General features: G+C 38.0%; 18 protein-coding genes across 36 annotated transcripts; 6 read left to right on the top strand and 12 right to left on the bottom strand.

Annotated features, from left to right (window-relative positions):
• Positions 1-3,676: 3,676 nt before the first annotated feature.
• LOC116204413 (S-protein homolog 2-like) lies at positions 3,677-4,081 on the bottom strand. The gene has a single exon (XM_031536485.1). The coding sequence runs from the start codon at positions 4,079-4,081 to the stop codon at positions 3,677-3,679; it is 405 nt and encodes a 134-aa protein (XP_031392345.1).
• Positions 4,082-35,737: 31,656 nt separating this feature from the next.
• Positions 35,738-40,122, top strand: LOC116203676 (leucine-rich repeat receptor protein kinase EMS1). The gene has a single exon (XM_031535534.1). The coding sequence runs from the start codon at positions 35,947-35,949 to the stop codon at positions 39,838-39,840; it is 3,894 nt and encodes a 1,297-aa protein (XP_031391394.1). The 5' UTR covers positions 35,738-35,946; the 3' UTR covers positions 39,841-40,122.
• A 271-nt stretch (positions 40,123-40,393) lies between these two features.
• Positions 40,394-42,106, bottom strand: LOC116203677 (heat stress transcription factor B-2a-like). The gene is made up of 2 exons (XM_031535535.1): positions 41,589-42,106; positions 40,394-41,452 (listed from the first exon to the last, which is right to left on the bottom strand). Exons 1-2 carry the CDS (start codon positions 41,850-41,852, stop codon positions 40,736-40,738), a joined length of 981 nt encoding a protein of 326 aa, XP_031391395.1. The 5' UTR covers positions 41,853-42,106; the 3' UTR covers positions 40,394-40,735.
• Positions 42,107-45,451: 3,345 nt separating this feature from the next.
• LOC116202573 lies at positions 45,452-49,302 on the bottom strand. 2 transcript variants are annotated; one of them, XM_031534168.1, is made up of 3 exons: positions 48,842-49,302; positions 48,059-48,153; positions 45,452-45,890 (listed from the first exon to the last, which is right to left on the bottom strand). In XM_031534168.1, the coding sequence occupies exons 1-3, from the start codon at positions 49,239-49,241 to the stop codon at positions 45,825-45,827; spliced, it is 561 nt and encodes a 186-aa protein (XP_031390028.1). In that variant the 5' UTR covers positions 49,242-49,302; the 3' UTR covers positions 45,452-45,824. The 2 variants fall into 2 exon arrangements, with proteins under 2 accessions (XP_031390028.1, XP_031390029.1); XM_031534169.1 differs by having other exon boundaries at positions 45,452-45,887; positions 48,842-49,298.
• A 1,215-nt stretch (positions 49,303-50,517) lies between these two features.
• LOC116206198 (3-hexulose-6-phosphate isomerase) lies at positions 50,518-51,377 on the bottom strand. The gene has a single exon (XM_031539003.1). The coding sequence runs from the start codon at positions 51,345-51,347 to the stop codon at positions 50,730-50,732; it is 618 nt and encodes a 205-aa protein (XP_031394863.1). The 5' UTR covers positions 51,348-51,377; the 3' UTR covers positions 50,518-50,729.
• Positions 51,378-51,434: 57 nt separating this feature from the next.
• LOC116206199 (protein phosphatase inhibitor 2-like) lies at positions 51,435-53,738 on the bottom strand. Of its 5 annotated transcripts, none has more exons than XM_031539004.1 (5): positions 53,615-53,738; positions 52,739-52,811; positions 52,429-52,553; positions 52,114-52,290; positions 51,435-51,917 (listed from the first exon to the last, which is right to left on the bottom strand). In XM_031539004.1, exons 2-5 carry the CDS (start codon positions 52,741-52,743, stop codon positions 51,664-51,666), a joined length of 561 nt encoding a protein of 186 aa, XP_031394864.1. In that variant the 5' UTR covers positions 52,744-52,811; positions 53,615-53,738; the 3' UTR covers positions 51,435-51,663. The 5 variants fall into 5 exon arrangements, with proteins under 5 accessions (XP_031394864.1, XP_031394866.1, XP_031394865.1 ...); XM_031539006.1 differs by having other exon boundaries at positions 52,739-52,808; positions 53,615-53,729; XM_031539005.1 differs by having other exon boundaries at positions 52,739-52,846; positions 53,615-53,713.
• A 611-nt stretch (positions 53,739-54,349) lies between these two features.
• Positions 54,350-56,160, bottom strand: LOC116206197 (membrane steroid-binding protein 1-like). The gene is made up of 2 exons (XM_031539002.1): positions 55,711-56,160; positions 54,350-54,927 (listed from the first exon to the last, which is right to left on the bottom strand). Exons 1-2 carry the CDS (start codon positions 56,013-56,015, stop codon positions 54,573-54,575), a joined length of 660 nt encoding a protein of 219 aa, XP_031394862.1. The 5' UTR covers positions 56,016-56,160; the 3' UTR covers positions 54,350-54,572.
• Positions 56,161-56,580: 420 nt separating this feature from the next.
• On the bottom strand, positions 56,581-59,542 carry LOC116206196 (F-box/LRR-repeat protein At3g48880). 4 transcript variants are annotated; one of them, XM_031539001.1, is made up of 4 exons: positions 59,136-59,542; positions 58,055-58,109; positions 57,725-57,964; positions 56,581-57,515 (listed from the first exon to the last, which is right to left on the bottom strand). In XM_031539001.1, exons 2-4 carry the CDS (start codon positions 58,084-58,086, stop codon positions 56,957-56,959), a joined length of 831 nt encoding a protein of 276 aa, XP_031394861.1. In that variant the 5' UTR covers positions 58,087-58,109; positions 59,136-59,542; the 3' UTR covers positions 56,581-56,956. The 4 variants fall into 4 exon arrangements, with proteins under 4 accessions (XP_031394861.1, XP_031394860.1, XP_031394859.1 ...); XM_031539000.1 differs by having other exon boundaries at positions 59,216-59,541; XM_031538999.1 differs by having other exon boundaries at positions 57,725-58,109.
• A 1,698-nt stretch (positions 59,543-61,240) lies between these two features.
• Positions 61,241-64,248, top strand: LOC116206195 (pre-mRNA cleavage factor Im 25 kDa subunit 2-like). The gene is made up of 7 exons (XM_031538997.1): positions 61,241-61,466; positions 62,026-62,071; positions 62,899-62,992; positions 63,122-63,195; positions 63,323-63,409; positions 63,535-63,645; positions 63,933-64,248. The coding sequence occupies exons 1-7, from the start codon at positions 61,342-61,344 to the stop codon at positions 64,002-64,004; spliced, it is 609 nt and encodes a 202-aa protein (XP_031394857.1). The 5' UTR covers positions 61,241-61,341; the 3' UTR covers positions 64,005-64,248.
• Positions 64,249-74,316: 10,068 nt separating this feature from the next.
• On the top strand, positions 74,317-75,929 carry LOC116203181 (transcription factor LAF1-like). The gene is made up of 3 exons (XM_031534845.1): positions 74,317-74,585; positions 74,800-74,929; positions 75,161-75,929. The coding sequence occupies exons 1-3, from the start codon at positions 74,432-74,434 to the stop codon at positions 75,687-75,689; spliced, it is 813 nt and encodes a 270-aa protein (XP_031390705.1). The 5' UTR covers positions 74,317-74,431; the 3' UTR covers positions 75,690-75,929.
• A 1,231-nt stretch (positions 75,930-77,160) lies between these two features.
• LOC116206169 (remorin-like) lies at positions 77,161-78,958 on the bottom strand. The gene is made up of 5 exons (XM_031538963.1): positions 78,537-78,958; positions 78,072-78,122; positions 77,880-77,967; positions 77,713-77,794; positions 77,161-77,586 (listed from the first exon to the last, which is right to left on the bottom strand). Exons 1-5 carry the CDS (start codon positions 78,742-78,744, stop codon positions 77,392-77,394), a joined length of 624 nt encoding a protein of 207 aa, XP_031394823.1. The 5' UTR covers positions 78,745-78,958; the 3' UTR covers positions 77,161-77,391.
• Positions 78,959-88,028: 9,070 nt separating this feature from the next.
• On the bottom strand, positions 88,029-90,414 carry LOC116206168 (remorin-like). Its single transcript, XM_031538961.1, is given in 7 exon segments — positions 88,029-88,299; positions 88,302-88,352; positions 88,477-88,558; positions 88,654-88,741; positions 88,878-88,932; positions 89,281-89,466; positions 89,869-90,414. Coding segments are annotated over 5 exon segments (396 nt in total). The 5' UTR covers positions 88,927-88,932; positions 89,281-89,466; positions 89,869-90,414; the 3' UTR covers positions 88,029-88,173.
• Positions 90,415-94,807: 4,393 nt separating this feature from the next.
• Positions 94,808-98,519, bottom strand: LOC116205256 (transmembrane ascorbate ferrireductase 1). Its single transcript, XM_031537793.1, has 4 exons — positions 98,166-98,519; positions 95,834-95,882; positions 95,510-95,709; positions 94,808-95,367 (listed from the first exon to the last, which is right to left on the bottom strand). Exons 1-4 carry the CDS (start codon positions 98,307-98,309, stop codon positions 95,059-95,061), a joined length of 702 nt encoding a protein of 233 aa, XP_031393653.1. The 5' UTR covers positions 98,310-98,519; the 3' UTR covers positions 94,808-95,058.
• Positions 98,520-103,595: 5,076 nt separating this feature from the next.
• LOC116206214 (myosin heavy chain, non-muscle) lies at positions 103,596-108,547 on the top strand. Its single transcript, XM_031539025.1, has 10 exons — positions 103,596-103,683; positions 104,014-104,173; positions 104,348-104,548; positions 104,631-104,753; positions 104,858-104,892; positions 105,005-105,110; positions 105,214-107,331; positions 107,572-107,715; positions 107,934-107,980; positions 108,111-108,547. Exons 2-10 carry the CDS (start codon positions 104,102-104,104, stop codon positions 108,355-108,357), a joined length of 3,093 nt encoding a protein of 1,030 aa, XP_031394885.1. The 5' UTR covers positions 103,596-103,683; positions 104,014-104,101; the 3' UTR covers positions 108,358-108,547.
• A 4,275-nt stretch (positions 108,548-112,822) lies between these two features.
• LOC116204688 (low-temperature-induced 65 kDa protein-like) lies at positions 112,823-115,538 on the top strand. Of its 2 annotated transcripts, none has more exons than XM_031536891.1 (5): positions 112,823-112,996; positions 113,118-113,333; positions 113,433-113,840; positions 113,966-115,141; positions 115,261-115,538. In XM_031536891.1, exons 1-5 carry the CDS (start codon positions 112,924-112,926, stop codon positions 115,320-115,322), a joined length of 1,935 nt encoding a protein of 644 aa, XP_031392751.1. In that variant the 5' UTR covers positions 112,823-112,923; the 3' UTR covers positions 115,323-115,538. The 2 variants fall into 2 exon arrangements, with proteins under 2 accessions (XP_031392751.1, XP_031392750.1); XM_031536890.1 differs by having other exon boundaries at positions 112,824-112,996; positions 115,240-115,538.
• A 2,420-nt stretch (positions 115,539-117,958) lies between these two features.
• On the bottom strand, positions 117,959-119,359 carry LOC116205946 (heavy metal-associated isoprenylated plant protein 39-like). Of its 4 annotated transcripts, none has more exons than XM_031538648.1 (4): positions 119,205-119,345; positions 119,022-119,103; positions 118,676-118,952; positions 117,959-118,408 (listed from the first exon to the last, which is right to left on the bottom strand). In XM_031538648.1, exons 1-3 carry the CDS (start codon positions 119,322-119,324, stop codon positions 118,723-118,725), a joined length of 432 nt encoding a protein of 143 aa, XP_031394508.1. In that variant the 5' UTR covers positions 119,325-119,345; the 3' UTR covers positions 117,959-118,408; positions 118,676-118,722. The 4 variants fall into 4 exon arrangements, with proteins under 4 accessions (XP_031394508.1, XP_031394509.1, XP_031394507.1 ...); XM_031538650.1 differs by having other exon boundaries at positions 117,983-118,408; positions 119,022-119,100; positions 119,205-119,359; XM_031538649.1 differs by having other exon boundaries at positions 117,959-118,952; positions 119,022-119,100; positions 119,205-119,359.
• Positions 119,360-122,041: 2,682 nt separating this feature from the next.
• LOC116203165 (heavy metal-associated isoprenylated plant protein 31) lies at positions 122,042-124,214 on the bottom strand. Of its 3 annotated transcripts, XM_031534829.1 has the most exons (4): positions 124,173-124,214; positions 123,686-123,883; positions 123,443-123,524; positions 122,042-122,513 (listed from the first exon to the last, which is right to left on the bottom strand). In XM_031534829.1, exons 2-4 carry the CDS (start codon positions 123,689-123,691, stop codon positions 122,185-122,187), a joined length of 417 nt encoding a protein of 138 aa, XP_031390689.1. In that variant the 5' UTR covers positions 123,692-123,883; positions 124,173-124,214; the 3' UTR covers positions 122,042-122,184. The 3 variants fall into 3 exon arrangements, with proteins under 3 accessions (XP_031390689.1, XP_031390690.1, XP_031390688.1); XM_031534830.1 differs by lacking the exon at positions 124,173-124,214 and having other exon boundaries at positions 123,443-123,573; positions 123,686-124,098; XM_031534828.1 differs by lacking the exon at positions 124,173-124,214 and having other exon boundaries at positions 123,686-124,075.
• Positions 124,215-127,176: 2,962 nt separating this feature from the next.
• LOC116204834 (O-glucosyltransferase rumi homolog) lies at positions 127,177-131,888 on the top strand. Of its 5 annotated transcripts, none has more exons than XM_031537152.1 (7): positions 127,177-127,795; positions 129,600-129,916; positions 130,092-130,367; positions 130,452-130,644; positions 130,821-130,885; positions 130,992-131,202; positions 131,298-131,888. In XM_031537152.1, the coding sequence occupies exons 1-7, from the start codon at positions 127,613-127,615 to the stop codon at positions 131,658-131,660; spliced, it is 1,608 nt and encodes a 535-aa protein (XP_031393012.1). In that variant the 5' UTR covers positions 127,177-127,612; the 3' UTR covers positions 131,661-131,888. The 5 variants fall into 5 exon arrangements, with proteins under 5 accessions (XP_031393012.1, XP_031393013.1, XP_031393017.1 ...); XM_031537153.1 differs by having other exon boundaries at positions 127,177-127,799; positions 129,610-129,916; XM_031537157.1 differs by having other exon boundaries at positions 127,447-127,795; positions 129,610-129,916; positions 131,298-131,882.
• The last annotated feature ends 253 nt before the right edge of the window (positions 131,889-132,141 follow it).

Genomic DNA, 132,141 nt, shown 5'->3' with positions numbered 1-132,141 from the left:
ATAAAATTTTAAATAGAATAATTATTTTTTATACACATTCTTAGCATATTCACGTACACAAAATATAAAGTTTCATACTCTACGAACTATGGAAATCTAATATTTTTGAAAACACAAAAATATTCAGTTAAATATTTTGTAGCACTTTATCAACCTATTTGAGAACCAAAATTAAGAATTTTAACTGAAATATGATTAATAAAAAATAAATCATGGCTAAATATATCAAATTAAAAAAAGAAACATTCCTTTTATCCAGCACAAAAAAATTATAATAACTTTTTTATAGATACTTATTGAAAAATAAAGTTCCTTACAGATGAACTCAGTTGATGCAATCACGGACAAACTTTTGTCAGTCATGGATATTTTACATCATCTATAAACTTATAACGTAAGTTATCAATTTTTTTTTCCATAGTAGCGCATATATATGCGCGGGGGCCATACATCTGGTTTTGCTTAACTTGTAACGTGGGTAGTTTTCTTGTTTAACCTTTTCAATGGGACGTAGAAGCATTTGGGCAGTTTTCTTTGACTTAGGTAATTCTTCCTTCTTCATTTTTTTTGGTCGAAACTTAGATAGTTCTTATCAGAGTGAATGGGGGCGGTTTTTTAGCCATTTTTTCTATTTTAAATTATTTTATTATTAAAAAACGTTGATTAATTTTTTACATATTTAATTTCTTGACAACATTTTAAAAGTATTCTTGTAAATTAATATCGAAGGGAGCCTTTTTCTTTATTATAGCAATAGATAATAGATAGACAATAGATAATGCATAATTGTTGGCGATTTTGTAGTTTACACGTTCTTGCATAAGTGGGATTATGGGCCATGGGCTTGGGCCTTGATTAAAATAACATCAATTATCATACGAGCTGAGTTCATATATTGGATATCAGCTCATTAGGCCATATTGGGATGAAACAATTACCCTTCAAACACCGGATAACCTTTTTTATTAAAAAAAAACAGGAGGGGGGCTATTTTTGTTTCACCAACTATTCCCCGAAGCTAGATGGTGACATCAAATTAGCAACGTTAGGATATCTCAGACAAAAATATTTTTCTTTTCCCGGGAGCAAGTCGCCGGGGCCGTTCAATATTTTTTCTTCCCCCCCCCCCCCCCCCCCCCCCCCCCCCGGTCGCTTTTGTGAACATCTATTTTAAAAGGACAAATTAGTCTTTTCCCCTTCACATATCAATTCCAAGCCTTATCATACACCAAATACTTTATTGGGATGTTTTATTCCTTAAGATTTCAATCCCATCTCATCCTCTTCATTTCTTTACACTTTGTCGCGCCAAGTATTCATTCGGCAAGAAAGATTAATAACTCAAGGGGTTCAGCCTAGTGGTTAATGTGCACCCAAGTTTGAATCGAGACTCGAGTTCGAATCCCCTTGGAACCACCGGAGCGCCTTTGGCGTAATTACCTGCTCCGTGCTCCGTCGGGGGTTCACGGAGCCCCGAGAATTAGTCGGACGAAACCCGGACACCCCGGGTTAGCAAAAAAAAAAAAAGATTAATGGTTCATCAACAGATAAGAAAGAAAGAAAGAAAGAAAGAAGCAAGATCAATTAAAAAGACCTAGTGCAAATCTCCGGCAGAGGACATATATTATATAGTATGTGTGAAATAATTCTCCTTAATGGCATTGATTTGTTTGGCTTCATAATTGGTTACATGCTACTTCTTCATTAATGTTCAAACAGTAAAGCATTAATGTTTTAACTTGTACTACTAACTTCAGCCTCTCCACCATTTACTTTTAACTTTGCATTTCCTTGGCTGATCCATTATTAAAGCTTGTCCATGTCCTCCATTATTAGTATCAGAGTACGTCCCTGGTAATGTCTCCAGGTCTCGACTCTCGACTACGCTCTCTGTTGCGTGCCCCTCAACTGTCCATTAGATATATACTTCATAATTACTGCCACACATGATCTCCGTAACATCGCAGATACTTATACATAACATTTTTTAGTTATAAAGGAGATTTCATATAAAGATAACTTAATATATATATATATATATATATATATATAGAGGAAAAATTAAGGCACGACAAATATTACTTATAAAAAAGTAATAGTTATACTAAATATTATTACATATACATAACATTTTGGTGATTAGTAAAGTTATTGCTAAGAAAAATCGAATTTAGAACAGCGTCGTCGATGTTTTCTGGCATTCACAAGTCTAAACAAATCATGATTTTCATGAATAGCAAGTGTGGGGTCCTCATGAATAGTGTGTGTGAGATCCTAGTATATATGTGTATGCTTCTTCCTACGATGATACAATTCACTTTTTGTTTTTGTTTTTAATGGTGAGCAGCAGTAGTGGCAATATTATCGTATCCCACCATGTAATATTCAAACTCTCATGTTCAATTACCAACAAATCGGACAAACTGAACAATCAACGCAAGAACTGATCTCATTACCGTGACACCACCAAAGACTTAGTATTGTTTACAAAAGTCGGTATCCTCTAAACCCAAGTCAAATGGCATGCAACTAGCAATTGTTTTTGACAATGTATTAGAGTGGATTTGAACTTGAGACCTTGGGATTACTAAATCACATAGGAATAAGTCTTTTAATTAATGAGTTTATTGTATCATATAGTCTAACGTTAACATATATTTTTAGATCTATCCCAACGTCATTTTTTTACTTTAGGTATCCCAACGTTGCTATTTTTGTTTCACTAACTATTCCCTTGGAGTTAGATAGTAACATCAAATTAGCAACGTTGGAATATCTCAGGTAAAAAATTGACGTTGGGATAAATCTAAAAATATCTATCAACGTTAGGCTATATAGTGTAATGTACCCTTAATTAATCACAAAATATAAAGTTTCATACTCTACAAACTATGAAAAATCTAATATTTTTTAAAGCACAAAAATATTCAGTTAAATATTTTGTAGCACGTCATCTATTTGAGAACCAAAATTAAAAATTTTAACTGAAATATGATTGATAAAAAATAAATCATTACTAAATATATCAAATTAAAAAAAAGAAACATCCCTTTTATACAGTAAAAAAAAATTAAAAATTATAATAACTTTCTTATAAATACTTATCGAAAAATAAAGTATAAATGAACTCAGTTGATGCAATTACAGACAAACCTTTGTTAGTCATAATATTTTATATCATCTATAAACTTATAATGGAAGTTATCAACTCTTTTTGTTGTCATACTAGTCCACGTATGTGCGCGGGACCATACATCTAGTTTTGCTTAACTTATAACGTGGGTAGTTTTTTTTGTTTGGCCTTTTCAATAGAACGTGGAAGCATTTGGGCAGTTTTCTTTGACAAAGGTAATACTTCCTTTTTCATTTTTCTTTTTTTTTTTTATCGAAACTTAGGTAGTTCTTTTCAGAGTGAATGGTGACGGTCTTCTAGCCATTATTTTTTTATATTTTTATTCTTTTATTATTAAAAAACATCGATTAATTTTTGACATATTTAATTTCATCAATTATCCCTTTGGTGATAATGAGCTCAATGAAATTTTCACGATTATCCTTAGTGGGCTGATTTGATTCAAACTGAATTAGTTGGGATCCATTAGACTTCCAGATAAATTTTGCATCCGATAACAACAAACCCATTTATGTCTTATTACTACACTTTATGCCCTTAACATTAATGGTTCCAAGGAAAATGAAGGTCAGGGTCTGGATCATCTTCCATGAATCCCTCGATACCATCCTTTGTCGCCTCCCACTCGCAGCGCTCGTTGCACCTGACATTGTTGTCCCGGTCAGCATCGTAAATGTCGAACACGAGCTGCCCACCCTGCCACGATGCCCCACAAAAGAATAGCGTGCTGCCAAAGATGTTAACCCTGAACTTAAACGAGAAACTCTGGCCCACCGCGAGCACGTGAGTCCCGAGATCATCGTCCTTTGATTTGCAATGAATGGTTAAGGGCATACCATTAGGCAGCTTATTGAAGATTTCGACCGTCAACTTTGCAGATGTTTCCTGTAGCACCGCCAAAGATAGGACAAGTACTAAGAGGGAGGACTTCACATTAAGCAAGTTCATGCTTGCTCAGTGTCTCTCTCTCTCTCGATCTCTTTGTCTCAATTTCCTTGATAAATTCTGGGAGGCTTCAAGAGTACATGGCTCGCCTGTATAGACACTCTTCTGGCAGCAAATGAGCTTGCATTGAAATTTACAGAGAAACAAAATATCAGTATCAATTATTATTTATATTATGTGCATCAATTGTAAAGAAACACTTATATGGACATTCTTTTGGCAGCAAATGAGCTGGCACTGAAATTTATAGAGAAACAAAATATTTGTATCAATTATTCACTAGATAATAAGGAAAAATTCTACGGAAAAAAAATAAAAGAAATAAAATAAAGCTATACTTTTAGAAAATTGAGAGTAAAATTAATTGAGTAACTGATGATTGGAATTTGCCTGAGATTATTGTTGCGTTTGGTTTCAAAATAGGATTTTAAAATCAGATTTTAATTTTAAAAAAGAGTGGTATAAATGGGGCTCAGCCTTTAACTTTGTATGAGTTATTTTGTTTTGTTATATAAAAAAGTGATATAAATGTAGCACACTTTTTGACTTTATATGAGTTATTTTGTTTTATTGTGGGTAAAATTAGGTTAAAGTTGTGATTTTAAAATTTAACTTTCAAACCAAACAAGCCATATATCTTTCCTTGTATACTCAATGTAATTAGATTAATGTTGTGATTTTAAAATTTAACTTTCAAACCAAACAAGCCACATATATCTTTCCTTGTATACTCAATGTAATATAGTCATGTACAATAATTGTGCGATTCTGACCTTCGATGCGTCATGTACATATCTCTGACTATATTAATGTCCTACGTGACTATATTACATTGAGTATACAAGAAAAGATTATTATTTTTAATAGAGTAACTGATGATTGGATAATGCTACATTTGATTTCAAAGTAGAATTTTAAAATCAAATTTTAATTTTGAAAAAGAGCGGTATAAATGGGGCCCACCCTTTGACTTTGTATGAGTTATTTTGTTTTGTTGTTGGTAGAATTGAGTTAAAGTAGGATTTTAAAATCCTATTTTGAAACCAAACAAGCCATTAAATGTTTGTATCTCAATGGATTTTTTTTAAATAAAGCCGTAATTTTTAAAAAGTCTACTTCATCTTATCCTATTTGTGTTTAAATCAAGGTTTTCAGAATCGCGATTCTACCTAAAATCGGTCGGAGGTTGTAGAATCGTGAATCGTAAAATCGTATTGTGAATCGTAAGATTCTATCTGTAATTAAAAAAATAATATATATATATATATATATTAGGAAATGGTGGTTGTAGTAAAATCCTGGAGACTTGTCTCAGAAATTTTTAAGACGATATCTTCAGGAAGTTTTGAAAGGAACAGGATTTCTCCTGCTCGGGGAAGACACCACTGAGAGTTACTTCAATGGGTTTTTCCCAAAACAGTTTTTCAGTCTGGCTTCTGATGGGGAGAATCACAGACTGATTTATCGATGGAGTTGATATGGACTCCAAATCCTGCTTTAATTTTTTATTTTCATTATCAAGAGCGTCTTTTTCTCTGAGGCAGGACTCAGAAAACTCTAAGACTTCTATTCTTTCCGCACATAGGCTTTCTATTTCTTTTTTGAAGCCTTCATTTTCTTTTTCAAGAATACCTCTCCTTTTTTCGCTCTTTTTCAATTTTTTCATTAGAGCATGATTTTCTCTCTGCATCTCTGCAAAGTGCTCTGTGAAATTATCGAACTCTACTAACCTGTCTTGGAGGAAAGCTTGAGTTTGGGATTTTTGGAGGGATAGCTCTTGTTGCAGCAAATCGATTTTCAGGCAAAGTTCCTGCTGCAAGGATGCTTTGCTGTTGCTTTGTTCCTCCATGTGGAGAACCAATGCATTTATGGATTCCTCACCCTTTTGAGGATGATTTACGGAGGACCATAAATCATCCAAGATGAGTTGTTGCCTGTGGTCAGGCCGCCAAGCCGTGAGGCCGGACTTTACGCAGAATCTCTTTTTGGGGGGCAGATCCTGGTGTTTATGGGTATTGTTCCTGGAGGAGGAACTTTTATCGACCTGGTCGAACCAGGGGAGATCCATGTTCCTATATACAGACATGAAACAATGGTTATGGCAGATTAATATTTAAATGGACTCTTACAGGAGCCTGTAAAGCCAGGTGACCTATGAATAGCTCATAGTCCTCCCGGGTTTTTAAAGTGGAGTTGATGTGCTGAAAACAAGGTTTTGTATTGCAGCGAGGGATTTGCTTGCAATGCTTGTTAAAATAGGCACACAACACATGGGATACAGGATGATCGATGAGGGCACAGATTTTGTGGATGTATGAAGTGAATATACGATCCATAGAGTCTGTTTCCCCGTCCTGTATATCCTTTTGGATTTTCTCAAGACTTTCGTCTTGCCACAGTTCTAACAGCCAATGGTGTAACCACTCTTGAGCAGACTCCACAGCCATTTCCTGCGCAAAATACATCAGTCTATTTTGTAAATGCATTTGTCAGAGACAAAACAGAATCTTATTTTGTTTCCAAGCCTGTGCGTCTCAATGCCAGATGTTGTGACAAGAAACGGTTTTAAAAGCTGGATGAATGGGGTTCCTAGTATGACCTCATGATTAAGCTCACTCCTGAGATTATCGATTTCTTTTTGGGCATCAAACGAGATTATGTGAGCTCGTTTTTTGCCATGTCTCTTCAGGATTTCCGACAAGTTATAATTAGGGGTTTTGGTCTCGGCTTCGAGAGTGCCCTGATTTAACTTCTCAAGGTATTGTGTTCTTAACAAAGGGTTTTGGATTTCTCCTGCTATCTCGAGCAGGAATTCTTGGTCCTTAGTTAAGACGTTTATCGATTTTGACTCTGACGACTGTTCATCAGTCGACCAGTCAAGTTCATCCATCTGCAGACTCTCCTCGCTGGCAATCGAGAAGTCCGTTTCAGAGTCGGATAACTCTGTCAACAGATTGCAGATTTGATCTTTTATGTCATCATCAATCGCCAATTGATGAATCTTTTTGTTGAGGTAACAATACCTCTGGGTATGGCCAGTTTTCCCGCACCTGAAACACTTAAAGGGGGAGATGAACTTTCCCTTTTCCTTATCAGTGACATGTGGTTTTGAGGGAATCCTAGATTTTTTATGGAAATGTTTGGGCTTATGTTTTCTGCTGCAGTCCCCACTGCAGGTTATGGGTTTGTCGGCCTTTTTGTCAACCTGGAAAGAGGGATCGAATTGTTGGCAGAAGCTACCAAGCTCTTTCTTGGTCTGGGCCTTTTCTTTTTTCAATTGTTTTTGGAGTCTGTGCTGAGTACACATTCCGATACCTTCCTTATGGATGAAGCTGATGAGCTCTCCATAACTCAGTTCTTTGTAAGGTATCTGGCCATGATTTATGGTTTTGATTTCGTTTCGGACTTCTTCTCCTAACAAGGTTGGCAGACCTGCTAAGAATTTTTCTTTCCAAAACGGCTGGTTACAATCCTCCCTAGACATGACCCTAGTGAGGAAGGTATCTTTGTACTGTCTGAAATCAGACAGTCTTTTGCATTTTAGGTTTGACAGCAGCTCTAGGTTTTTGTCTTTGAGGTGAGAGGGGTCTCCTACAAAGTGTTGGGAGATGGCAAAGACTAGAGTTGCTACGGCGTCAGGGATGTCTTCGTTGTTAGCATCCCAGATGATCTCACCAGATTCATCTGTCTTGACGCTGGTCAGGATTTCATTTTGTTGGAAGGGAGAAAGGTAGTTGTCCCACCATCCCTTCAATTGGCCGGTGAACCCTGCTATGAGCATGTGAGCTATGGCTGGGTCTGACAGTCGCGTCTGGGTTTTGTAAGCATTTGACACCATCGTCATCTGCTGCAAGACGCTGAGTATGTTGTACTCAGACTGCCCGTCTATGTTCCATTCATATATGGCATTGGCACTATACCTATTCTGGACAATGTTGGGTTTTTCTTCCAAAACTAGGTCTGGTGCACTTATGGTAGTGTAGTAGGGTTTTTGGGGTTCCTTCCACACTAAAGCTTCTAAATCTCCAGAATTATGTATGGCGTTGACGACATTCGAGCCCTGAGACTCTTGTGTCTTGATTTTTGTTGCTCTTAATGGGGTTCCTGGCTCTTTTTCTGAAAGAGGGGTTTCCGGGATGACCATTTTTTGCGAGCTTATGGATGGGGAATTTTCATGGAGATTTATGGATTTTAATCTTCTCTCTATTTCCTGCCTAAACTCCTGATTCCTAGAGATAGGAATTTCATGTGGCTTAAAGGGAGGTTTTTTGAGAGACTCTATGGCTACAGGTTTCAATTGGTTCGACTGACTAGAGGTCCCTACCTGGTTGACTACAGGTCTGGTGACTTCTTGTTCTATCCTATCCAATTGGGAATCTATGGTGTGGAGACACTGGTTTGTGAAATTATTTTGTTCAAAGATGTTTTTTATGTCTTTGGGTTCCAGTGAATTGTCCACTTTTACTTTGAAGGGAGAGGCCTTGACCTCTGCTTTTTGATGGATTATTTGGATGGTACCTAAAGGTGGATGTGTGGACTCAACCGGGTCTGCATTCGCAAGATCCCACTTTATGGTTTTCTGAGTTACACATATCATTCTTTTAGGTGCGAAATGATTTTCAAACCAATCCCAAAATAGGATATTGTTGGAGTTTTTTAGCACGAATGCTGTCCATTCTACCCTGATATGAGATTTGGTATATTCTTCGGAGAATGTCTCGTGGAGCCATCTCCTCTTATGGTCATTATGGGGTGCTAGGAAATCACTCCTAAGCTTATCGTAATTTATCTCAAATTTCTCGACTACTGTGTCTACCCTAGGGACACCTGACACAGACAGTGCTATCTGAGATCTAGCTTCAGCTAATTTTTGGTTTATTCTATCCTGAAAAGAAGACCTTTTGTTGATAGAATAATTATCGTTTATGTGATGAGAACCTAAGCATGCATGTGGAGGAAAGTTTTTAAAAAGACCCATGTTTTGAAAACAATAAACCTTCCAGTCTATCAAACATTTATCAAGACTTTCTATACTTTTGCATATCAGTTCCCGATCCTTAAGGTATTCCATACCTATCCTAGACGAAAGCTCTACAGATCTAATAGAACCATCAGCCTAGAAGGTAGTTCAAAGATGCTATACCGTATCAGATACTCCTACCCAGCTTCTCTCAAGATCAAGATCTAAGACTTACCTGGATGAACGGCAGATTCCTCACACAGTGTTTCCCGTCGGATCCTAGCACATCCCTAACCAACTGCTGTACCTGGTTTTAACAATAATAGTAGGAAGACAAATTCATAAAACTCACTTACTCTTTGAGAGATCTATATAGACCCATACCCAACTGCTGTACCTCTACGAACGGTAATGCCCTAGGATAACTCTACTCCAGTCGATAACCTCCATCTACTTAGACGGTGTTCATAACACTACCGGGTTTCTTTCCAATTTTTCCCCTGAAGACTGCCCTAACCGTCAGGACTTACAAAACGGGGACACCTTAGGACTTCCTCCCGGGTTCCTACGAACGGTGAATGTGTAGGGTCCATTAGAGCGACTGGATGGACATTAGAGCCTGTTGCACTACTTCTTTTGTGAGCATCAGTTCATTGTGGATGGATCTAGAAACCTAAAGAGACTGTGATCTATGCCTTCTTCCTATCCTGTCAAGAAGGCATAGATCACTATTCTCTCTAGGAGTCTAGATCCATTATCACAATGAACTGATGCTGGCATAAGAAATAGTGCAATAGGCTCTAATGTCCATCCAGTCGCTCTAATGGACCCTACACATTCACCGTTTGTAGTAACCCGGGGGGAAGTCCTAAGGTGTCCTCGTTTTGTAAGTCCCGACGGTTAGGGCAGTCTTCAGAGGAAAAATTGGAAAGAATCCCGGTAGTGTTATGAGCACCGTCTAAGTAGATGGAGGTTATCGACTGGAGTAGAGTTATCCTTTGCATTATCGTTCGTCTAGGTACAGCAGTTGGGATAAGGGTTTAGATCCTTAGAAAGAGGTGAGTTTTATGAATTTGTATTCCTACTATTATTGTTAAAACCAGGTACAGCAGTTGGTTAGGGATGTGCTAGGATCCGACGGGAAACACTGTGTGAGGAATCTGCCGTTCATCCAGGTAAGTCTTAGATCTTGATCTTGAGAGAAGCTGGGTAGGAGTATCTGATACGGTATAGCATCTTTGAACTACCTTCTAGGCTGATGGTTCTATTAGATCTGTAGAGCTTTCGTCTAGGATAGGTATGGAATACCTTAAGGATAGGGAACTGATATGCAAAAGTATAGAAAGTCTTGATAAATGTTTGATAGACTGGAAGGTTTATTGTTTTCAAAACATGGGTCTTTTTAAAAACTTTCCTCCACATGCATGCTTAGGTTCTCATCACATAAACGATAATTATTCTATCAACAAAAGGTCTTCTTTTCAGGATAGAATAAACCAAAAATTAGCTGAAGCTAGATCTCAGATAGCACTGTCTGTGTCAGGTGTCCCTAGGGTAGACACAGTAGTCGAGAAATTTGAGATAAATTACGATAAGCTTAGGAGTGATTTCCTAGCACCCCATAATGACCATAAGAGGAGATGGCTCCACGAGACATTCTCCGAAGAATATACCAAATCTCATATCAGGGTAGAATGGACAGCATTCGTGCTAAAAAACTCCAACAATATCCTATTTTGGGATTGGTTTGAAAATCATTTCGCACCTAAAAGAATGATATGTGTAACTCAGAAAACCATAAAGTGGGATCTTGCGAATGCAGATCCGGTTGAGTCCACACATCCACCTTTAGGTACCATCCAAATAATCCATCAAAAAGCAGAGGTCAAGGCCTCTCCCTTCAAAGTAAAAGTGGACAATTCACTGGAACCCAAAGACATAAAAAACATCTTTGAACAAAATAATTTCACAAACCAGTGTCTCCACACCATAGGTTCCCAATTGGATAGGATAGAACAAGAAGTCACCAGACCTGTAGTCAACCAGGTAGGGACCTCTAGTCAGTCGAACCAATTGAAACCTGTAGCCATAGAGTCTCTCAAAAAACCTCCCTTTAAGCCACATGAAATTCCTATCTCTAGGAATCAGGAGTTTAGGCAGGAAATAGAGAGAAGATTAAAATCCATAAATCTCCATGAAAATTCCCCATCCATAAGCTCGCAAAAAATGGTCATCCCGGAAACCCCTCTTTCAGAAAAAGAGCCAGGAACCCCATTAAGAGCAACAAAAATCAAGACACAAGAGTCTCAGGGCTCGAATGTCGTCAACGCCATACATAATTCTGGAGATTTAGAAGCTTTAGTGTGGAAGGAACCCCAAAAACCCTACTACACTACCATAAGTGCACCAGACCTAGTTTTGGAAGAAAAACCCAACATTGTCCAGAATAGGTATAGTGCCAATGCCATATATGAATGGAACATAGACGGGCAGTCTGAGTACAACATACTCAGCGTCTTGCAGCAGATGACGATGGTGTCAAATGCTTACAAAACCCAGACGCGACTGTCAGACCCAGCCATAGCTCACATGCTCATAGCAGGGTTCACCGGCCAATTGAAGGGATGGTGGGACAACTACCTTTCTCCCTTCCAACAAAATGAAATCCTGACCAGCGTCAAGACAGATGAATCTGGTGAGATCATCTGGGATGCTAACAACGAAGACATCCCTGACGCCGTAGCAACTCTAGTCTTTGCCATCTCCCAACACTTTGTAGGAGACCCCTCTCACCTCAAAGACAAAAACCTAGAGCTGCTGTCAAACCTAAAATGCAAAAGACTGTCTGATTTCAGACAGTACAAAGATACCTTCCTCACTAGGGTCATGTCTAGGGAGGATTGTAACCAGCCGTTTTGGAAAGAAAAATTCTTAGCAGGTCTGCCAACCTTGTTAGTTGAAGAAGTCCGAAACGAAATCAAAACCATAAATCATGGCCAGATACCTTACAAAGAACTGAGTTATGGAGAGCTCATCAGCTTCATCCATAAGGAAGGTATCGGAATGTGTACTCAGCACAGACTCCAAAAACAATTGAAAAAAGAAAAGGCCCAGACCAAGAAAGAGCTTGGTAGCTTCTGCCAACAATTCGATCCCTCTTTCCAGGTTGACAAAAAGGCCGACAAACCCATAACCTGCAGTGGGGACTGCAGCAGAAAACATAAGCCCAAACATTTCCATAAAAAATCTAGGATTCCCTCAAAACCACATGTCACTGATAAGGAAAAGGGAAAGTTCATCTCCCCCTTTAAGTGTTTCAGGTGCGGGAAAACTGGCCATACCCAGAGGTATTGTTACCTCAACAAAAAGATTCATCAACTGGCGATTGATGATGACATAAAAGATCAAATCTGCAATCTGTTGACAGAGTTATCCGACTCTGAAACGGACTTCTCGACTGCCAGCGAGGAGAGTCTGCAGATGGATGAACTTGACTGGTCGACTGATGAACAGTCGTCAGAGTCAAAATCGATAAACGTCTTAACTAAGGACCAAGAATTCCTGCTCGAGATAGCAGGAGAAATCCAAAACCCTTTGTTAAGAACACAATACCTTGAGAAGTTAAATCAGGGCACTCTCGAAGCCGAGACCAAAACCCCTAATTATAACTTGTCGGAAATCCTGAAGAGACATGGCAAAAAACGAGCTCACATAATCTCGTTTGATGCCCAAAAAGAAATCGATAATCTCAGGAGTGAGCTTAATCATGAGGTCATACTAGGAACCCCATTCATCCAGCTTTTAAAACCGTTTCTTGTCACAACATCTGGCATTGAGACGCACAGGCTTGGAAACAAAATAAGATTCTGTTTTGTCTCTGACAAATGCATTTACAAAATAGACTGATGTATTTTGCGCAGGAAATGGCTGTGGAGTCTGCTCAAGAGTGGTTACACCATTGGCTGTTAGAACTGTGGCAAGACGAAAGTCTTGAGAAAATCCAAAAGGATATACAGGACGGGGAAACAGACTCTATGGATCGTATATTCACTTCATACATCCACAAAATCTGTGCCCTCATCGATCATCCTGTATCCCATGTGTTGTGTGCCTATTTTAACAAGCATTGCAAGCAAATCCCTCGCTGCAATACAAAACCTTGTTTTCAGCACATCAACTCCACTTTAAAAACCCGGGAGGACTATGAGCTATTCATAGGTCACCTGGCTTTACAGGCTCCTGTAAGAGTCCATTTAAATATTAATCTGCCATAACCATTGTTTCATGTCTGTATATAGGAACATGGATCTCCCCTGGTTCGACCAGGTCGATAAAAGTTCCTCCTCCAGGAACAATACCCATAAACACCAGGATCTGCCCCCCAAAAAGAGATTCTGCGTAAAGTCCGGCCTCACGGCTTGGCGGCCTGACCACAGGCAACAACTCATCTTGGATGATTTATGGTCCTCCGTAAATCATCCTCAAAAGGGTGAGGAATCCATAAATGCATTGGTTCTCCACATGGAGGAACAAAGCAACAGCAAAGCATCCTTGCAGCAGGAACTTTGCCTGAAAATCGATTTGCTGCAACAAGAGCTATCCCTCCAAAAATCCCAGACTCAAGCTTTCCTCCAAGACAGGTTAGTAGAGTTCGATAATTTCACAGAGCACTTTGCAGAGATGCAGAGAGAAAATCATGCTCTAATGAAAAAATTGAAAAAGAGCGAAAAAAGGAGAGGTATTCTTGAAAAAGAAAATGAAGGCTTCAAAAAAGAAATAGAAAGCCTCTGTGCGGAAAGAATAGAAGTCTTAGAGTTTTCTGAGTCCTGCCTCAGAGAAAAAGACGCTCTTGATAATGAAAATAAAAAATTAAAGCAGGATTTGGAGTCCATATCAACTCCATCGATAAATCAGTCTGTGATTCTCCCCATCAGAAGCCAGACTGAAAAACTGTTTTGGGAAAAACCCATTGAAGTAACTCTCAGTGGTGTCTTCCCCCGAGCAGGAGAAATCCTGTTCCTTTCAAAACTTCCTGAAGATATCGTCTTAAAAATTTCTGAGACAAGTCTCCAGGATTTTACTACAACCACCATTTCCTTTTTCAAAAAACTCCTTCATTTCTGTGCATGCTCACAAAGAGGAATTGACGGATGGTTTTGGAACTGGGAAATAAAAAATCATTTTCAAAATGATTTTCCAAAACCCTGTGACCAACACGAGGAAGATGATGATTTTGAAAGAACTGACATCCTACTCATGAATGGTTGCAGGCATATCCTGGAATTCTCGATCCCCAGGATAAGTTTTTATGTTTTCCCCCTAAAGGATAAATTTTATAATCACCATTTTGATTTTTGTGATCTCCTGAAATATGGAGTTCTCAAATCCATAATTCTGAGACCAGAGGATGAGCATCGACCGGAGTATCAGTCTCTTTTCGGAGAAAATGCTTGGGGATTTATCAAAAGGTCCCTGCGTCGATCGTCCAGCCTCTTCATCAGCATAGAATCCTCTCCACCGGAATGGATCTCCCCCATAAAAGTCCAACCTGCTATCCATTACATTTTTATCTCTCCGGTAAGTTCGAGGAGCATTCTCACTCCGGAGGTAAAGTTCTGGCCAGCAGAAGGAACGATAACAAACCAGATCAGCGATTGGCGAGCCTGGGTTCAGGTAAACGAATGGCACTGGCGTAAATACCCAGAGCATGTTCTCCAGTTCTCAGGTAACTGTCAAAGAGTTTTCCTGCACATCTCTCTCGTCGACTTACCAGCTCAACCAGGGTTCAGCACAAGACATGCTTTCCTGATTGACAAGTTCGAAGAGGAGTTCCTGCTAGAAGCTCAGCGTGATCACCGCCAATACGGCATTTAGCCCCCAGCAACCGAGAGCGTCCGCCCACTGTCTCAGACACGTGGATCATTACCGGACAAAAAACCTTTCGGCTCAAAAGGCTATGCCCCGACATAATCAGCGCAATCTCCGGAAGCGTCCCACCACTACTCACAGTGGTCCCATAACGGACAAAAAACCTTTCGGCGAGCGTGCCCGACATAAAGCAGCCTCCTGTCACCTTTTGCGACAAAAAAGGCACTGTAGCTACATTTCTTCCACTGAGCTCGACAGTACCCCGCATGTGAGTGCACAGTGTAAAGCTGCACAGCGACAAGGCATCCACCACCGCCTATAAGTGTGCCCTTCCTCCAGCATCGAGAGGACACACACATCCGCAACACATAATTCACTCTTCCTCTCTTCCTCTCTTATCTCTTCCCATATGTAAACATCCGGCTCCCATAACCCGGATCCTCCAACCCCCTTTCTGTGTGTAAGTTCCAGTGTAAGCATGGATTGAGTCCTTACAGACTCTTTCCTTTTACTTTAATGTTTTCTTCTTTTGTTTGTTTCAAACTCATGTACTCCCTTCAGCCCATCATGGGCTAAGCGTTTGAATAAATCTTCCATGTCGATCTCATATTTATCTTGACAGTCTATGCATATCAGATCCATGTTCTTCTTGTATTCCATGGTTGTCCCCTACGGATAGATCTCTGGGTAAAATGGTATCAAAGCTTTGATACCATTTTCACCCAAGACCTCAAACGTAGGGGACAACCATGGAATACAAGAAGAACATGGATCTGATATGCATAGACTGTCAAGATAAATATGAGATCGACATGGAAGATTTATTCAAACGCTTAGCCCATGATGGGCTGAAGGGAGTACATGAGTTTGAAACAAACAAAAGAAGAAAGCATTAAAATAAAAGGAAAGAGTCTGTAAGGACTCAATCCATGCTTACACTGGAACTTACACACAGAAAGGGGGTTGGAGGATCCGGGTTATGGGAGCCGGATGTTTACATGTGGGAAGAGATAAGAGAGGAAGAGAGGAAGAGTGAATTATGTGTTGCGGATGTGTGTCCTCTCGATGCTGGAGGAAGGGCACACTTATAGGCGGTGGTGGATGCCTTGTCGCTGTGCAGCTTTACACTGTGCACTCACATGCGGGGTACTGTCGAGCTTAGTGGAAGAACTGTAGCTATAGTGCCTTTTTTGTCGCAAAAGGTGACAGGAGGCTGCTTTATGTCTGGCACGCTCGCCGAAAGGTTTTTTGTCCGTTATGGGACCACTGTGAGTAGTGGTGGGACGCTTCCGGAGATTGCGCTGATTATGTCGGGGCATAGCCTTTTGAGCCGAAAGGTTTTTTTTTCGGTAATGATCCACGTGTCTGAGGCAGTGGGCGGACGCTCTCGGTTGCTGGGGCTAGCAATCATTCTGATGAGAAATCACTGTCGCCTTGATCCCTGTGGGACTCTGAAGCAGATGAAGCAGTGTTCAATTCTTTGAGCTCCAAGAGAACCTGGTTGAGTCGCCCCATGTAATCCTCATCAGTTTTTGCTGCTGAGAGGAAGGACGAAGCACGGGCTTTGACCTGGAGAAAGCTTTGGGGGTCCACTTGTGCTTTGTCTGAGACAAGAGCATTTTTACGGAACCAACTGAGAACAAATTGGGAGTCAAGATGATCTACCTTCAGCTTAACCCACCATTTGCATTTGAAGATCCTGGCCAGTGTCTGCAGGCCTGTCTGTTGATCAGGCTTGTATCCGAAAGACCAATTATGAACCCATGATAATCCAAAAATCTGGTAGAACTGGAGAAGCACGGGGAAAATGGTTTGATTCCCTTGAGGTTTGAATCGGGAAGCGAACATGATGTAGGCTTCATGGATTATGGGAGGCAGTATGTCTGGAATAGGACCCCAGATAGACCACCAGTGGGCGAACCAAAAGGGGAACATGGCTATATCTTTAGAATGGAAAAAGATCAGCCAAGTGTGTCTAAACTCATGGTTTTGGTACAAAAATGCATTGTACCGTGCTTGCTGGTAATCCCAGTAGGAATACATAGCATTATGGGGGAGATCAGACGAGAACCGGGCTTGGAATTTATGGATTTGATATGGTTTTCCCTCATTCCATTCTCTCGGGTGGATCACTCTGAGTATTTTGGCTGTAGAGTGGGATATGGTGTTTGAGGAGCCAGGGACGAGGTGGTGTTTGAACTCAACTGAACCTGTATCACTCAAAATTTTCTCATAATATTCCCGGGTTTTTGAAATGTCAAACGGCCGGAAATACCAATTTTCGGGAAACAATTTTGATGCAGCGAAGAAGGGGTTTTCATGGTAAAAACCTTCTTCCATAATCAAAACAGTTTGAAATAATGATTTTGGAAACCATGGTGCTGTTTTTGAAGAGCTGGTTTCCTTATCGGAAAATGTTGTGAGACTTTTTTCTGCTCCTTTGGCGATTTGCCTAGAGCTCTCTCCCTTGCTAGTCTCCAGCAGAGGAGGAGATATTCCAGCTAGCACTTGTGCTAATTCTGGTTTATCTTTTAACACTGTAATCCATTGCTGGACTACGGTATCATTATCGAGAGGAGAGGAACTCTGTTTTGCAAGAGTTTGTTTCTCCTTTTTGAGTTTAGGAATATTACCTGGCAGAGTCTGCATGCAGCTCTGCTTATCGATTTCCTGTTGGAGAGTCTGTCGATAGGTTTTTATCTGGCTATCAACAGTGATCTGTCCAATGGATGGTTGGCCAAAGGCCTTATGGTGTGAGGATTGCTCCTCATTTTTCATCGACTGGCTGGGAGCCAGCTGTTTTGAGGCCGCAGCCTCTTTTTTCGAGGAACGAGTCCTCATGCTCATGTTGGTACCTGCAGAAACTCTCTTGTCAGGAAGTCAGGGAGACTGTTAGTCTCACCTTTTATGAATTCAATGTCAAAATCAAATACACTCAAGATAGCTTGCCAACGGGCAAAAATCTATTTTGATGCAATGTTTTGAACATCTTTTTGAAGAACCTCTTTTGCAGATTTGCAATCAATCCGAAGTAAAAACCTTTGGTTTAGAAGATCAGATTGAAATTTAGAAATGCAAAGGACCACAGAAAGAATTTCCTTTTTTATGGTTGAGTAATTCTTCTGGGTAGGGTTCCAATGTTTTGACGTGAACTGAACAACCTGTTCATGTCCATTTTTGGATTGTTTCAAGATTCCTCCGTATCCTTCTTCAGAGGCGTCCGTTTCAACAATCTTTTTAGCAGATGGGTCTGCCAAGTGCAAGCAAGGCAGAGTTTTGATTTGAAGCTTGATTTGCTTCACAATTTTGGTTTGTTCATCCGTCCATGGTGGAGGAGAATTCTTTAACCTGTTATGGAGGGGTTTGCAGAGCTTACTTAGGCCAGGGAAGAAATCTACAACGTAGTTTAGACTTCCTAAGAACCTTTGTAGCTGTTTTTTATCATGGATTTGATCAGGGAACCTATCAGCAAACTGGATGGACCTGTTAATGGGGATTATGGTGCCCCTGCTGATGTTGTGCCCTAGGAATCGGATTTTGGTTTGGAAGAGGCAGACTTTAGTCGGAGACACAGTCAAACCATTTATCGAGGTGACTCTCATAAAATGCTTCAGATGTCTGAAATGAGAATCAGGGGTTTTGGAAAATATGAGAACATCATCGATGTATACAATTATGAAATCGGAGTATTCACCAAAGATGTCATTCATGATTTTCTGAAATTCAGATGGGGCATTTTTGAGCCCAAAAGGCATTACATTCCATTCGTACTGGCCAAACGGAACTGTGAATGCAGTTTTGTATTTGTCCTTTTCGTAAGGTAAGTCGATGACATGCTGCTTCCTATCCCAGAAAGCATTTGGGGTTTCTCCACAAACTGACTCCTGAATCAGCCTGTCGAGATTATCGATTTTTTGTTTCCAATCTGGTTTTTGGAGCAGATTTTCAACATTATGGTGAGAGATCTCATCTTTTACCCAACCTATTTGCCTCTCAGCTGCCTGTATCATGTCCAGATTTCTAGTTACAGGTTTTGTTATGAAAGGGAAAAGGGTTTTGCTTCCTAAGTACACCGTTTTTATGCCTGAATTGGTGAGTAGGAAGGGTTTAATGAGCTGAATGAATGGTGTTCCTAGTATGACTTCGTTTTTTAAGTCTTGGACAACTAGGAAACCAGTTTTGTATGTTGAATCTTCATTTTTAACTTCTGCTTCTGCAATTTTATGGGTGATTTTCAGTTTGTTGTTGCTGGCAGAACGTAAAGATTCATGGGTCAATTCACAGTATTTTTTAGGGATTATTCCCTCCCTCACACAATTGGCGTCTGCACCTGTATCCAACAGGGCAGTTACTTCCACTTGGAAGTCGTTCACCTTAATTGTAGGTTTTAGGAGGTATTTCTGATGGGTGAATTCCTGGTTTTTACTCTCAGGTTTGGGTTCAGTACTGTCCATGACCTGAACCAGATTTTTATCAGTTTTCAGAGTTTTTACTTCTTTATGGAGCTCATTGAGTTTTTGGCGAAGTTTTAACTCTGCTTGAAGTCTTTCTTTTTCCCGGTTTTCATGCTCTTGGGCGCGGGTATTCCTGATCATCATGTTGAGTAACCTAAGGTTTTTGGTTTGCTCAGGTTCTTTTGGCTCAACATATTTTGGAGGTGGTTTTGAGGAGACTACGGTTTTGTTAAAAGGTAGTTTCCAAGTTATGGTATTTTCAGTGAATTTGAGAGCCTTTTCTTCCATGAAGAATTGGTAAAACCAATCCCAGAAAAGGATGTTCTTTCTATTTTCTTCCATCCAGAAGATCCAACTGTTTTGCATTATGGTCTCTACGTATTTTTTTGTAAAGACATCATACAACCAGTTTTTTCTTTTTTCATTTTCTTTGGAGCAGAAGTCATTCCTAAGAATGGCTGAGGCTATTGAAAATGATTTCTCAATAACATAAATCTCAGGATTAGGATTGATTCTGGTTGCATCGGTTATGGATGAGAATGTGGGTGAAGGTGGCGAAGACTCAGTTTCATCTGTGATGGGGGCAGAGTACACTGGTCTAGGGATATCGGTGGCGACACTACTTATTCCTCTAAGGTTGGCAGTCCTAGGAGGGTTTTTCAGTAGCTGTTTGAAAAGTGTTTGCCGATGGGGCAACACTGAATGATCTCCTTCTAAGCTCAGGGCTTCTAAAGGAAGAATTTATCGATGGGGTTGAGGTTGACTGTATGTCGACTGATCTCCTATGGTGAAAGCTTATGGAAACTCTCCCATCTTGGAACTGGCTCACTCGACTAAGTTCCTCATTTTGAATTTTTTCAGGGGCAACTGCGTCTTCTAAGACCCATTCTTCAGGAAGAGTTACCTCATTTCACCTAATTGGTCTAGGGACTACAGTGTTTGACCTGGCAATATCAGTTTGGAAAAGGAGGGTTTCTCCTTTGGGGCTATGGTTGAAGGCTTTGGTTGCAAACGCTGAGACCATCGTTTTGTAATGGACTCTGTATACAAGGGCTAAAGGGATGGAGCCTAAAGCAATCTTGTAATTGTGAGTTTTGATTTGCAGGGTCAAGCCATGAGTTATGTTTTGGTCTTTGAGGGACATGGTGAAATTTGGGAAACAGTTGAAATGGACTGGCCCGTCGCACAGACTAGTCTCTACTGTCCCAAGGATGGATTCATGGTAATTCAGAAGCCTAGCATCCCTAAGCACTAGGAGTACTGAGGTATCTAAACCTTCTCTGGTCAGGGGTTTTATGCCCACTTGGACAAGCCCTATATGGATGAAATTGTATTTATCGTTGTGTTTTTTCAGGGACTCTTGATTCAAGAGTTTTATGGTTTGTGAAGAGTTTTTTAGGGGAATGTCCCGCTCTTCAGTTGTTATGGTGTAATCGGTTTTTGAGAAAATTTGTTGGAATTTTGAGTTTTTATAAATCTGTTTTGAAGCGATTCTTGGGATCTCCCAATCATCGTTAGATTTATCAAAACATTCCAAATTGACCTCTTCTCTGTTGAGAACAGAATCATTATCGAAATTATTTTCAGAAGGACATGTACTCGAAGAACTTGCTTTAAACCAATCCATTTTAAAAACAATAAACCTTCCAGTCTATCAAACATTTATCAAGACTTTCTATACTTTTGCATATCAGTTCCCTATCCTTAAGGTATTCCATACCTATCCTAGACGAAAGCTCTACAGATCTAATAGAACCATCAGCCTAGAAGGTAGTTCAAAGATGCTATACCGTATCAGATACTCCTACCCAACTTCTCTCAAGATCAAGATCTAAGACTTACCTGGATGAACGGCAGATTCCTCACACAGTGTTTCCCGTCGGATCCTAGCACATCCCTAACCAACTGCTGTACCTGGTTTTAACAATAATAGTAGGAAGACAAATTCAAAAAACTCACTTACTCTTTGAGAGATCTATATAGACCCATACCCAACTGCTGTACCTCTACGAACGGTAATGCCCTAGGATAACTCTACTCCAGTCGATAACCTCCATCTACTTAGACGGTGTTCATAACACTACCGGGATTCTTTCCAATTTTTCCTCTGAAGACTGCCCTAACCGTCGGGACTTACAAAACGAGGACACCTTAGGACTTCCCCCCGGGTTACTACAAACGGTGAATGTGTAGGGTCCATTAGAGCGACTAGATGGACATTAGAGCCTGTTGCACTACTTCTTTTGTGAGCATCAGTTCATTGTGGATGGATCTAGAAACCTAAAGAGGCCGTGATCTATGCCTTCTTCCTATCATGTTTACCAGCTTCAGTTCATTGTATAGGATATGCAAGAATACACTATTGGGAGAACGCTACATGAGTTTCTACCAGCCATGAAGGCGGTCCTAGATGAAGATGACCTACGAGATCTACATGGATCTAAGTAACTTAAACGGAATAAACATCCTATCCCCACCTATTCTTGGCTCTGATACCATTTTCACCCAAGAGATCTATAACGTAGGGGACAACCATGGAATACAAGAAGAACATGAATCTGATATGCATAGACTGTCAAGATAAATATGAGATCGACATGGAAGATTTATTCAAACACTTAGCTCATGATGGGCTGAAGGGAGTACATGAGTTTGAAACAAACAAAAGAAGAAAACATTAAAGTAAAAGGAAAGAGTCTGTAAGGACTCAATCCATGCTTACACTGGAACTTACACACATCCGCAACACATAATTCACTCTTCCTCTCTTCCTCTCTTATCTCTCCAGGATTTCATAATATATATATATATCATAATTTCCTTTGCTTGGATTCAAAGGGATTGGGCCAGCATTGAAAAAGGCTTATTGAACCAACCAATATATGAGGAGAAGATGAGGTCAGAAAAGTGAGAAAATTTTATGAACTTAAACATCATGTGATCCAAGAAAGAGTAACTATAAAAATGTGGAAAGAGTACAAATTAATTGAAAGAAAAGTGAAAGGACAAATGATTGACTGATGGAGAAAGAGCATCTTAATTTTTGCTTTGCCACCTCATCAATTCTTCTGTGAATTTTTGGAACAATTTCCTGGGTAAAACGACATGCAAGAAGTAGTAATGACAGAAGCCAATGTCTAATTCCAAAGATTACATGTAAAGAAGTCTAGAATGAAAATTAGGACTATAAATAAAGACCACAAGAATTAAAGAAATAGATACTAATCAGCACAAATCCTTTAGGTAAATGTCCAGGGAACACATCCGAATAAATTTATCAATGTGTTACTTAGAGAGAGCCCTTTGTACTTAATTCTAAGATATTTAATCACATTTACATAACTAATTAAACTGCGATTGATAACACAGAAGAGCATCACAAAAATGCAACAGAGTTGAAGCTCAGAGAATGGTGCAGACCCTAAACTGGGCTGCGATTGCCTTATCATCTCTATCTGGTCTGGTTGAAGCTCGGACGGTCGAAGCTCGGAACTACAGAAGAAATCGGAATTGAGGAAGTCAAAATTGCGGAGCTTCAAGCTTGTCGGAGACTCGGAACAACCGAACAAGAAGAAATTGGCACTGGCAGAACAAGAAGAAATGTTGAAGCTTCAGGCTCGGACCGTCGAAAACTCGAAGTAACCAGAGGGTTACCCTACTGGATTAGGGCACAAAATTCTCGGGGAGAAAGAGGAAGTGGTGGAGAAGAAAGGGAAAAGGAAGAAAAAAAAATTTGTCGAGCTCAGGGCCAATGTGCTTGGCCTCGGCTCGACTCTAGCCTGGCCTTCACCTGAGGCTCGAAATCAGGCCTGGGCTTCACCCGAGTCTGGATTGAATCCGGAATCGCAGAATCGGCCCGATTCTGAGATTCACGGCCTGATTCGCCTGCGATTCTGCATTTTCCGACTCAGTCATTTGAATCGGAATCGTACAACCCCTCTTGAATCGTAGAATCTTATGATTCTACGATTCGAATCATGATTCTGAAAACCATGGTTTAAATGCTACGAAATGGTTGGCATCCATTATATGTACAGCTCACAGGATGGAGGTTCACGATTTACAAGATCTCTTTTTTTTTATGAATAAATCATAATATTAATAATTAAAAATAATAGCGTTTACAAGAGTTCTAAGGTCTAGATACCCTTCAAAAGTACAAAGAGATAGAAAATTAGAACTTGAGCCAAAGTGGCCTAGGTCGTGTGCAAGGGTATTATCAGACTTAGGAATCTAATAACATAACCAATCCAAGAAAACTTTTAGAGCGTAGATAATATCAGAGACTATGCTTCTAATTTTCCACGGAGAAGTGTGTGAGTTCAAAATGACTTTCACTAGTATTAAAGCGTAGCAACGTAGCCAGAGCTTCGTTAATTTCCCACGAGATTTCGTTGATTGAAGTGCATCTAGATATCCGAACTGGACAAAAAATACATATATATATATATATATATATATATATGAATATATAAAGTTTAATGACCAAATCAGCCGCATGTATATATATGTACATATACATACACATACTATTTTCGTATTAAATGAATTAAAAAATTCCTACTAAATTCTTACTTGGTGTGAATAGGAAATAATCGCGTTAGGGTTGTAGCTATGAGTGCTACATATGGTCTAATTAGAGGAATTGTGCCCCGACTAATTCAATCGAGACGGGAGGCCTATGAAAGGGTAAAACTCTTCCACTGTTAATTTTTTACATTCAGAATGACTCAAACTCGAAATATTACTCAAGTAAAATAAGAGCCGAACCACTTGAATTAACCCACATTGGTTACTAAATTCTTATTAAGTAGTAAAAAATAACAAGTAAAATGCTTACTATATGGGGAGATTAAGAAGAGTTTTGCAAAGATTATACAAATGGAAGCTCATTTAGTCTACCACCAGATGATGAACCCATGAAATGTACAATATCTATGCTCGCGTTTGGTCGTCTGGATATAGAGTAGAATAGCAATTTTAAAATCTTTCACCCAGGTCTTGTGACCATAGGATTAAGAATTGGGTTTAGGAGTCATCAGAATATATCATTAAGGAGCTAATCCCAGTTAGGAGGTGGATTATATGGTTGCCGGTAGCAAATCGCTGGGCGGTTCTTTTTTTTCTTTTTCTTTTTTTAGCATTTGTGAACATTTATTTTTAAAGGACAAATTAGTCTTTTCTCCTTCATATATCAATCCAAAGAAGCATACACTATACTTTATTGGGATGTTTTATTCCTTAAGATTTCAATCCCATCTCATCCCCTTCATTTCTTTACACTTGTCGTGCAAAGTACTCGTTCGGCAAGAAAGATTTATGGCTTATAAACTGATAAGAAAGAAAGAAAGAAGCAAGATCGATTAAAAAGATCGAGTGCAAATCTCGTGCAGAGGACATATATTATATAGTATGTGTGAAATAATTCTCGTTAATGGCATTGATTTGTTTGGCTTCATAATTGGTTACGAGCTACTTCTTCATTAATGTTCAAACAGTAGAGCATTTAATGTTTTAACTTGTGCTACTAACTTCAGCCTCTCCACCATTTACTTTTAACTTTGCATTTCCTTTGTTGATCCATTATTAAAGCCTGTCCATGTCCTTCATTATTAGTATCAGAGTACGTCCCTGGTAATGTCTCCAGGTCTCGAGTCTCGACTATGCTCTCTGTTGCGTGCCCCTCAACTGTCCATTGGATATATACTTCATAATTACTTGCTATATGTATCATGCCACACATGATCTCCATAACATCGCAATACTTATACACTAAATATTATTACATATACATAACATTTTTGAGTTATAAGGGATATTTCATATAAAGATAACTTAAAAAAAACATATAAAGGGGAAAAATTAAAGCACGCGAAATATTACTTTAAAAAAGTAATACTTATACTAAATATTATTACATATACGTAACATTTTGGTGATTTTGGTGATTAGTAAAGTTATTGCTAAAAAAAAAAGGGAGAACGACACTAATACTTCTATAAGTTTGTCAATTTTTGACATCGAGTCCTAAATGTTTCACTTTCGAAAAACAAGTCCTAAAAGGTTTGAAAAAGTGTCAGCGTTGATTCTAAATCTAATTGACCGTTACCGTCACGCCTACGTAGAGATAACGCCATTAAGGCCGTTCACGTGGCCGTGAAATGCTGAAGTGGCACTTCGTGAGTGGTCACGAGTTGGTTCGGTTCTGGATGTCGGGTCTCACTCAGAATCGGGTCGGTTCGGGTCCGGATGTCTTCTTCTTCACCCGACCAGCTCTATTCCCTCCTCCTCTCTGTGCTGTGCTGTGGAGTTCGGCAGCACGGGCTCGGGGAGAGGCCTGACGAGGGCGTTCCCGTGGAGCCGAAGCGTCGAGCCGGGTCTTGCAGAGGAGCATAGGAGCGGCTTGTGAGTCCCTCACCTCCCTCCTCATCAAATGCCAACCAACGGGAAACCCAAAATGGACATACCCAAATTAGAAGAAGTTCGCCGAGAATATGAAGAACAAGTTGGGGGAGAACGTGTTCCTGAAAGGTCCCAGCGGTTCGATATGGAAGGTGGGTCTGGTGTTGATGTTCGATCAGCGGAGCTTGTGCGAGAAGGAGGCGTCCTACTTCTGCAGATCGATCGAGCGGAGCTTGATGTTCTTGGTTTTCAGAAAACCCTAAGATTGCAGATCGATTGTTTGTTCATGGTTTCCTGGAAAACCCTAAGATTGCAGATTGATTTTTTGTTCATGGTTACAGCAAAAAGAAAAAAGAGATCGATGAATCGATCTGCAAAAAGAAAAAGAAGAAGAAGAAAGAAGAAGAAGGAGAAGAAGAAAGAAAGAAAGAAAGAAAGAAAGAAAGAAGACGGCAAGTTCTACTCGTAGCATACATTCGAGATTAATTATGCCTGTAAATTTGCTTGACAGAATGGATCGACTTTAGATATTTACTAAATGTTTATCGGGTTGGCACCAATTGAATGTCCAGACAGCAAGTTCTACTCGGTAGCATACATTCGAGATGGACTCGAGCTGTGCCTTTATCGAGTTTCGTCAGAGCATAGCAAAAGTCTAGGCGCTTAATTTTGCTTCAGATTGCTCGAACTTGTAAGCGTCAAACACTGGGCAGAAAAACAAACAGTAAGATGATGGAGACACTTATGCCCCCAAAAAACTCTATTTGACTCTTAAATTTTCAATGTACAACACACTCAATGTCATTCCCTCAAGTCCCGACCCCACGAGAAACTTTGCTTTTTGGCTTCTGTGAAATTCTCCGTTTCTAGTCACAACAAATCCATTGTTTGAGTCTGAAAGATTACAAACAACGAAGTTTCTCCAAAGATGTAATCGCTTTCGTAGCTTCCGGCAACCGACCCAGGAAATTACTACGCGGAGACTCCTTGTCCTGATCTTCCCTGTTCCAATTGTCCTCGAAGTTCTAATCTTCCTATGAATATCATCAGCGACATCCTCTGATGGGCTGCTCCTGGCTCTGCTCTTGCTCGATTCATCAACTTCCTTAAAAACTTTTTGAGGGCCGCAAACATTCCTTTTCTTCGCTATCTTCTTGTGGAGCTCCTCTTGAGCTTCCTTCTTTGCAGCTTCAGCAGTCACCAGCTGGAAGGAAGCGGAATAATCGCATTGAATAATGTGAGAGAGTGGGAGGAATATAGAGAGAGAGAGAGAGGAAGGAAGGAAGCAGAGGAAGACGAGACAGAGAGATGAAAGGAGGGGGATCAAGCCGAGTTGAAATTCAAAATTCGGGCTGTCGAGTCGGATGCAGTTGGATATTCGTGCCACGTCAGCACTTAATGCCCAGTTGGACGCGCCGTTCGCCTAGCTGGCACTTCCGATAACGACGGTGACGAATAAGACCAATACTGACACTTTTTCAAACTTTTTAAGACTTATTTTTTCGAAGTGAAATTTTTAGAACTTGATATCAAAAAATGACAAAATTTTAGAATCAACAATATCATTTTCCCAAAAAAAAATCGAATTTAGAACATGGCGGTCGATATTTTCTGACATTCACAAGTCTAAACAAATCATGATTTTCATAAATAGCAAGTGTGGGGTCCTCATGAATAGTATGTGTGAGATCCTAGTATATATGTGTATGCTTCTTCCTACGATGATACAACTCACCTTTTCTTTTTCTTTTTTTTTTTATGGAGGGAGTAGTAGTAGTAATATTGTTGTGTCCCATTACGTAATGTTCGGACTTTCGTGTTCAACTACGAACATATCAGACAAACTAAACAGTTAGCGCAAGCACTGATCCAGTTACCGTGACACCACCAAAGACTTAGTATAGTTTACAGAAATTGGTATCCTTTAAATCCAAGTCAAATGGCATACAACTGACAATTGTTTTTGACAATATATTAAAAGGAATTTGAACTTGAGAACTTGAAATTATCAAAAACATATGAGAGTAAATTTTTTAATTAATCACTAAACCACTGCTTTTGGTGGTGAGGATACAAGTACAACTCACTTATATGTTCTTTTTGGGTCCTTAATTTTTTAATCCCACACAGTTACTCTTCCACAATCGGATTGAAGGCTTCATTGACTCGCTTATTATTGCACATGTTGTATCACACTTTATTACATGAAAGGAGACCATATCGTATTTAGTCATGTTATAATGTGCCCTATTATCACAGAATCTGGATGGACGAATAACTAAAATTGCAAATAGAGATTTCGATGTCGTAGTGGCAAAAAACGGTTCCTTGATTAATTGGCATACCCAAATGTTGTTCTTTAAATACTGGCCATATTAATTGCTATGGTCAAATATGTCTCACTCACTTACAATGTCATGGGCCTACTTATTATGCCCCAAAAAACCCTATTATGTGTTCTTGTGCGTCTATTAATGCAAGGACTAAACAATGGAAGGAGAGAAATGGGGTGCTCACGGTTCGGATTGATTTAGTTTTTGAATAAATTTTTGGGGCATTAATAATTTCACCAGTTCAAGAGGTTCAGACCCGTCCTCGATAATCAAAGCCAAAACTAAAAATAATAGTAATTAAGAACGAATCGATCCTTGTAGGTATGATTTTTATCGCGTCGGTTCTTGGATTGCTCGGGTAAACAACACATTAAAACCTGAAATAAAAACAGGTTCCAAAATACATAATTTATACCAAAATTAATCACAAAAGATTTCAAAAATAATATCAACATTACAAATTCATAATGCGTTTGTTTTCGGAGTTAAAGTCACGAATTTGTGATTGTGATTGTGATTGTAGAAGAAGACAAAAATATATGAGTCCCACCAGTTTGACTTTTGAAATATGAAATGAATGGAAGGTATAGATAAATAATTATAATGGGATTGTATTTTAATAATATATGGGGCCCACCAATTTGACTTTTGAAATGTGTGTTTTGTTGTGTAGTGTTTTGAGTTAAAGTTAAAGTTAAAATCTTAAATCACGACTTTGAAAATAAACAGAGCGTCAATGTCTCTATAACGGCCTAAGGTTTGACTAGAGGGAGAGGGAAGGAGGAGACGCGCGTAAGAATTTGATTGGTGATCAGAAAAGAAAAAATATTGGTGGGCCGAATTTACCCCCTAAAAAGAAATATTGGTGGGCTGGGTTTGTGCCAAAAACCGAAAAATAGACGGGGCATCAAACCAGGAGCCGAACCATGTTTGGACCCGAATACTTGAGACGGGGTCGGCTCGGTACGGCTTGGATTTTCAGGTCAGTCGGTTTTTCGTTTTTTTTTTTAAATTTAAAATCCTTTTTTTTTCCCCTTCTCATCCCAGGGGGAGAGACATGAGATGGGTAGGAAGGTTTCCTAATTCTGTTTGAGCATGCTCACTATAACGAGACAGCTCACATACGTTCTCCTCGGGCATTCGTTATCGTTAATCCCAAAAATTTAATAGGAGTTCCATGCTCGTAGTAACGGAAACTGTTTGTTAGTAAGCTTTCCCCGATGATTGTTCTTTGAATATTTGACCACATATATTAATTGCTATGCTCAAACCCGTTCCACTCACTTAAACTCGTGATATTCCAATAATATCTGACATCGACTCGAAACATAATTCAAAATTAAGTCCTAGCTTGTAATTATAAATCCACCTTCGTTTATTCTATTTAGTAGTGACTACATTGGTAAATCTTCTGGTTACCTTTTCTCACACATATCCATAACATTTTCTCGTTTGTGCAGTCGCGAGTTAAAATTGGGCCTGGAATCAACATATTTGAGAATTACTTGTGCTTTTATTTTCCTCGTTTCAAATGCTAGCCCGGGCTATGCCAATTGCCAACGACCCGATTGCTTTGGCAACTTTGTCGAATCAAGAGAAGTAAGTCTAGGATGGATGAGCTAATGAGTGTACATATATATACAATTTGTTCTACTCGCATATCCCAAGCTTATTAATCTTTAATGACGGTTTCGGCATGTGCAAGTTTAAACCCGATGACTAAACCCTACTTTTTCTTTGAAGTCCGAAAAGGTCCTTCCCTCCCTACATTGGAGATATTTGTAAGGAATTGATATGTATTAGTTTAAAAGAGAATCATTGAGAGGCTCTGCAACTTTGTGTACCCGTTTGGATGATGTTTGCTCATTGCTCTGTTTTTTGATGAACCTTTCTCTGCCATATCTTCTTCCGCATCGGCAAAACAAACTCAAGCAAATCCTTTCTATTCACTTCGTCTTTTATCGTTGTCGGCTACCATCGATCCTGAAAAATTATTAGACCTTGTTATGTGAAGGCACGGCTTATTAATAGAGCAATCCATATATATCCCTGCATATACCCAATTTTAAATCTCGACCCGGAGACACAATTGCTTAATCGCCCGTGGGACTCCAACCTTATTAAACTGAACGTGAATGAAAGGGACGCACGACACAGAGCTCCACACACACAGACACACTCTTCCCGAAGCAAAAATTGCAAACTCATCATCTCAAACAGTTCAGCACACATTTCTTCTTCACTTCACTAGATAGAGACAGAGACAGAGACAGACAGAGAAAGATGGAAGGAAATGAGGAATCTCTTCCCGTGTCACTCACTGATCCCTTCCCCCTCCCAGTTCCTGTATTCATTCAATTTCATGCTCCCCTCCCCTCCCCTCCCTCACTGGAACAACTCCATTTATCAATTATATTATTTACAAAAAATTAATAAAAAAACCTTCTTTTTTTTTTTGGCTTTTCATTGAATGGAATAGAGACTATTATTATTGCTTTGCTCTGCAGAGTCACTTCACCATCTCTCTCAAGCTTCCACTTTAGGCATCTCCTCTTCTTTCTCTTTCTCAGAGCCAAAAGCATTAAATTTTGCTTACTGCAGTTGTGCAGCATACTATGATTTTTATTTTTTATTTTGCTTGGCGTAGCATCTTTTTTTTTTTTTTTTGCTTGGGGCAGCATACTATGATTTCAAAACTACTCACACAATAACAATAAATAATGACAATAAAGATATGCATCTTTTCATAGGAAATAATTCATGTTAAATCTTATTGTGAAGCGTGCACGTATCTGTGTTGTGATCGGCTGAGCATTTACTCACAGATTTCTTCTGCACATATATATACAAGGGAAATGGAAGTGAGGAGACTCAAAAGGAGGATTAATAAATGCTTCTGTTTTTAACCCGAAGATGTACCAATATTTGTACTCTTATGTAAGAGTCACTGAATAATCTCGTGAGTTGTAACTAGAGTTAAGTCCGTCACTGGAATGAAGATTACTCACAACGAATAAGGCCTCATTGAATTATTGCCTAGTAAATAAATGTTTGTATTCCACTGTGGGGTGGGTTTATTTTGCTTGCTCATTGAGTTACGTACATTAGAGTCTACTCGGACAGAACAGTGCCCTGAAAAATTGCATTGAAATTATGTATAACACTCTCAATTTTGCCACGTGGAAAACATCACGTGGTGATTATTACATGGTAAGTAAACCCAAAAGATAAAAAAGGAAAGCTTTATCTACTCTTTGATCTCTCTCTCTCTCTCTCTCTCTCTCGGAAAGTCCGGGGATTCCTGAAAAAAAGTAAGCCTAACTTCTTCATAATTTGGCCTATAATAAGCGAATCCAAAAAGAAAAAAAGGCTCCTTCGAAAAAAGAATTTCAATTTCCTTCTCTTAATATATTACATTAAAAAAATTCCAGAGTTTTTTTTTCACGTGAGAAATAATTCCGGATTAAAGAGTGCACTTTTTTTTGGCTGAATATAAGAGTGCATTTGGGAATACCACAGGAGATGTTATAAGACAGACTCCGATTTAAAAGTATATCCTTCGATATATGGAAGTATGCCCTGATTTAATGAAAGAGGAGAATTTTATCCGATGCTCCATCATTTTTATTAGGAAAAAATATATGTTATAGTACAATCTTTTGCTGTTGTGTCAATTTATTATAACCAATCAAAATTACAATGTATAACACAATGTTTAGGGTATACTTATGGCATAATATCAAAATTTTCATGAAAAGTGAACGAAATGTTGAGGTGGTGCACAAATGGATGAATAATGGGTCGGGTGATGCAAATCGTAACACAATTTCAAGGAATCTTGTTCAAATTTCAATTGGACCAGTTACGCGAGCACAAACAAAAAAGTTTAAAGATGTACTCAACGGCTTGATTCAAGAGGTTTAGGCTCAAGCAAATTCGTTGAGGCTCATTAAATACGAACCACGTGATCAACAAAGATATATCAATATGATTCAAGTTTTAGAAGATTCCAACCAAGTCTATGATGCAGAGGATTAATCCCATGATAATGTCATTTTCTAGAAGTTTCTAGAATATTTGTTGAAAATCAAGAGAATATATCATCGGATTTGTTTAAAGTTTAAATCTCATGGAGATATTTTATGAATATTTAAATTTCATATCTTTATAGATTAAGTCATATTTCTATAGATACTTTAGATTTTATTTTCTTTACTTTACGAGGAGATATTGCCAGATTATGATTAGTTTTGGTCTATATATATTAATCTTAGTCAATTTTTAAAAGAAGGAAAATTCAGAAAATCGTGAGAGTATTTTCTTTGGTTCTTGAAGACCTAATTCGAACTTATCGAAAATTTTCGTTGTGTTCATCATTGACTTATCAAATGGATTTCCATCATCGTTTGTGGCGTCTTCCTATATCGAGGTTTTTATTTAGCAATAAACAACAGGTTGAGGTTATTTATACCAAAGTTCTTGTTTATGTCGTAAACAATAGGTCGAAGATTTGTCAATAAATTATGATCATAGAACGATATTTGAATCCTTTTGTTGTCGGTACTCTTTTACACACCCGCTCCCCTACCATTAATACACGAGTCTTGTTCTCGCCTTTTCACACTTTTCTCACCTCACTGCAGTTCCAAATTTCTCTTTAGTTCAGCACTTTGCACTTTCTCCCTCATCTTCACCTACGACCTTACCAGTCTCTCTCTTCGTACTTCTCCCTCTTTTGTTAAGAAAACAAATTAAGGTTTGCATTTTATTTGACAGGCATCAACTTCCTTTCTCTTTCTAGCAAATTTTCATTCCATGTTCACTATATGAACTACAAATATGAACTACATGTGATTTTTTTATTCATTTTATTGATGGTATAATTGTTTTCAGAAAGAGCAACTATGTTTGTGAAGAGGCGATAATGAAATTCGGGTATTGATGGTAGCCGAGTGGGCAAATGGGCACTAGACAGGTCGGAATATGGGTTATTTCGAATGTGATAAGAGTTTAGGCCCACTATTCATCTACGGATGTGCTACATCAGTCGTCCATTTAATTTTCACGAAAAATTTGACGTCGTACAATAATTAACACTATGCCTTAAATGATGTGCCATATACCCAAGATTAGTACTTGATGAATCTGTGCCCTCACACAAACAACTAGCTTTCGGTGTGCGAGATGGTATCGGAGTCCAAGAAAGTCTTGGAGGTCCCGAGTTCGAAACTCAAAAAAACAATGTGGGAATCGTCTGTCGGAGTTCATCTAGCGCGGAGCGTGGTGTATAAAAGTTATATCATGACGTATATTTTTTTTCCTTTTTATTGCTCATACACAAGTAGCAATTTTCCCTCTTAATTATCATAATAACAACGAAAGGATAAAAAGTTAGGGGGAAAAAAAAGAAATAGAGGACGAGGAGGAAAATTAAAAAGAATTATTGGAAATGAAATTCCGGAGAGATGTACGAAAATAAGGACAAAAAAGAGAGGGAGGGGGAGAGAGAGAAGAGAGATTGATGTATTAGGGGCCTATTATTCGATCCTATCCCATCCTATAGAAAGGGCAAACCCCGGCCGATAGCAGCCTTTCTTTCCCTTTATACACGACCCCAACCAAACCCAACCCAGGACGGATTGATCGAATATTGAAAAGGTACGACAGCATTCGCCATCATATCTGCCCTTTGTTGCAATCTGGTCCTCCTACTTTCTCATAATTTTCAACTCCCGTACCTTTTGTAATAACGAGAAAAAGTTTTGGCACCAACTATATATAGTATCCCGACTTACACGCGCCGTGCCGAGTGCTCATTCGGCAAGAGAGACACTCCTTTGCTCATCAATTTATTATAAAGAAGCAATATATATATATATCGATAAAAAAAAAGGAACCAGTGCAGATCTGGTGCGGAGGACATGTATGTATTTTGTATTGGTGAAATAATATTCGCACTCGACGGCATTGATTTGTTTGGCTTCATAATTGCTTGCTTGCTTGCTACTATTGATTCTTAATGTTCAAAAACAGTGAGCATTTAATGGTTTAACCCACGCAAACTTAACAACTTCAGCAACTCATACAGCACACCATTTATTTGTTGACTTTTGCCTTTCCTCTCTCCGTGTCGATCCATTATTAAGGTTGCCGATGTCCTTCATAAGTGTTATCGGAGCCTGCGATAATGTCTCGAGCTCTCGACAATAATGCTCATGCATACCCCTCAACCGTCCATCATATATAGACTATACAAATATTTGCTAATGAAGCCATGATCACATATGCCACGCATGATCTCCATACTATCACAAATTCGGATTTATAATTTTTTTTAACTGCAATATTGTGGAAGATTCTCACAAATAGTAAGTGTGGGGTCCTCATGGGAGAAAGGAATGAGGTAGAGGAATATGAGATGCAAGAGGAAAGAGATCTATATATAATAAAATTTATCTTATCTGAACCAGAACTGTTCGAGAAGGAATCTAAATGAACACAATCGATTATAAGTGCAACACAGTTAACTAGAGTCAAGATGCAATCTAAGTTTACACTTGTAGTCCGACTATATTTATTTGAATTTTTCTGAAGGTCCGTGCAGGACCAAATAAGCTTCCTATATATTATGGGATTGGATGGGTATGCTTCCCATGAAGAGACAGCTCACTTATGTTCTCTTTGGGTCAGTTCCTCATCACACGCAGTTACTCTTCCACAACCCTGACCCATTCTTTCCCGACACATATATAGCTTGAGGAAGAGGTAGTCTTAGTAAAGAGGAAGACTCACTTATTATTGCATAATATGTTGTATCACACTTATAATAATTATATGAAAAGAGACTGAATCGTATTAATTAACGCTATACTATATTCTATTATTAAAGAATCTGGATTAATGATCAATTGGATACGAAAATAGTCATTTTCCATGTTGTAGATGCGAAAACCATTCCTTATTTAGCCTACCCTAAAAGTTGCTCTTTGAATATTGACCATATTAATCACTATGGTCAAATATGTTTCACTCACTTTAATCTCGTGTGATATTCCAACAATTGTCATTGACTCGACACATGAAGCACGGTCAGATCCAAACTAGTAATTATAAATCCACCTCTATATGCTCTATTTACTAGTCACTAGGTTACCAAATTTTATGTTTGCTTATTTCTAGAGATATTCTGTAGAGGTTTCTCGTCTGTCCAATCACATGTTAGATCAGTTAACTCGACCGGATCGAATGCAGCTCATCTTGCCTGAAAAACTTTCATGCTTCAAAAGAGGTTGGGAGTCACGGGATTCCACGGCCTTCATAAGATGAATATGAGCAGTAATGGTGTTAAGATAAGATAAATTCCCCCCCTTAAATGATAGTTTGCGTGAGAAAACTTGTCCCTCTCTCCCTGCCTCTCCTTCGCGAGCTTTTCCGGAAATACGGAACAATTGAAGGGCTTGACTGCAAACAAAAACAATCACCGTTATAGATCACGTGAGGTACGTGCTGCTGTACCTTCCACGGTTTCCCTCATTTGCATTCCAACCCCCCAAAAATCATTAATTAAAAAAAATAAAAATAAAAAGGCAAAATGGGCAGCTCTTCCCTCCCCCCCCCCCCCCCCCCCCCCCCCCCCCCCGGCCTCTGTGAATATGGAGTCGACACGCCATTGATCACTCTACTCTCTCTCACTAGCCCTGACCTCACTCTCTCTCTGTCTCTCTCTAGTCACGCCGATGGAACCCTTCTCGTCCTCCGTACTCAGCTTCCTGCTTCATCCTCTCCCACCATTGTTGCAGTGAGAGCTCCTCTCATACCGTGTCTTCTTCTCTGTGACGACGACGGCCGGCCATGGCAGCTGCTTTCAAGCTCTTGTTGCTCTTTTCATTCACGGCGCTCTCTGTGATCGCTTCCCCCGCCATTTCTTCGGACCCAGAGAAAGAGTTCCTTCTCGCCTTCAAGCACGCCCTCGAGAACCCGCAGGCCCTCTCTCCTTGGAACACGACGAGGCCCCACTGCGAGTGGAAGGGCGTCGTCTGCAGGGCCGGCCTGGTCGTGTCGCTCCGCCTACCGGCTCAGTCTCTCAGGGGCCGCCTCTCCTCCTGGCTGTTCTCGCTCTTGGGCCTCACGGTGCTTGACCTCTCCGACAACGCTCTGCATGGGGAAGTGCCTGAGAAGGTGGCCAACCTCAGGAGATTAAAGGAGCTGTCTTTGACAGGGAACCAGCTTTCCGGCGAGATACCGGGTCGACTCGGTGAGTTGACCGAGCTCGAGACGCTGAAGCTGGGGTCGAACAGGCTGACGGGGAAGATCCCACCGGAGCTCGGGAAGCTGGCGCGTCTCCAGCAGCTGGCCTTATCAAACAATGGGCTCTCCGGCGCCATCCCGAGTAAGCTTGGTGGGCTGACTCAACTCCAGTCCTTGGACCTTTCCAGCAACGGCCTCTCAGGTTCCGTTCCTCCGAGCTTCTTCACGGCACTCTTGTCTTTATCCTCCCTCGACATTTCGAACAACACCTTCTCCGGCGAAATCCCGCCGGAAATCGGCAACTTGAAGAATCTGACGTACCTTTACATCGGCATGAACAAATTCTCCGGTCCACTGCCTCCCCAGATAGGTGATCTGTCCAGACTCGAGATCTTCTACTCGACTTATTGTTCGATAACGGGGCCATTACCTGAGGAGATGTTCAAACTCAAATCACTCAGAAAGCTTGACCTTTCGAATAATCCCTTGAGGTGCCCAATCCCGAAATCCATAGGGAACCTGCAGAACCTGACCATACTTAATCTTGTCAATGCCGAGCTTAATGGCACGGTCCCGAGCGAGCTTGGGAGCTGCAGAACTTTGAACGCTTTGGATCTTTCCTTCAATTTTCTGACCGGGTCTCCGCCGGAGGAGCTGTCTCAGCTCCCCATCATGTTGTTGGCGGCTGAACGGAACCAGCTTACGGGTCCACTACCCTCTTGGTTAGGGAAGTTGGAGTTGGCGGACTCCATTCTGCTGTCAAGCAACCAGTTTTCTGGGGCGATCCCGCGTGAAATAGGTAACTGTTCTAAGCTTACGCACCTAAGTCTGAGCAGTAACAAGTTGACAGGGCCAATTCCAAGTGAAATTTGCAACTCGGGATCCCTGCTAGAGATCGAACTTGAAAGCAACTCCTTATCAGGGACTATCGATGATGTATTTGTAAATTGCGGGAATCTGACCCAGCTGCTTCTAGTGAATAATCTAATCAGCGGTTCCATCCCTGAGTATATATCGCAGCTTCCACTCATGCTGCTCGACATCGACTCCAACAGTTTCTCGGGATCCATACCGGTGAGTCTGTGGAGTACTGAATATCTCATGGAGTTCTCTGCGGCAAACAATCTCTTGGAAGGAACTCTCCCTCCCGAGATTGGTAAAGGTGCTGCCTTGCAAAGACTCGTCCTTAGTAACAACCTGCTGAATGGAAGCATACCCGAGGAGATTGGGAATTTGGGTTCTCTATCGGTTCTTAATCTGAACTCGAATCAGCTCAAAGGCGCTATTCCTCTCCAACTCGGTGAGTGTAGTTCCCTCACCACACTGGACCTTGGGAATAACCGCCTCAGTGGGTTGATTCCAAATACTCTTGTAGATTTGTCTCAGCTGCAGTGCCTGGTTCTTTCTCATAATAATTTATCTGGACCGATACCGTCAAAGCCTTCCTTGTACTTTCGGCAGGTCAGCATTCCTGACTTGAGCTTTGTTCAGCACCGTGGACTGTATGATCTATCGCATAATAAATTATCCGGTCCGATCCCTGAAGAATTGGGGAGCTGTGGGGTCCTTGTGGATCTCCTACTCAGCAACAACAACCTTAGTGGCAAAATTCCTGGTTCTTTGTCCCGGTTAACAAATCTGACAACCTTGGACTTGTCAGGAAATTTGCTGTCCGGTGAAATTCCTCCTGAACTTGGAGACTCCAGCAAGCTTCAAGGCCTGTACCTTGGATACAATCAGCTCAGGGGCCCCATCCCCGGAGCCTTGGGCCGTCTGAGTAGTTTGGTGAAGCTGAATCTCACGGGTAACAGGTTTTCAGGCTCAGTTCCCTCTGCTTTCGGGAATTTGAAGGGGCTGACTCACTTGGACCTGAGCTTTAATAATCTCGAGGGGGAATTGCCTCCATCTCTATCCCAAATGCAGAACCTCGTGGGACTCTACGTTCAGGACAACAAGCTCTGTGGTGGGCTCAATGATGTCTTCTTGAACTTCATGTCTTGGAGGATTGAGTCTGTGAACTTGAGCAACAACATCTTCAATGGTAAGTTGCCTGCTTCTTTGGGCAACCTCTCGTACTTGACAAACTTGGATCTTCATCAAAACACGTTTACTGGTGAGATCCCTCTGGAGCTGGGCAATCTGATGCAGCTCGAGTACCTCGATCTTTCCAGGAATGAGCTTTCTGGACTTTTCCCGGACAACTTATGCAGCCTCAGCAGTCTGAGATATATGAATATGGCGGAAAATGCCCTTGAAGGGCGAGTGCCTCGGGTTGGCATTTGCCACAACTTGTCAAAGAACGAACTTGCTGGCAACAAAGATCTGTGTGGGAGTATTGTTGATTCCCATTGTCAGGTCAGAAGTTTCGGAGGCAGATCGTTCTTAAATGCTTGGGGCATTTCAGGAATTGGGATTGGTATTACGATCATTGTACTTTGCATTGCATTTGCTCTATGGAGATGTGTTACCGGAAGCAGCAAGGAATTTGATCCCGAGGGAATGGAGGTGGGCAAATTAAGTAGCTTCATTGACCCAAACCTCTATTTCCTGGGAAGCAGCAGGTCCCGGGAACCTCTGAGCATCAACGTGGCTATGTTTGAGCGGCCGCTTCTGAAGCTGACCTTAGTGGACATCCTTGAAGCCACGAATAATTTCTGTAAGACAAACATTATTGGTGATGGTGGTTTCGGGACAGTATATAAAGCCACTCTCCCAGATGGAAGAACCGTTGCTGTGAAGAAGCTTAGCCAAGCGAAGACGCAGGGTCACCGGGAATTCACAGCTGAGATGGAGACTCTGGGCAAAGTGAAGCACCGGAACCTTGTCCCACTTCTCGGGTACTGCTCCTATGGGGAGGAGAAGCTTCTCGTGTACGAGTACATGGTGAACGGGAGCTTAGACCTGTGGCTCAGGAACCGAACCGGGACACTCGAGATCCTGAACTGGGCCAAGCGGTTGAAGATTGCTGCTGGGGCTGCAAGGGGACTGGCATTTCTCCACCACGGTTTCATTCCACACATCATCCACCGAGATATTAAAGCGAGCAACATTCTTCTCAATGAGGATTTTGAGCCGAAAGTTGCAGATTTTGGCTTGGCAAGGCTGATCAGTGCCTGTGAGACCCACGTCACGACTGAGATCGCGGGAACTTTCGGGTACATTCCACCCGAGTATGGTCAGAGTGGGAGGTCCACCATCAAGGGAGATGTCTATAGCTTTGGTGTGATTCTACTTGAACTGGTGACAGGGAAGGAGCCCACAGGGCCCGACTTCAAGGAGATCGAAGGCGGAAATCTGGTAGGGTGGGTGTTTGAGAAGATTAAGAAGAGGCAGGCCGTGGACGTTCTTGACCCGATCATTCTCAGTGGGGACTCGAAGCAGGCGATGCTTCAAGTTCTGCAGATCTCTGCCGTGTGCCTTTCAGATAACCCAGCTAACAGGCCTACGATGCTTCAAGTGCTTAAGTTCCTCAAAGGGATTGAAGAAAAGTTGGTTTAGATGCAGATTGTGCACTAGCAGCCCTGTTAGAGGGATTAAAGAAAAGACTCTTAAATCAGTGGAATCTGGGATCAAGAATCAAGGATCAATCGTAGTAGTAGTTTGACTTGGTAGAATCGGGATGGAATCAAGAATCTAGCTGTAATAGTAGTTTCGACTCTGATAATGAAGCTGTTTCGACTCTGATAATCAAGCTGTAATACTAGTTTCGTCTCTGATAATCTTTGTACTTGTTTGATCCAACTCCTTGTTACAAAGTGGTGCATTCTCTGTCTTGGCCAAGAACGCCTCTTCACTTAATTGATTAACCATGGTCAGTTACAACCATCGACTGTATAGAATCCTCGTGGAAATAGAATCCTCGTTTCCACGATGACCCGATCCTAATGGCAGTTTCTAGCCAGCTGCAGACCATCCCCTCAAAGCCATTGCTTCCATCAGAAGTGCTGTCCCGCCCATCAGTTCCCCACTTGCATCTGTGGCAATTACAGGTTCTGCATTCTTGAATACGAAAACAATTTCTGCACAATGCAATTCGGGAAATTGCACCATCTGTGGCTGGGTCTCGCTTTAGCAAATTAAACTTGTTAATGGTACATATCGAATCATAGTCTTCTTGATTGGACAGACTCCAAGCTACAAATCATATTTGGGTATCCCTTTGTCACCCATAAAACAAAACTACCACTGAAACTAATATAAGGACTATATATATAAGTAAGTAGTACAAAAGAGAAGCCCATAAAACCATTCATACACAAGTGAAGTAATTGGTGGCCCATTGGGCTTGTAAGCTTTTCGGTTGACACGTGCGCGCTTTCTCCTTTTGGGCCAGGCACGTGCGTTCTCTCTTCTCGATTGCCGCACCTCCCTCAAGATCAGCCATCAGTTCAGTTCACCCATTGGAGACCGTCTGATCATCGCCGTGCCGGTGGTGATGATTATGATTCAACCAAGAACCTTCGAGACTGTTCCTCTGATCCAGCGGCTCAGGCTTCACCTCGCCATAGCCGCCGGGCTGCTGTAGCTGCAGCATGGCGTCGTACTCGGCCATCGTGGCTTCACCCTCTCTCCTCCGCTTCAGGTCGAGATGCACCCCGAACAGCCTCGTATCTTCTTCACCCTCCTCAGCCTCGGCCTCCTCTTCATCCTCCCCGGCATCGCCCGAGCACCGGTCCACCGACATCAGATCAAGCGCCTTCGCGGAGTGGCCGCCGGAACTTCGTATCCGGAAGCCGCTCTCCGACTGTCCGTCGGCGTAGTTCGACATCAGAGAGAAGATGTTGTTGCAGAGGCCCTTCATCTGCGTGAGCTCCTTGCTGAGCAACCTGTTCTCCTTCCTCAGCCTCTCGTTCTCGTCCATAACCTCCGCCGCGCAGTTCTGGCCGCAAACGGACGGCGAAGAGTGCGACGAGATCACCTGCTCCTCCCCCGAGTTCGACGGCGATATCACCGTCTTCGCCGTCGGGATAGCCGCTGCAGCCACCGTCGCGGCCGCCGGCACAGGGGTCGACAACTTCCGGCGCTGAATCTCGCACAGGAGACGTTTCTCGCCTCTCCGGAAGCAATCGTTGGAGAATTCCCACCGATCAGGCACGACCTTCCTAAATCCCTGCACGATCACGACCATCCCGATCTCCAAAATCAACAACTTTTTTTTTTTTTGGTTTTTGATCAACACAATCCCTACCTACAACGACTAATCAATCGCAGAGAGGGAAGATGTTGAAGATGATCGATTAACATACGTAGGTGTTCAATTGCCGAACGAAGCTGGAGAAGTTATTGTGCTTGAAATACTTGGGGAGCAAATCTCGCGCGAACACGGTCGGATTCCACACCACGAAGCCGGATCCGTCCTCGTTCCAGGAGATGACGTCGTCTATGCCGGCCTCCTCGACGAGCTGATAGGTCTTGGTCAAGAACGGCGTCGGGGTCGACCTCTGCGACTCGCCGGCGCCGTCGCCGTTCTGCTCCACCGGGGACGGAGCCATGATAGGATAGGATGTCATTAATAGTAATCTGAGCTTCAGAAGAGAGGGACTGGAGCAGCGAGTTCAGAGGCAGAGATCAACGGCGATGCGGTTGTAGAAGCTTCGTTGTACTGTTTCCCCTCGATGCGAAGGAATACATAATATACATATACATACATCGATTGAATTGGGGGGAGAGAGAGAGAGAGAGAGAGAGAGAGAGAGAGACGGTGTGTGTGTCTGTGTGTGGGAATGAATAATGTTAAAGACGACATTGAGACATGGGAGATTCAGAGGGGAGACACTGCATCGCTTTGTCGTCTCCAGAAATTTCCAATGTACACTTGTCAGCGGACGAGATTATAATTTTTTTTTTAAATAATTATCATCAACATATTGGAAAATGATTTTTTTTTTCTTTTCTTTTATTAGACTCGAAATCGAAAGTGGTGTTCGCCTTTTCTTTTTGCTTTTTTATGGAAAGCACGAGGTGTTAATCTAGCCAAATCCTCATTAAGAAGGTTCTAGTGCGTTTTGGATCCTTTCACTAAATCCTAAAGGAGACCACAACATCAAATTTTAAAATATCTTAAAACCGTCATAACTCGTGATCATGTTGCTGCTACCTCTGATATGTCGGATAAATTATACCTCTTATTTTCAAATATGGAACAAATGTACATTAATGCACTCATTATCTTTCTCTGCCTGCTCGGGTTATGTATCTCTGCCTTGTGGGACGGGCATGAAGAATGCCAAATCTAGAACCGGATCTGTATGATTAATAAGTAAGTAGTTATTAAATTTGCGTCTAGATAGGCTATTCGCCTGATTGATTGAACTTCTACTCCTTAATGGGAGCTTAATTATTAGTTGGGGCTCCGTTTGAACGGAGAGAATTGGAGGAAACTAAAACATTCCAAATTCGGATGGAATTATTCTCCAAACATCATATTAGTTTGTAGTTTATTTCTCAAATTTTTTTTTTTGTAAAACAACATATCTCAACACCCGCCATCACGTGGCAGCGTATGATATAGTACGCGCCACGTGCCTTTGAACATTCTCCTTCAACAACCGATCACGAGCCGAGCATCCTCGTCCGTGCCCCGGCGAGAGGGGACAAATACCAAACTAGCCTCGATCTCCATGCTCGGGCTTAATTAAAGGTGCACATTTAGCAACCTCGAAACTGGATCGGATCACTCTTGGGTCTGACTAACATGAGGCACACTCTTGGCTGTCTTGAAATTGAATCTAGCGTGGTGTGAGCCCACACGTGCACGCGAAAGCGTAACTCGCTCTGATACCATATTAAATTTCCACTGAACTTACATATACTTGAATTCATCTGCAATCCAAAATCTTAAACTGATAGATTGTTGGATTCAAGTTTCATATGACCTTGTAGTTTCTTTCTCAATTTTGTGGAACAACATATCTTTACAAAATACACAATCGATTTATTATGCTTTTTTCGGTGAACATAAATTTATTATTCTTCGTTTAAATGTCATGTATCTGAGCTCATGTATCTAAACTCTCCGCTCGTGCATTATCGCCGCAGTACTTGGTTTTCTTCCTTTTAAATTCAAACATAAAAAGGACGGAAGTAGAAAAATTAAAATACAAATGGAAGACATAATTACTGGAGGAGAGAAAAAAGATTGAGAGAAAATAGGGATGTGGGCGAGGTAGTGGGTGATTATGTTTCTAAAACTACTCTTTTAATCCTAATTCAAAGGCCATTGTTAATTGAATAATAGGCAGCATGAGCTTTTTTGTCAAGCGAAAGTGAGACGAAACATCCTGGCCTTCGACTTTAATATAGATAGCAATGAAAGAGTTGAGGAAAGTATGCTTTTTCCATACACCAAAAAAAAAAGCTTTTTTTTTTATAACCCTATATGTCATGATAAGTTTTTAATATTTTGCGAAAATAGATTGGCTAATTTTGATATTTCATAACTTTGACAACTAAAATTGTAATGAGATAAAAAATTTAATGTCTGTTAGAAATCTATTTGCTAGTAAGAAATCAATTTTCGCGTGTATGATTGATGATCTATCATTCTCTGATATCGGCAATATATATTTACATAAGTAGGTCCTATAGATGTTCTCATATGTGTGCATTGACCTGATTAAGAAACTAGTAAAAATCCAGCCCAGCTTTATTACAAAATGAAATCAATTAATTAATTATAATATAATATGTAAATCGGGACGTGGAGTGTGATTATGTCACATAACTCAAATCGTAAACCTCACATATTCACGTCAATGAACCTTTCATTTTTAATTATATGAATTTTTACTATAACTTATTTGTAATATTTAAAGTCGCGAGTACTGTATATCCTATAAATAGATGTCATGAACATTCAAATTGTGCGTATTCTGAATGTTTTATGGGCCGTTTGGATTTAGAGTTAAAATTACTTTGATTTTGATTTTGATTTTGATTGTGGAAAATGACAAATGAGATGTGATTATAAATTTGACTTGGGAAACGTGTGTTTTTGTTGTGTAGTATGTTGAGTTAAAGTTAAAGTTAAAATTTTTAAATTGGGAAATGTGTATTTTTGTTGTGTAGTGTGTTGAGTTAAAGTTAAAGTTAAAATCAAGTAACTTTCAATCCAAATGGGGCATTAATTTTCCTACTCTTATTAGTCATAGAAAATATCTCCCTTAAAAGTTGAATTTTTCTCTCTCAATATATATATATATATATATATTATTCGCAATTTTTATAAAATTACCTCAGTACTTATTTGTTATCATAAAATTCACCTTTTTTAATCTCACTCCAATTTATAATGATAGATTTATATATATATTTGGTACTTAAATATTCATTACTGACATATATGTTGATTAAACATATTTGATTATACAAAATATTGATAATATATTATTGCACTTTGGGCGGGTATTAATTAGTTACTTCTTAAATTTTTGCGATTCAAGGAGAGAATATAACACCTTTAAAAAAATATTCCCGGCTCGAAAAAGAGAGAGAGAGAGAGAGAACTGCGTCGAACAATAAGTCCCTGGTTTTCTCCGGCATAATTCATTCGCATTGATTGGTTTTGCTACATTGGCTATTTCGTTCAAACTAAATTAAAAGGGATCAAATAGTAATGGGGAATAGGATCGATGCCTCACCATCACATCGCGACGCAATTATTGACTATTTATAAATTACATATGTACGTGCTTAGCAAAATAAACAAATAAGGAAATTAATATACAAAAACATTGTGCTACGGCATGTTTATATATATAAATAATAATATAAGATATTAGTACACGAACCTCCTTACTTGAAAATGATATTTTGATTTGCATAGTCTTTATCTAGTCCATTCAATATGCATTAATTCCTAATTCCACAAATATCTATTCTTGTATCATCAATAGAGATAATTAATTGCAGATCTAATAAACTAAAAACATAATAAAAAGTGCTCCAATATCAAAAAGGTAATAAAAAGCGCAGTAATTATATGTATATATATATATATATATTCAACTTCACACAGTTATATATCAGTTGCATGGAATATCTACGTAATTTTACATAGGAGACCAATATATCTATTCTGTCAACCGATGCCGTGTCTCTGTGTAAATTGTGTGTAAATTGGACACGAAATTTCATACGTGTATCTCTATAGTAATATTTCAGCCTTGACAACATAAATTTCTATGATCCAACAACCAGGAAGTACAACAATCCTCAACTAGAAGCAATCAAAACTATCCGTTGATCATACATTAATTATATTTCCTGCAAAACCTCTGACGTATAATGCAAGAATTGGCAAAGAGAGAATTAAATTATTATTTTTTAAAAAAGGAAACTAGAGCTACCATTTATTTAATTGCATAAATAGAAAGATCGAAAGCCTAATTAACATACAGCAGGAAGATAATACTTCCAAAAAAAAAGAAAAGAGACGAGGTACGGTCCCCATTGTTGTGATGTTGGGTCCCATCCGCAGGCAGCTACATGGGATTGATATGTTTGTCATCCTTATCGGCTGTTATGATGTTCATCTCTGGGACAACCTGCTGGGACGTCAGAGACATACATGAACATCATCAGACACAGCCAGATTTCACACTGAGAGAAATTATATATATTTAATGTTTTCATTTATCAAATGGCTGAGAGATTTTCTCGATTATAATATAATATGGAATGGATGAGAATGAGATAATGTGGAAGAAAAACAAAAAGAATGACCCAGTAATTAGGAATATCGTCTCTGTTTTGCTGCTGATCAGGGAAGGGTAAAATATCATTCTATATGCCAATCACTTTCATTCACTCATCTGTGTTTTGCCGATTTTCTATTTATATTTTTTGATGGATCTGAAAGCTTAGGGATGGCTATTGTAGATACCTTAAATGTCTTCTATAGGTGGTTTGGCTTGAAGCTTAATCAAGATAAACTCGAGTTATATTACGGAGGCAAGGAAGACCAAAAACTTAAAAATTTACTGCACTGCCCTGAATTTAAAAATGACAACTTACCTGTCAGGTATTTAGGCATTCCTCTTACTTTTGAAAAGTTACTTTTAAGGAGCCGTGAGAATTTAGTGAAAAGGATCACACACATGATAAAAAGTTGAACCCTGGGACACATTTCTTATACAAGGAGAATTCAACTTGTGAATTCGGATCTATTTAGTATGATTTCTTATTGGTGTGCTCACTTTAACTTGCCAAAAAAAGTGAACACAAAGGTGATTCGTTTAGCTCATCGAAAGTGTAGATCCTTTATCTGAAAGGGTATAGACGAACACCAAGGTAGGGGCAAGGTCAGGGACGAATCTAAAATTTCAATGGGTTTCAAGTTTGTCACTTGATGTTACTACACAAAGACTCCTTTGGACCATATACATCTAAGTGATATGGAACAAAATGAACTCAAGAATATTTGAAAAGAAATCAGCAAGTATAGCAGATCAAGTGCTTCATGCAATCGAGCTTTTGAAAATGAAATTGTTATTAATTCCAAATGTACACTTTAAGTTGTCTAGATTTTCTAGAGCTCAAAGTTTAGGGTTATAGTGTTCTCTGAGCTTGTATCTTGGATGAGTGGATTCTTGTACATATTTTTTGCTCAACAAAAATTACACCTTTTATCCAAAAAAAAAAGGAATAATTTGACAATTTTATGGTATAATTTTTGTATGATACTGTCATTTTTTAGATGGTCAGATGGTCAATTATATACATATATCATACATATGAGCATACCATATGCAAATTTACAGTACAAATTTGCAAAAACGTCTTATTCTTTTTTTTTATACATTAATATTGTCATATTAGTCTTCAATTTTAATTTCTAATAATATATATTGTTTAGTTAGACTAATGATATGCAAAGGTAGTTATAATATTAGGATTTCATTTCAAAAATTCTCGCGTGTATACATATTTTCGTGAGTATCATATTTATGACTGACCCTGTGATAGTTTAATTAATTTTTATATACTCCACCTAGCAAGTTTGGCCCGTGTTTATACGGGTCAATATTCTTGCGGTATTATTTCACTAAATTATTAATAATTTTTTTTTTATTTTCATATTCAATAAATTAAAAATATTTGTTACTATTATATAAATGTGTTTGGTTGATTGAATATGACAGAGGAAAATTAATATTGAAAAAATAAAGCACAATGTCGATTGATAATAGATACAAACTAATGATGGAAATTAATATTAGAAATATAAAAAAAAACGTTTATTATAAGATCGAGAAATGGTACACATCTTTTTCTGCATTTTTGTATTTTGGTGGAGGTATTGAGATAGTTTCTGTTTTTTTTTTTTTTTTACGAATTAAATAATCTATTTGTTTTTAATTTTAAATCGAACAAACAAAATAAAATACATACCGAGTGAAATTTCCTTATTTTTTACTAAATAAAATAAATATAATATAATATGTATTAAATTATTAAGATAACATTAGAAAAAATTGCAAGAGTATGAAAAAGTCGGACTCCCTCATGATTTTCGAAAGGAAGCAATTTTACATGTTTTGATAGATATAAAGAACATTTGATGCACACATACTGGATACGATATACATGCGTCATATGTGCTCCTAAAATGTTTGATTTTTTAAACCTCTTGAATGGGGAATTTGCAGGTAGTATTCTTCGTATTTGCAAGTCCAGAATCAGAATCTCATCAATGCAATTATATTAGAATTCGGACCTGATCATCATCGGATGAGTCGCTGTGGGACTGATCAGATGGAGGTCTCCTTGACCTCTTTCTAGCTCCGCCATCGAATTGATTTTGCATCATACCTGAAATGGAACCAGTCAATTAACATTCGAAATTAAAGAGTACGCATAAGTCACGTATCATTTGCAAAATATACATCTTTACCAACCAAAAACAGCAGATGAAAGTAAAATGAATCGACTTTTCAAACAAAAGAACATTATATATACGAAAATCTCAATGAAAGGCAAAGGCATTTCAATCATCGTCAAAAGCAAAAAGAAAGCAAAACGCAATTGATCTCTAATATTCTAGTACCCACTGCAGCCGGCTGAATTATAAATTCCATGTACTTTTATGTAGTTCAGAGTATCAATCTTAAGAACAGCCCTTTAGGAAAAATGTATATACATGAACGGAACAATATGTATTCAAATTCGAACATGGACCATACTATAGCTAGTTAGAAGACATACATGCGTACGAGAGTGAGCCTAGTCTTTGGATGATCGGACGATCCAAAGACGAGGCTATGTAGCATGTCGATGAATCAGGAAACTCTATTCAATATGGTTATGAGTTTTTCTTCGAAGATCTAGAGGGATGGACACGATGAAGAAACATCATCCATCTTTGAATTTACGAAGGATTACTGACAGCTTGCTTCTAGTCCAAAGTTATGCAGAAATAGGCATTTTCCATTTAATTGAATTCAAAATATAGTGTTAGAGGATCGATAAACATAACAACAAACCACGCCCGCTTCTGCACCTGAGGTGGCAGTGGCTTTGATCTTGGCCGGGCTTTTCCTCCTTCGGGATTTCGAGTAGCTGCAGGTCGTCGTCCTGGCAATGTCATTGTCCGCTAACTGACTGCAGCAAAGAAGGCCAGGAACAAATTGACCTTGAAGCTGCAGGTGGTTGTCACCTGATGATAATTTGCTCCGACAAGACAGTCGAAGTGCTTGCAGAAACGAAGCCTCCAGCGACCTCAAGAAACGCGTGTGCTTCTCATCCGTCCATGTCGTCATCGAAGAAGATGACCCGCCTGCGTTGTAGGATCCCGCGAGGCCGCCGGGGGAGAGTTCCTCCAGTGATTGGTTGCCGGAGGCTGAACTGGAGCTTTGCTTGGATGGACTCGTAGTCATCTTTTTCTTTTCTCGGCTTTTCATGGTCGGATCCTCGAATGCTCTTCAAATTTAAAGCACGTCCAAGGAGTTGGGACTGCCCAACCTTTCCATCCTTTATTACTTTCATTTTTATTTTTTATTTTTTTTTAAAATTTATATATAGGTTGAATGGCGACTTGTGAGTGAGCAATGGCCGATAAGGTATACTTCAAATTTTTTTTTTTTATTTTTTTCCAAACAAAATTTCACCATCATGTATATAATCTGGGTTCATCGCATGAGATTTGTACGATTATACTCATTCTCAAGCAACTTTACCTTTTAATTATAATTGAAATGTGCGAGATGATCAATGATATTCTTTGATGGAACGAGTGTTTAAAGTTTTAAATCTCTCGATGAATATTATACGATAAGATATATGTTAATAATATCAAGACTATAAAATATCTAAGTTGTAGATGCAGGGAATGGTGATGATATCTGGAGATATTTTTGGGACGGGGGTGGAGAAGAATCACTCAAAAGCACAAGCAACCAGTCCCACGTGATGGCGATTGACTGATCCTTTCATCGGCCGTCCGGTTTGATATTTTCTTCACGTTGGCATTGGGGAATGACCTCATTTGTGGCTCGTATTTACATCTCTGTCCCCACCCTTAGGCTATCTCCAACGGGTCTTCACTGACCGTCTCCAATTGCCGATGTGGCAACGGCCGCGCATCTCTCTAAAGGAGAGCGCTTCTCTGTGCAAAGGCGAGCGCCTCTGCACTGAGACACCAAACGAGCCAATAAGCGGCTGCCACGTCCTTTATTTTTATTTTTTTTGTCTGAATATTAATCTAATCAATATGATATATAACCCTCATCGGAGATAATGCCCCAAAAGAGAGACGAGTATTGAAGTACAAATCTCTATTTTTTTTTAAGAAGGTGTCTCTGATCTATGTGATGCTCATGCGACGTTGTGAGGTTCAGTCCAGAGATACCAAAATGAGATAACCATTGGAGACGAATATCAAGCCACTGATTTGTTGCATTACCAGGTGGGGGTCAACGGTCAAACTGATCAGATTTACACCCGTGACCATAAAATCTGGATATTTTACAAAAAATTGGAGGTGTAATTAATTTTGGTTTTGCTTAGTCATTTTCATTTTCTATTCCAGCAAAAGTATATCCGAAAAATAAACCACGTGTTGTGCCATTCGACCTCGACATGGAGAGCATGGCAGACTTAGTCCGATATAATCGAGACATGCTACTACATTGGAGCCTAGCACGCACATATGTTAACGCGAGAATACTCGAATTGATGGGAGATCTTTAAATTTTTATGTCATACCATATGGAAATACAAATATCTCCAGAACTGATTTATTGGGAAAATGTAAGAAATTGTGGAAAAACACCACGAGAAATGGAAGATCCATTGGACTTATTTATATAATTACAGAATATTCTTTCCATTAGCCCTTATGATATTTCTTCTGAACTGGTGATTACGTATCCTACAGCCGTTCGATCTGATCACTCCAAGTTGGTGTGACGAGATCGGACGGCCTCATGGCTCTCACCAAGGACCTCTCCCAGCTTGTACACGACCAGCTCAAACAGCACAAACATCGCCCCCTCGTACAAGCTCCCCATGGGCATCAACGGCCGAGGTTTCTCCCCCGCGTCGGCGGCGTCACCCTCATCGTCGGCCATGGTCTGCGCCGGCACGTAGGCCACCGCGGTGGCATGCCTCACGCACGTTCCGGTCTCCGGCTGAGCCGTCAGGAGCAGGACCCTGGCGCCGTTGGACCTCGCGATCTGGCATATCGCGTCGACGGTGAAGAACCCGCCGGGACCGGCGGAGGCGATGAGGAGGTCCGGGGAGGAGATGGGAGGGGTGGTCATGTCGAAGACGAGGTGGGCGGAGAGTCCCAGGTGCGCCAGGCGCATGCAGAGGGCCTTCAGCATGAGGCCCTCGCGGCCCACTCCGTATAGGAAGACTCGCCCTTTCCTGGCGGCCACGGAGGCCAGCTCCGCCACGAGGAGGTCGAGCGGCGCCTGGTGGGGGCCGGTGGGCTTGGAGAAGACGGCGCAGATTTCGGCGCAGATTTCGGAGGCCAGAGCGGCCATGGATTGGTCCTGGGAAGCCATTGATGACCTGCTTCTCAGCTCTCTCTCTCTGAATCTGTGTGTGTGTGTGTGTGTGTGTGTGTGTGTGTGTGTACGAGGCCTCTCTGCTGTCTTATCGGTATGTAATTAATAAATAAATGGAACATTGGGCTAAACAAGCCCAAGTGTTAATGGGTCGGACAGTCCAAATAAGCTCAGTAACTTAATCAGATATACACTACGAGAAATATCTAATTTTTGCATGGTATATTATTGTCAACTACTAGAGGAAGAAGAAGATGGCAATTGAAGGGACAGTCAGGAGGGGGAGTCTCAGCTGGTCGAACCTTTCCGGCTTCTAGACTCCGTTGGCGGGACTGTTGTCGGAAGAATTGTGAGGTGGCATTGAATCTCCGTCCTCGATATCGATGTCCTTCATGCCAGCATTTAGAGACGACGAGGAAGAAGGACCATTAGTTCCACCATTCTCTTCCTCGTCTTCATCCTCGAGGAATGAGCCCTTCCGCCTCAGCTCTTTCACTTTCCGAAACTCGTCGTAGTGCGCCCGCCTGTGCTCCCGGAAACTCATGCGGCTCCTGTCTGTTTCAGAGTCTGGAAATGATTGCCAAAAGGAAGCCTACTGAGTTCTTTGAGGAATCGAACAACCACTATAATAAAAACGTTTGGTAATTTGTTGTGAGGGCGTAACAATCAAAACTTGAAGATTATCGGTAAAAATGCCTACTAGGTAAGCAAGCTTGAGGGCAATGGTAAAAAAAAAAAAAAAAAAAAAAGAAAAGAAGGAAACCTTCATCGTCTTGTTCCATCGCATCTGCCTCGTCATCTGAAGATGTCCAGCCACCCGATGGCCCACCAGGCTTCCTACTTGAAGATGCTACATCAGTTAGAGCAGAACGTATAGCTTCTGCATGCATTGCATCGCCCGCACCATCATCGACACCACCTCTGACGGGTGACGGTGAACCTAACAAAGTAGCGCTACATCACCACTTAGAACAAAATAGCATGAAGCGTAGATTGCTTGATGATATCATGTAAGTAATTAAGAGAGCAATAGTTTCTTGAATCCAGGACAAAGAAAAACAAACACGAATATAGTTACCATCATCATCGATCATGGGATGATAGGGCGTCTTGGGCTCAGTTATCTTCTGCCTCACGGGTTTGTTTGCTTCTATCTCTCCGAGATTAGCTTCATCCCATTTTACCCGCCCCTCGCCACCACCCCTGCGGAGATGGCATGATTAATGCAGAACAGATATACAGATATCTAATATAAGCCCGATTAGACAAGGAATAAAATTATGAGCTTGAGAAAGAAGCAGAGGTATCCACGTTGCCATCATAACAAGATAATAAAACGTGATAAGAAGAAAAATATGAGCAAAACAAAACCCGACAAGTGAAATTACTTCATCTGGTTAAGCCTGTTATCTTCTCAAACCCAAAAGGCAGATGCTGAAGTCCCTCGATCAATTTTAGCTGCTGGAAAATATTGCAGAAGCTGCCTCTGTCAAATTCTTAACATGCAAGGTGAAAGGAAACAAAAGAAGAGCACCTTATCACGGGTAATGTGAAGAAAGATACTACTAGAGATACATACATATCATGGTAAATCTAATAGCAAGAGCGTTCGATTGACTCATTTTGATCATTTGATCAAAAAGTATCTAAAGAAGGATGGATTTTGATCAGTCAAGCGGCGCCCAAGACTTTATTAACAGCTAATACACCTATCCATGGGATCGTGATAATGCAGAAGTAAGGCAACATCTTAATATGCTGTTTTTCAGCAATACTTCAAACGTTCAGCCATTCAGAAAGAACCACTGTATTTTCAGGAATAGAAAACTCCTCCTGATTGTAATGAACAATAGAAGTTTACACAGAACGCGCAGAGAGGTATGAGCCAGCTTCATATCGTGTGGTTCGATTCAATATTTACATCATTCTGATAGCAAAGCTGATTAAGAAAAACAATGGAATAAGAGGAATGCAGAAACTGTGAGAAATCAGGAATGGAATTGCCTGGTGAAAAAATGGTTAAGAATCTTTGGAGTCAATCTGGTGACAAGAAGCCGAATTGGAAACAATGCCATAAAAGACAGAACAATGACATACGAATTAGACCATCTCCGCTTTCTGAATATGATGATCGGACACAGCATCAACACCTTCTCGCAGATCATACGATTTATGATGGAACCCAAGCGAAACCCGCATCACAAGACATTGCTAAGAAGATACACAGAGATTGCTAAGAAGCATTCACTGAAGGAGATCAGAACCTGAGGATGATGACGATGAAGCCGTCGGAGGGAAGGGAAGAAAAGAACGATCCGCTGATCGGCCGGGCGCTTCTGATGGAATTGCTTTTGCCGTTCGTGTTAATTGAACAGAGCCAGGGCTCCGCAAATTACCTAAAGTACCCTTTCGCGCGTTAATTGAACAGGCCATTCTAAGACGCGATCCCAGCCGTCCATTCATTGGACCCTCCGTCAATAGCATCGTTATTACACTCACTTATAGTACATTCCATTGCACATGTTTTCTTTTTTCGAGGGAGAACGAGAACCATGAAAGGTACGATACAAGAATAGGTGAATGAATAGGTGAATAAAAGGTACCTAAAAGTTCACCGGTGAGGGTCAATTCATGACCTTTTGATTTCGAGTTTGCGACTTACGGCAAAGTATTGCCAAAGTTCACGAGGAAGTAGAACAGCTCTTGAAGCAACTTTTTTTTGCAATTATTTAGCTATCTCCAAAGGGAGCATATCATCTCGCATCTCTTCCGTTTTTTCTACAGCAGGTACCGGTAGATATGGCATTTTGCCTTTCAGCAACCATATGTCCCGGTAGATTTTCTGTTTTCCATGAATAAAACTGCCAGACTCTTACAGCGAGGGTCATTCATTTCCTCGGGGAATTCATCTCCTCGGAATACTTGTATCATGCTCCACAGAACAATACGAGGGAAGTAGAATCAAGTTGAAAAGAACCGACACGAACGCTCTCTAGTCATTCTCTTCAAAATTATGTAAACACTCCATTTAGGGGATAACTTCTGTTCTTCGAAAACAAACGCTTAATCAGTGGTGTCACTGGTTCTTGCTCCAAGAGCCCCTCAGATGGAGGTTCCGAGTCTTAATAAGTTCGTAACCCACCCAAACCCATTATTTTACAATAAAGAAACTGAAGGACTTACACTCACGAGACAAACTAGTATACTGAAGTTGATGAGACATCAGTCCTCCTTGGCAACACTAATTGAAGGGGCATTGTTGGTATCAGGAGTTGGAGGCACCTCCACCGGTCGCTCATCTTCAGCAGGCTTGGGGATTTCCTGTTGAGGCGCTTCCGCCGACTCACCTGGTGTAGATGACTCCTCGGCCACTGGAACAGGTTTCTTGATCGTGCCCACCTTGACGTATTTGCTCATGAACTTGTATTCCCAGTCCTGTAGGGCATCAAGCTCGAATGGGCCGAGGCCTGATATGTCCCCCGTCAGGTCATTCTTTTCGAAGGACATCTTTGCAAGAGCTCTGCTAGCATCTTTTCCAGCAAAAATATCATAAGGGCCACCTGGTCCATAAAACATCCTGCAGAGGACATAGGTTTGGCCAAGTTCAGATCAACAATTGCAATTAGTATAAGAAGAAAAAGGGCTTCCACAAGAAATGGATGGGTCTATAATACTCACGAATATACTTGAGACTTAGAAAGCTTTCGCTTATAAAAGCAATAACTGTGAAACTATTTCATCTCGCTTACCTCCATCAGCAGCAAACGTTTTGTGACATATTATCCCATCAAGGTGAGGATCGTCTATATAGAATACAATATCAAAATACAAGATTCAAACTTAACAACCTTGACTACATACTTGTCCCACAATTCAACAGTTGATGTCTCGGCCAGATAAGAACATCGCATAGGTAATCAGTTTGGGCCATTCCTTGTATGACAACTTCTAGATAGCTCTCAGCTGATCCAACCGAATATGACTCCTAGATTTCCTAGTTAACCGATGATTCATAACGAAGGATGTAAAACATAATTCCACCATGAAAGTTCATCCCCTCAATTATTGCAGGAAAGAGGCAATGGATAGCACCACTGTATAATTCTAAACTTCAACCTTACTAAGCAAAACTGTACTGTCCAACCCAACAAAGAAAATAATCCTAATAATCAAACCATAAACCGAATGATTCTTTGGGATTAAAGCTTCATAAAGCTCGTAATTTTCCCTTACCCTAAATCAGAATCTATCAATCAACATCAGTATCAGGTATATGCCACTAACAACAACATCCAATCTCATTCACTAACTGATACATGACCCGATTCAAGCCTCAACAGTCGAATCAGATCCACCGTACCTGCTTTCGGAGACGTCATAGATTTGGCCCTTGATGGCCATGAGAAGGGGCTTCTTGGGATCGGACCCGTCGTACTGCTTCAGCTCCTCCTCGGTGACCTCACCGAGCTGAACTGGCGGAGGCAGGGGCTGCATCTGCTCCTGGTAGTCCCTCGGCCTCTGGTGAGCTCCCGGCGATCCAAACAGGCCGGAGATCACGTAGTACACGGCCAGCCCGACGGCGAGGACCGTGAAGAAGGTCGCGGGGGACATCCCCGTGTAAGCCAAGATCGCTTCTTTCAGGGTTTGCCACAGTTGCAGGGCCATGTCGAGGCGGAGGTGAGCAGAGGAGAGGGAAAAAAGCAAAAGCTCTGGGGTTTGGTCGGAATTGGGTGAGAGCTTTTTGTGAGGTTTTTGGGCAGATTCTTCCTTTTGATGATGGGAAGATATTCCGAGACGCCCAAAAAGTCCACTGCGTTTCTTTTCCATGTGAAAAAGGCCAAATTTTGCCATATTTACTTAAATTAATTCATAATAAGAAAATTACGAAAGTGACCAGGCAAATTTTACTTGCAACATAAAGGGCCGAAAATTGCTAAAAGTAACTCGTAATTAGGACTAAGCTGGCGTTCGGACAAAACTAGTGTTAGGAAACAAGCTAATTCTCATGGTTTCATTGACGGTATGTTTAGTTCGTGTATTGTTAAATCACCATGAATGTTAAGATTGTAAGGAAAATTTTAACCATGAAATATTTTTTTTTATGAGTATATGAAGAAATGTGGCATTATTACGTCTAGTAAGTGTAGTGAAGTATTTAAAAAGTAAGTAATGATATTATATTTAATTTGTTTATATGAATTGATATTCGGGACCCACACCACAATGGTACTGTGAGAAGGGAAAGTGCTTTCCATTTATGGCCGGAAAATTTTTACAGCGGAACACTTTCTCGGGATAAGATTTTCCGCTCAAATGAGGAAGCCAAGTGCATAGGAAGATGTATGTACTATAAATACACCAACAGTTCGCATGCTATTGAATTCGAAGCCTTTTCTGAAACCTAAAACCTCTCCGAATCCGGAACCCCAGATGCTTACACATCGGAGGAACTTTGCTGCCTAGCTTGAGACTCTCTTCGAGACCCAAAAACAGAACTACATTTACATCCACCCAACAATCCTCTCTATGATCCTGTAGTTTATTTTGGTTCCTATCCAACGAAAGGCGCAGCCCAGCCTGGGATAAGCCCACCCTGGCCTGCTAACTCAGAGCGCAAGGCACTTCACAGCATCGGACTTCCACAGCCCCTCCTCGTACTTGTACCACCTCATCAGCCCCTCGTCGTTCCTCGCCCGCTGACACATGATGCAGAATTCATTGGTGCAGTAGTAGAATTCTCGGAGGCGGGAAGCCTTGCTGAGGATGACAGGGTGGGTGTGCTTGATAATCCTCCTCGGGAATGGAGGCGGGTTGATCTCAAGGAGGACACAATGGCTAATGTTGAGGACCTCGAGCTGGGGGAGATCGTCCAGGATGTGGACTAAGGCGTCCTTGTACACGAGTGAGAACTGGAGGCTGAGCACCTTGAGGCCTGGGAGGTATGTGGTCAGGGAGGAGGCAAAGATCATGCCAAATGGGCCCATGATCTTGAGCTGACTGAAGTTCTGACAGCTCAGCGAGATCTCTTCCATCACGTAGGAGGGCTCAGTTATGCTGGGCATGGTCATGGACACGAGCTCAGGCCACCTCCTGATTGCCCTGCAGATCGCAGCTATTTTGATTCGGTTCCAAGCAGGCATTACAAGCCGCCTCACTCGTGGGCTCCTGGAAAGCCGAAAAGAAATACCAGGTTAGTTCATTAACACCGAGGATTACTACATGCCGCAAGGCCATGTTTGGTTTGAAAGAATGATTCCATTACCTCAAGAATTGACATGGCTTTATCACATAAAAAATTTGATGAATAATGAAAAAGTGCAATGTAATTTACTGAAACGTAAAACAGAAACATATTTCAAAGTTCCGAGAAATACCTCTGAGCTGTGTAGTTGAGCTGCTCATCATTAAAATACAGGTTGTAATGAAAGATCAAGTTAGTGATGCATCCTGTGCTAAGACTGAGCGAGATCTTCAGGAGCCGAGTCAGGGTCTTATGGGACCGTGCATGTACGTAGACATATGGCTCCTGAGGAATCTTGATGAAGTTGGACTCGACAGTGGATAAGTCGAGAGTATTCCACAGGATAGGGTCGCAAGCAGCGGACCGCCACGAGCTGCAAACATGGGCTATCCCTGAAGTTAGTTCGAAGATGTCGAACAACTGAAATATCTTCACCAGAATATCCACATTGAGGTCTTCCCACCTCTGAACTGTTGAAACGCTGCCTTCTTCCATTACACCAGGTTTGCAAGTAAACCCTGAGCAAACATTAACAGATCTTCTGTAAGTTAAAGTTCAGTCCACATAATTCTACTTGCACTCCAAAGTATAGTTTATATCAATTAGCTAGCCCGCTGTAAAAGCTCTCATATGTGCAAGAAAGAGATCGAGTAAAAAAAAAAAGAAAAGATCATATGAATTGGCAAGGTTGACTATTTGCATCTTCTATGGGCATGGACAGCATGGACGAAGGAAACACAAAGGGATGCAAGAATACCCGAAGGATAACCAATTTTTATACAGAGAGATCGAGTAACAAGAAGCATATAATATTAAACAAAAGAATGCATCTCCATCGGCTGGTTATAACCCTCTGATATAAAATGAATCACAGCGTATAAAAGTCAGTCGGAGCACAATGAAAGATCTTCACTATTGGTGGTAAACATTTCCATACGAATACAGACAGCAGCACTCCAAATTCAACAGGCCCCAACAAGATGCTAACCGTATCCAAGAAGGAAAAGTCCTGGGTGAGGTCAAGCTCACATACGACCGGACTCCTGTATCATTGATCGAGCACCCACGCAACTCGACCTCACTCAAGACAGATCCTCTACAATAATTCCGGGCTTTCGAAAATAATAAGGCTGGGATTCTAGAAAACAGTGTTCCCGCATCTTATTGTCCCTAAAAACTATGGAATCAAAGCATAATTAACACGGCGATCAAGTCCTAAGATTGCAACTGACTTCAATGTGCAGTCGCCGTTCCTGAACTCTCCAGACATTGATGTTTGATCTTAACAGTTCTCCGCAATCTCTTTTGCTTTCTCCGGACGAAGCAACAAAGGGATCTAATGATAGCTATGGAATTAACTCCTAAAGAAACACACCGCAACAAGCACAACAATCTCCACTGCAGAATTCACATGAACAACTCTATCCAGACAGTTAAAGGTCCGTCCTTCAATTGTTGTTCAAAAAGCTGGGAGAACATGTCCAGCAACAGCGATCAAATGAAACAAGAAAAACAATGGCATCAATTAGAAAAGACTCACGCACATCAACGGGAAAATCTACGATTTCTCGCCCCGAATTCAGCAGGAAAATAACGGGGAATCAAGGCAAGAATCGCGAGGTACCGAATTCCGGGCTCGAGAAGCTGAATTAGCCGCCGGGGAACGCCAGTCTGGGCTCGAGATCAATCTGAGACGCGAACCCGAATTGCCCGTCTCATATCCACAACCGAGATCCGTTCTCGATCTCCATCCTCAGTCTCAGAATTGAGCCCGATTGCGGCATTTGCGCCAGCGATTCTGCGGAAACTAATGTGAAGAAACAGAGTGGATTGAATGAACCTCAAAAGCTGCGTTTTTTTTTCCCCGCTCTCTCTGAGTTAAGAGTGAGGGAACTTTTTGCGGAATTTAAGGATGTCTTATGCTCTGCCCCCCCTCTCTTCGGTTTCACCAAAACTGGCACAGCGTGACCAAAAACTGGGAGGAGCCAGAGTCAGCTCTGGCGAAGCTGAAATGACTACCATGCCCCCGACCCGAGTTGACCGTTTGACCGATATCGAGTCGGGTCGGGTACGCTCCTCTCCCCCCCGCCCCGGCGGTTTTCCAACCGCCCCGCTTTGCTCTCTGACAACTGACAAAAAGAAGCTCTGAAACAAACCTCGGCCTGGGCGAATCAGGTGACATCGTATCTACTGCTTTGGCAATATGCTGTAAGGAAGCCTACGAGGCTCGTGATCACCACCACCACCACCACCGAGATAGCTGTGGATTCTCGACGACGATTATAAATTAAGACACAATATGAAAAGCGCATTGCCACATATGTTCCTTTTATTATTTTTATTTTCTTACTATTTGTAGGTTGTATGAATGGATTTTTCATTTGGACTTGTCTTTCGGCCCGCTTACTCCCATTTTTTTTGTGTCTTGTTGCCTTATATGCCGAGAGTTATTATCGCGCTTTGTTTGCAAATAAATGCAAACTTCAATTAGGATTCTTCATCTTCGTACTTATTATTTCTCGTATGTCATGTATAACGTGCATCTTCACAATTACGGCACCTCCTTACTAATCTAAAGCCAATGCGCTTTCATCTAGTTATCATTTTCTTGATTATTATGTCTTAGGATTCATATTTTTTGCAGATGTGGTGTGGACCTTTTGGCTTGGTTCTCATGCCTATCTGTACATCTACATATATACACCATGTATATTTTATTTTTAAAAATATATATATAAAAGTAAGAGCCAACTTGAACATTAGTCTAATTGTAATAATGCGATCTTGTTGCCCGTGTAACTCTTGCGAAAAATAAAATTCAATGCAACAGAAATAACATTTATTCTCAACTTGTGACAAAGAGATTCTTGGGATGAGCCCGAAGGACGTCTCGCCTAGCCATTACGGTTACCAAGCCGAAGTGACTGAAAATAATAATGTGACTTTTGTGCAATTACTATTGGGAAGATCCCATTGGCCAGATGTGGCCCAGTTTGGCCCATTACCACCAGCCCAGGCCCTCGTCCTTTTGCTAGCATGATGAACTTTTATTTGTCTATGCCCTGAAATTTCGAGTTTGAACCATTTTGCTCCCTAAATATTTATTTACGCGCTGCTAAATTAAGTCCTAATCTTTCTATTTTGTCCACAAAACACCCCAACAATAGTGCATCTATCACGAGTTTGCACCTCGATTTTTTTATGCTTATGACTATGCATCATATCTCGATATCACTTGAAAACTAGCAAGAAAAACCTATCAGTTTTGTCAGTTTTCTTGTTAAAATGCAAACATTATTTTTAATTATCGATGCAAATGGATGTAGAACAATATTAAATTTAATCACAAAATTTAGGATCAAATCAGCAAAAAAAAAAAAGAAGAAGTTATACATGTGGTAAGTCTTGATTTGGGTCCATTTAAGTCACCGGGTCACGGCATTGGATTACAGCTTAACAGATAACCATTCATTTGTTATTTACCATAGACATGAAATGTATTGTGTAAAATGAATTAAATGGTGAAAATGTACTTTTGCGAAAATTATAGGGTGTTAAACAGAAATTCATCCGAATATAAGGAGTCATTTGTAATTTGCCTAGTTTCTTCGACCTGAATTTGGCTTCTCCGTTCTGCCTCTCTATCTTCCTAATCTCCTCTCCTTCCGACTAAACAGAACACTGTAGTCTTTTGCTTTGCCACAGACTCGCCTTGAGAAGCCTCGACGGCGCTAGCAGAATCGAGGAGAGATGGTGGCGGCGTCGTCGTCGTCGGCGAATGTCTACCCGCTCTCGAGCTACTCGTTCGGCAGCAAAGAGCCGAAGATGGAGAAGGACACCTCCGTCGCCGACCGCCTCGCCCGCATGAAAGTCAAGTAACTCGTCGATCCTTCCTTTCCTCCTTCCTACACGAGCTCAAAAACTCTAGCTAAAACCTCTCCGTTTTCACTTTGCTTACTTGCCTCGATGCGCGTGGCCTCTGTTGGCCGGATAAAAGGTGAAAACTTGTTGAACGAAAGTGTGTCAATCGCGGAAGCCCTAGTTTTTAGCCCGCCATGGCCTGTCTCAGCTTCCAAATAGAGTTTGAAGTGAAATAACACATTTTGCTCTGGCTAATTGTTCCTTGTTGTCATTATGCTTTGTGTTATGGGATGTCTTTAGCTGGAAATTTAGTATGAAGCCACTGAATTTGAGTAAATTTGAAGGTGTAAGGGACTGCTTCACAGTTAAATCCTTGCAAAGCTGTGTTTTGTCATGCCGCCCTGGCCTTATTAGTAAGAAAGCCTCCTCTTTTTCAACCTAGAGGTTTGATCCCATCCTTGTGCCATAGAAGATTTTGAGGTGTCTGTTTTTGTACATAATTGAATCTGTGTATCTGTTTGCTTACAATTTAATTCAACAACTGCTAAGAGTCATTGTTATTTTGAATTGCAGCTATATGAAGGAGGGCATGAGGACAAGTGTCGAGGCAATTTTGTTGGTGCGTCTGATTAACCCTTTTCATCGATATGTTTATCTGTTGGATCTATCTTAAGACTAATAGCAAATTTTTCTGACGGTCTTCCATGTCCTGCTGTTATCTACTGATCCTTTTCATTCCCGGATTGATATTTTTTAGTTGAATTGTTTCAGTTTTCTGTTGCATAAAACAAAAAATTGCTATTTGTTGGTTTTTGCAGCATGGACTCGATTATGTGTTGACAATAGAGTAGCATGTGATATTTGTGAGGATCAATTTCGGGTATATCCTGATAGAAGAACGTTCTTGTTCTCCCTTTACAATGAGTGCTCTCGTGCTACAAGATGAGATAATGAAGTTATCTGTTGATAATATAATAGTATGTGATATTTGTGAGGATCAATTTCGGTTATGTCCTTATAGAAGAACATTCTCGTTAGCCTGCAACGTGCATACTCGTTACTGCTATGCTGATATCTTGTTCTTTTCTAGTGCACTAGTTTGATTTCTTGTGCTGGAATCGGTACTGCAGTGGTGATTTTTTCCTTTTTTTTAATTTTATTTTAATGTTACTGTCATGTGAATTCTGAAGTTTCTTTTGAAAGGATCTTGAGGGGGATTAGCTGGGAAAAAGAATAAAAACTAGGGGAGTTAATGGGTTCTAGGAATTTTATCCACACATTAGTCATTGTTCTCTGAGTTCTTGAAATGCCTTTATTAATTATTGTTAACCTTCCACATCCATTCCTGTCTATTCATTATTGTTAACCTTTCACAACCATTCCTGTCTACTGGTTATTATGACTTTCTGTCATTGGGAAACAAACAGCTTCTTGTCTTGTCTGCAGGTTCAGGAGCATAATCACCCCCACATACTTCTTTTACAAATTGGGAACACCTTCTGCAAACTTCCTGGCGGGCGTCTAAAACCTGGAGAGAATGGTACTGTTATAACTTTCTACTCTTCTATTCTAATCTTCATTTTGCTTTCCTTTCTGTCAAAGCAAGTCTTTACTTTTATGTCTATCTAATCTACTCTTTAATTTCTATCTTGCTTAAACCTTTGTGCAGAAATTGAGGGCTTGAAAAGAAAATTGACAAGCAAACTTGGTGCTAATAATCCTGGTGTTGTTCCAGACTGGCAGGTACTGTCCTGTACTATACTTTGTGAGATAGAATATGTCTAGCTTTATCTAGTTAGATGGAAAGGGAGTTTGCTTTAGTGGTGGCTCCAATATATTCCCTGATATTCTATACTTCTCTGTTGTACAGATAGGTGAGTGTGTTGCTGTCTGGTGGAGACCAAATTTTGAGACCATAATGTATCCATATTGCCCTCCACATATAACGAAACCAAAGGTGACTGTGGACTTTATTATTTTCTAAATTTTGGTTAAATTTCTTGAAACTTGCTTTTAATTTTGCCTTGCTTCATGTGGTTCCTTCCTGCTTACCTTTCTGTTGATATGTTCTTGATGGGACAGGAATGTAAAAAGCTCTTCCTTGTTCACTTGTCTGAGAGGGAATACTTTGCAGTACCCAAGAACGTGAAACTTCTTGCCGTTCCATTATTTGAACTCTATGATAATGTCCAGGTATCATTATCCATTGCCCTATTTGTCTATGGGAAACTTTAGTGTGACCACAACCTAATATTCCAAAAGCCAAGTCTTGTTCATGAAGGCTCGGCATATAATTGATTATTCAACATCCTGGAATGTTTGATTGATGTCTAATTCAAGCCTAATTATCCACTCCCTTCTCTACCACTGGAAGATATGATGCTTTTCAAAAGTTTCAAATCTTCTGTGCTAGTCTTTGATTAATTTCTAGAGACGACTCCTCGAAATTCCATGTGATGACGAAACATGCTTTGTTGCAGAGGTACGGGCCCGTCATATCCACCATCCCGCAGCAGCTCTCGAGATATCAGTTCAATATGATCACCCAATGATCTGCACATTCATTCTGTGCATTGCTTTTTACCTCTTTCCTTCTGCTTTTGGACGAGTTCACATAACTTGTTCGACTATACTTTATTCCCGAGTGGAATCTTCATTAGCATTCCATGAAAGAGTAGACCTTTTGAAGGTTAGAGGGAAGGGGAGGTCAAAGGATGTACAATAATTATTTACAATTTTGGTCGATGGGAATTTGGCTTGGTTTTAACGAATCTCCTTGGATGCTCTATTGTCGAATTCGAGTTTGAACATTTATCGAGTTTCGTATACTTAAGGTTACGGCGTGGCGTGTGACTTGATGGTAAGAACATAATTAGGACCGTAATTTTCAATCGCTGTCCTTGCGTTTACCAGTCAGTCTTGTCAGTAACAACGATTGGTGTTGCTGATGAGACAAGAAAAGACGGGTTTTGTTGACAAATAATTTGTCCAAATTCATGTTTGTTATCAATAATATAGTGTGAGACCACCACGCGTTAGATTTTTAATTAGTGGTCGTACTAGCAGAAACAGGCAACTGATTTTGAGTTCACAACTGAAATTAGATATTAATCACCCTCCCCCCCATTTTTTAAAATTATATCAACACAGTTCGGTTCTCATAGAGTAGAATATGGAATAAGTTTCTTGGATGAGATGATGAGATATTTTTAATCTATTGACTTAGATCATTTTTTACTTCGAGTATTGTCTTACCCTCGCCAATAGTATAATTAGGCTATAATAGCACATTAAAAAAAAATGAAAGAATACACACATTTGAATGAGATTCTTTTTCCTCGTAAATATTAAATAGTAATATGCATTATTGTTATTTTCTCTACTTAATTTTTAAAACGTTACTATCAAGACTACAAAATTGTGGAATATAATATTGATTTTAAGTATTCAAAAGCAGCATGTACGAATACGTAGATCATGGCCTTCTCTAGCATGATAAGGACTAAGTATTTTTGTCCCTCTTTTTTTTTTTGGAATGAATGATTTTTTGGACTAAATCAATGAATCGGTCGGTTTCCTCTAGTCTAGAATAATATAAGAGATAAAAGATGATATTTGCTTTCTGAATTTTGATGGTGGCAGTGGGTTTATATATTTATTATGCAATAAGTTGACATTCTTGGCTTGACATAGTACATACTGAATAAGCTGAGTCAACTGATCCAAAGAAAAATAGTAATAATATAATTGATAATTCTATATAGGGAGAAAGATAGCAACAGTTATAAAAGTTTGCGATTTTTTGAGTTTGAGTCCTATAAATTTGACTCCGTGAAAATTAGTCCTAAAACGTTTAGAAAAGTGATAGATTTGATCTATTACGTAATCGACCGTTTACGATCACTAACGTGGACATAACACCGTTAAAAGAATCCTAGCTGGCTATTAGTCGGTACACGTGAACCAACTATCAGGTGCCACGTCAATAACTCTTAAAAAATAAATAAATAATAAATAATAGAAAATGTAACAAAAATAAAAAATAGAAAAGTAAAAAAAAATTGAAAATAAATAAAATTTAAAAATATATTAGCATTATTTATAAAATATGAAAAATATCAAAAAAAAGAAAGTGGAAATCATTTGAAATTTTTATAAACTACGAAAAAATATTAAAAAATTCGAAAAATGGAAAAATAATTTGACATCTTTATAAAATAAGAAAAATATAAAAAGGAAAATACAAAAAAAATCAAAAGATGGAAAAAAATAATTTGACATTTTCCATAAAATAAGAAAAAAATCGGGGTTGGAATATAGGGAAAGGATGGGATGGGGGAGCCCTTCCTGACTCCCCTCCCTCCCAGGGAGGTCGACGGTGCTCTAGTGCCTCCAGAGACCTCACCAAGGGGGAGGGGAGGCTGGAAGGGCTCCCCCGATCCGGACCTCCCCTACCCTTGTTTCTCGAGCCCCCATCGACCTTGTTAGGAAGGAGAGGAGGCCGAAAGGGCTCCCCCTTCTCGTCCTCCTCCCTCATCCCAATTTTCAAATCTTTTTAATTTTTAATTTTTTCATATTTTATAAAATGTCAATTTATTTTTCCATTTTTCTGATTTTATTTGTATTTTCTTTTTAAAATATTTTTACTTATTTTATAAAAATTTGAAATTAATTTTCCATTTTTTATTTTTTGGATATTTTTTCATATTGTATAAAAAGTCTAAATATATTTAATTTGTTTATTTTCAAATATTTTTACTTTTCTTATTTTTTATTTTTTTTTACATCTTTTTGTGTTTTATTTGATTTATTATGGTTTTTTTATGAGTTATTGATGTTGCGCATGATGGTTAGTTCACGTATACCGTTTAACGGTCATTTGAGATTCTTTTAACGGTGCTACGTCCACATCAGCGACCGTTAACGGTCGATTACGAAATGTATCAAATTTATCACTTTTCTAGATGTTTTAGGATTAATTTTTGCAAAGTCAAATTTATAGACTCAAACTTAAAAAAATCGCAAACTTTTAGGACTATTTCTATCTTTCTTCCATTCTATATATATTTATTTCCCCATTGACCACTGTAAATATATAAGTAAGCCTATATGTATGTATCATCATATGTTAAAGAAACTTCTCTTTCTTTATTTATCTAAAATGACTCATGATTTAATCGTTTTATCAAATCTATCATATGCTTTTTTTTATCAAATCTATCACATGGTTTACTTTTTGTATCAAATTTATCCCGATAATATCTTTTTCGTCGACATTTAACGGCTGTGCTGACGTAGCTCACGTGACAAGTGTGGCCCACTATCCCTCCACTTGTCACATCACTATCCCTCCACTTATCACATCAGTACGGCCGTTAGATGTTGACGGAAAAGATAACATCGGGATAAATTTGATGAAAAAAGTAAACCATGTGATAGATTTGACATAAAAAAGCATATGATATATTTGACAAAACGGTTAAATCATGAGTCATTTTAGGTAAAAATTCATTCTTTTTATAGAAAAAGTAAAGAAAAAAATTATTGTTTTTTCTGAATAAGTAAAGAAAATATTACCTCTGCATTTAGGTCTGCAATATCTAATGAGAGGACAAGCACACTACCTAACTTCTTACTGAGATACTATAATTTTATCGAAAGATGAAAACAGAATGATTTCGAACATATAATATTTTATATGTCTTTTCCCTCTTGAATTTACACGCGTAGATATATCCACAAAAGATGATTATGCATTCCTGATTAATTATAAATTTATCGAACAGTCGCTAGTAGCTGCACGTACGGACGAGTCTATTATACCTTTGATCTTTGCGACTAGCTGATATTAATCACGGGTCAGAATCACGTCAATAGAGATCTCTCAACAGCATTTATAATTGACGATAAGCGGTATTGAAACAATAACAAGTTGCTTCCTCGATGAGTATTAATATTAGACTGCATATGTCATTACGCTTAAGCATCACTCCTTTCTTTGGTTAATCTGCGATTTTTCTACTTTAGATTTTATGTGGTTGTTCTTATTAACTATATAGATTTGGGGAAATATGAGGACAGTTGTTAAGATTAAGAATCATCAATAGTGCTCACCCAAAAAAAAAATTTAATTGAAGTTTATGTCGGATTCACGATCATCATATGGCTGCCAATAATATTTTTAGGGTACGTTTTGGATAGAGAAGAGCCATGTGTACTCTCATTTGCATCATTCATCTCCTCATAATCTCTCACAAAAGCACATTTATATAAGTGAGGGGGGAAAAAGAAGTTGATATTATCCGATCATTCCGAAAAAAAGAAGAAGAAAAGAAAACGACTATTGAACCAATCGGCTACATATGTGTTTGCGCACTTATCGTATCGTAATCTAAAAAAGAACATAGAAAATTATCGTAGTGTATTCTGAATCGCGACCAACTATGTATATATATTAGAATTTTGCTTTATTGCTCTTCGACGAGTCAACCAGAAAAATTTGTTTCTACTCGAAAAGCCAGTAATTGGATTGTTTCCCCCTGTGATCACATTAAAAAAGTGGGCAAGTGAATTGGATCGAATGAGATCCGAACACATAGAGCCGCCCCAACTGATCAGCAATAGGCTTGAATATTTATACACGTATTATATATAGTTTTATTGGTAGAGAGCAATCGCCATCTCTGTCCTTTATGTGACAGTGAGAAATTGTCCTATTTCGAAGTCTCATTATTTAATTTTCTCAATAATATTAAGAAGTTTTTGAATAAAAGTATAATGACGAAAATAATAGTTAATATTCTCAATCAACATCATCTAGTTACGCCATCGAACTGCACTCCCCGGAGGGAACAAAATGAAATACTCTGCATTTATAAAACAACATCACAACTAGTACAAGAGCCCCGATTCGCCGGGACAATACCTGTTCTTTTTTTTTTCGTTAACTTATATGATTGTGAGTCTTGTGATTTTTTATTTTACCATAAATTAATTTTGGTAAAAGGATGTAAATATATAATAAAGATTCTAAAATATCCTTTTCCATGAAAGTTTAATAATAATAATAATAATAATAATATTATTATTATTATTATTATTATATATTTATGTGGCAATCATTTTATTAGAAATTTATACTAAATGCTAGTAATTAGTAATTGAAGAAAGTTAAATATTTGAGATAGTGTTGGTTTTAGTGCTATCAAATTATTTTTAAAACAATATGTTACAAAGTTGAAGATATTTTTTATTAAGAAACTAATGAAGCAATTTTTAAAGGAAAATATGAGAATAAAATTATTATTGATAAAGATGCTGATGATTAAAATGGTGTGAATCGAATAAATAATCAATTGTTAAAAGGATAAAATTGTTCCAAGTTAGGAGAACAATTATGATGATATTTTTTAAAATTTTTTGGAATAAGAAAATAAAAAAGTCCATATAATATTACGCGATTTTCTCATAAAATAATTTGAGACAAATTTTGTTATATTATAGGAACTTTATCAAAACAATGATGAATAAAATTGTATATAAAGTCATTTATCGATTTAGATGTACAAAATACAAGTGCTCATGATATTAATATTTAAACTAAAAACTATACTGAAAAGAAAATAATATAAAATATGTTGAATTTAATAAGAGAATAGACATTTACTTATTTTTATACAACTCTATATATCCCTTGTATGAAAGTTATCTAAAGTTCAATGAATTATCTAATGATAATATTCAGTTTGGTAGTTTTATTTTTAATGATGGCATATGTGAAAATGAAAATAAAAGAGAGAGAGAAGGTATTGGTAACAAAAAGTAGGAAGAGGGAAGCAAAATTGAGTGTAACATACGACAAATAAAAGGAAAAAGGAAAAAGGAAAAAGATTCAAAAAAATTAAATATAAAAAAGAAAAACAATAATAAATATGACTAATATTCAATGGAGAATTTTGAGAAAGGAGAAATTGACACAATTAATTATGTCTCTACCATTACAATATCAGTAAATTTATACTCATATTTCACTTTCTTTAATTTTTTTAATTACTTTTGGAGTCTAAAAACTAAAGTGGAAATATGAATAGTTCATTGTCGAGAGGCTTATAAACTTATGAAGCTGTTGATGTGGCAAAATATTGTTATACGAATGGAGATATCGTATTGTGGGATATTGGGAAGCCGAACTAGATACCTCCAATAAATAATACAAAAAGTAAACCCTATAGAAGTTTGACTTTTTATAAGCCGATGAGAAGCACTAATACTTTTTTTTCTGTTTTTGCCACCGAGAAGCATAATGATAAATTATTTACTGAAGTACGACAATAATATATCTTTTATATATATATATATGTATGTATGTATAAACTACTTGAACAAAATACACACACATAATGATATGATATAACTTATATTGTTAATGTAAACTAGAAAGAAAAAAAATATATATATATATAAGTAGCAAAAAGAATGACCTTATTAAATTGTTCAGTACATCAGTATCGAATCAAAATATTACTAATGAAATGGATAATCTTCAATAGTTGGCATTTATTGGTAGAAGTACGTACATTACCAATGCGAAGGCGATCCACAAATTCATTTTTGACAGTCATTTTTAACAAAACCAGAATGGTAAGCTTCAAACCTACACCTACTTCCCCAAAATTATATATATGTTAACTAATTAATTAATTGAAAAGAAGAAAATCCTTCATAGCTATATGAAGTATGAAATGACCAAAATTAAGTTGTCAAGTCAATCTTCCCTTGCTCATAATTTACTGAAAATTGTCATAGAAAATTTTTATTAAGAGGTCTTCAGTGCTTATGCTTAATTAACTCCGAGGAAGATGTTCGTTATATTTTTTTGAAACGACCGGTATTTTCAACATATTAATTAATGATGCCGTTTTTCATTTATTTAAAACCTTGGTCGACTATTTTTTTAAAATGGTAAAGATGAAGATTTTTATAAAGTCAATATATTAACACATTACACCAGCAAGTTTTCTGTCCGTGGTTAGAATTTCTTGCTCTGATACTCCCTCAACACGCCTGCAAGTGAAAAAAATCGATGTCAAAATTTTCTTTTCGCATTGCAATGAGGTTATAGCAATGAACACTGTTAATTACAAAGTCAATAGAAGCTAAGAGCCATTTAAAATTAAGAAACCCGATGCATGCAAGCCATCGCCGAGGGATGTAATCCCCAGCTATAAAAAAAAAAAAAAACTCGAATCCGAAAATTAATCTAAGATGGTAACCGTTAAGCTCAGAATTGCTTCCGGTTGAATGTACGTATATATATTGTAAATGAGCCCTTGATCAATCTGTACCAACCTTTTGAGTGCTCGATATATTATAGGGCTGAATAGTCAGCCATTTCTCTGATACATCCGGGCCAGCCCGGTTAGGAGTAAGTTAATACATAATCAAGGTATTAATTATTAGCAGCTTATTCAGGCTATAGTCACATACACAAAGCTAGATAAGCAAATTTGCCCCATGTTTCTACTTCGAAATAAATTAAATAGTGCAACTCCGAAGAATTTTGAAAATGCTGTTGGAAGCACAAATGATAGAAATTACATTTTCATTATAGATTTAAAAAAAAATCATGAAAGCATGGGTGATTAGAAGATATTATTGTTAATTATGAGCAAAATATTAATTAAAATTTTTTCCATGTTCTAATGCCTTATATATTGATTGGAAAAATTAAAGACTTTTATGTGGCCAAAGAATTGAAGAAAATAAAAAAAAAATATAAACTAATGTGGATTCGTTCAAGCAGTTTGACGCTTGTTCCACTTAAGTAAGGTCTCGGGTTCAAGTTATTGTGAATGCATAAAATCCACGCTGAAAGAATTTTACTCCTTAGTGGGCCGACCCAATTCTACTTGATTAGTTAGGGTTCAATTGGAGTTCTGAATATCAGAGTTAATACCAAAAAAAATATTAAAAAATAAAAAAAATAAAGAAAACAGAAGATTGGGAATTGGTGGGAACACTATATATAACAAAGGATCATTATTAATTGACTTAATAAGTTGGCTTGGCCAGAAAACTTAAGTTGGCATACACACACACACACATATAGATTTTCGGTAGAAAGTTGGGCATATATTTTAGGGGGCCCCTTTTTTATATTTTGGGCACGCGTGCGATTGCAATTTGTGATACGTATTAATAATTGCTCTGAGTTATTGTTCAAACTCTATATTCAAATTATATTGCAATATAGATTTGTTTATTATAAAGAATAATTGCCATAATTCTTCCCACAAAGGTCGAATATGCTCTTGACAAATATATATATATATATATATATATATATATTACACAATCCGGGTAGAGTATCTCAATAAATTAATTAATACATAATTTGAAAGCTGAAAATGGAATTGTTCATTGAAACTATTGAAGTCCAACAGACCTTTTAATAACTATTTTTTCCCCATCCTCTATAATATATGAATAAGTTGAATTATATACTTTGTGAAATTTCCACCAATCTTTTTAGTTTGCGTACCGAAAAATGAAGTGCGTATTCTCATCGATCAATCATTTATTCAATGATTGACTCTATTATCCTTTTCATGCTAGCAGCTTAGGTTTCATTTTCATATGTAATTATCACTATTAGAATTATTTCAAAGTGCCTGAATTCAATTAAACGCGAGATCTCATGTTAATTAGGTAGAGGGAAACTCATGTCCCACATTTGATTCTATATCATGAGATCTTGCCCCACTTAGGATCCTTATACATTCCTTGACAATCCTATTGGACAAATATGATTAATTCAAAGACAATTTTTCGATTTTTGGCCGAGAATCGGGGGCATAAATATTAATAAAGTCTATTAGGTTATTTCATTCTTTTTCATTAAACAATCACCTCGATATCCTATCCTTTTTTATGAAGATCTCTCTATCTCGCCCTACCAAATTTTTATTGAGGAATAAAAATCTGCAATATGCATCAAGGATTGAAAAAATTCACGAATAATATTGTTATACTACGGAGGATAAAGAAGAGCTATATGTTCAGATTATCATATTTCAAAAATACGAAATTCTCTTAAGTGGCGTATTTAAAAATCCTCATAATTCAAAATTCCATTCACATCTATTGAATAGTCATTGTATATTGTGTAAATTATAACTCATGTTATTGCGAGTGAAATTTTGAGTTAAGAGAATTTTTAAATTGATTATTAAGAGGAGATAACAAAATTCTCAGTAATTTTTCTGTCGGACTCAAAAAAAAAAAAGCATTGGAAAAGCCATTTTAACATGCTCCTTGGGGGAACTGGCTCAGGTTATGTAGGTCCCAAAGGCATTAATCAATCAATTTTATCCTACTCCTAGTCAAGGAATTCGCACTCATTATTGCAGGATAGATGTCGGGAGACATTAACTTGTCGGCAGGAGGATTCCTATGAACCACATCAGCAATGCATCACATCAGTTTAAGGTTTAGCACGCGAATACAGATTCAACTAGATCCATCCATATTCATCGGCATTAATGTATTAATTACTGCATTTATTTGTCGATAAACTAATTTTTTCATTCTGTTGCGTCAAATGATTAATCCCAGCAAACTCTACTGGGGAGATATAGGTAGCTCCTTGAGTTCACAAAGGATATAGGGTAGTTCACCATGCATTGAACCGGAATAGAAGTTTGGTTGGTTGAGCAAGGTCGGGCAGGCTTAAGGTGAAGGGATGCAAACCGACATGCTAAAGCCTGATTAAAAGGATAATTAAGGAAAACGCAACGTCTACATGGGAACTTATCATATGAATGTCAGGATATATTTGTCTTTGCACGGCCAAGCCCCCACAGAACACAAAAGTCATAATTTTGTGCTGCTTCCAAATTTAGAGAGACAGAGGGGCTTCAAGAGGTACATGGTTTGAAGGCAATCCACAAATTATGCCGTCAGTAGATATAACTACTTGTAATATAAAGGATTCAAAATTTATTTAAAACGTCTCGTAATCAGGATTAAATTGATATCCAAATGAATATTAATTTCTGTTTATTAATTGGAATATCTCGCGATCTTATAGAAGATTATAAGTTTAATTTAGTATAGTTTAGCTGGTGACAAGAAAGAGGAGAAGATCAGCTGGCCAAATTGTTGCGAGACAAAAATCTTTTATTCTTTTAAGGTGGTCTGCGGTGAGCTGGACCTTTGTATGACATCAATCATCTTCACTGTCATTAATTTTCTTGTTGCCCTTTTGAGACAAAAGGGGTCTTGGCTTACTGGAAATTTCCCATCGTCGCTTCTATAATTAAGAGGTTTGGTTGAGATTACCTAACCATGCATTGACTTGTCATTAGGGAAAAAAAAACTGGCAAATTAATTACGATTACTTTGTGAGATCTGGCATGTGTCATATTACACTCGGGCAGCTACCTTATGTGAAACCAACGCTATTACATTGCTCTCCAACATTAGTTTTGTTTTTTTCCTCCGGTAAAAAAACGAAATTTCTCAATTTATTAGTTGAAACTAATCATCACTATGCATCTGTTTGTCCTGTACATGAAGTGTTTCCATGCACTATATCTAAAGTTTACTTCTAACGACGCATAATTTATCAACTGTATCACATTTTGTTATTTAAATTTTTATTATAAGAGAAGAAATTGAGATGGCAAATAAAATTCTCTTAGTTAAGTTAAGAGGACAGACCCTTTTTTTTTCCTTAAAAAAAAAAAGATTATTTATGGAAGAACTCTTCTAGAGATTGGAAAAGAAAAAAAAATGGAACTAAAATAATTTAAGGAGATAATTCAACTAATCCTCGGCCTTAAATACCAATAGGCCCTTTATGGTCGGCATCTGCGCTTCTTCGATTCCTACTCTCTCTTCCTCTGTTTTGTGCTGTACAGTTTATCAAGTGTCAAATTGATTCATTCATTATCTTCATCATCACCAATCATCATACCAAATGGTCTGCAAATCATCATCATCTGATCAGAACATAGAAAAGCCAAAGAGAAAGCACAGAAAAGGTTTGTGGTCACCCGAAGAAGACCAGAGACTGAGAAACTATGTCCTTAAACATGGCCATGGCTGTTGGAGCTCTGTCCCCATTAATGCTGGTATATACATATTAACTTTCACCATCTTAATTCATTCTTCCCCTCCCATTTATATGTATATATCCCTCTTCTATATACAGAGCTGAATTTTTATTCGTTTTACCCGATAAGTCGATAAGAGCTATTAGCTCGTATCATAATGCCATACCATACAATACAGCTTTACTTCAGGCCACTATGTCTTACCATTATCATTGGTCTTGAATCTGAGTAGGCTTGCAGAGGAATGGCAAGAGCTGTAGGCTAAGGTGGATCAATTATCTCCGGCCCGGGTTGAAGCGGGGGATGTTCACAGAGCAGGAGGAAGAAACGATTCTGATCCTTCATAGCTCGCTCGGGAACAAGTAAGTGCAACGCAGCATTCTTCCATGGTTATTCCAAGCTAATGACAAGAGTCGGGACTGAGTTAAGAGCTTAATTATTTAACTAAGAACTGCTCATCTCCAGTCATTTTCTATATATATATATTTATATTCAAGACCGTTTACTTCGACAGAGTTTATATCATATCTGCCAATAAAAGTAGGTAAGTAATCTAATTTATTCATAAAAGACCGTTTTATTATATCGATTAGGTGGTCGCAAATAGCACAGCGGTTGCCCGGAAGGACAGATAACGAGGTAAAGAATTACTGGCATTCTTATCTCAAGAAGAAGGTCGCTAAAGCTGAGGAAGTCCGCTTGCAAAGTCGGACCGATTCAGAAGGTCAGGAGTGTTCTTTGGCCTCCAGTGAATCGTCAGCCAACCAAATCCCGGGCTATGATTCTATCCAGCACGCACAAAACACGCTAGTAGACCTTCAGGGTCAGCAAAGCTCATTACCGAAGATTTTATTCGCCGAGTGGCTTTCTCTAGACAACAATGCTCCAGGCGGGATTCATATCGCAGATCCGTCTGAGATGATAGGTTCGACGAACTCCTTAAATGACCATTTGAACTTGGACGATTGCATGTTTGACAACCTTCTACTCAGCAGCGGGACGACTTTCTGCGGTGATTACAATGGCAGCGACGTGAGCGATGGTTCTGCCAGCGATATTTATTCTTCACAGTTCGACATCTGCAGCAACTTCACTTTGAGTAACGATCTTATATACATGTGATGGTATTGAAAATGAACTGAAGGAAGAATAACCTCTAATTATACTCTGAGGAATAAAAATTGCTGGACATTCAGCAAAATGATCATAGGTTTAAGACATCAGTTGATAAAAATTAGTACAGGGCATAATTAGAGGTTATTCTTCCGTTGCCATATCATGATTTCGTGTGTCTGTAATTTTCTAATAAGCTATTTCCAATGATGAAAAAAAAAAAAGAATATCATATTGAAATGAATTTAATCCGTCCGACTGCACTAAACATGTTTTATTGGACCACCGAATTTGATCAGGAATGAATATTCCTCGAGCCTTATGAGGATTCTGCCTAATGGAATTATATTCCTAATTAATGAGTTGTCAAGTAACAATTGTTCTTCATAAACACGAGATTAATTGCCTTCCCTAATCTCATAAGCAAAAGGTACGAGGAATTGGTCCGAAGGGATGCCATCTTAAACGAGATAGGCCCGAAGAACTAAATATGGGCTTTTTCTCTTGTGGTCAGCCCAGTACAGTTTCTACCAAGATAATCCGCGAAAGTGACTTAAAAAACTAATTCTTACTTTTCGTTTCTATTTTTCCTCCTCCTTTTTCCAAATATATTTTTTTCACTAATATTAAATTTAGAAAATTGTAATTTATTGTACCAATTACTAATTTTAGTATTGGGCTCAGATTTTATGGAAGTAAATTATGATGAACAAATAAGAAAGGGAAGCGATAAATTAATATTTAGAGGAGCAAAGAGGTAATGCCTACCAAAAGAAAAAAAAAGGAGGTAATTAAGGGAAAACTGGAGTACTAAAAAAAGAGATTTTCTAATCACTCTATACATATTTTTTTTTGGTGGAAATCCCTATACAAATTTGAATAGTGAAAAGAAAATATTCTATAGAAAAATCATCTCATTTTCCTTACCCAAAAAAAAAATCATCTCATTTCTATATAAGTAAATATATATTTTGCAGTTCTCTACCTTTTCTTGAGAGAATTTCCTTGAGAGAATTAAAAAACTCTTCAAAATTAAATAGATCAGCCTTTCGATTCTCAATCCCTCACTTGGTCCCTCCAGACCATGATGACCGCTGGATCAACATTGGCCTCACCTCCAAGAGCTGATCTAACGGCCAGGAGGACCTATGAGCCGTCCGAGGAAGGAATAGGAAAAGTTCCCAAAAAACCTGTTGCTCTACAACAAATTGAAGACAATATTTGCTTACAGGCTTGCAAGGAAAAGCGCCTTGACCCGAAACCCCGTCACCGCTAAAGAAAACCGGCACCAACGGATTAGATTATCTACAACTCGTTTTGGTTCCGGCCGCTTCTATAGCGAGTCTTGGGAAGCGGGGTCTCGAGTAAGAAGCTCATCGAGGCCCAATCTGGACCGAACCTTTCATATAAAAACTTTCAAAAGATTGAATCAAATGGTGCAATCTGTCTTAACATGCTCAGCAACAAGAGGCAAACCAAGGAGATCAATCAATCCTTGCAGCAATACAATGCTATATATGAACAAACACAATAATACAACGCCAAACAGCGTCTTATAATTAACAACAATTACATATGCACACATGAACATATACATACATAAATAAGTTGAATGAATCCAAGCTCAACTCCAAGCAATAGAACATGTACAAATGAGAAACCGAACAAAGCTTCAAGCCATCAGGGGACGACTAGGATCCTTACAACCTCCTCAGAAGATGCCGAGGAGCTTCTTCGGAGGAGCCCCCTTAGCCCGGTATTTTGCAGCCATCTCCTCGGCCTTGAGCAGGTCCTCCCCTCGCTTCGCTTCTACCATCGCCCTCTTCTCTTCCGCAGCTTTGTGGATGAGGGCTATTTTGTTCTTCATCTTCTCCGCGTATTCCGCCTTCTTCTTCTCCAATTTTTCCTGATTTTGCATGGAACAAATGAAGAATGTCGGGAGTCAGGCCACCTTCAAAAATGGCTCCAAAAGTGTCAATGAAGGAATGGGACGTATACAATATGGTCTGGCACATAAAAAACGATAAGCAACCTCGATCTGCTTCAGCTCAGCCTCCACAGATGCCTTCTTGCTGTTCTCCCATGCCCCGACTGAGGATAGTTTCTTGTGGGCCCTGTGCAGAAGTCCTCACTCATCAGACAAAGTCCATAAATGTTTCAAAGGCGATAAGCGTTCAATTCAATGAGTTCTTGTCCTACTTGTTTTCGGCTTTGGACTTTTCGCTTTCTTCCCATGCTTTGATAAGAGACATCCTCTTCTCTGTCTCAACTCTTGAAAGGGCAGCATCTGAAGAAGAAAGATCACAACTCAACTGCTGATCGAATCACAAGGAAATCTAACGATACCGTCATAGTAACGAAGTAGCCCAAGATGTAAAATAATATCTATACCTCGATGAGACGAACCTTCTGTGCTTTTCTTCTCAGCAGACTCAGTGGGCTCTGCCAACAGAAACAGCAGACATAAGATTTTGCACAACCTTGAAACACAAGGACGTATGTTTCATGTGAAAAAATCGAAGAAACAAAGCGCCTTATACAAACAGAAACAAACCGGGGATCGCCCGGGTTTGGAATCATTCCAACGAAGATGATGATGGTCCGTCGGACCATCAGCAACGAACAGAAACAAACAACTAACCAATCAGCAGCTCCCAGTTCGCAGTTCTTGTTTATCCTAATTTAATAAACATATAAAAATAAACAGCTGAGCTAGATTTGGCCATCTGATTAATCAAATGAATAATATCGCCCATAATAAACCCCAACAATTCTCTTATTTTTCATATATCAGATAATTTTAGAAATTCAATTACAATTACAATTACAAAAGAGAAGTTCAAAAGGGAAATTTACTTTCAACTACAGCAGGAGCCTTGGGCTCTTCTGCGGGCTTCTCTTCCGTTGGAGGAAGAGGAGGCGGGACGACGGCCTTCTCCTCGGGGAGGTCCTTGGGGGCCTCCGCCGGTTCGGGTTCGGGTTCTGGTTCGGCGGATGGAGCTGGCGGTGGGGGTGGAGGCTCCGAGGAGGACTCCAGCTCCACCTTCTTGGGCTCCTCTGCCATAGCCAAGGCTCAAAACTTTTTAAGAATCACAGCAAGAAGGGTCCAAAGGGTAACCAAAGAGATCAGACTTTTAACTGAAACTTGGAGCAGAGAGAGAGAGAGAGAGAGAGAGAGAGAGAGAGAGGGTGAAGTGTCGGGTGAGATATATCAGAGGAGGTAGGAGGAAGAAGGAAGAAGGAAGAGTAAGAGAGAGAGAGAGAGAGCAGCTGGAGGGTTGGCAATGCTTGAGCAAATATTAGATAGAATTACTCATTTATTTGGATCTGTAAAACCTAATTAAAATACTTGAAAATGAAAAATTAAGTTCACAAATTCTCAATTACAAATTTTTGATTGATTTTTACTCACTCAAAGTGAATAAGTAATACTAATAAGAGTAAAATGCAGTTTGCCCCATAAGCTTTGAGTCCAAAGGCAAAGTGCCTCCCGACCTTTAAATTTTTGCACCATACCCTCCAACCTACTTAAAAGGAAGTAAAGTGCACCCTGTCTACTTTTCCAATCACTTTTTCGGCCAAAGCTTAATTTGTTGATTTCATAATTCATAAAATAATTCTAAAGTTAAAAAAAAGGACGTAGAGAGAGAAGGGGGAAGATGCAAACTAGGCGCGATGATCTCTCTATCTATGTTCCATGATCCTCTCCCAAGCTTAGTCCAAACATGCTATTGCTTCCTCGTTCTCTCGTCCAAGGTCACTCTCAAGGATATGGAAATTGTGCATTTTGCAATTTCAATACTGCTTCACAGTCAGGATGAGTATTTGTTGTGCTAATGTTAACAACTACATGTGAAAATCGGGGCTTTATGCACATTCATCATATGAAGTTCGAGCAAGCAACCAAAAGATGAACACCCATATTGCCCTTGTTTCGATTAGCATAATCTCCCAAAATGAGGATCTAAATTGATGAGGCATGCAGATCACAAACATAGGGGAGCAGTAGCATGTATAAAGTGACAATTTTTTGCTTCATCCTTGCCAGAACCACCCATGGACGATAGAGGGAGAGACTTGGGGAGCAGTAGCATGTTGGGCCTCAGCTTAAGAGAGAATTCATGAGACACACAGAGATTTGGGGAGAAAATGGGTGGTGGTGGCGCAATAAAATTATTTTATGAATTATGAAATTAATAAATTAATCGTAAATTAAAAATTTGGCCATAAAAGTGACTGGAAAAGTAGATGGGGGTGCACTTTGCTCCCTTTTAAGTAGGTTGGGGGGTATGGTACAATAATTTAAAGGTAGGGAGGCACTTTACCTCTTGGCTCAAAGTTTCGGGGGCGAATTGCATTATACTCTACTAATAAATATTTAGTTGGTAAGGTTACCTTCCATTGAGTTGGCAGAGTGACACAACAAAGGCAGCATAGTGATTTTCATTCCTCTTCTTGTTCTGTTCTCATAAAAAAGAAGAAGAAAAAATTGACCCAAAAAGTTGATATTCATTCGTCTGTTTATACATGATGAAATTAAATTAGAAAGCAAAGCAAATGAATTAGCATTAATCAATCTATCTTAATAATTGATTTGAAAGGGAACAAAACAGTATTTTGCAATATCTTTACGGAATTGGCATGTAGTTTTTACTTATTTTGCAATGTTTCTCTCTTCTCCTTTTTCAAGAAAGAAACTCTCTCTCTTTTTTTTTTAATAAAAAACTAATAAAGCGAAAGAGACTTTATCATTTTAAATAGATTTTTCTCCTAAAAATCTTTCTTGCCTTACGAATATGGAGGCCTTATCAAGTATTTCCTTGAGGAATGACCAACACAATTTATTGTATTCTAAGTTATCCTTTTTCATTATATATATAAAGTATAAGAAATAGAAATAATTGAAGCCCTAGATAGATCTCAAAACAAAGCAAAAAGGCACCTCTCGTATAGCTTATTTATGTTAAATTCATATTTGAGTTTTATCTATGCAATGAAATATTTTATAGATTGAATAACCGTGACTTCAAAATAAAAGAGAATATTGAATGTTACGGATGACATAGTTTAGCATATTCCAATGAAATCATTCCGAAGACAATACTGTTCCCAGTCCCACGACGGATCACCTCTAATAAGTAGCCATACATTTTCTTCTAAATGAACGTGTGAAATCATTCGATATTGAGGTACCACGAAGTCTGACCGATGGACTTGATTTTCTTTGTGATGGGACAAAAACGGCGCCGTTTTCTAGGGGTTGGGGGGAGATATATTCTGGCTAAAGATCCATGAATGGGGGGTGATGAAAATAGTATCTCAAGATTCGGTGGTTGGTTTTAAGGCTTTTGTTTTCCTGGGGAAGAGGGTATCAATGGCATTAGTGAACGAATATTGTTTCTGTGGAGCCCATTCAGATGGCGGGCCTGTGGGGCCCACCCCCTCTCTCTCTCTCTCTCTCTCTCTCTCTCTCTCTCTCTCTCTCTCTCTCTCTCTCTCTCTCTCTCTCTCTCTCTCTCTCTCTCTCTCAATCGATCCTCTTCTGTCTGACAGAGACGGATGGTGTAATTAGTCTAACTTTGGGTGATTTGGCTCACTTTTTATCCCGCAAAATCCCATCACCTAGAATTCAGATTAGGGGTGAAAATAAAATATTGATTGAAGTACCTATATACTTATTTTCTTTAAATAAAAATTCAGATTTAAATCTTATGAATAGAAAAAAATAACATCGGGAGGGTTTTATTTATCAATGGATGGATTCGACTAAATTAGTCGTGATATGCTAGACTTTCGAAATCACATGATGTAGATTGAAAGGGAAAAAAATGGAGTTTTTATCTAAAATGATCCATGATTTACCCGTTTTGTCAAATTTATTATATATTTTTCGGTCAAATCTGTCTCATGGTTTACTTTTTGTATTAAATCTATCACGGCGTTATCTTTTCCGTCCACATTTAACGGTCGTGCTGACATGCACGTAGAGAGATAATAGGCCACACTTACCACGTGGGCGCCACGTCAACACGGCCATTAGATGTCGACGGAAAAGATAACGCCGGAATAAATTTGATGTAAAAAGTAAACCACGAGATATATTTGACAAAAAAATATATGATAAATTTGATAAAACGGGTAAACAATGGGTCATTTTAGGTAAATTTCCTATAAAAAAATCAAATTAGGGGAATGCCAGTAAATTTTCTTCATTAGTTTAATAATTTGATTTCAAATAAAATATACTGACTTCAAACAATAAATTAACAAATAAATAAATAATTTGACAATTGGGATAAGATCATGTTTGCAATCCAAATATCAAAACCTTTATATCATTGTTGTGTGCATATGTTAGGTTTCACTTAGTCTCTCGATTATTTGAGACTGATATATATATATATAACTATATAATTGACTAAATTAAGACTGCAAAGTGCTCCATTTTGTGAGCAGTAATTAATGATACCTTATAAATGAGATTGCTTACTTACACAAATGTTTGTATGTATGACTTATTCAACGATAAAAGGTTGTGTACCAATAACGCAATTTACTCGGATTTTGTGTCTTCTCCTGATCATAGAAAAATCCTCAACTGTCCTAAACAAAAATTAGGTCTATTTAATAAAGCATCTTCCCGTTAATATAGAATATTAATAGGAAATATATTTTTGGAGAGTAATATGACTATTCCAATTAAAATACTCGTAGAAAAAGAAACAAAATAAATGTAAAGAAGATGTATCATTCATCCAGTAGCGAAGGGTTTGAACCAAAATTTCAAAATGGATAGGCCGAAAGGTACCAAGTGACCTCATAATTTGTAAATCACACCTTCAATAGGCTTGTTTGGGATTATTCATGAAGAACTTCTTTCTCAAATTTTGACTTCTTTTTCATGGAACACAAAGCTAAAATAGGTTCTTTCTTCCAAACACAAAGTTCCGTCAAATTTTAAATAATAAATTCACCAATCCATCCATCCATCCATATCCATATATATAAATAAAATTGAATCCTGTTATAATAAATGAACTATCCCTAATGAAACAAAATTATCAAATTAATCTTTTAAGAAGATAAAATTGTTAACCTAATTTATATTATAAGATTAATATCATTATAACATACAAATTTATGATTATATAAAAAATGACAAAATAAATATTTGAAACTAAATGTCATAAAATTTTAAATTTAAAAAATGTGTTATCGAGTTTGTATATGTATATATTTATAGGAAACTCGTCTAATATACAAACGATTAAATAAATATACATTTGAACATTAATTGAGAGACGATAGTTGCATATTTATTGAATCATTCAAAATTAGTCTAACTTTATGAATTAATTATTGTATAAAACTAGAAATTAATCATTTAAAATATTTTATTGTGTTAAGAATGAATCGGGATAATTATTATAAAAACGTTACATGAATGAGATAAAACAAATATATACAACACAATTAATATAAATACCATGAAAAAATTTAATTGATAATATATAGAACTTTTAAAACAATTGTGGTCCTATAAAAGAAAATTTTATAACATATTACTAGGGATTTAATCTCATAAATAAAATTAAAACTAAAGAGGACAAAACGCTGTCTTAGAAAGAGGAGAAAATAAATTTTTATTCTAATACTAAACTTAGTTGACGGAAATTATAAAAACCTATTTGACACATTATTATACTAATTAACTTACTCTAATTTTTAACAAAAAAAATTGAAGATTACTATATAAAAATTGCAATTGCTTATTGAAAATATTTTTAATAATAAGATTGATATTTTAGAATGTAGCAATTATAATAAGAACATGCATAGAGATGTATAAAAAAAAAAAAAGAACCCATGCAATGCACGGGTAGAAAAAGACTAATATATATATACAAAGTTTTATCCTCATAATAAGTAGGAGTAGAAAAGTAATTTTATGTATAAGGTCATAAAGGTAAATATCTAAATAAATAATTATAATATATATACAATTAGGACTAACTTATTAAATGCATATAAATCATTAAATACTTAATAATTTTATTATACAAGCACATTCTCGCTTTAAAATATATAATCTCAAAACTTATTATAAAAAATATAATTTAGTAAAATAAATATTTATGAAAAAATTTCGACATAATTAGTAACTAAAATAAAAATATACTATATGCAATAAGTAAGTTAAATATTGAACACTTTTGAAATAGTAATAATAGATAAATTTATTCAAAAATTATTAAAAATAGATTATTTGCACTTCTTTTTTCTTTGCAAAATACATGGAGCTCAGTTATTACAATTTTTAAGAATATAATATTTAAGGAAATGTGGTATATTTTCGATGTAATATCATTTTCTTTATCCATTTTTGGTATTATAATTCTTTTTAAATTTTATTGAATTTATTATTTTATGCATTAATATTTGGATGCTTTCAATTTAAGAATATATATATATATATATATGAAAAATTCAACTGTGATGTCAAAAATTTTAAAAATCCATTTAAAAATAACCATTATAAACGATGCATAGGTAAAAATGCTAGTATATATATCAAGTTGTATCTCCTATAATAAATAAGGTTAGAAAAGAAAATTTATATATAGTATAAGGCCATAAAGGTAAATGTCTAGTTATAAAATTATAAATGTATATAAATTAGGACTAAATTAGTAAATGCATATAAATCATTAAATACTTAATAAATTTATTATACAAGCATATTCTTGATTTAAAATATATAATCTCAAAATTTATTTATAAAAAGTACAATTTCTTAAAATATATCTATAAAAAAAGTTTTGACATAATTAGTAACTAAAATAAAAATCTATTATCTACAATTAGTATGTCTAAATATTGAACACTTTTGAATAGTAATAAGAAAATCTATTTAAACTTATTAAAAATAGATGATTTGTACTTCTTTTTCTTTTTTACAAAATACATGGAGGTCATCTATTACAATTTTTTAGAATTTGATATTTAAGAAAATGTAATATATTTTCTAAGTAATATCATTTTTCATCCATATTTCATTTTATAATTCATTTCCAATTATTCTAATTTGTTATTGTATGCACTAATATTTAAATGCTTTCAATTTAAAAATATATATAACTTAATGAAAATTTTAATTCTGATATCAAAATGTTAAAAGATCCATTTAAAATTAACCACTATAAATAATAATTTGTGCATCGTACAGGCAAAAAGCTAGTATATATAGTAAATTTGACTCCACTTTGCATTAATAGGGTTATATTAGTAGGGTTAAAATAGTTAATCTATAATTAGATAACAATGGAATATTAATTTAATGGGATGTTATTATATAACTTATATTGAAAAACAATTATTTGATCATATATAGGATTAAACCACAAACTATTGGCATGTTAAAGAAAATAAAATATATGAAATTTAGTATCGTAAATTTGACTCACTTTGCATTAAATAGGGTCAGTTTAGTAGGGTTTAAATTATCAATACATAATTAGATAACAACGAAATATTTAATTAGATATAATTATATAACTTATATTGAAAAATAATTTGTTGATCATATGTGGGATTAAACCATAAGCTATTGGCATGTTAAAGAAAATAAAATATATGAAATTAAGTATAAGAACGTATAAATCAAATTTGTAAGAGAAACTAAAAAAATGTTGAATAAGTTAGTTAGTTTAACTTCATCAAAGGTTATTATTCAAAGATTGTTGTGTGAAATTTTAATTTTTTTGGATATTTTTATGACTCTTAAGAAGCATATTATTTTTTTAAAAAAAATATATATATATATATATAATTATTATATAAATGAAATAAATGTATGAAATTGATGAAAAGACGTATAATACAAAGATATAACACTAAAAAATAATTACTTTTCATATTAAAAAACCCAAGAAAATAATAATGAATCACAAATTCTATGAAATTATGGTCATATAACTAAACTTAGCTCCTATATTAATAAATGATCTCTCATTATTGAACATAATTTTAAAAGTTTAAGAGACTTGATTTAAACATTTGATTTTCATTTATTTAATATTGAATGTTAACCTAATTTTTGTTATAAGATTAAAATTGTATTATTATTTATGAACTTATGATAATATAAAAAATCAAACAACGATGTCAAAAAATTTGCATATTTAAAAATGGGTAATGGAGTAAATATATAAGAACTTATCATACGGATGTCGTCTACGACAAATCTCTCTCTAATATAATACTTGCTAAACAGAACTATTTGTTGTAAAATATATATTGAATCATCCAAATTTAGTCTAATTTTATTATTTAATTATCTTATGAAACTTGAAATTAATTATCAAATATATTTCACTGTGTTAACAAGTCAATAAAAATATAAAATGGTCTGACAAATGAAAAAAATGATATAATGCTATGAGCTTACTCTCATAAATAAAAATAAAAATAAATTTTTAAAAATAAAAATCTCATAAAAATTATTTAAAAATAACCAGCGAAGTGAAATTTTATTTTAATTACTCAACTTAATATATGTCAATTTATATAGATAATTAAAAAATATAATGATGCATATCAATTGAAATAAATGGTTTCAAAATATTATTATAATTAATAATTAATTTTTTTATAATAAAATTTGTGTTTCACAATGTAAATAATTACAATAAGAAATGGTATAAGAATATATGAAAACAAACCCGTGCAATGTGCAAGATAGAAAACTAGTGTTTGTATATATATATATATATAGAGAGAGAGAGAGAGAGAGTAAAATTGACTCTTACAAGTAATTAATATACTTTTATTTAATAGGTTAAAAATATCAATTTGCTTTATTTACAAGCAATCAATAGGCCTATATTTAATAGGGTTAGAAATAACAATTTGCTTTATTTATCAATTAATTTACACAAAATTTTTCTTATTCTTATTAAATTTGAAAAATAAATGCAAAAAAACTATATGTTTTCATTGATTTAGCCACTGTACTTATTTTTTTTCAATTAAGGTCGAAGATATGATATAATTTGAGATTATTTTTATAATTATAAAATATATTTTAATTTCACTATTCATAAATCCATTATATATATATAGTAAAATACATATGAGAACGCTCCTTAAACTAATATAATTTAGAAAATTATCTATCTATATAGATTATTTATATATAAATATTAATTAGAAGTTGGTCTATATAAATGACAAATGCATAATTTCATAAATACAAAAATTCAAATTTAAATTGTTCAAATTATCAAATGGGATAATTAATTAATTCAATGACTTAAAAGAAAGTTTTTATTTAAAAATTTAAATAAATCATGCAACTTTATGATACGAAGATAGGACGCTAAAAGAAACAATTAATTTTTATTTATTTAATTTTCAAAAAAGATAGAGATTATAACAAGCCACTAATTTAATGAAATTAAAGTTATTTGAAAACTTAAAATTTATCACAAATTCTATAAGCTTATGATTCATTAAAAAAAAACTAACATTTGAAAATTAAAATCTTACAAAATAATATTTTTTAGAGAAAAATAAATTTTTAACTTAGTAAAAGTATGAAAAGAATATCCGTAATAAATTAATATATTGATCATCAATTGATATATAATTCATATTGTATAAGAAAATTAGTTGCAAAATTTTTATTTAATCATTTATATTTAGTCTAATATTATTGAAGATTACCGTTTTGAGTTTCAAATTAATCATTTATTTTTACTAATAAGAAAAGTTATTGTTAAAAATGTGAATAGATCTAATAAAAATATTAATAGGAGAATACTAGTTATAAATGAAAATTAGAAGTATGTATCTAGACCTTCTATGAATGCACGTCTTATCGACTTCTGGAAGTGACATGACGGTACGTTATTATACCACTTGTCCCTTTTTATTGAAGTTCATACAAGCGTAGATTTAACCCCAACTTTTATATATTTTATATAGTTGGTTTCAAAATGCCCAGACTCAATCAAACAAGGATCTCTTGTAAATTATTAGGTGGAGGGAAACTCATGCCACACTTCTGATTCGAATCATTACATGTTGCCCCACCTTGGATCCTTCTACATTCCTTGACAGCCGTATTGGACGATCACGATTAATGCGAGCTGATCTTTGGTTATAGGCGGATAATTAAGGCATAATATTAATATAGTGTCCACTAGGTTATTCATAATCTTATTTGTCTAACTAATTAATCACATCGATCACGTAATTTGGTTTGGAGATCTCTCTATGCTACCTATTTTCTAATTAGTATATGTATGTATAGCGAACCGCTTAAAAGAACTGAAAAAGAATTCACGGTTACTGCAGAAAAAAGTAGGTAATAATAAACAATAAAAAAAATTATTTATAAAAAGCACATTTATTTTATAACGATTTGGTGGTCACAAGCTAGGACGACTAGGATGTTCAGAACCTCCTCAGAAGATCCCAAGGACCTTCGTCTTCAGGGAGCTCCCTTGGCACGGTATTTTGCAGCCATCTCCCCGACCTTGAGCAGGTCCTCCTCTCGCTTCGACTCTCTCATCGCCCTCTTCTCTTCCGCGGTTTTGTGGATGAGGGCTACCTGCCTACCTTGTTCTTCATTTACTCTTCGTACTCAGCCTTCTGCTTCCCTAGTTTTTCCTTGTTTTTAGAGAATAAATGTCATGAAGAAGCTCAAAGTCATCATGCAAACATCTCCAATGGCGCAAAAAATGTGATTGAATGAATGGAACATATATGAAGAAAGCAAGCAATAATAAGCAACCTTCATCTGCTGCAGCTCAGCCTCTACGGAGGCCTTCTTGCTGTTTTCTTGTACCCTGGTTTCGGATAGCTTCTTCTGGGCCCTGCACAGAGTTCCTTGCTGATTAATTAGGCAATATATATCCAACAGTTACATTTCAAAAGTGAGAAAGTGCTCATAGGTAGGTTCTCGTCTCACTTGTTTAGTACTTTGGAATTCTCGTTCTCCTCCCACGCTCTAATTAGCGACATTCTCTTTTCCATCTCAATTTTAGCAAGCGCCACATCTGAAGAAAAAAGAGTCCAACTTGATCCATCGCTTATCGGATTGCAACAAATTAAATCTTATGATACGTACCATGCATCACTGTAAAGATTGTATATATCCAGAGAGTTAAACAACTAGCTAGCTACTATTTATACCTCGGTGAGCCAAATTAACTTTCTGCTCGTCTCTCCTCAGCAGACTCATGGGGCTCTACCAACAAAAAAACATTATATAATAAGACTTTGTGCAATGTTATTAAAACATGAGGGTTTTTGCTGTGTTTCAGGTAAATTTGTTAGAAGTCAAGCAGTATGAACCATCAGCAGCAAACACAACAAATATATAGGAAATCGGCAGCTACTAATTCATCTTAATTAAATGAAATAAAACAGCTGAGCTAAATTTGGAATTCGATTAATCAAATTAAATTCTCCAATAAAAAAGCCTAAACACTGCTCTTCTCTCTGATTTCTCATCAACCAGATAATACTAAAATTCAATAATAATTAAAGAAAAGTATTACAAAAATTAAATTGTAGAGTCTTCAAAAGAAATTACTTTCAACAGCAGCAATAACAGGCTCCTTCACGGGCTTCACTTCTGTTGGAAGAGGGAGGGGGGGGGGGGGGGGGGGGGGGGGGGGGGTAAGGTTTTCTCCTCGTTTAGGTACTTCGGGGCCTCGAACTGATTGGTCACCTTCTTGGGCTCCTCTGCCATAGCCTAAGCTCATTTTTTTTCTGGGAGCTATAGCAAGATAGATTAAGGGTCCGATCGAATTGGGTGATCGAGTAGGAAGACAAAAAGAGGAGACAGAAGATGACAAAAAATTTGTGCTCACCATTTCCAGTCATTTGTTGCTGTACACAGAAGATAGTTACAAAAGAAAACTATACAGTTTATTGAAAATTTTCTTCAAATATTCATTTGGCACAAGGTAACTTAATTGTGATACGTTTTAATAATTGCTCTATGATATTATTCAAACTCTAAATTTAAAATATTAGATGCATAATTGTTCGTAGAAAGTCTGTATCGCCTCTTGTCAATCCGGTGAGAATCTCGCAATAAATTTACCCAAAAATAAAAATGACTACGAACCCTAGAATTAATCCCCACCAGCTCAGAAGATCACGGGGAGAGCTTCACCTGAGAAGGCCCCTTGGTCCGTTCATATTGCAGACATATCCGCTTCTGTCATCGCCCTCCTCTTTCTTCTATGGCTTTGTGGATGAGGGCCATCTTGTTCTTCATCTTGTCCACTTACTCGGCAATGTCCAAAACGGCTCCCAAAAATTAATTCGAAGGAATGAGACACATACTATATGCTCGGCGTGTAAAAAGTGCATGACAACTAAAGATGCCTTCTCGCTGTTCACCCATGCTCCTACTGCGGACAACTTCAAGTGAGCCATGCGCAAAATTCCTCAATGTTCAGCCAAAGTCCACCGTCGTTTAAAAAGTGAGAAAACGATAATTGGTTCTCGTCTTACTTAGTTTACCTCTTTCTACTTTTCGCTTTCTTTCCAAGCTTTGATTAGAGACATCCTCTTCTCTCTGCCTACACTCCCACGAGGACGACATTTGAAGAGAAAAGATTTGAATTGGACCACTTATTGAATCCCAACAAAATCTTATGATACATTTAGTATGATGGTATCTTAAGATTTTGAAACTTTTCTCTTCGGATATTAGGCTCGCGAGAGTCAAGATAGAAAAGAGAATGTCTCTAATTAAAGCGTGGCAAGAAAGTGACAAGAACCAATTAATGAACACCTTCCCACTTTTGATATTTATATACAACTGTGGACTTTGCATAATCAGTGAGGGATTCTGCATTCGGGGCATGGGAGAACGATAACAAGGCACCTGTAAAGGCTGAGCTCCGGCTGCAAATAGCTTCTCGTGAGGCCTGCACAAAATTCCTCAATCATTAGCCAAAATCCATAATTGTTTCGAAAGAATTCATCAGTTAATGTGCCAACGTCCTTTTTGTTTTTGAAAAGAATAGACATGCACCAAAACTTATATTAATTCTTCAATTATAAACCTCGTAGCTAGTTCAAATGTTCGATCCTCCCAATGTTCTTCTTTCTTTCTTTCTTTATTTAATTCATTTGTGCTTTTTTTTTTTTGTTGAAGATGTTATTCATTTTACTTCTCTTCCAAGTACGTCCTATATAATTCAAGAATTGGGTTCCCCATTTATCATATATAAATCAATCATACTGCTTATATTTTTTTTTTTTCGGTCTCTACTAAAAAATCCGCGATTAGCAAGGAAATTTTCCAGCGGATTACTGATGGATTACAGGCGGATTTTTACTGAGCTGTAAATTGAAAAAAGAAAAACACTATGATGAACGGCCAGGATGAGCGACCAATGCTACGATGAAATGAGCGGCGAGATGTCCCATTTGAGGGGCCTTTTTGAAAGGCAACAAGAACTTCTTAAATTTGTTGCGGGGAAGAAGAAGAAGGCGGTGGAGATGAAGACGACGATGATTTGTTTAAGAACTTTCAATTCTTATGACTTATGTTGGGAGTTTGAATAAATTATGTTATGTTATGAACAATGTTGGTTGTGTTATGTTATATTATGGTATGGATAATTTTCTGTTAAGACTTACGTTGTTTTCGATGTATGGTTGTGGAAACGAGAGGTTGATCCTTCTTAGTTGTGTTTGTAGATCACCGGTGAATGTTGGGTTCAATGGTATTATGGAAATAGTTATTATCAAGACAATTCTATTTTGTTTGTGATTTTGTGTGCAGGTTGTTTGTTAATATTGCAATCTATCCTTTTATATGTATATGAAAATACAATTTCAAGTAATATAAATATAATAAAGTGTAGGGGAATGACAAACAATCTAATTGCAACTTAATGGTTAAGGAGATTGTCATGGAGGAGAACGGGGCATGGGGAGAGGTTATTGGTTCAATCCTCCAAAAAATCAAATAAAACAATAAAAGGTGACAGAATCTAGAAGAGAGGTTGGTTTTTTAAAAAGACGAGATTACTGAGGAATAAGTCGAATTACCAGCGATAAACGTGACTGTTCTGGTAGTGGGTGTGAATCATAATACCTCAAAGCTTAATTGAGTTTCAACTAATCCAGTCGAGCCGAGTCGATTCACTAAGTAAAACTCTTTCGACGTGTATTTTCATATTTTCTTATATTATTCTATATATATTTATTGTATTAGACCATGCATATATAAGTGGCAATTTCGAGCTAACAAATATACCATGTATAATATTAAATATTCTTATTGTAGTATACTTAATAGTCCTTTTTCTTTTTTATCTGGAGTATGTGGATACATATATCAGACTTCGGTATTACATACACCGAGTACATCTTTTTAAGAATATTTAGAGCATCCTCTCGTGCTCTCCCATCCCTCTAATTTCACTGCATTTCCTCCTTATCATTGAGAAGTGTTTCTCTCTTTGAGCATCTTCCCTTTTATCTTTGTTCCTTTCACCGAAGGAAGGTGCTCTATTTATACAAGAGCAAAGCTTCTTGGAGAAGCTTTTCTATATATTTTCTTGTTAGATCAATCAACTTGCCTGCAACTAGGGAAGTTGCTGCCCACAAGTTGAATAAATAAATATATATTATATGATATTAATCTTTATTCCTCTAATCATTATGTCTTGTACATGTCCTTCAAATTAACTTGATCATCAGAGTACAACGAAAAAAGGAATGGACTATAATTTAAAAATATATGTTCTCGAAATTTGATATGGGTGTAAGTAACAAAATCGCTATACTTATATAATCAAAATAAAAATTTGACGATTTTAAAATTACTAAAATTAGTTGATCTTTTGAGCTACTTATGAACTAATTTAAAACGTGAAAAAGGTTAAAGTGCGAAGCTATGAGTCTATGACCGATGGGGTTGTGTAAGTGATCCAAATTTAATATGATGATAAATGGTATAATTACAAAAAGTCTTGGAATTAAACTGAGAAAAAGTATACAACAACACAAAGCGCAGAATTTTATGGAACTTATTTGTTATGCATATATATAATTGCATATGTTAGAAAATATCAATTCGTTCAATTTAGTACTAAAAATATATCTTTAAATACAATAATGATACAAATGAAGTTTTTAAATTTTTTTATCTAATTGTGTCGTATTGCTATATCATATTATTCGATATTCATTCCTTTCATTTACATGTTATAATGTATACATCAAATAATATTATATTTTTGTATAACTATTTATTAAATTATTATACTACATTTGTTGTTTTACTAAGAGGAAGCACTGGATAAAGCTAAATCAAAAAATTGAAAAAGAACATATATAAAACCGATACAGAACCTAAGACACAATAATTGAATTGAAAGAAAGAAAAAAGAAAGTAGAATTTGTCACCAATATATAATTAATTCATCCGAGTGGACTGATGAAACGACTGCAGGCACCATCAACTGGAATAATGTAAAAGGACCAAAACTACTGAATTGATAGAAACAATTCTTCAAATTGAAGCAAGATCGGTGAGAAATGTGAATGCAGAGAACAAAATCTGAGTTTTTATACATGTTTTGGGGTAATCGTATTTGTACGTATTTTCATTCACTTAAGAATGTGAATTTTTTTTTTCAGAAATATCGAGAATCATAATAGGAAGTCGGAGGAGAATTTATAGTGAGAGGTAATCGTGGCCAGTTTGAGCAATTGTCGTTATGTCAGTTTGAGTTTTTTCTTTCTGCCTAGTATATTTTTTGAATGGCCTTTTACAAAGCAATTGATGACCAGATTTATAGAAGATAATATATTTTTTATTTTTTTACTATATGATTGAACGTAGAGAATTGCTCTTACGATTACAATGAATTAAGAAGCTTTATATATTGATGATAGATAATAAACAAAAAAAAAGTCGTTAATAAAAATTTAAAACAGTGTTAAAAAAATAGTACAGTGGTTGTTATATGTCATAAGCATGAAAAAGAAAAACCAATTCCGACTTTAGAAAATCCTAATTCGAAAAAAGTACTTCAAATTAAGTTAAACCTCTTATTAGATTAGGGATATCTATCAATAATTTTCTCCTATAATCTCTCCCACCTTCCTATTATCTTCTCATAATTTCTCCAATATGTGTTTTACGTGCAGGCTTTTAAGGGAAATTATAATTGCTCTCTCTCGTATCGTCAGTTTTGTGCTGGGGAAAAACTTCCGCCTTTTGTTTTGGGGAAAAATGAGACAGCGTTTGATCATTCCTCAATTGAGAGTTGCCTATCATTGTGATTTACCGTTTTTATTTTTATTAATCAATTAATTAATACTTTTGGAGGAACTAATTTTATGCAAGTTATACACCGGTAAAAGTTGTAACTTAGCTCGATTGGGCATGTCGAAGGGGCCCATGTCGAAGGAGCCCTTGCCCTATTTGGATTCCCAAACAATTGATTTTAACTTTAACTTTAACTCAACATACTACACAACAAAAACACACATTTCTCAATTCAAAAATTTTAACTTTAACTTTAACTCAACACACTACACAACAAAAACACACGTTTCCCGAGTCAAATTTATAATCACAACTCATTTGTCTTTTTCCACAGTCAAAATCAAAGTTACTTTAACTCTGAATGCAAACGCACCATAATGTTTTCACTAGTCTTTCAAGTGATCAGACTCATATCCGTTCAAAAAGTTAATTGAATAAGTAACGAAAATAAACTTTCTTATATACTCTCAAGAATTTGCTCCTATGTTACGCAAGGTGTTCTATAAATATTATTTTATTTATTTATTTAGAATTCATTCTGAATTATAAAAGATTATAAAAATTTCTTATTTTTGTAGTATGAGTAGTTTTTTTATTGGTCAAATCAAGAGCTAATTAAAATTAAAACAATGAAAATAATGAGGAATTTTGGTAAAAAAATTAATGAATGAATTATAAAATAGGAAGAAACATAATGGGAAAATGAATGATAAAAAGTTGAAAATACATAATGGAAGAAATTTGTATACTATCATGTAAATGTTGACGCTTATCATAGTAGAATCACCCTTCGAATTAATATAACGAGCGATCATAATAAATAATATATATATATATATATATATATTTATCTATACACACATGGGAATATTCATTAATATTATTCTTACAAACAAAGATTGCATGCGATGTCTACCTGATGGCGCAGCGCTATTCGACAAATTAATTTTGATTTGTCTCCCAAAACTAAAATTGAAAGAAAAAAGAAAAATCACATTTCCCTACGGATGAGCAGGAAAAATACACTCTGCTACGCATTAAAACAGAGACACAACTATATATGTATCATCCTTCTATAGCAGAGTAGCTATGATCGTCTTCGGCAGGGGGGCCTCGAGCAAAAACTGTTATTACAACGAATGCCCCGTATAGGATCGTAACGATTGCAGTGAAATTGACAAGGAAGGCCTCAGATCCATACTTTGTAAGTCCCGAGCTCTCGAGGAATGTGAGCTTCTCCAGAAACCCTAGTATTGCAGTGGCAACGGCCAGAATGTACACAAACAGACCAAAGACGACGTGCCAGGGAAGCGATGCAGCCTTAACCGGCCCCGAACCTCCCGGGTAGAAGAATATCACAAACCCATACAACCACTGGAGAAAAAATCAACTAAGGATTGAGTTTAAAACCAATATAATGGCTACATAGGCATTCATTTATGTGTATCTATACGTTTAAAATTGCATGCACAACATACATATACATAATTTTACTAAATAAACATGAATTTGGTACCTGAATGCCATAGAGTACGATAACTCCGATGCCCAACCAGGAGTGCAGGCTGTAAAGATTCGCGATTGAGCTCTCATTATGGTATCTGAACGCAGCGTTGATGCCAATTATTCCAAGGATAAGAGCAATGGCATGAAGCACAAGATGTATAAGCTTCTTCACCTCTTTCCTCAGAGGCAATGACTTGTAAGCGATGATAGCTGCACGTTTGAAATTAAGTACACAATTTTAATGCATTATTGATAATCATGACAAAGTAGCTATGGATTTATTAAAAAAGTATGTTAATGTATGTAAAGGTTGTGTAAAATTAATTCTTGTTACCTTCGCCTCCAATGATGATTAGCCCAATAAGCATTAGCACGGGGTGGAGCTGTTGGAGAGGTCAGACAAAAAAGACGAATTTGATGAGATCAATGAATCATCATGACATAATTATAGTTTAACATATTTATAAGCGTTTTTAATGTGATATATAACATGATTTAACTATTTCCTCAAATATATCTCATGATTTAAAAATTACATAAAAAGTTCATGATTTTCATTGTAATTTCAGATCTATTCCGACGTCAATTTGCCCGTCAATTTTTAAAGGTATTGCTGACGTTGAACATAAGTGGGTCCATACTTGCTACTGTGACCTTTTACTCGGGATAGATCTGAGAAAAAATTTAAACCATGCATAGATTTGAGAAAATTTAAAATTATGAGATAGTTTTTTGGCCAACTTATATTTTATTAACGGATAAATTAACATCATGATATATTTGGAACTAGACGTAAATCATAAGTCTTTTTCGGTAATTTTTAAAATATGTGATAGATTTGAGAAAATGATATAATCATAGAATATATAACGTAAAAACCCCCATTTATAATGGAATGTAAGGATTACCATGCCTTAGGCAGACTATACGAAACACAGAAATCACACTCGGAAATGGTGGATAACTATTAATTGGTTATTTTCGCGCATAAAACATTTTGGAAGGTTATAAAATGAAGAAAAAAAACGGGAATTGAAAGAGAGATAGTAAGATTCGTTTTAATAATAATTAAAGAAAAAAAGGCGGAATATTCGAGACTGATTAGGATACGTTACCACCAAAAACTACCAAGAAAAGACCGAGCGTCGTTTAATCATATGCATATATCTCGACAATCAGTCAATTATATATATATATATATATATATATTCAATAAAAAGGGGAACAAGAAGTCTAAATAGAAGAAAACAAAAATTGTATGTATATATATAGGAAAGAATATATCGTACGCATTTGTGAGGTACCAAACAAAATTCTTTGAAATCTTCGCGTGGGAGAGAAACAATGGAGCAAAAGTGCTAAAATTGGGGTCAGATCTATCACTTCGTTCACTGAATTCACGCCACACAATCAATTTCATGATCAATCGAAGCCAAACGAAGTCCGTCCAATGTGGATAAGTATCTACGCTAACCTGGCACTTATCTCTCTTGTCAACTAATATTGTCCCACGTGTTCCAATAGAATTATTATTTCTAGTTATTTTATTTATTTATTTGAGACAATAATAAGTTAATTTCTTGCTAGCTAATAATTAGAAGATCAAATAAACTGTGCAACTATTATTATATATTAATTAATTGGAATAAATCATCATCAAACTTTCAGTATTGAAGGGTAGGTAGGTAGGTAGGTCTTCTCCTGATCCTGTGGCTCACTCAACGAGATAGATAATTTCTTTCTTTCTTTCTTTCTTTCTTTCCCGTAAATTAAATACGAACAACTTCTAGTCGAATTCGAGATATTGGTTAGCCAACTAAAATTCCTACTAGCCCACCTACCTTTCTTTATATCATACATGTAAATATCACACACAAACACATATATTAGTTCAATCAATACCAAGAAGATAGCCGTTAATTATAATAGATTTTCCAAGATATTTGTAACGACATATTAAAGGATAAGGATAACGATTTTCCTTTTCCATCACTCTCTTTTTTACATATTACTCTATTGAATTTTAATTACCTGAAGTAATGAGATGAGATTAAAAAGAAGACGAAAGTACAACTAGCTATATAAAACACTTTTTGTATAACCAAAAAAAAAGTTGAAAATGTCAATTTCCCCAAAAATATAAATAACTTATATTATATATATGCTGAAAAAATAGATTTAAACTGGAAATAAAATGTGAATAGAGAATAGAATTTATGCAAATGTGCAAGTGGCATCTGATGTCATATTAGTGGAGACACGGAATATGTACTATATTTAAAGGGTGGAAAAAAGATAATAAAATCAAAATGAAATCAAATCCCCAAATTTCCAATATTGAATTATGGCAGTGAAAATATATATTCTCTTCCTTCCTCGGTTCTACTTTCTTCCTTGCAATATACGCGTACTTGTATTTCCATAAAAATAAATTAAACCGGTTATTCTGATGAAAGAATAGAACAATTTCTGCAAGCGCAATGTTTCATTGGAACAGACCGAGATGCCGGCCTGGTGTGTTCTGGTTTCCGAACAGTCAATCGCTATGAAGAAAAGAGGAAATTGCAGCTTTGTGTTCTCAGAAAAACCATAGCTCTTCGGAATCGATTCAGAATCATCGAAGGTTTAATCGGTAGAAAGTAATTACTTAATTAAAACGTACGTACGTTGAAGATGAGGCTTTTGTCGGAGGATTCCCAGGCGATGCCACCGCGGAAGTGGAGGTTCCACACCAACACCAACACTGCTCCGGCGATGGCCAGGAAGTGAACCACCCAAGAAACCGGCATTGCATCCACCTCTATCCCCATCTCTCTTCCTCTCTCTCTCTCTCTCTCTCTCTCTAGAACTTTGATGTCAACTCGATGGTTTCCTCAACCTAAGCTAATTGAATAGCCGACGATATATATATACATGTATGATTCGTGTATATACACGAATGCACAAACACGGGGACAGGACTGGAAGATTAGGGTAGGTACATATGGCTCTCCCTTGTCGGTCTCCTCAACTTTGTTTCCTATTTCCACGTGAAATTCCTCCCTTGACTATTATATTTATTATATTATATTATATATATATATATATATATACATTTTGTGTGCATCCTTATTTTCGAAAACTCAATCCATCTCAACGAATCTAGTTTGAGCTTAATCGTCTAATAAGAGATAAAGCACTTGTGACATAGATATTCTCTATTCAAAAAATTCAAATTTAAAATTTTATTTAAAGAGAATAAAATATCAAATCATTAGAACTAACTCACATTAATTATTTTAGATAGGAAAGCATGTAATATATATAATGGCTGCCGTCGTTTTATATCTTTTCTACGTTTCTTCCTGCGCGTGACCTTTTCACGTGAAAAACAAAATGTTCAATAGACGATCCCGTCCTGAGATGAGACATATATGTATACGTTGTCCGTTGGTCGTGGTGTGTGACGATTTACTAGACCATATCGCCACCATATGTTGTGAAGCTCAACAGTTACTCTCTAGCTGACAACATCGATTCTCGACATGAAATCCATAGAATTCAACTGTCTCACGGTGTATCTATTACCTCTAGACAAGAAAAACAATGTCACGACATCAATTAATGTAAAAGGTTATCTCGTCTAGTCATGGACTCTACTCGATTAGTCCATCCTTGTCGTGTCTATTCATGCATAGCAGGTAATTAGTAGTTTGCTACGACTCTCTCTACCTACCATACATTAATGTAAAGGTTATCCATAAAGGTCCCAAGCAAGGCAATGTTTTCGTAACTGAAAAATATCGATGATATCATACAAACACTATCTGGATTGTAAGATTGTGGTCCTGGTAAAAGAAAAACATGATAATAATATCAGAATTAATAAAAAAAAACTGTCAGTATAAATAACAAGATTCAGATACATGAAGCGTATTACCTAGAGGCACGAGCAGATGGAATCGATTATGATTAAGCTTACCTCCTATGGAAATTTTACGTAAAATATAACATGACATGTGAAGTCTACATCAAATTTTAAGATATACATATTGATAGGAAATTTACACTGAGAAAATAAATAGTTACTCTCATAGAGTTTTGGACTGTGTCGTGTTGATTCCACGGGACGGGACACACGACACAGACTAGGACGGGATATCGTCGGGCCCCACGTTTCACTTCGACGTGGGCTGAGCGTAGCCAACAATAGCCATCTCTCTCAACTGAAGTCATCAGTGACATCACTCGATTGGGCCCCTTAAGTTTTAACCATATACAGAAAATGGGCCAGACCTGGGCCAATCTTTCTGTCTCGGAGCCCCATCAGTGAATTGGAGTCTTGGCCCTATGTACATATAATTTGCCCATCTGGTATATGTGTGTACTTATTTATATATATAGATACATATACAGATGCAAAGCAATGAAGAAATGGATTGAGAGAATTGGATCAGTCGTACTTAGGTTTGGATGAAAGTTACGACACTCGCATCTATCGAGGGTTCGTACTAGAATTTGGGCCGATTGAAATCCAGCTCTTTAAAATGATGCCGGATATGAATAGGGCTCCACCAGAGAAGCCAGTCCAATGTGAAAGTTCTACTATAAGACGCAAACTGGCCCAATTGACAGGCCCTTTTGTATAAATATAATATTAACGGGATAATCATAATGTATTTTCATTGTCAAGAATCGAATCTAAAACCTATTGATTCCCGTCACAGACGTGTAGTGTTCATACTATAGCTTCTTCCCTAGAAAAATAACCCTTTGCCTTCGTCTATTTTATATATTAATCTTTTTTATTCTCTGAATAAATCTTAAATTACTACATTTTTCCTTCTTCTATGTTTTTTTCCAATCGTAAAGGGCTAAGAATAAAAGTTCCTCCCAACCGATTAATTAATTAATGATGATTTAATTAAAAATATTAAATGGGAACACAAGACAGCGGAGCTGTGAAGCAGATCCAAGTCTAAAGGACGTTAAGGAGTTTGAATTTCACAATAAATAATAACAATAATAATGAATAATAAATAATCAAATGCGTATGCATTAATGAATTCACATGAAGCGAAACATTGATGTGTTATATAATAATAATTAAAGTCACGTGAAGACAAGTGTTGCCACTGCCAAAGATCAGATCAAACTACTCAATTATTCACCTCTAATTATTGCATTACATATATTATATCATATAATACTAATATTCTATCCCGTGCAACAGTTATTATTTTTATATGAATTATCCATTGCATTTTAATAATAACCTTTTTCTATTAATAAAAATATTTTATGCAAACCAAACTTGCTTTTTAACAAAAAAAAACACAAAATTTTAATATTTTAGCAATTTTAGCACAAACTTTTTTCCTTAACCTAAAAATGAACAAACTTTCGATTTGATAATAATTCTAGTACAGCGTCAAATTTCTGTTACTTTGGACGAAAATTGCTGACGTGTAGGTCGAGTGGAACCCACCATATATTTTTTAATAATAAAATTATTTCAAAAAAAAAAGAAATTTATAAAAAAAAGAAAGCAAAATCGGGGAGGAAGAGCAGTGGCTGACGGTGGGGGGCCGTCGCCATCCACCACATCTCGATTGGGGTCGTTGACGACCATAGAGGGCGATGGGGAACCCAATCGTTCCGGCCACCACCTCTTGGAATCGAGAGAACCTCCCCGATTTGGCTTTTTTCTTTTTAATTTCTTTTTTTATTTTCTGAAATGATTTTATTATTTAAAAAAATGGTGGATCCCACTCGACCTACACATCAACAATTTCCGTCTAAATTAACGGAAAATTTGACGTTGTACTATATTTGCTATCAAATCGAAAGTTTGTACATTTTTAGATTGAGGAAAAAAAGTTTGTGATAGAATTGTTAAAATGTAAAAAGTTTGTGCTTTTTTTTGTTATACCTTTTAATTAATGAATTATTATGTTGATAATTTGAACAATATTTATCTAAATTTGATATATTTATGAAATTATACATTGTCATTCTATAAAAATACTTTTAGCTAAATATATATATATATATATATATATATTAATCTACATATTAGATTGAATTTTATACATTAAACGATTTCTACGTTTATCAGTTCTTAATTATTAATTTTTAGATTATATTAGTTTGAAAATTTAAATTTGTCATATTTATAATACCATGCATTGTCATTTGTAATAAAAATATTAGATGAATTATATGGATATTAATATATGTATTGGATTGGATTTTATCTAGAAAGTAATTTTTGCATGTACTATCACTTCTTGATTAACAATTTTTTAGGTTGTATTCGTTTGCAGGAGCTTGCTCTTACATTATATAAACTCCTTTTTGTATTTTTTTTCAAATTTTAAAATAATATAAGAATTTTTTATAAAAATTATTAATAGATAAAGCAAATTGACAATTATAATCCATTAGTTATAACCCTATTAAATGTCGTGGGAGTAAATTTTACTTATATATATTTATAGATAGATAGATATGCATTCATTTTGTCGGAATTGGAAATAGGAGAGGTTCTTTAATTAGATAAATAATGCTTCCACCTTGTCGGATTACATTAAAGAATTTATTTATACTAGGATTTGATTTTGAGGTACTAATTAAGGTGATAATCTCTACTATTCGGCATATTGATTTCTCCTTTACAAAGTGAAAAAGCTCACCGCAGACATATAATCCGACGATCAAAAACAGATACAATCCTGTCTACATACGACATTAAACATTATCCCCATAAGTAAGTGAAGAATTAATCAAAGTACGTACGTATCTATCAGCCAAGAAATTAATGTAGTGGCCCCGGGGAATCCTCAATTGACTTCCAAGGCTCAAGTACCTACCTGCTGCATGTATCGTAGACTTATACGATACAATTATCTAATGCATGTTTTCAGTATGATTGGTTTACATAAATCAATTGCCAAGCACGAAACAGACTGTCTATACAAGTTAATTATTAAATCGACCTACCAACATATATATATATATATATGTATGTATATAAGGTGAAAGAGAGAGGGAACATGAAGCCATGTGCCCCACAGTAAAGAGCGAGCAATTTGAGCAGAATGGTGGGTTGACCTGAGCCCCAGTCAGTCCCTGCAAGCTGCATTCATTTACAAGGCAGAGGCAGCATTTCACCATTACTTATATATATATATATATATATGCATACTAAGTAGTGAATCTTTTTGTGTGCATTGCATTGCATTACTGGAATTTGCAAGCGAAGATCAGAATGAAGCAGTATATGGTGGGGATTCTGAGGCACCACCCCAACTGTTAAAGCTGAAATTTATAATGATGAATGAGATGAGAGTCCGTGGCCCCAGTTTTATCTCGCGCCACATGCACCATATACACCGTCATTGTTTCCCTCGGGGAGAAAGGAACACTGGGCATGAAAATGCCGCCCGGGATCGGGAGTTAGAAGAACGGTGAGTTATCGACAATACGCGAACAACTACTCTCGATCCATGCGAGTACTGCAGCTCATCGTTTTAAGCACTCTATGGTTTGAACTAGGAATGACAGAAACCAAAAGCCCTTTGCAATTTAATAATAGTACTGGTGGGACAATGTCGTTGGTGACACCAATAATCTAAATTTCCACACCACGCACTCGAGTCTCACCTAATAATAAACCCCAATTAAATGTGATATATCTACCCTCCCTCACATTTTTCTCTCCATGATTGATGACTGCAGTAATATTTCTCCTCCCATCAGTGGACCACAAACAGCATTCCAGCATCAAATCCGATAAGTCCCTTGCTAAGTAGGACTTCAACTCGATGCCTTAGAGACGCCCCAGTGTGCCTGACCCGATTACCAGATCTAACCTAGTTTTATGGGAGATAGGCATAAGGTTGAAAGGGAGTTATGTCATTGTCGGAGGACTATGACGGACAAATTCGCCCGACCACGCCCTTTCGCTCGACTTGAAAGGAGGAAAAGAAGGGTGTGGGAGACACGCCATAAAAGAGTAGGACCGGAATTGCAAGCCCAACGACAGCAAAACATGCCTGCTCAAAAGCAAAGAAACTTCCTACTCAGACAAATACTAAAGTACCTTTTCCCTCCCTCCATCCCTCCCTATACACAATTCTCACATCGAATCGTATAGATCTATTTATGACATTATTAAAGCTCCTTTATTCCAATGAACGGAAGGTATCTTCTTCCCTTCTTTTTTTTCTTTTTCTTTTTTTTCGGTTACAAAGGAGGCCCATGAGTCTAGTGCATTGAAATAGAAATCCTAAATATCTAATAAAGGGGCACGGTAATCTCACTGGATATCGAACCTGAGATCTCTTGGTCACCAGGCGAGAGGTATCTTGTTTTTTTCAATTAGCCTCTTAGCACCATAAACTAATTAACCGATAAGGAAAGAGCTGTGATTTGGTGATCTCATCCCTAAACTGAAGCCTCCATATCAATCACTCATTCATTTTTTACCAAAGTTTAACGTTCACCTTCAGCACACTCACCTCCCATTTGCAGAGATACCTGCACATAGTGGTACCTTGGATGAGAGAGGCTCTTTTCTTCTGAGCATCTGCAAGTGACTGCATTTTGTAGAGGGAGAAGAATGTTTAAGTCATGGAAAAGCGACAAGAGCAAGATCAAAGCTGTGTTCAGACTGCAGTTTCAGGCAACTCAGGTACTGTCTCTCGAACGAACAAGCACAAAACGCCATTGCGGAGAAAAGAAAGAACCCGAAATGGGTGTCTTGTTCCTAAGATCTGGAAAGTTTGGTGATGACAGTTTGATCCAGTAAATGGCAGAATATATATTCCAGGTGAATTCTTAGTTTGTCTTTTGGTTTCACGATCAGGTGCCCAAGTTGAAGAAGCCCACCTTAACAGTATCTCTGATGCCGGACAATGCGGGAAAGCCGACAGTGAAACTCGAGAAAGCCGTGGTTCAGGACGGGACTTGTGCCTGGGAGCATCCTGTTTATGAAACTGTGAAGCTCATTAGGGAGTCAAAGACGGGGAAAATCCATGAGAAGATTTACCACTTCATCGTGTCAGCAGTACGTAGTAGTCCACCAGCATCAGTCAAACTCAAATATCCAATTTAGATTTGCACTGATTGGATTTGATGCAATTCTTCAGGGGTCGTCGAAATCAGGATTTCTCGGGGAAGCCTCGATTGACTTTGCAGATTTTGCCGAGGAAACTAAACCTGTGACTCTCTCTCTGCCCCTGAAGTTTGCAAATTCTGGTGCAATTTTACATGTTAGCTAGCTCCGTCCTTCCTTCCCATCCTTGTTCTCTCCCTCCCTCCCATTCTCTCTTCTGCAAACCAGTAACACAAATGTCATTTGCTATTCCTAATGCAGGTCACAATTCAGAATATGCAGGGTGCTGATCAAAGGTAATTTTTTCAATATTGATGGTGAAAACCCATCCCTTTACAGTTGATAAGTCATATCTTCTCTTTTGCTTCCCACTGGAAATATGCATTCTGAGTTGAATTACAATTTCAGAGAACTGGAAGAATATGGAGATCCAATTTCCACCAATGACAAATCCCTGATGAATCAACTGAGCAATTGCAGCACAGATGATAATAGCCAGCATAACTATCTTGATGTAAGGTCCCTTGAATGTCAAATAAGAAATAAAAACGATGTTCCCTGATGTGTTCTCTTATAGGGCCTAATCGTTTCTTATTTATTATGTCACTCTTTTGCAGGATGAGCAGTTTGATGAGAGCTTTCAACAAGATTTGGAACGAAGCCTTGGACCATGGAATGGTCAAGGAGAAGTTGAAGCAGTTCCCAAGCAAAATTCAGGGCCTCCAAGGAGATCATTTGGCACAATGCTGACAAAGAACAACACGCATAGAAGATCACAGACCGAGTGGTCATTGGGTTCAGCTTCTGATGGGAGTTTTGGAGACTCAATGAACAATGGTGATGCACATGTCCCCAGAGAGAGGTTGCGGGAATCTCCAAATAATTATATCGAGAAACTGAAGAATGAAATAGATACTTTGACGAAGCAGTCGACGCTCTCCGAACTGGAACTTCAATCTCTCAGGAAACAGGTTGTCAAGGAGACCAAAAGGGGTCAGAGTTTATCAATGGAAGTCAATAGCCTTAAGGAGGAGAGAGATATGCTGAAGAAACAGTGCGAAGAACTTCAGTCTCCTACATTAGATTATGAAAAGGCAGAAAATTTGAGAGCACTACAGATTGAGAATGAGGAGACGAAGGCTCAACTAGATGAATTAAGATACGAATTCGATCATGAAAAAGAATTGAAGGCGAACCTCCGGTTACAGCTGCAGAAAACACAAGATTCAAACTCCGAGTTAATTCTAGAACTCGCAGATCTCGAGGAGGTGGTAAAGGAGAAAAATAGAGAGATATCAAGCCTTTCCCTCAAGATACAGAACTACAAGGATCTTGAGGAGATTGAGAAGAGAAAATCCAAGTACAACATGAATGCTGAAGGAAAAGCCCGCTTGCAGCAAGAACTATCTGAAGGGCATGATGGTGTTGAAGTCAGCAAGCTGAAGCAAAAGATAGTCGAACTGTCTGATGAGATTGAGGTCTGCAAGAAACAGAAGGCAGAGCTAGAGACGCACTTGGAACAACTTACCCTTGACTGGGAGATCTTAAAGCGAGAAAACGCTGATATCTCAACCAAACTGGAAGAAATGAATCTACAAGAAGATCTAAATGAGCAAATGGAATGCCCGAGATGCAGAGGCAGCATCAGAGAACGTGAGGCCCAAATAGAGAAGTTAGAGGAAGTAGTCAAGAAGCAGGAAGAAGAACTCTCTGAATCGTTGATTTCCATCAATGAACTGGAAATTCAGCTCAGGGGCCTCGAGAAAGAAATGGATCAGCAAGCTCGTGAATTTGAACAAGAGTTGGACGCCATGACTCGGGCCAAAATCGAACAGGAGCAGAGGGCGATAGGAGCAGAGGAGGCATTGAGGAAAACCAGATGGAAGAATGCTGTCGCAGCTGAGAGACTTCAGGAAGAGTTTAAAAGGCTCTCAGTAGAAATGACTTCCAAGTTCGATGAGAATGAAAAGATGGCAGCTAAAGCAGTAGCGGAATCTGACGAGCTCCGTCAACAGAAAAGAACTCTTGAAGAGATGCTTCAGAAAGCCAATGAAGAAGTAAGATTAGTTACAGATCAGAATGCGGTAAAACTGCGAGATCTTTACGATCAAATTGCTTCCAGAGCGATGCAAATAGAACAGATGTCGGCTCAGTTAGATAGCAAGGCCCAGCAACTTGAGCATTCACAACAAGAGAACGAACGGATAAGCAAGGCCTTCTCAATGGAAATACAGAAACTCAGCTCTGAAATAGAAAACCTGAGAACTGAGAACTGTGAGTTGAAAGAACAGTGCGAAGAGATGGCGAAGGTGAGAGAGGATACAGAACGAGCCGACAGGGAGATGCGCATACAGAGATGGAATGCTGAAAGAGATGACTTGCAGAGAAAATTTGCTTCAGTGAAGAAGGATGCTGAAGAAGCGGGGAAGGAACTGATTTCTATGAGGTCGCTGAAGGAAGAAAAGGAAAAGGTGCTCGAAAATCTGGAGTCAGAAGTTCAAAGTCTCCTGGCTCAGCAAAATGATCTGAAGCAGAACTTGTTGAAGGAAGAAGTGGAGAAAGAGAATTTGAGAAAGCAAATCCACAAATTACAGAGTGAGTTGAGGAGCAGAGAAGAGAAGAATACTATAACCGAGCGAAAATTGATGAACAACTGCAACCAAAAGCAATCAAATTCATCCCATTGCTATCAAAATGCTGTTGCTACTTTGAAGGGGAAAGTGGGTCTATTAAAGGTATTCATTTCACTTTAACAGTTGATTGTAGCATTTAATAGCAGCCTAGTTTAGTTCAAGGGGTCAAAAAAGAGGTAAGTTCATTAGTCTCCTATGATTTGTGTGTGCATGCATATCTGCATAGTCTTATAGGTTAGTTTCCTATTATGAGAATTATTGAGACTCTACAACGGGAAACTTCAAAAATGTTAATCCTAATTGCTCTGGATACTGGATTGAAAGGGTTACTTCATTTGACAGGAACAGATTGGACTAAACAGCAGCGCTGAAGCTTCAGCCTCGTCATCGGGAAATGAAGATGGCCTCAAAGACATCATTAAAGAACTAGAGAGGAGCATGGCACATCTCAGATTGTGTAACTTTTCAGCCGATAAATCTAAAAAGGTTTGTTACTCACGACAATCTCGTATTTGAATGCGTTCTTACTGGCTACATATTGACCCAGTAGCCACTTACACTCCCTAAAGTTCAGAAATATAAAAGCCATTTATCTAATCGAATAACCCTATAATCAGCTTAATTATCAAATTATTCCTCTCTTCTTTCCGTAATGTCCCCATTGGAAACAGACTGACACCATAAATCATGACACTCATATGCAGGGGGTCAAAAGTGCTGCCAGCGGAGATAGTGAAGCATCCCTCAAAAGGTATGTATTTACCTTTGTTGTTAGATTTAGTTTTTCTCCTTCTGGGGATAACCGAATATTTATGAAGCTTAAGTATATCATCCGGAATAGTCTATGCCTCTACGTTCAGCATTTTCCACTCTTTCTTCAGGCAAGAAGAAGCCTGCTCAGAAAAAGGAAGCCAACAATCCACTTCAAACACGAACGACAACTGCAACATTAACGAGCTGCTGGCTGCGCTGAAAGTGTTCAAAGAAAGGAACAAACTCATGGAGAAAGAGCTGAAAGACATGGAAGAGAGATACTCGGAGATTAGTCTCAGATTTGCCGAGGTAGAAGGTGAGAGGCAACAGCTTGTGATGACCGTGCGGAATCTCAAGAATAGCATGAAAAGCTGAGGAAAAGCACAAGGAAGCATTTTGATTACCCATGTGCCAGAATGAAGCATGTGAAGACAGATCGATTTCCAACGGAAAGGAAGCTGTCTGACAGTGAGCATATTTTGAAAATGTGGTATAAAAGCCATTTCTTGTATACCAAAATGATATTCTTTGGAATGGAAAAATTAATAATTATTCGTTCTTCTTCTATCAGAGCATTAGAGAAGTTCAGAAACTGGCGTTGCTTTTTAAAACAATCAACTCATATTAGCGAACAATTATGTGTTGGCGATGTGATAAAGCATCATGCGAATTGCTTTCCCCGTTTTGCATCTGAGTCGGGGTCTGCAGTTGGTATTACTTACAAAGCATTTTCTGGTAGGGTCAGCTGCATAGAATAAGTTCATACTATTAACTAAAACCGGTAAACAAATGTGCATATGCTATCCTCTCGGTATAGCCATATCGTATTCTAGCAAAACAAAAGCAGTAAAACACTGTTATGAAAAAGGCAAATCGAATCCACGACATCATCAGCAACAATTAACCAGGATAAAGACTGATTCTGCACACAATATTCTACTTGCAACAACCCAATCACCAAAGACAATCAATCAAGACCAGCTGATGAACTCCACCATCACCTCAGCAACTACCCAATTAACTTCAGTCAAATTTTTCAGCCCTACTTTTAGCAAACATTGCAACACAATCAATTAGAACATTAACCCTGCAAATCAATTACTCAAAACGGATCAGAGGAAGAGTGCCGATTACCTTTGTTAACTGTGGTCCTCTGATCTGAAGAAGCGGCGATGATGATTATCCGAGGGGGTCAAAACGGGAGAAGGAATTCGCTCATAGTGACGCATTTGAACTTGGCGCTATTTATTCTATGAGCGGAACGGAACGCGCCGCGCCAGAAATGGCGAAACGCTAGAGATATAGCACAAGAAACGTTTTTCCTTTTTTAATAACCCAAAAAAAAAAAAGGAACTGCTGATCCGGCCCTATATTAGGTCGGTCCAAAGATGGGCAGGGCCTGGCCCAATATCTGAATGAAGCCTAATTGGCCCATCTGAGTCGGAATGACTAACCTTGGGCCTAGGATGGGCCTTCTACTGTTCCCAGCATTCTCTTTTTAATGTTTTTTCGTATCAATATCTATATTTATATCTCAAATGGGAGGACGAAGAATGAGGTAACATTCCCTTCCACTTTGGTCCATAATAAAATTAATTAACAATCATCGAATTATGGAGAAGTTGAAGGCAAATCAGTAATTTAGATTTGTCTTTTAATCACCCTCCCACTTGCTATTCTTTCTCCCACTCTCCCTCTCTCTCATTCTCTAATTTTTCAACTAGTTTCACGAGATGAACGTCCTCGCTATACACGGGTTATATTTAATTTCGTTAATAAGGTTATCTTGGTCCTATATTTTATTTCTCTGCCTGTGACTAAATTTGCGCTACTTTCATTATAAAAGATTAATAGATATTATAATAAATTATGATACTATGACATTAAAATATCTTTTAGGGAAAAAATTGGTTATTGCAGCACGTGAGTTGGATTTGGAGGAGGGAGTGAGAGAAACGAGAGGGGGATAAAAAGAAGGGAAGAAGTGAGTAGTATTTTATTAAATTTACAATCATGCCTGTAATCCAATGACTCTTATAAATTGAAGTATAAGAAGTATGAGTATTTCGAAAAATTAAAAGTTATACCAAAAATATCCTTCTCCCATTAGGATAGTATTAATATATTAATCATTACAAATAACTCATACACATATCTAAAAATCTTTGAAAACTAATTATATTTTTAAAAAGTTTTACGCAAAAAATATGGCAAGCCATGCGTAAAACGGGCGCACATTTTGACATGTATTATAGGGGAGCACACAAGCCGAATGTATAAAGAATTGTTAAGTACTACTCTTTAAAGCGATGTGGTGGAGAGTATGGTGTACTCTCAATTAAGTAGAAAAAAGTATACAACTCATATGCATAAGACACAAAAGCATACAATGAATTGTAATAAGGTCTTGTTTGGTACGTTAGAATGAAATGAAATAAAAATGAATAAAATAGATTTTTGTATAGTGAATGTAATTATATTGAGAGAAAAATAATTATTTTTAGATTTAACTAGAGAATATGAATGATTAAATTTAATTAGATGGACTTATTTTTCATGATATCAGTTTATATATCATATATTTAAATATATAAAAATAAAAGATAATATATGATATATGTAAAATTTAGTAGAAATAATGAAATGAGCATTCATTCAATTTTTTGAAGGAATGAAAATTCCATATGTTGTAAAGAAATTTTTCTCCAAATGAAATGCTCTTTTTAATTCATATAAGTATCTCCATCTAAGAAAATGCAGTAGAATGATGGTTTTTAATTTCATTTTGGCGCGCGTAGCTAACAGGTCGTAAGTGTATCCGGATGGGCATTTTCCTTATTTACATTTTTGCCGTGGATATATAAATGATCCTCATTATTGTTCAAGGGAAAAGCAAAAAGAAAATTAACAGGTGACTTCCTACACTCTACGTGTATGACCCATGCCTTCTAACAAAGCACGACAAAGTAAGGACATATCGAACGAGCAAAGTTGCACTGAGCATTAAATTGTAAATGTACTCTACAAAGAGGGCAAATCCAAGAAGAGATAGAGCTATAAGATCGTGCTTATACAATCTTGAGTGGAAAGTTATATCATTTGGTTAGAAGATTTTTGGATTGACAGCAACTCCTTAATTTTCTCTTCTTCACTATAACATTATCACATTTTTCTCTGCCAAGCTTAATTTCCCTCAGCCGTCCACTTGATTCTAACCGCGAGATATTTTATGTGAGTTTGACCATTCACTATATTTAAAAGCCCCTCACATGTGCATTTTTTTTTTTCTAATTAGAACATAAGTGCAGTTTAACTGTGTCCCACTCGTGGTTTCTAACACTTATAAATTCTCTGATTTGGCAGTACGCGACGTGCATTAGGCACATCCATCCAAAAAGGGCAAAATTCCAAATTTCATTTTCATCATCAATAAATCAGGGAAAGGACGTGGTGCATAAACGGTGGACAATCTTACGGGTCTCATCAATGAAAATTGTCTTCAGATTAATGACCCAAAAAATTAATCCCTTTTAAATTTTGATACCAACTTTTTTTTTTTATAAAAAAGGCACAAATTTGATTTTCTTATCACGTTAGACATTTGTGCTATTTTCCATCCATTTTACTTATTTAACGGAAAACGATGTCTAATCAATAAATGGTGTTATGCCACTTCAGCAAAAATTTTAAAAAAAAATTAAAGGAAAAAAGTGAGAAAGGTATTGATCGGAGAAAGGGTGAGCCACCGCCCTTCGATTGGAGTCGCCGTGACCCTAGAAGGCATCGACAAACCTAATTAGGGGAATGGTGGATAGGCAGAACTGAGAATTCTCAAATTTGGAGTTTTCCCTATTTTGACAGGTGGAGCCTCGATCTCGGCCAACACTCTTAAGGATTCTCTCGATTTCAGTTGATAGGGCTTCGATCCCGGTCACTACCCCCTGATTGGGTTAGCAGACATCCTCCGAGGCCAACGTCGACACCAGTCCGGATTACGGTGGCTAGTCGGGGCCCCCAACCTTACTCCGATCAAAGCATTTCTCCTTTTTAAATTTTTTTTTTATTATTACTAACATGACGTGGTATTGTTTGTCATGTAATCACAATTTTTCGCCTTATTAGCAAAATTGATGGAAAATAATACAGATGTCTAACTTGATAAGAAAATCAAGTTTATGCTTTTTTTTTTTACTAAAAAATAAAGTTTATGTGAATTTTTTTAAAAAAAATCAAAATTTATGTTTCTTCGAACCATTAACCCTCCTAATTTTGTCAGGGGAGTCCTCTGCCGACAGAAACCAGCCGACGGATGCAACGCTGGGGAAGTCAACATCATGTATCATCTTCGCCGTTACCATATTGATAAAGCTCAATGAAAAAACTATTTTGTCAGGGGAGCCCTCTGCCGACAAAAACTAGCCGACGGATCCAACGCCGGGGAAGTCAACATCGATTAGCATCTTCGCCATTACCATATGAGTTAAGCTCAATGAAAAAATATTAGGTAGTAATATAACGAAATAGCTGCGTAAAACTCTATTTTCGAATAATTATATGTGTTCAGTAAAAAAGAGAAACAACTGTATAGTAAAATACTGGTCATTCGATGCGAAGCTTTATATAGCCATGTATTACTCAATTAATATTTTCTGGAAACTCTCCATATCTGTTCCACTGAGCTCCCTTACACGGGCCGCCCCGACCACGACTGCTCTGACACGCGTCTAATTGGGGGGACACGTGTCAGGCGCGGTCTTCTCTCCCTTCCCCAACTGCCACATTTCCATGCAAAGGTGGCACCAGTCAATGTCTATCCGATTCCCGTCTATAACTGATGAAGAGTTTCCATATCCTTCTCCTCGCTTCACTTGGCTGCCCCTGAACTCACCATTTCTGTTTTTCAACCACTCTATTATTGAGCTGTTGAACCAAAGCGTGAAGATGGAGTCCCAAGCCGTTCACTCGCATGGCCACGGGTACGAGCACGACCCGAACACGGGCGGGCTTCACTCCGGTGAGAACCTCCTTCGAGTGTTTGGCCCGAGACTTTTGGTTCGATAGATTCATGGAACTTCCTGATAGTAGAAACCTACACCGCAGACTTATTGTTAATCTTGAAATGTATTTTGTTGCAGTTGTGGAGGGTGAGGACCACCATGAGAAGAAGTCGGTGCTGAAGAAGGTGAAGGCAAAGGCGAAGAAGCTGAAGGACACGATCACTAAGCACGGCCACAACCACGACCACGACCGTCATGAAGGCCACATCCCGGACGATCACGATCTCGATGAGGAAGACGAAGAGGCTGAGGATGAGGAGGTGGTCGAGGACCCGGATATTCACGGTGCACCGAGTAATAAGCTGTTGTTTGTGACCGTAAGTTATGCTCAAGCTATGAATATTTGTATTGTCCTGATTCTGACTTCATATATTTGTCTTGTGGAAACCTAAGTGTACGAGTCTGCTGCCATGAGGAGTGCTGTCCCTGGTCTCGGCTTGGAAAGGCCGACGGGAACAGAGGAGGCCCAGAACCTGGCATTCCACACAAGCCAGGAACATGCTGCCGGAGTAATCAAGGCAGGTCATGACCGTCCGAGGGCCGAGTATGGAGGGACAATGCCCATTGACGAAGGTCTTAGGACGCCAGCAAATACACCTCAATCTCCTGTTCCTACTCACGGGACGGCTACCCGCGCAGCAGACCCGGCTAGGACTTTTCTCCATGAGACGGCCGACCAATCCAAGGTTAATTTGACGAGGCCGGGAAGGCTGGAGGAGGACCCTGATGCACCCAAGGACAGGGAGGAACTTTATAAGCCTTCAAATTATCAGACCAAAGTCACGGATCCGACTGGCTCGGGTAATGTTTAACTTCCAGTTTCCTAAATCATATAGTTTGGTGAAATAATGAGAGATTTTAATATTTAGTGTTTATATTTAGCTTGGAAGATCTTATATTTGTTCTGTAATGGCGTGGATTAATAGGTGGTGATGAAGTGAAAATTGCTCCAGTTGATCAGGCCTTCGGGGCTATGCACATTAGGGACGAGACCGAAACCAAACCAAACCAAATTCCCACCACATTGATGGGAAGCCACGACCAGTTCTCCCCTGAATCAATCACCAAAGAGACTGAGAAGTTATCGGCATCCCGAGAGCCAGTCTGTGAGAGCCATAGTGCTGCCGGAATATATGAGGGCCCTCTGAAGGATGAGAAACCGGTCCAAATTCCCAGCGCATCGACGGGAAGCCATGACCAATTCTCTCCTGGACCAATCACCAAAGACACTGAGAAGTTATCAGCATCGCAAGAGCCGGTCCATGAGAGCCATAGTGCGGCCGGAACTGAGGGCACTCAGAAGGATGAGAAACCATCGAGCCCGAGCAGCTACACGGAGAAGATATCCTCTGCCACAGCAGCAGTTGCCGATAAGGCCATTGCAGCAAAGAATATCTTGACCTCAAAGCTCGGATATGGCACCAGTCCTGAAGGAGATGTGAAGGAGGATAAGTCGCCCGGCAAATCACCGAGGCAAGGTGGTTATGCTGAGAAGATCACTTCCGCGACTCATGTAATTGCTGACAAAGCAGTCTCAGCGAAGAATCTCGTGACCTCAAAGATCGGCTATGGCCAGAAAGAAGATCAGGCCGCCCATGAGAGCTCGGGCGTGACTGAGCACCCAGCTGATAAGACATCAGAACAGAGCAGTTACACTGGGAAGATAGCTGCTGTTGGTGTGACAGCCAGAGATGTTGTGGCATCGAAGCTCGGCTATGGGAAGAAGGACGATGCGGCATCTCACGAGAAGACAGAGCAGATGATTGGAGAAGGGTATGCAGGGGGGACAACATCTGCGACGGAGCATAGGAAGAAAGGCTCGGTGCAGGACAAGGGAGTGTCGGTGAAGGATTACTTGGCGGAGAAGTTGAAGCCCGGAGAGGAGGACAAGGCACTGTCAGAGGTGATCTCGAGCGCCTTGGACAAGCGAAAGAAGACGGCGGACAAGCCCGCTGTAGTGACGGAATCGGATGAAGTGAGGAGACATTTGGGAGAAGGCCAGCTCAGCAGCCCGGGGAAGGGCGTGGTCGATAAGCTCAAAGGCGCTGTGGGATCTTGGCTTGGGAAGAGTGGGGACCCTAATGCTCCTCAGCAGTCTCATGGTATTCCCTGCGGTGCAGTCTAATTCTATGAAGTCACTTAACGATATCGAAAACGTGATTCAGTTGTAACTTATTGGTGTGTCTCCTCTGTTTCTCAGGCAGTGAATCCGTTGCCACAGGTACAGATGCTGCACGGGAGGAGCAAGGCGATGAGCGGAGGCTTCAGGAGTCAATGGGCTGATCACCAGAGAGGTGAAACGTGCGAGCTTTTCAATGGAAAAGAGCAAGTACTTTATATATGTTTTATTGGTGTGAGCGTGACCGTGTTGATTAAGAGTTTCTGTGTTGCGTGATGTCTTGAACTGTTTGTGATCGGACGCATAAGTTTGTTTATACAAGGTTGATGATGTGAATAAATTCTTTTCGGATCCTTGTGTCATACAAGTCGAAAATGTCGTCTGGACGAACAAAAGCAGAAGAAATGGTTTTCGATGAGCTTATAGATGGTTTTCGGTGAGCTTATATAGATCCTGAAAGAAATTAATATATGATGAACTGAACAACAGTAGCTCGTGGATGCTAAAGATTCCGTCAACCCTTGCCTGATAAAGCTTATAGAGCACCACGACCAGCCGGAGTTGTCTGATACCTGATAAGTAGCAGCACGTCTAGCCCTGTGAATCCGAACGAGGGTACTTGATCCTCGGAGAGAATGTCAGTTAGCAGGTATTAAGTTTAGTTGACGTCGGTGTTGAGTGGCTCTTTTGGGTTTTATCTCCCGAGTTTATATAGATAAATTGTTAATGGATTTAATTTTCGAGCATTCTGATATCTGAAAGTTTAATAAATTCTGACTAATTCAGTCCAATTGGATCGATTCACTAAGCGATAATGTTCTCATTGTTTAAGGGAACAAGCTTCGAATCATTTAAATCCATCTACATTAGTTAATTTTCGGGTATTCGGTCGAGCACATCCGTGTAAATTGGGTTCTGGCATGAGCTTGCGAATGATGTGATCTTCTGCCTATAACTGATTATCAAATCCAAGGCCCCTACATCCCATAGATTATTCTATGACATAGTCCAGGAAGTGAAATGCGGGTTCAAGGCTTTGAAATTAATTCAACAAAGAGTTAGGTAATACATGAGGTATGGTGATTCCGACTGACATGATCAAACAATGGACTCATTTTTTTGGTAGGGAATTTACGGAGTCTTTTGATTCTGTTTTTTTGAATTTAATTTTAAGTGTTGAAAATTTAATATTTAAATAAAATAAGTGTAAAAATGATTAAGTGAAAACTGTTTGGAGTATGGCTGAAACTATATTTATATAAGTGCCCAATACTTTTAACTCTCTTCACTTTTGCACTCATTTTACTTTAATCTTTTAAAATTCAGAAAATGAAAAAAAAAAAATCAAGGGTTTCGATCGGAGAGGGAGGGGGCGGTGGTGGCCCCCGATTCCGGCCACCACAGCCACAATCGAAGTCGCCGGCGACGTCAGGGGTAGCTGGCGACCTCGCATGAGCGGTGGTGGTCGGGATTGGGGCCACCACAGCTCGGGAATCGGGGTTCGACCCCCCCCCCCCCCCTCTCTCTCTCTTCGATTTTAAGGACGTCAGCGAAAATGGGGTCGCTGCGGGAGAAGTTGTTGTCCATGAGAGGCGCCTGGGAGCTGGATTTGAGCGACATCGAGACCCCCAGAGGATCAGACCGCCTTCCGCTGCTCCTATCGCTGCTTCTGCGACACAAACGTGAGCTGGTGGCAGGAATTGCAGGATGTGGCCTCCAAGGCCGAAGAGATGGGGAGGTCCGACCCGAGGAAGATCGTCTTCTCCGTGAAGATGGGGCTCGCGTTGATGCTCATCTCGCTGCTTATCTACTTGAAGGAGCTGCTCAAGGGGCTGAGCCGGTACTCCGTCTGGGCCATCCTCACTGTCGTCGTCGTGTTCGAGGATCGAGAATTGCCCTTCCCCCGTCCCTCCTGCCTCTCTCTCTCTAACGTTTGGACGAAAATTAAAATGGACCAAATTGCAATTATGGAAACGTTTAGGGGTGTCGCTGAAAATATGAAAAAATAATCCCTAGCTCAGCGTATAAGTGAAAAGGTGCTGAATCATTAAGTAGATTCCCAATTGCTTAATTGCTTTCTTTACTTAAGTCTATTAAGTCAAGTAAATTTTTTTGTTTTTTATCAAACATGCTTAAGCGGTAAAAAATTTAATTTCAGCACTTAATTTATGTTATCAACCACACCCTTAGTCTAGGACAGTCTATGGACTCTTGAGGCAGGCCGGCGGAAATTATGGATCGAAAGTGACGCCCTCTTAGTAGTTCAAGCTTTAACTAATCTCCAGAATGTCCCGTGGGAGATTATAAAATATTGTAGCAGACTATGTATTTGTTTTGCTCTCTCTTTAATCGGAATGGCACTGTACTTGGTTCTCTCGACTTTCTAACCCTCATTCCGATTACCTTAGGCAAGCTTTCGGTCAAATTTTGCTTCTTTGTGTGTGTTTTGAGGGCTCCCCACCGTAACAATGCCAGTTATTAATAAATTGATCTTATTCATTAAAAAATATATAGAAAGGTCTACGGACTCTTTAAGATAAGAAAGTCTTTCTCTTGTCAAACCTATCGCATTCTCTATCCATTAAAAAAAAAAAAAAAAAAAGGACTGCATATTGCCTTTTCATTCGCAATTTGCATTTTCGGTGGGTCACGACGAGGCTCCCTGTCCCTCTTCGCGACGTAGCTCCATCCCCGACCCAGCCTGATGCGAACAATGTATAATAATAATAATTATTATTATTATTGTTATTTTTTAGTAGATTTACCGTCGTAAGTAAATAATTGGAAGTTGCGGCTCTCCTAAACACGAACTTGATTGATTTAATTGGTCGAAAAGGACAAGAGCTTCACTCTCTAATTTTGACAATAGAATGCTTTCCCCAATCCAATTGCCGGCAACTCCGTGCTCTTCTCAAATTACCCTCGACAATGACAACTACAAGCAATACAATGTACGTAACCGACAAAGAAAATACGTGTCCAGAATAGTAAAATGAAGCTTCTAGGGCACCCTTACGTGTGCATTACATCATATCTATAAGATTTAATCAACCCTTTCGAGTTACACCGACGAGTAGATCCCGTTCCCATGATTTACAATACATAGGACACTGGCCATATCTACAAGGTCGAACATAAGATGCAGGGTTCGTCGTACTTCCCATGTAAGCTGCCCGTAATTCGATCTTAACCTTCTATCTTCTTGGATGCTCGCTATGATCTGCTCCCACTTGCCATTGCAGGTCCATACCTGATATCCATGGGCGAGTCATAATTACCCTGAGAATCGCCTTTACAGATCCAGAAGACGAAATCAATCGCATCGAGAAATTAATTACGATTTCCAAATCTCTCGGCTCCGTCATACATGATGGTGCTTTTCACGCGCACAGGTCACCTTAACCAAGCAAAAACATCACTCTTCTCTCTGTTTTTTTTTTTTTTTGGTCGAAGAACATCACTCTTCTTATTAGCAAAGGGGAAGAAATAATTAAACGGCCGGGGCCGAGAGTAGAACCTGGCGAAGAATATTCAATTAATTAACGGGTAATTTGGCATAGATGATCATTTCTTGTCGGACTTCTTGTCGGCGTCCTTCTTGTTGGCGTCCTTCTTGTCGGCGTCTTTCTTGTCGGAGTCCTTCTTCTCTTCCTTCTTCTCCTCCTTGGCCGGACCGACCGATATTATGTCCACCTTGCCGACCTTCTTCAGCTTCTTCACCACCGCCACCGTGTCCATCTGCCCGATCACCGTCAGCTTCTGCTCCTTCATGTCCGCTGCTATCGAGGTCACACCTGCACCCAACAACATATATAAGTTGATCTCATCCTGATCTTACTGTAAGAGGTTCTGGAAAAACGTACCGTAGATATCGGCGGCGGCTTCGATGGCCTTCTGCTTTGTTTTGTCATCGGTCATCGTCAAGACCTTCAACACCACCTTCTGCTATACGAAGGCAGTACATCACTAATATGTAATAATATCAGATGATTCAAAGAAAGATCTCGATGGATGTCGGAAGTGTGTGTATAATAAGAGCATAGTACCTGATCCATGGATTGATGGACGGACAGAGGAAGAAGAAGGAAAGGGTTTGTGCGATCTGATGATGTGAACGTAGAGAAAGACAACGGGACAACAAGACACGGTCGATCTTGCATGCACATATATAGCCCAACTTTTTTGACGAATATATATGCCAAATTAATTTATACAATTGTTAATTTAATCTCATTGGTAACCGTACATACGCACAATCACAACATATTCTTCTTCACTAATGTACAAATGGTAAAATTAAATCAAGAGGTAATTCTTATAGTGCTGCTGTAACTAGATATTTGTTGACAGTTTTAAATCCCGCAAGAGCACATGCCGTGCAAGTAATAGAGTGATGTCTAGAGATCGTTCTCACAGAGACCCGTACTAAAAATTTCACTAACGTTCAATGAGAGCAACCTAACTCAAGTCAAGTCGATTAAAAATTGAATTTTCATAACAAAAACTTTGAAAGCAAAGAAAGTTAATTCACTTTCAATCAATTCAATGGAGAGGGAGTAGGCTAATGATTTCCCCTAGCATTTCATTAATTCAATTAATTCTCCCTCTCACTAGTAAGATTCGATTCATTACCTAGAGTTCTAAATTATTCTTAAGCTCCTCCTGAATCTCTTAAGAAATACGTACACTCACCGATTCTCTATATTCTTATGGTTACCGTACTATCGTAAATTCATTAAGATCAAACTCTATTTTGGTTACCTAGAGTGAATAGGTATATTCCTATCCTATCCACAAATTAACTGTAGACCTGAATCTACCATCGAAACGATCTATTACGTCAATCTTAGGCTATCCTTATCTTGATCTAAACCTAGAATTTCCCTCCCGAGTTCGACTAGGTTATTCAATCAAGCCAACTAGTGGCCAGTTAGTTGAAAGCATTAAGCACGGATAAAGATATATGAATTGAAATCCAAGAATAGGTAGGTCAACAGAGAACAGTGAATTAACTAAGTGCTAGGTCCCATCACAACCTTAGAATAAAGAAATTAGTGCATAAAGACAACAGAAAACATAATGGGATTCATCATATTCATTAAGATCGAAAAGAATTCACAAGGATTCAAGAGAAAAGTCGACAGAATTGCCGTCCAAACCCAAGAATCCAATTTGCTCCTCTTTGTCTTCTCCTGTAACCTATCTGCCGTCTCTCCCTTTAGTCGTTCCTCCCATTCTCCTTTTACTTTTCTAGCCTAAATAAGTTTCCTTCTTTTTCTCACCAAGGAAATTTCTTTTAATATCTACCAAATCCCCAATAGGTGTCTTCCAAAATAAACTCAAAGATTCTCTTACCGAAAAGTCAGACAAGACCTCAAGCTAAGCTTAGAAATTTCCCCCCTCCAAATGTTACAATGCGTTAAGTTTTAGAGTTAAGTAGAGTTGAGTTTTGATTTTAATTGAGTTATAATGATTGTGTTGCTGAATTATGAGAAAAAAAGTGTAAAAAAATAATAAATAGTTGAGAGAATTTAATATAAATTAAATTGAATGATTAAAAAAATTGAAGAAAAAAATACTTATTTTGTTAATTTTTATTATGTAGTGAGTAGAGTTAAAATTAGAATTAAAATTTTAAAAATTGATCCAAAAATCAAAAGGGTCATAAAATTTTTACTCGTGAATGCTCTTCTCTGTCCATGCTGCGGGATTCATTCCAGTGCTGCGACTCTGCCTGAATCATAGAAAGCCTCTTCGTTGTCCATGCCACAGCTTCCTCTCCGCTGCTGCAACTTCATCTGAAACCACTCCGAGCCTTGGACTGCATCGCCTAACTTCCTAAGAAAATTAAACAAATAAGTACCCAAATCTACTAAAACTAAATAAAAACCTAAATTAAATACAAAACTTATCAAAAGATATAAACCAACCTAAAGACAGCTAAAAGTACAAATAAACTCGACAACTAAACATCATTTAAGGCTAAAAGACAAGCTAAATAACTCTATATTCTAGAGTCATCAATATACCTGATCTCTACTATATTGTTTAATGTACTCTATAGTATAGTCTGCACCAAAGTTAAAGTGACGCATAACCGAGAAGTTAAAAGCCTTGATATGTGATACTAGTCCTGTAACATGCACGTATCGTACTTGATCGGGATGATGTATATTCATATAATAGCCAAAAAAAAAAACCAGATTGATGACACTACTAAGCAAGTATAGTTGACCCTTTTTGGTGCAAGATGTTAGTCGTATTTGTGAATGTATACGATTGAGGCTTCTGCCTCTGAATTAATGGTACGATCGATCGGTCGACGCGTCCATCCAATTGTTTGAGTTCTGAATTTTCAATGTTCGAATGATTCCATCCAATGTTCTTGTCAGATTTATTTCTTTCTTAATGTTTGATGTCTGAGTTGCAGTCAAATTGCTTTCATTGGAAAGGTGGCTTTTTCAGACCAAGGTTCTTATTTTTAAAGTTTCAAGAAGCTCTTTATCCAAAAGGGCCCACTTTTCTTGCTTCTAAACGAAGTTGAGAGGTAATTAAAGCCAAGATATGGAATTTTCTACCATCACCATGTTCCTCTTAGTGGTGAAAATGATTATTGATAATAATTATTAACATTACCTGTATAATTAATGGAACAAAATCTAGTGGCACACGCCATCGTATATTTAAGATTCAATCGATAAGATCAATGGACGCATACTTATTGAGTGACATGGATTTCTCATGGCAAAAGAAAAATCAATAGATATGAGACAAAAGGGTGTCTGATTTGCTGATAACAATTAGAAGAATAGCCATTTATATTTTTTTAAAAAAAAATCGAACGATCAGTGCAATCTACCGAATATTAGTGCAATTATAAATAGAGCAAGTGAAACCGGTATTGAGTCTATTCACTAATTGGAGTTCTCATATCTTCAATTAATTTCCACAAACATGAGTCCATGACCATAAGTAATCTCAATTCTAACAATAGGAGGGATGCCCTCCCGGCTCAACAGTTTTAAATTACATAATCGAGCAAGCATGTGGATTGTCGTCGCTGAAGAGCGAAGCAAATGCCTCATCCGAAGCAACTGCGACCGAGTAAACAGAAGGCGTCTGGAAGAAAGTGTGTACTCCGGTTCCGGTCTTGTGTGTGTCATAGTAATAATGGTTCACAATGTGGGAAGGGTACTGGTAGAACGAGGCAAAGTACTGGGAGTGGCCCGGGAACGGCCAGGGCTCAGCGGCTTTCCCGGCCCTCTTGATGGCCTTGAGCACCTTCTTCTCCTCCAAGCAGTAGCCCCTCACCGTCACCTTCTGAATCTCCATGTCTATTTCCACCTCCTCTACTCCTGCAAGTATCATCCAATAAATAATTATTGAGATATATAGTTTGATCTTGTGAAAACCTGTCTTATATATCTGTTTCGAAAAAATAGTCGAGCAAACTCAATCACGAATGTACAGTTTTGTTGAAGAAAGCAATACAACATTGGAATAGAGCATGACACGACAACATATGAATAGCCAGTAGGTAGCTATATCAATGTGATTGGATGGTTCAAAGGTCGTCATTCGATCGATTGTTTACGGTGAGTCTAAATTTCTACCATTCTCCACCAGATGGCATAAAGACTCCTCTTTCGGGAGATCTCATTGGGGCTGCTTTGCCCCGTCTATGTAATGCAGCAAGTGTTTAGCTTGTTTTTCTTACTTTTTGTATTTTCCCTTGGTCTTCGACCCCGTAAATTCACCGAATAATATGAGTACGTATGAATATATTGAATCAGTACTATCTATCTAAAGGGGCCTTTGGAGGCTAGGCCCAGATAGCTGATAGGTCTCACATAGGTCCATCAATCCTAGACAGGCCCATAGGCTTAAACACATGAATTATTTTTTTTCAAGTGAGTAAAAGGATCGTCCCTTTTCCAGATTCCGGTGTTTTCCAAAACGTTCATTTCCAAGAAAACAAATTTCTGTGAGGAAAGGACTCCTCATAGATTGGCATTTTCTTGTTCTCCCTTCATTTGTCGTGAAACTATAAAAAGGGTAAAAACTTGTCACCTTAAAAAATAAAAAATAAAGTAACAAAAAAAGGAACTGTAGAAATGACCATGAGAACAGAGAGGAAGACAAGACGCTGCGAAACCTTCTTTGATGAGTATGACACTGCGAAACTTGAGCACATTACTTGAAAGCACGTAATGTAACTCCATTATTGGGAAAATGCCATAAAACGAGAGAGAGAGAGAGAGAGAGAGGGTAGAAAAGTACGAACCTTTGAGCTTGAAGAGAGCTTTCTTGAGCTTGGCAGCGCAGCCCTCGCAGTCCAAGTTTGGAACTCTCACCTCCACCATCATCTGCCCAAAGCCATTCACACACAGAAACGAAGCTTATATATTCACCTTCCTGTTTGTACAAATACATTCTGTAAAAATATGGTTTTTTTCTTGTTCTTTTTCTGAGATGGGGAGAGAGAGAGAGAGAGAGAGAGAGAGAGAGAGAGAGAGAGAGTACTCACGGACATGGCTTCTTGACTTCTTGTTCTTGGGACGAGGAAGAGAGAGAGAGAGAGAGAGAGAGATGGGATGAGAAGGTGGTGAGAGGAGCAATTAAGGAAGAGAGTTGCAGCTGCTCTGCTTGAACTGCTTCAGCTCTCTCTCTCTCTCTCTCTCTGGGTCGTCTGGGGACTCCGATGATCTCTGCTCTGCTCAGCTTGCTGCAAATACTAATAAATGGTCTTTTCTTTTTCTAATTCCCTTTCTGTTTTATTTCAGAGATAGAAATAAATTCCGATATATATCTGTGTTGTTCTTTGAATAGCTTATTAGTCAGGAGGGAAACGGAAGCCTTATAAATATTATATATATATATATATATATATGCAACTTATAAATAAAAATGTATATATATATATATATGCAAATAATATATAATGATAGATATATAATCATAGTGATCATATATGTCAAAGCATCGGGTTCTGAAGATATGTTCGAGAGTCGTACCACGCGTGGGAAGGAACTGGGAAAGCGTGATCCAATCCTTCCTTCTTCTGTCTCCCCTCCCTCAAACCACACCCCCCAACACCACCCCACCCCATAGCAAATATAAGACACACATTGTGAAGAGTAATCATCATCATATGTAAATCTTCAACCCAAAATATATATATATATATATACATATATATCATATGTAAATACACGGATATATAGTTTTCAATCTGATAGTGTGTCACTATCGAAATGTTGAAGGTTATAACTTTTTGAGTTTTGTAGAGCATGTAAGAGAAGATAAGATATAAGATATCCGATAGGCTAGAAATATGCAAAGGTTGTCCCGTAATTGTGTCATGCATGTATTCATGCATTTATAAGTAAAGGATCGATATATATATCTCACTAGACATTACAATCATCCTCCTCTCTCCCGCATGCTTTTATTGAGTTGACCTGATTATAATAATAAATAACAATGTTCTTAATTAATATATTTCGTGTATGTGCGCGATACCGTAACTTTTACGATTAATATATAGGCGGGATTAAGAAGTTGTAATCCACCTTATATCCTCGATAAACCGTAATATTATGTACATATACACGTATCGTGATAATCTTTTAGAAGTTCATATATATATATATATATATATATATATATCATATACATCAAAAATGCTAACTCAGCTTTTTGCAGGAGAAAAGGGGAGAAGAAAAGAGAGAAGTAGCTGATGATTTTGGTTTGCTTATTCAGCTTTTTCGCCCATTTCATAGTGTGGTGTGGTGACAGAAGCAGAAGTAGAAACAGAAGCAAGCAGCTGACATATACATATACTCTATATATATATATTGGCTACTGAACACTGCTATGTCTGCAGCTATCATGCACTGGCCCCTTCGTAAAGTGTATATATAAAAAAACAAGCAATTGATGTCTATTTGTTTCAATGTGAAAATAAGCTACACACACACACATATATAGGTCGATTAATTTCTTTATTTTGATTTTGTTTTGATCTTTTCTTTTTGGCGGATGGGTCTAAACTCCGGAGCGGATAGAAATTAGATCAAAGAAAAGGCTGTGATACCAAAATGAATATGGTCGAACTTGTGAAAGGATTATTAGATCGACGAAACGAGAAATGATGTAAAATTTTCGTATGAAGATGAAGATGAAGATAAAGTTGATGAGGGTCAAGTATAAATGTAATAAATGATAATTTAAATTAGTATTCTGCTCAGTAAAGTAAAGCTGCAAACGAACGAGGAACTGTGGCCAAAGAGAGTAGGAGTAGAACAGAGACAAAATCATTGTCTTCTGTCCCTTCAAGAATCCAGCCTGACCAAATAGGGAGAAAATTTCTGTCATATAGTGTAAGCCGTGGTTGGGCCCATTATCATATCTTCCCTTGCTCTTTGGTTCACATTCTCTGCTGCTTTCTGATATAAAGGAGGAGGATGATTGCTTAATACAAAAGTAAAAATAGTGAAAATTAATTAAAATAGCACGGAAGTTTCACTAGTAATAATCGAACTCGAAACATTATTGCTCCGTTTGTTTTTAAAGTCGTAATTTAAGATTTTAACTTTAACTTTAACTCAAAACACTACACAACAAAATACACATTTCAAAAGTCAAATTGGTGGACCCCATATATTATTAAAATACAATCCCATTACAATTAATTATTTCTACCTTCCATTCATTTTATATTTCAAAAGTCAAATTGGTGGGCCCCATATATTTTTGTCTTCTTCTACAATCACAATCACAATCACAAATTCGTGACTTTAACTCCGAAAACAAACGCATTGTATGATTCCAAGTTGACGACTTGTACTGCTACATCATCTCTGGTTCCTCTCTGTCTATGTTGTTTTGACTCTTAATACGTTCTTGACTGTTGAGGCCATCCATAATCTAAAAATATGTATATAATTTACTCTTTTATTATTATTTTTATGCTACAAGGGATGTCCATAGTCTTGTAAGAACATAAAGGAGGGACAACAAAAGGATATGATATAAAAATCAAATTCATAATTTCTTAATTTCTAGCGCGAGCGTGCACGTGCCACTGTATTATATCTATTTATGCATGATTGAGCTTTAATTATAGATTTTTGACTTTATATTGATATAAAAGAAGTAAAAAATTCATGCATGCGCTACTTTAATATGATGGGCCGTAAGAGACATAAGGATTAGAATACCAATCATTTCTCTTGAGCGCCTCATAAATTTTTCAAAATTTAAGGGGACAAAAGGAAAATGATGAAGACTCAAATAATAATTTCACAAGAAAAGGAAAATAAGACATGAATGGACCTTTGGGTCATATAATAATAATATTATTATTAGATACAGAATGGTGAAGCCCAAGTCCACTACCATAATGGGCCAAGATGATCTATCAAAAAATAATGGGCCAATACGGGCCGCGGTCCAAGGTCGGTCCAAAACTTGGCGAGAAGCTTTACTTCCGCTATTCTGTGTTAATGGCCCAGAGGTCCATGTTGACCAAAACCAATAAAAGGTGGGCCCATGAAGCAAAAAGGTTTTTTTTTTCCCTCTTTTTGCCACCAAGCAGGAAAGAGTTCAATTTTTTTTTTTTTTGGTCTTCTTTTCTATTTTCCTTTTTTCACTAAGCAAATAGAGCCGAAAGAGCTTCCAAACGTTAAAAATTTTCAGCTAAAGAACACTAAAATAATTGAAGAACAAGAAATAAATGGTTCGGAAAGTCTTATATGTAAGAATTAAATTAGAAGCTTTTTTATTCGAGAGCGTGTATTATTTATATATATATATATATTTTTAAATCAATATAAATTAATTTAAATAATTTGATGCTTTTGAATGTTGAAAATTAAAGTTAAAAGAACTCTAATGTTAGTGGATCCATTTGACTCATCGAATTATATTGAGCATCCGAAAATGAGAGGAAAAAAAAGAAATTCAAAGGTCACACAGAACACGTTTTAGTCAGTCGGGGGGACCAGAGGAAGCAGTCGGGGGGACCAGAGGAAGCACGAGAGAGAGAGAGAGAGAGAGAGAGAGAGAGAGAGAGAGAGAGAGGCAATGCTCTGCAACTCTTCTCTTTCCCTCCGCTCTTCTTCACGTTTTTGTTTCTTCCGGCTATCTTCCTCCTCTCCTCTCTTCCGATCAAATTTCCTTTTCATTTTTACTCTGCAAACCTCTGTTCTTAATCTTCTCTCCATTCGTCAATTGCAATTGCTCATGCTCGCTCGTTGCGTTAAACAAACCATGTGACCGGATCCATCTCAGAGCTGATCAGCTTCGACCGCATACGTACGCGGGGCTCCTTCCTTGGGATTTCTCGTGATTGGCCCGTCAAGACTCAAGCTGAGAAGCTTCTGTACATCGGAGCCAAAGAGCGATCATCCGATCGATTCGTGCTAGAGGGAGGAGAGGGAATAAGAGCAGCATGCATACGGTGACGAAGAGGTCTCCGTCGTATGGATCGGGGGTGTCCCGTCATTTCACGGACACCACGACGTGGCGGGCGTTTATTGCGAGTTCCCCGGCTAGATCAACCGCGGTCTTCTCCCTCTTCCTGTTCCTCCTGGCCGGCGCGTTCCTCACCTCGCGCCTCCTCGACGCCACCTCTGTAAGTACGTTCCTCCACTTCCCTCCCTCCCTCACCACCTTCCAATAAATCAGCTTGCCGATTTTGCCCCTTTCCCATTTTCATTTTTTAAAATTCATTTGATTTTTTGAAAATAATAATTTCGATAATAACATTAATTAATAAAGTGAAAATAAAAGGCAACGTGACAACGACGCCAAGCCGTTTTGCGTCCTTAATTAGCTTAATAGTACGCTGAAATAGATCCTGTTCGGCTGTCAATTTGGCTATGGCCACGAGACATCCTCTGACTTGGAGCAGTAAATTTAAGTAATCTAAGAAAGGAAGAATTTTGAATGGTTCGTCATCTTCTTAGTGCATTTTGCTTGTGATTCTGTTCATTCCGACTTTGAATGATTGAGCTGATGAACACTCGAGAATCGAGAAGGTTAGAATTTTGATAGAGATAGAGAGAGAGAGAGAGCAATACAAGAGGTGGATTAGGTTGGGTAAGACTAATGCGCGCCTTAAGTGTCGGTCGGTCATTGGACCGTCGTTACTGATTAACGGGACGGCAGAGGCCCCCCATGGACGCGTGCCGGCCATAATAATAATAAATAATAACATAAACTTTTTTTTTGTGCAACTGTAATTTATAGCAAAGGGGGACTCGTCCACCCTTCTTTTCCTCCTCTTGACTACGGCCGCCGCAAATCACGGAGCTCTATTGTGGGTATGTGTGGATATATATATATAGTGTGTGTATAAGTATATATATATATATTGAATTGAATGGGCATCGTTGATGTCGAGAACTTGGACGTGCTCCTGAGTGACATATGTGTCGTGTTGAATTTCTAGCTTGTTCCTGGACTTTCGCATTTTCCTTCAGCTTTGGTCCCACTGATCGAGTCTTGTCTCGCTCCGTCCCAATTTGCTAAGAGACCGTCCAGCTAAGGGACGGTCTTTTCACAGTTGTGATGCACTAGTGAATGTCAGTGACAGCTACTTATTGAACTAGGGGGACGTAATAAACGGGCAATCCATGAGACTGGTTAACTTGTTCTTCGTGTTAGAAAAGCTTTATTCCTTAAGTTTGCCGATCTGATTCGAAGTATATTAGTTGAGATTCTTTGAATTTTCGGATAATGTGGTGTATGCCGAAAAAAATTTATGAGGTACTAGTGGTCGGGATGGACGCCTGAACTTTTAAATTTTTTAAAATTTTATCTTAAAAGTATATTTATTTATAAATTTTTGTATGTAAAATTAGTATTTCATTCCCGTTAAAAAAATATTTATATATTATTTATATCAAATAATATTTTTATTCCTACTGAATGAAAATTCTGATTCCGCTGGTGGTTCAATTTGGACAAATTTAAGAAAATCATGCCGAGGACGACTCAGTTTTTATTTCTGGGAGTCGTCCTTTTCTTTTTCTTTTTTTTTGCTGGGTCAGGAGTTGTCCTTTTCTGTTCCCATATGATTTTGTCTCCTGCAATAATGGCGCTTTATTTGCATGTTTATGTATGTACACTTAACTTTGCAGTTTAGTTATAAAATCATATCTAATGCTGGATCTTAGCATGTGAACAAGAAATGTAGCTGTAATTATAAGATGGCAAACACATGCTCCTCCGAATCGGGGGATGACGACTCCCTCGTGGATATGTGTAGCCGGTCGTTTGATTGGAAATTATATAGATGCTATTGGAAGAAGTATTTTTTGGTGAAATAGTGGGGCACAGATAGCAAAGCTCTTATATGATTCTAAGATATGGTAATTCGTAAATGACAGTCATGGTGATCAATTTATATTTTCGTCCTCGTAACATTTTCACAGTTGATTACAGGCAATGCAGCTGCTCGGCCTGTGGTAAATTCAGTGACAAGTCACATACTGCCTCATAGACCGCCTGAAACTCTTGACAAGTCGCGGAAGAAAATAGAAATTCCACTCAACTGCACGGCTTATAACCTTACAAGATCATGCCCCGCAAACTATCCCAGTACGTTCGAGCTGGAAAAAGATCCCAACCGTCCATCGACCCCCATGTGTCCTGATTATTTCCGGTGGATACACGAGGACTTGAAGCCATGGGCCCGCACTGGCATCACGAAGGACATGGTGGAGAAAGCTAGAAGGACAGCAAATTTCAGGTGCGCATTAATTGGTCCCTGAAAGTTCATTTTGCTCTTCTTATGACTTTGCCCCCAACTGTTTGAGCTAGAAGAATTTGCTCTTAGTAGGAAAAGTCTCTGCTTTACATAGTTCACTATGCATGAATCACCAAAATTGGTCATGAACTTTGAAGAGAAAAATTCTTGGTTTTAGGCTGGTGATATTAAACGGGAAGGCTTACGTGGAGACATACGAGAAGGGATTTCAAACAAGAGATGTTTTCACGATATGGGGAATATTGCAGTTGTTACGGAGGTACCCCGGTAAGGTGCCCGATCTGGAATTGATGTTCGACTGCGTTGACTGGCCGGTGATCCGATCACAGCTCTATCGTGGACCCAATGTCACTGGCCCGCCACCGTTGTTTAGGTACTGTGGGAATGATGCCACACTCGACATTGTCTTCCCTGATTGGTCCTTCTGGGGATGGTAAGGTCCCGTTTTGCCTATTTGTGCCTCTTCTAGGAAAAGGGAATTGAATCAATTTCTCAAACTCTTCATCGTTTTTTGCAGGCCGGAGATAAATATTAAGCCATGGGAGGCTCTACTGGAGGATCTTAAAGAAGGTAATCGGAGGACCAAATGGGTGGACAGGGAACCTTATGCTTATTGGAAGGGTAACCCAGAAGTTGCTAAAACAAGGCAAGATCTCCTCAAATGTAATGTCTCTGAAAAACAAGACTGGAATGCTCGAGTTTATGCTCAGGTATGACCTTTGTCTCACTAATAGTCCTGTCAAGAAAATACTTGTTCCTTTTGAGAACCTTGAAGCTGTCGAAAATATAGGCCCGGAATTAGGACAACCATGATATGGGATGGGAATAGTCTTTTACATATTTTTCACATAAGCGCGTGCTAATAAATAAAGAGCCATTAATGCAGAATTGGGGTAAAGAATCACAGGAAGGGTACAAGCAATCGAATTTAGCGAGCCAGTGCATGCACAGGTAATTGGAAATTCTCTTCGTATAGTTAGTTTTATTTCCCATGTTTACACGATTTCTATATATATGTTCACTTACACGAGGCTCTACCTCGTCCTGTTTGAGACAGATATAAAATCTACATTGAAGGGTCCGCTTGGTCTGTCAGCGAAAAGTACATCCTAGCCTGCGACTCTGTGACCCTGATAGTAAAACCGCATTACTACGACTTCTTTACAAGAGGGTTGTTGCCGGTTCACCACTACTGGCCCATCAGGGAAGACTCCAAGTGCAAATCGATAAAATTCGCTGTAGATTGGGGAAACAGCCACAAGAAAAAGGTACACAAATCATATGTCACCCCCCCAAATTCGTGAAATTATTGAAGAATCTGTTTGTGATCGGGTTAATATTTTTTGTGAAATTATTATCTCAGGCACAAGAAATTGGGAAGGCAGCGAGCAGTTTCATACACGATGACCTGAAGATGGACTTGGTGTACGATTACATGTTCCATCTGCTGAACGGGTATGCGAAGCTGTTGACGTACAAGCCCACCATTCCTGAGAAAGCAACCGAGCTCTGCTCCGAGGCCATGGCTTGTGAGGCCCAGGGACTGGTGAAGAAGTTCATGTTGGACTCTCTGGTGAAGGGACCAAGGGACTCGGACCCGTGCAACCTGCCTCCTCCTTTCGACCCGGTTTCTCTCTTCAGTCTTCGCCGGAGAAAGGAGAATTCTGTGAAGCAAGTCGAAACGTGGGAGAGTATGTACTATGATAATCAACATCGACAGGACTAAAGTTAACTCTGTTCCCCCATTCTACAGGGTATTTTTCCTGTATGGTTTTGTAACGAGCTTATTCTCTACCTTGTAACGTTATATAGATGAAATATGGTATGTGCATGTACACTACCATATCTAATATGTACCGTCCCCTCTACCCATTGGGTCGGGTCGTGAATATGGGCTCAGATTCATGTTACGGTTGGGCCTCGGCCCACCTTTTTTTGTGCCTTGATTTGTACCCTTATAGTCCATGGACCATGTAACTGCTGGCCCATCTTCTTAACGGACCACAAAGTTAAGAATCAAATTCAGAATCTTACAGTACTTGCGATGGACGAATGAAGTGCCATTTCATGGAACCCAATTCCCTCAAATAAACGGATGTAATATTGGTAGGGGAAGTATGCGTTGTCTTATTAAGCCGCAAGTTCCCCCCCTAATAGCTTCGTTAACTTATTATTACAAAATTTACATAATTATGTTGCTCCCGCCG

This window comes from Punica granatum, chromosome 4 (genome assembly GCF_007655135.1).
Source record: "Punica granatum isolate Tunisia-2019 chromosome 4, ASM765513v2, whole genome shotgun sequence".
NCBI lineage: Eukaryota > Viridiplantae > Streptophyta > Magnoliopsida > Myrtales > Lythraceae > Punica > Punica granatum.
This window is presented reverse-complemented; position numbering and strand designations above follow the sequence as displayed.

Excerpts from the sequence above, each read along its gene's own strand:
- LOC116206199 (XM_031539004.1), bottom strand. Across the intron at positions 52,291-52,428 it reads TCCCATGATCGATGATGATG|GTTCACCGTCACCCGTCAGA; the intron begins GTAACTATATTC and ends CTACTTTGTTAG. Across the intron at positions 51,918-52,113 it reads GATGGAACAAGACGATGAAG|ACTCTGAAACAGACAGGAGC; the intron begins GTTTCCTTCTTT and ends AATCATTTCCAG.
- LOC116203677 (XM_031535535.1), bottom strand. The coding sequence starts at position 41,852 with ATGACATCCTATCCTATCATGGCTCCGTCCCCGGTGGAGCAGAACGGC. Across the intron at positions 41,453-41,588 it reads TTCGGCAATTGAACACCTAC|GGATTTAGGAAGGTCGTGCC; the intron begins GTATGTTAATCG and ends GTGATCGTGCAG.
- LOC116204834 (XM_031537152.1), top strand. The coding sequence starts at position 127,613 with ATGCATACGGTGACGAAGAGGTCTCCGTCGTATGGATCGGGGGTGTCC. Across the intron at positions 129,917-130,091 it reads AGAAGGACAGCAAATTTCAG|GCTGGTGATATTAAACGGGA; the intron begins GTGCGCATTAAT and ends TCTTGGTTTTAG. Across the intron at positions 131,203-131,297 it reads GAAACAGCCACAAGAAAAAG|GCACAAGAAATTGGGAAGGC; the intron begins GTACACAAATCA and ends TTATTATCTCAG.
- LOC116206196 (XM_031538999.1), bottom strand. The coding sequence starts at position 58,086 with ATGGAAGAAGGCAGCGTTTCAACAGTTCAGAGGTGGGAAGACCTCAAT. Across the intron at positions 57,516-57,724 it reads CTCAACTACACAGCTCAGAG|GAGCCCACGAGTGAGGCGGC; the intron begins GTATTTCTCGGA and ends TCGGCTTTCCAG.
- LOC116204688 (XM_031536890.1), top strand. The coding sequence starts at position 112,924 with ATGGAGTCCCAAGCCGTTCACTCGCATGGCCACGGGTACGAGCACGAC. Across the intron at positions 113,841-113,965 it reads CACGGATCCGACTGGCTCGG|GTGGTGATGAAGTGAAAATT; the intron begins GTAATGTTTAAC and ends GTGGATTAATAG. Across the intron at positions 115,142-115,239 it reads TGCTCCTCAGCAGTCTCATG|GCAGTGAATCCGTTGCCACA; the intron begins GTATTCCCTGCG and ends TCTGTTTCTCAG.
- LOC116206197 (XM_031539002.1), bottom strand. The coding sequence starts at position 56,015 with ATGGCCCTGCAACTGTGGCAAACCCTGAAAGAAGCGATCTTGGCTTAC. Across the intron at positions 54,928-55,710 it reads TATGACGTCTCCGAAAGCAG|GATGTTTTATGGACCAGGTG; the intron begins GTACGGTGGATC and ends TGTCCTCTGCAG.
- LOC116206195 (XM_031538997.1), top strand. The coding sequence starts at position 61,342 with ATGGTGGCGGCGTCGTCGTCGTCGGCGAATGTCTACCCGCTCTCGAGC. Across the intron at positions 62,072-62,898 it reads GTGTCGAGGCAATTTTGTTG|GTTCAGGAGCATAATCACCC; the intron begins GTGCGTCTGATT and ends TCTTGTCTGCAG. Across the intron at positions 62,993-63,121 it reads TCTAAAACCTGGAGAGAATG|AAATTGAGGGCTTGAAAAGA; the intron begins GTACTGTTATAA and ends ACCTTTGTGCAG.
- LOC116204413 (XM_031536485.1), bottom strand. The coding sequence starts at position 4,081 with ATGAACTTGCTTAATGTGAAGTCCTCCCTCTTAGTACTTGTCCTATCT.
- LOC116206169 (XM_031538963.1), bottom strand. The coding sequence starts at position 78,744 with ATGGCAGAGGAGCCCAAGAAGGTGGAGCTGGAGTCCTCCTCGGAGCCT. Across the intron at positions 78,123-78,536 it reads GGCTCCTGCTGTAGTTGAAA|AGCCCACTGAGTCTGCTGAG; the intron begins GTAAATTTCCCT and ends TTCTGTTGGCAG. Across the intron at positions 77,587-77,712 it reads CTGAGCTGAAGCAGATCGAG|GAAAAATTGGAGAAGAAGAA; the intron begins GTTGCTTATCGT and ends ATGCAAAATCAG.
- LOC116203165 (XM_031534829.1), bottom strand. Across the intron at positions 122,514-123,442 it reads AGCTCTCTTCAAGCTCAAAG|GAGTAGAGGAGGTGGAAATA; the intron begins GTTCGTACTTTT and ends TGATACTTGCAG.
- LOC116203676 (XM_031535534.1), top strand. The coding sequence starts at position 35,947 with ATGGCAGCTGCTTTCAAGCTCTTGTTGCTCTTTTCATTCACGGCGCTC.
- LOC116205946 (XM_031538647.1), bottom strand. The coding sequence starts at position 119,324 with ATGTGCATGCAAGATCGACCGTGTCTTGTTGTCCCGTTGTCTTTCTCT. Across the intron at positions 119,104-119,204 it reads TCCATCAATCCATGGATCAG|CAGAAGGTGGTGTTGAAGGT; the intron begins GTACTATGCTCT and ends GCCTTCGTATAG. Across the intron at positions 118,953-119,021 it reads AGCCGCCGCCGATATCTACG|GTGTGACCTCGATAGCAGCG; the intron begins GTACGTTTTTCC and ends TGTTGGGTGCAG.
- LOC116206198 (XM_031539003.1), bottom strand. The coding sequence starts at position 51,347 with ATGGCTTCCCAGGACCAATCCATGGCCGCTCTGGCCTCCGAAATCTGC.
- LOC116206214 (XM_031539025.1), top strand. The coding sequence starts at position 104,102 with ATGTTTAAGTCATGGAAAAGCGACAAGAGCAAGATCAAAGCTGTGTTC. Across the intron at positions 104,893-105,004 it reads ATGCAGGGTGCTGATCAAAG|AGAACTGGAAGAATATGGAG; the intron begins GTAATTTTTTCA and ends TTACAATTTCAG. Across the intron at positions 107,332-107,571 it reads GGAAAGTGGGTCTATTAAAG|GAACAGATTGGACTAAACAG; the intron begins GTATTCATTTCA and ends TTCATTTGACAG.
- LOC116205256 (XM_031537793.1), bottom strand. The coding sequence starts at position 98,309 with ATGGGGATAGAGGTGGATGCAATGCCGGTTTCTTGGGTGGTTCACTTC. Across the intron at positions 95,883-98,165 it reads ACAAAAGCCTCATCTTCAAC|CTCCACCCCGTGCTAATGCT; the intron begins GTACGTACGTTT and ends CCTCTCCAACAG. Across the intron at positions 95,710-95,833 it reads AATCATCATTGGAGGCGAAG|CTATCATCGCTTACAAGTCA; the intron begins GTAACAAGAATT and ends TCAAACGTGCAG.
- LOC116202573 (XM_031534168.1), bottom strand. The coding sequence starts at position 49,241 with ATGAAAAGCCGAGAAAAGAAAAAGATGACTACGAGTCCATCCAAGCAA. Across the intron at positions 48,154-48,841 it reads CAAAGCCACTGCCACCTCAG|GTATGATGCAAAATCAATTC; the intron begins GTGCAGAAGCGG and ends GTTCCATTTCAG. Across the intron at positions 45,891-48,058 it reads ACTCATCCGATGATGATCAG|CAGGTTGTCCCAGAGATGAA; the intron begins GTCCGAATTCTA and ends CTGACGTCCCAG.
- LOC116203181 (XM_031534845.1), top strand. The coding sequence starts at position 74,432 with ATGGTCTGCAAATCATCATCATCTGATCAGAACATAGAAAAGCCAAAG. Across the intron at positions 74,586-74,799 it reads CTCTGTCCCCATTAATGCTG|GCTTGCAGAGGAATGGCAAG; the intron begins GTATATACATAT and ends GAATCTGAGTAG. Across the intron at positions 74,930-75,160 it reads CATAGCTCGCTCGGGAACAA|GTGGTCGCAAATAGCACAGC; the intron begins GTAAGTGCAACG and ends TATATCGATTAG.